This window comes from Triturus cristatus, chromosome 7, assembly GCF_964204655.1.
Source record: "Triturus cristatus chromosome 7, aTriCri1.1, whole genome shotgun sequence".
NCBI lineage: Eukaryota > Metazoa > Chordata > Amphibia > Caudata > Salamandridae > Triturus > Triturus cristatus.
This window is the reverse complement of record NC_140590.1, coordinates 217,302,018-217,446,196: the sequence shown is the minus strand read 5'-3', so window position 1 is coordinate 217,446,196 and position 144,179 is coordinate 217,302,018.

Genomic DNA, 144,179 nt, shown 5'->3' with positions numbered 1-144,179 from the left:
GAGAAAACAGAGAGTCTGTGGCCCTGATTAGCAGGGTCCCAGCCAGACTATAGCCAGAAACCAGTGTAAACATCAGAAAAAAGTGGGGACAACATAAGATGCAGATCCTACTCTCCTACACAACATCCCCCCAACGCAGGGACACTAACCTGACCTTGACCAGTTGAGTCTTTGTGTTCTATGAGGAAATACCTTGAGAGTCCATCTGCATTGGCAAGTTGGGTCACAGGTCTATGTTCCACTGTATAGTCCATCCCCTGTAGGGAAATGGACCACCTTAAAAGTTTTGGGTTTTCACCTTTCATCTGTTTGAGCCTTAGGAGGAGCCTGTGGTCAGTATGAACTATGAAGTGAGTGCCAAATAAGTATGGTCTCAGCTTCTTCAGGGCCCACACCACAGCAAAGGCCTCCCTCTCTATAGCTGACCAACGTTTCTCTCTAGGGGTCAGCCTTCTGCTAATAAAAGCCTTCTGCTAATAAAAGCTACTGGCTGGCCTTGACCTTCATCATTCAGTTGAGACAGTGCAGCTCCCACACCCAGCTCAGAAGCATCTGTTTGGACAATGAACTTTTTGATGTAGTCTGGACTCTGTAATATGGGGGCAGTGCACATGGCCTGCTTTAGGTTTTCAAATGCCTTCTGACAGTTAGCTTTCCACTGACCCTTTTTTGGCATTTTCTTTGAGGTTAGATCATTCAAGGGGGTCACTAATTGGGAAAGGTGCCTGCATGCGCTATACTAGTCGCATTTAAGCGCGCTGCGCTTATTATTGATTTTAAAGCTCGTTTCTGACATTTGCACTATTTTTGTTTGGAGCCTCGTTTTATTTGTATAACTGTTTCTGGCCTCATACCTGCATTTTAAATTGTGCCCCCACCGCGTTTTTTCGCGGAATTTCACCGGTTTTGTAGTTTCTTCGTGGCGCTTGGCCGCCATCTTGGGGTGGTCTCTGCCTCCTGTGCCACTTGCTGCAGCGCTCTAGCGCTTCATGTAGCCCAGGTGAGCTGGTATTTAAAGCTCACTCTGCTAGCGCAGCGGTGACGCGCAGCGGTAGCGCCTGACTCGCGCCGGAGTCGAGCCAGAGTCTGCCCGTCCGCGCTAAGTACGCGCGGTACGCCGGGGATTTTATCTTTTATCTTTACTTTGTGTATATTTGTGTGCCCGTAGCTGTCGCCCTGTCAGGATGATTATGTATTCCGGTGCCTCGCTTCTTGCCATCAGAGATACTCTCCCACGCTGCTCTGCCACACCCCACCATCCACTGTGTGGCCCGTTTCAGTGTGCTTGCAACAGATGGTCATTGGACCAGCCGGTAGGTATTCGCGAGCTCGCCACTTCTCCCGCCCCACGAGCTCCTCCTGGTCTCTCTCCGTTGCCTGGTAGCTTGGGATCTGGTCTACGATTTTTAAATCTGAACACCAGATCTCTAGTGAAACACCATCTGTTTGTGGCTGATCTCATTTTGGATAAGACACCAGATCTGTTGGCTGTAACTGAAACCTGGCTACAAGATACTGATGACGCCATAGTCAATCTTGCCTGTCCTCCGGGCTATTCATGCTTCAGATCTAACCGCCATTCTAGAGGTGGAGGGATCGCCTTATTTATCAGATCCGCCTTTACATGTACCTGGACGGTCTTGCAGATTGCTGGATGTGAGAGTGCGCTGTTTAAGGTTTCCATCAGCCCTCAGTTCTCGCTGTCAGGGATGGTTGTCTATCGCCCTCCAGGCAGCGATGTAGCTTTTAGAGGTGCCTTTCCGGAGGCTGTGAGCCTATTGGCTAGCGGCTGTGCAAACTTTTCTATCTTGGGCGACCTAAATCTCCACTTTGATAGGTTAGAGTCTCTGGCCATCAGTGGTTTTTTGGCCGATTTAGAGGCTTTGCAGTTGACCCAGCTTATTTCTCAGCCTACTCACGTGGCCGGCCACACCCTTGATCCGTTTTTTACCACTCTCTCTGATGTTCGGATTGTGGCGGTTGATCCTGTGATATGGTCTGACCACTATCTGGTGTCTGCTTGGCTTCCCCTCCCTGCCAATCCCACTATACCGCCTCCTTTGCGGATACCCCGGCGCCACTGGAACAAACTTAGGTTAGAGGACCTTCACCGCATTATGGGTGCTGAGCCATTAGGTCCCCTGCTGAATGCCACCTCGGGCTATGACCGGTTCTGTAACTGGATTACCAGGGCGCTGGACGTCCTGGTACCTATCATCTCCAGCAAGTCCAGTCCCCGGCAGGCTAGCCCCTGGTATGACAGCGCGCTGCGTGCAATGAAGTCCTCTTGCAGACGGGCGGAAAGGGTGTGGCGTAAGTCGTACGATGCCGACAAGAAATCCATCTACCTGGCCTTAGTTAAGCTTTACCATCGAGCTATATGCAGGGCCCGGGCGGCGTTTTACGCAGCCGAATTTCGAAATAGCCTTAACCCGACTAAAACCATCTTTAAAACCATAAAAGACTTAATGGCAAAGAGAGTTCCCCCACAGTTGGACAGTTCCACCGCCCACTGTGAAGCCCTAGCCACCTTCTTTTTGGATAAAGTCAGGAAAATCTATCTGGCGTTTCCAAGCACACTGTCTCCTGTGATTCCCTGGAGCGGCTCTAGCAGCTGTCCATCGCTGCACTCCCTTCCTACCATCTCCAATGAGGAGTTCGCAAAGTGGGCCCTGCGAGTCAAGTCTGGATCGCCTGCAGACCCGGTAAGATCTGCTCTTTTCAGGGACGTTGCTTTTCAGGGACGCACAGCAGTGTGCTCCCTGATTAACCTCTCCCTAACCTCTGGCCTGGTCCCTGCCAAATGGAAGCAAGCGGTGGTTTCCCCGATCCTAAAAAAACCATCTTTGGATCCATCGAGACCTGAAAACTACCGCCCTATATCTTTGCTCCCTTGGCCGGCCAAGGTTATGGAGGCCCATGTAAATCGGGCCCTCACGGAGCATATGACCCTTGTGAATGTCCTGGATCCCACGCAGAATGGGTTTCGTGCTGGCCACAGCACTGAGACGGCCCTTCTGGCAATGGTTGAGCATTTGCGAAGTGTGCTCGATGCAGGTCAAACGGCAGCGCTTATTTTACTAGACCTGAGCGCTGCCTTTGACACTGTCTCCCATCGCATCTTGCTACACCGCCTGCAGGACATTGGCATTTGTGGTTCAGCTCTGCAGTGGTGCCGCTCCTTCCTCAGTGATCGCTCCTTCTGCGTTGCCACCCCTCCTTTTCAGTCCAAGTACCATCCTTTGGACCTGGGGGTCCCTCAGGGCTCCTCGCTGAGTCCCACGCTTTTTAATCTGTACGTGCAGCCGCTGGCTGAGGTCGTCAGGCAATGGGGCCTTACCATGGTCTCCTATGCTGACGACACTCAGTTGGCGGTTACGATCAGCGGGGATGCCAAGCAGGATGCCCTCAGGTTCCGAAGTGGACTGAGAGAGGTGGCCAGCTGGATGAATAACAACTGTCTCCAGCTGAACGCGTCAAAAACAGAGGTGATGATCGTTGGAAGGGAAGCGGACCACTGGGGGGACGAATGGTGGCCTCCAGAGCTGGGATCAGCACCGGCCCCTGTCCTGGAACTCAGGAATCTCGGAGTATGGCTTGACCACACGCTAAGCTTTGTGACTCATACAAAGAGAGTGGCGGCCTGCTGTTTTGGAGTACTACGCGGGCTAAGACCCCTGCTGCGATTCTTCGATGCTCCTACAAGACAGCTGGTCATTCAAGCAATGATCATCTCGCGGTTGGATTACGCCAGTTCTCTCCTATTAGGAGCGAACCAAGCCGAGATTCTTCGTTTACAACGAGTCCAGAATGCGGCGGCTAGGGCGGTGGTTGGTCTGCCTCGTACCTGCCCTACCTCTAACACCCTGCGGTCCTTGCACTGGCTCCCGATATGCAAGCGTATCCAATTCAAGGCTCTCTGCCTGGTTTTTAAAATTCTGAGAGAGTTGGCACCCGGAATACTCAATACACTGATCTCTCCCTATGTTCCTACCCGCTCACTACGATCCCTTGGACAGTCCTTGGTGGTCGTCCCCCGTTTCAGACTTAGTCGGATGGGGGGTCGCTCCTTCCGCGTGAAAGCCGCAACCCTCTGGAATGCGCTCCCCTTGGAAATCCGCCTTTCGAATGACCTAATGTCTTTCCGCAGGGCCCTGAAAACCTTCCTGTTTTAATTGTTTCTAGCTTTTATTGTTTGCTTTTTGTTACCGGACCTAGTGTTGTGTTGTGTTTACCTTTCCCTGCGCCAGGACGCTCCTTCGCTGGAGCAGCTGTGCGCATTAAAATGCAACTAACATAACATAACATATCCCTTTACAAACCTCCTATAGTACCCAGTCAGGCCTAAGAAGGCTCTCACCTATGTCTGGGTGGTTGGAGCAACCCATTCCATGATGGTTTGGATTTTGCTCTGTAAAGGCTGAACCTGGCCTCCACCAACAAGGTGGCCAAGGTACACAACCTGACTCTGCCATATCTGGCACTTAGTGGCCTTGATAGTGAGGTCTGCTTTCTGCAGAGCCTCCAAAACATTTCTGAGGTGGATCAGGTGATCCTGCCAGGAGGAACTAAAGACAGCAATATCATCTAGAGAAGCTGAGCAATAAGTTTCCATCCCTGCCAGAACTTTGTTCACCAACCTCTGAAAAGTGGCAGGTGCATGTTTCAATCCAAAGGGCATCACCACAAAGTGGTAGTGCCCACCATGGGTTGAAAATGCCGTTTTGGCTTTTGCATCATCAGCTAACCTGATCTGCCAGTAGCCATCTGTTAGGTCAAATGTACTTAGATACTTGGCTGAGACCAGAGTATCAATCAGCTCATCTTCTCTTGGAATTGGATAGGCATCAGTCCTGGTGACTGCATCGAGGCCTCTGTAGTCTACACAAAACCTAATTTCTTTCTTACCACCCTGGGTATGAGGTTTGGGTACTAGGACTACTGGGCTAGCCCAAGGGTTATCTGAAGGCTCAATCACATTTAACTCCAACATTTTCTGGACTTCAGTCCTGATACAGTCCCTGACATGTCTCCAGTGTCCACCTCATGGGTGCACCAGGTAGTCTGACTAGGGGTCAGGCTTAACATATGTCTGTACTGATGCAGAACGTGTCTGCATTCAGTTTGCTGATGGTCAGTGAGGCTGCTTGCCAAAGCAACACCATCTACTGATCCATCATCAGGGTTCTGTGAGAGCAGATCAGGGAGAGGGTCACTCTCCTCCTTCTGTTCCTCATCAGTTGCCATAGGCAAGCCCATGTCAGCCCTGTCAACATATGGTTTCAATCTGTTGAAACGGACCACCCTCAGGGGGATCCTGGGAGTTCCAAGATTCACCAGATAGGTGACTTCTCCCTTTTGCTCAACAATTGTATGGGGGCCACTCCATTTGTCTTGGAGGGCTGCTGGGGCCACAGGCTCCAACCCCCACACTCTCTGTCCTGGTTGGTACACAGTCAGCACAGCCTTTTGGTCATGCCCAATTTTTTGTAGTTCTTGGCTGGCCTCCAGGTTTTTGGTTGCCTTCTTCATGTATTCAGCCATCCTGGAGCAGAGACCAAGTACATAGTCCATCACATCCTGTTTGGGGGGGTTTGAGAGGTAACTCCCAGCCCTCCTTCACCAAACATAATAGACCTCTTACAGGATGCCCAAACAGAAGTTCAAATGAGCTGTAACCAACCCCCTTCTGTGGAACCTCTCTGTATGCAAACAGAAGGCAGGGAAGAAGAAGGTCCCATTTTCGCCTAAGCTTTTCTGGGAGTCCTTTAATCATTCCCTTAAGGGTTTTGTTGAAACGTTCAACCACCCCATTGCCATGTGGGTGATAGGGGGTGGGGAATTTGCAAGTTACACCACACTCCTTCCACATTGCTATCAGATATCCTGACATGAAGTTGGTACCTCTGTCGGAGATGACCTCCTTTGGGAAACCCACTCTGGAGAAAACTCCAATGAGGGCTCTTGCCACCACAGGGGCTGTGGTGGTCCTCAGGGGAATGGCCTCTGGGTACCTGGTGGCATGATCCACTACCACCAGGATAAATCTGTGCCCAGATGCAGTTGGAGGGTCAAGGGGACCAACAATGTCAATCCCTACCCTTGCAAAGGGTACCCCCACCACAGGTAGTGGTATCGGGGGGCCTTTGTTGTGCCACCTGACTTGCCACTGGCTTGGCAAGTGACATAGGAGCGACAAAACTCCTTGGTGTCTTCTGACATATGTGGGCAATGAAAATGGGGAACAAGCCTGTCCCAGGTCTTGTTTTGTCTCAAGTGACCTGCCAAAGGGATGTCATGTGCTAGGGTCAAGAAGAACCCCCGAAACTTCTGAGGTATTACCAACCTCCTGGTGGCTCCAGGGGTTGGATCTCTACCCTCAGAATATAGGAGTCCCTCATCCCAATAAACTTTATGGGACCCACTAGCACTCCCAGCAGCCTCAGCAGCAGCCTGCTGTCTGAGGGGTTCAAGAGAGGGGCAGCACTGTTGTTCCTTACTCAGATCTTCCTTAGAAGGGCCCCCTGCTCCCAAGAACTCAACCTGATCAGGCTCAAGTCCCTCTGGGGCAGTTCCTTCTTCAGGATCTGCTTCTCCTCCTTCAAAAGGTGAATCTGTGATCTGAGACAGAGGAGAAGGCACTGCCTTTACCCTACTGCTCCTCTTCTTGGGAAGCACCTGGTCCATAGTTTCAGGATCCAGAGCTGGTTCAGTTTGATGCATTTTGGCCTGTGACCTGGTCGCAGCAAATACCTCTGCAGGGATGCCCAACATCTCAGCATGAGTCCATAACTCTACTTCAGACCAGGCTGAAGTCTCTAGATCATTGCCCAATAGACATTCTACAGGGAGGTCTGCACTGACTACTACTTTCTTGAGGCCAGTTATCCCCCCCCCCCCAGGATAAATTCACAACTGCCAGACTATGGTTGGTCCTGACATTTGCTTGCATTGGTCACCTGGTACATTTCACCCAGGATGATCTGTCCAGGGTCACAAGATCCTCTGCTACCATGGTGACACTAGCACCTGTGTCCCTGAATGCCAAAGCCTGTTTGCCATTTAGTACAGGCTGCTGTTTGTATTTGCCCAGATTACTGGGGCTCCCTAGGAAGGATATATCAATGTCTCCATCACAAATCAGCAATGCCTGAGTGGGTACTCTGACTAGGCCAGAGTCCACTTCAGAACCCAGGGTCAACCCTACTACACCCTTATTCTGAGTACCACCTCCACCAGTAGCTGAACTAGGGGGAACAGATGCCTTAGGGGCTTGAGTGGTGGTGGTTTGGTCTTTGGACTTGTTACAATCAGCAGTCCAGTGCCCTTTTCTGTTTACAGAATTTGCACCAGGGCTTCTTTTGGCCTTTTCCCTTTGTAGACTGTGACTCCCCACCAGATGCAGATTTTTGGGGCCCCTGTGAAGACTTCTGGTCTTTTGACTTATCCCCACCTTTCTTAGAGCCTTTAGGATCCTGCTTCTTAGTGTCACCCCCTTGGTTCTGGGTTTTCTGCCTCACCCTGGTTCTTACCCATTTGGTGGTCAGACTCCCTAGAAAGGGACCTAGGCCTCTCCTCCACTCTGTCAGTTCTCTTAGGGAGAATTCCTCTGTCCTTTTCAAATCCTTGTGGATCTGGCCCTTCAACCACAGAGTCCTGGTCATCTAGATTTTCATCATCTGACCCAGACACTGTAATTGACCCACCCCCTGATTCAGACCTATTAGCTCCTACAGCTAATCTAAGATCATCTGCTGTCAGCAGATCTATCAGGTGTAGTGTGGAGGAACTCTGTCCTAGTTTCAGGTGCCTTGCAGCACACATGGCTTTCAAGTCAAAGAAAGTCATGTCCTTATACTGAGGCTGGGTGGATCCACTGGTGCCACCCTTTGAGGACATTCTAGTGTTGTGCAGTGTTGTACTACCTACACTAGTTTGTGGCCTACTGATCCTAGCTTGAGCTGTAGAAAGGGTGTGCTATCCCTTGACACACAGCTCTAAGTTCAGTAGAACTTATTGATACTAAGCTTGACTTTATATGTTCCTTGAGTACATATAGTAAGTACAGTTAGTAATTCAAATAGAGATTTTCTGGTAAAACAATGGCAAGCTGGAATCCCGCACGCTGCCCACCAATGTGAGAAGTTGGCCTGGTATATACTGTTCACTAGTTAAAGTGGACTGCTTGCACTAGTACAATTCGACTCTTATGGTAGTAGGCTTAAGACAACCTTTTAAAGAAAGCTATCCTAGTGGTAGCTGTGGAGAACAGCCTTCAGGCTAAGTCTTTAGAGGAATGTAAGGCATCTTGTTTTACCTTATAATCTCTTGAATTACTAAATGAAAGGACACCACACAGGTATATATATCAAATATATATTTATTTATTACTAGGCACACTCTACTAATCTCATTATGGGATTAGAAGTCAGGAACATATGGATAAATCAACGTTTCACAATAAATTAAGCACAAATATGGCTGGGGCCCTAGGGGCGTATGAGACCATATACTAAAAAAGAGATTTAAGAATACCGACTTGAGAGGGGATAAGGCTTAGAGCCTTCAGAAGCGCTGGGGCCTCACTAATCTACCCAAGGCAGGTAAGTAAAGGTCCCACGGGAGACGCATGTAGTGTGAGAACACAGCCGCGGATCCCAATTGACTTCAATGCAGCAAGTCGCGGTAGGAATTTTAGAGTTCTAGGATACTTCGGGAGAGTCTACAAGCAAGTCACTTACAGGGTAAGTAGTTCTAGAGCCAACACACACAGGAGCAACATAGTGCTGGAGTTACCTCACCCAGGGAAGCTGGGTGCATAGGTGTCTTTTTGGTGTCGGGCCGCGGCGTTGTTTTCAATGGGAGCCAAAGAAGACTTGCTGCTTGTAAAGACAGGAGTAGTGTCCGGTGGAATCCAAGGCTGGATTCAGAAGAAGGCAGACTTGAAACCAGAGGGGACAGTGTTCAAAGTCACTTGGCAGTGGCCCGGGGCAAGGAAGATGGATGCCCACAGTCGTCAGGTGATTTCAGGTGATCACGGGTGTCTTGACTCTTGAGGCACGAGGTCCAGCAGCCGCCGCCGATGACCAGGAGCTGGATTCGGCGTGTCCCACGAAGTTTGCAGCTTACTGCGGTGTCGGTGACCAGATTGGAGCCAACAAGTTTTGGTAACAGCAAGACTCGTGGAAAGGATAAAAAGTCAGCGGTGCAGACCAGCAAGGTCTGAAGGACTTACCCAGTGAGGGTAAGTCAGGGCAGGCCTGGAGCAACCAGGGGAGCCCTTTGGAACTGTAGAAAAGTCTTCTGGGGACCCACAAGCCAGCCGGCAAGGGATTGCGAAGATGCCTCGGGAGGATTCACTCAACAGGGGCCCACGGTCACTCGGGACGGGGTAAGCGTCTGATCTTTGGTGGAAATCCTGCTGGAGGCTTGGGCCACATGTGGTCCAATGCACAAGTTCTCAGAACTTCATGAAGGGGTTGCACTCGAAAATAGTGCATGGAACCCAGGGATTGCGGTTCCTCATCACTCGGGGGTCCACTTGCCTCAGCGTCGCTGGGGACTCACGATGGCCTTCGAGAAGTCAGGAAATCCTCTTCCTGGGCTGCAGGGACTTCGGACTCTGGTGGGAGCGGGAAAGTTTGCGACCGTTGATTGTAGTTTTTGGTGCCTGCCAAGCAGGGGAGTCACTCCTTGACTCCAAGGGAGATTCTTCCGTCTTCCAGAGGTACTGGAACGTCGAAGGTCCAAGATTCTTCTTCAGAGCGTTGTACAGGGATATCTAGTTTGCAATGGCAAGGGTTCCCTAACTTATACTAGAAGAAAGGGAGGGACTAGCTCTATGACCCCTCCTATGGACGGGTCAGGGGAGTGGGTGGTTATACCCACTTCCCTTTGTCCAGTTTCACGCCAGAGCAGGGACAGGTGAACTGGCATATGCACATAGGAACCTACTGCTCCCCCAGTGCAGCACTTCAAAGCACTCTAGGAGTGCACCCACCAAGCCCCAATACACTAAACCCTGTCTGGGAGGTGGTCACACCTCCCTGTGACAGGATACCTATTGATGGGCCTCCTCCACTGTGAGTTTCGGTCATCAGCAGGAGGACAGCCCAGTGTCTGTGACTGGTGGCATCCATTTTGTGGTGCAAGGGCTCTTCAGGACTCTACCGCATTTCCACAGTAGGTACATGTCTATCCCTCTAGAAGGGTGGGATCATACTCCCACACCAGTTACTGGTGTGGGGGTATGATTCCAAAGTGTTTGACACCAAGCACAACATGTTTTGATGCAGCCATTCCAAAGTTAGCATTAACCGTGAGGTTATAATGCACTTAAGAGTATATTGTTTTACTGCATTCCCAAACAGCCCCAGAGAATAGACTCTGAGAGCTACAGAGGGGCCCTGCTCAGGCAGAGGCACCCCCTCACATGGAAACCAAGCTCCCTGCCCTCAGGATTGATAGAGCCTGCCTTAGGGGTGACTGATAGATTTAAATGTGTGTGCAGGGAGAGATATAGTGAACCAAATCTCGTGAGGAGTGCTAACACCACCTCACCCAGGCTGCAGTAGTAGCCCTGTGGTGTCAGATCTAGTCTGCTTCCCAGGGGTGGCATAATACATGCTTCAGCCCCTGGTAGGCCTGTGATGTACCTATGCCCTTGGTACCTAAGGTATCATATACTAGGAGCTCAGAAGGTACCGCAGTATCCAAGCACTAGTGCACCTAATATGCACTCCAAGTTGTTTAGAGAGAACAGAGAGGCTGGGGCCCTGATTAGCAGGGTCCCAGCCAGACTATAGCCAGAAACCAGTGTAAACATCAGAAAAAAAGTGGGGGCAACATAAGGTGCAGATACTACTCTCCTACACTAAGGTACCTTCAGTGGCTTTCAGTTAGTTACTCAATTGAGATTAGCTGGTAAAACAATAGCAAGCTGGAATCCCACACGCTGCACCCCAATGTGAGAAGTTGGCCTGGTATATGCTGTCCACTAGTTATAGTGGGCAGCCTGTACCAGTCCAATCAAACCTTTATTGGTTATAGGTTAAAGACAACCTTTATTGAAAGCTATCCTAGTGGTAGCTATGGAGAGCAGCTTTCAGGCTAAGTCTTGAAGGAATGTAAAGCAGCTCGTTTTACCTGTCTATAATCTCTTGAGTGCCTAAACGAAAGACAACCACACCAGGTATATATATAAAATATATGTATTTATTTCTAAACACACCCTTCTAGACTCTTTATGAGGCTAGAGGTCAAAACACATAAGTTACACTTCAAATATGACAGTAATAAGCACAAATACACGCCCGGTCCTAGGGGTGAGCCAAACCATATGCTAAAATAGTGGTATAAGAACCACAACTTAACTAGACACAAGGCCTAGAGCCTGTAGAATCACTGGGACCCCAAGGAACCACTCAAGATAGTGACACAGGGGATCCACGGGGGCCGAGTGCGGTTTGAGAACTCAGCCGCGAGCTCCCGTTAGCTTCTATGGGGAATGTCGCGGTTAGATTTTTAAAGATTAGGAACACTTAGAATTGAGTCAGGACCAAACCCTTTGGGACTTAGGAAGTTCTAGGGTCAACTCCCATGGGAGCACCGGAGTGCTCGTGTTACCTCACCCAGTGAAGCCGAGTGCATAGGTATCAAATGCTTTTCGGGTCGCGTCGTTGATTTCAATGGGAGCTGGCAAAGAAGTGCTGCTGCCGGGAAGATGCGAAGTGTCCGAAGAGATCCAAGCCTGGATCGGAGATGAGAAGAACCTGAAAGCAGAGGGGACAGAGTCTGGGTCACTAGCCAGTGACCAGGAAGGTGATAGGCAGATGCCCACCGATGTCGGGTGATTTCAGGTGAAGAAGGTGAAGCTTGACTCTTCAGCCACGAGGACCAGGAGGTGTCAAGGACAACCAGGAGCTGGATTCGAGCTGTGCCATAAAGGATGCCGAGTGCTGCAGCATCGGTGCCCAGATTGGACACAACAAGCCTTGGCAACAGCAATCCACGCAAAAACAATAAAGATGCTTCGGTGCAGACCAGCAAGGTCTGTTAGTAGGGAGTCAGGACACGTCTGGCGCAACCAGGGTAGCCCAAGGTATTTCAAAGTTACCCCCTCAGGGACTCACCAGTTGAGGGACCATGGATCGCTAAGGGACCTTGAGATGAAACACTAAATGGCGGCCCATGGGTCACTCGGGGTGACTAGGCCAACAATCTTCAGTGGATTCTGTGCTCAAGTTGGGGGCTACAAGTAATCCCAAGCACGACTTCAAGAGACATCGAGAAGTCAATGCACTTGCAAAAGTGTACGGTGACCATGAGTTCAGGTTCCATGCTACTCACGAGGGCTGCGAGTCTCAGCTTTGCTGGGGACTCGGGTCGGCCTCTGAGATGTCTGGAAATCCTCTTCCTGGGCTGCAAATACTTCAGAGTCCAGCAGGAGCTTTGGGGATGCAGACTGGCAAAATACTTCATTGGTGCCTGCCAAGCAGGGGTTCACTCCTTGACCCACACGGAGATTTCTTCAGTCCTCTAGTCTTGAGTAGAGCGTTTAAGTTCCAGGATTGAGCTTCAGAGTTTTGTTCATGGATATCTAAAGTTCTGGTTACAGAGGTTTCTTACTTATACCTAAGGAAGGGATTGGACTAGCTCTGGGGACCCACCTATGGTGGAGGGTTTGGAAAGAGGGGTGGCTACACCCATTTCCTTTGTCAAGTTTTGCATCAGAGTATGGTCTGGAAGCCCCTGAACCGGTTTGAGCTGGACTATGCACAGGTACACCAAATGTGCCCCCAATGCAGGACTTCAAAGCACTCAGAGAGTGCTTCCACCCAGCCCCAATACACATAAGCCTGTCTGGGAGGTGGTTGCACCTTCCTATAACAGGAAACCTATTGTCCAGGCCTCCCCTGACAGAGTTTCGGTCAGCAGCAGGAGGCACGACCCGTGTCTGTGGCTGCAGCATCCATTTTGTGATGCCAGGACACTATTAGATTTCTACCGGGTATACCAGTACTGTCAAGTCTATCCCTCTAGAAGGGTGAGATCATACTCCCACACCAGTCACTGGTGTGGGGGTATGGTTCCAAGGTGTTTGACACAAAACACAACATGTTTCTGTGCAGCCAATCCAAAGTTAGCATTTACCGTTGGGTTATAATGCACTTAAGAGTATATGGTCAGGCTGCACCACTGACAACCCCGGAGAAGAGATTCCGAATGCTGCAGAGGGGCTCAGCACATGCCTGGGCACCCTCTCACATATAACCAAGTACCCTTCCTTCAGGATTGATAAGGCCTGCCATAGGGGTGACTGATAGGTTACTATGTGCAGTGATTGGTATGGTATAGTGAACCTATACCTCATTAAGGGGTGCATGCACCACCTTACCCAGGCTGCTCTAGCAGACCTGTTGTGTCATTTTGCATGGCTTTCAAGAGGTGGCATAATACATGCTTCAGCCCCTGGTAGGCCTCTGGGGTACCTATGCCCTGGGTACATAGTATACCATATACTAAGGACTCACAATGGTACCCCAGAATCCAATCTGCAGTGTACTTAATGTACTTGTAATCAATTTAGAGAGGAAGCAGCTAGGCTGGGGACTTGAATAGCAGGTTCCCAGCCAAACTAAGTCAAAAACCATCAAAACACCAGGGAAAAAGGTGGGGGCAACCATGCAGTTAGATTCTACCTTCCTACACCTTGATCCCTCTTTCTGCAGTTCTTTTGCCTGTTTCTACACTTCAGTTGCTTCTTATGGCACCTCTCTCGCATATTTCTGCACCCTCTTGCCTCTTTCTGTACCCCTGTTCCATCGTGCTGCACCTTGTTTGCTTGTGTGTGTAACTTTCTTGCCTCTCTCTGCAGTTCTCTTGCCTCCTTCTGCACCCCTGTTGCTTCTTTGTGCACTCCTCTTGCCTATTTCTTGCCTTGCCTCTTCCTGCACCCATGTTGCTTCTTTCTGCACTTCTCTTGCCTCTGTCTGCACTAAGAGTGGGCATAGTGGGCGTAGTGGGGCTACGTGAAGCAGCGCGTAGTGTGCCCAAATCAACGCACACTACATGCTTCGCGTAGCCCCACTACGCGCCACCCGCCTCCCGCCTGCCCTCCTTTTAAATCAAAGCTGCATTTTAAAATAAATACCAAGTAAAGAAACTTACCTGGAGCGCCGCGTCTCCAGGGCTCCATCTTCATTATTTCCGACGTCTTCTACCAAATGCGCATGCGCGGACGCCTGCGCATGCGCATTTCTCAAAAGAAATGCGCATGCGCGGGCGTCCGTGCATGCGCATTTGTTAGAAGACGTCAGAAATAATGAAGATGGAGCCCTGGAGACGCGGCGCTCCAGGTAAGTTTCTTTACTTGTTATTCATTTTAAAATGCAGCTTTGATTTAAAAGGAGGGCAGGCGGGAGGCGGGTGGTGGCGGCAGGCAGCTACGCTTCGCCCTGGGTGTGCGTAGCGCTAGCCTGCTTTGCCTACTTCGAAAACTGCGAAGCAGGCAGCGCTACGTACACTACGTGGGCGAAGCGTAGTGTCTCGCGCAGGGTTAGTCTGCACCCCTCTTCCCTCTTTCTCCACCCCTCTTCCCTCTTTCTGCACCTCTCTTGTCTCTTTCTACACTTCTCTTGTCTCTTTCTGCACCACTGTTCTAATTTCTGCACTTCTCTTGCCTCTTTATGCACCTCTGTTGCTTCTTTCTGTACCCCTCTTGCCTCTTACTGCACCCCTGTTCCCTCTGTCTGTGCCTCTCTTGTCTCTTCCTCTTTCTGCACCTCTGGAGGTTGTTTCTGCACTTCTCTTGCTTCTTTCTACACCTCTCTTGCTCTTTTCTGCACCATCTCGACTCTTACTGCACCCCTCTTCCCTCTTGCTGCACCATTCTTGCCTGTTTCGGTACACCTGTCACCTTTTTCTGTACCTCTCTTGCCTCTTTCTGCACCCTTGTTCCCTCTTTCTGCAGTTCGTTTGCCTCCTTCTACACTTCTGTTGCTTCGTTCTGCACTTCTGTTGGTTCTTTCTACACACCTCTTGCTTCTTTTTGCACCTCTCTTGCCTCTTTCTGCACCCCTATTCCCTATGTCTGCACCTCTCTTGCCTCTGTCTGTACCCCGTTCCATCTTTCTGAACCTTGTTTGCTTGTTTGTGCAACTTTTTTGCCTCTCTCTCTACAGTTCTCTTGCCTCCTTCTGCACCCTTGTTGCTTCTTTGTGCACTCCTCTTTCCTATTTCTTGCCTTGCCTCTTCCTGCACCCATATTGCATCTTTCTGCACCTATCCTGCCTTTGTCTGCACCCCTCTTCCCTCTTTCTCCACCCCTCTTCCCTCTTTCTGCACCTCTCTTGTCTCTTTCTACCCTTCTCTTGTCTCTTTCCGCACCACTGTTCTAATTTCTGCACTTCTCTTGCCTCTTTATGCACAACTGCTGCTTCTTTCTGCACCCCTCTTGCCTCTTACTGCACCCCTGTTCCCTCTGTCTGTTCCTCTCTTGCCTCTTTCTGCACCTCTGGAGGTTGTTTCTGCACTTCTCTTGCTTCTTTCTACACCTCTCTTGCTCTTTTCTGTACCCCTCTTGCATCTTACTGCACCCCTCTTCACTCTTGCTGCACCATTCTTGCCTGTTTCTGTACACCTGTCACCTTTTTCTGTACCTCTCTTGCCTCTTTCTGCAGTTCGTTTGCCTCCTTCTACACTTCTGCTGCTGCGGTCTGCACTTCTGTTGGTTCTTTCTACACTCCTCTTGCTTCTTTTTGCGCCTCTCTTGCCTCTTTCTGCACCCCTCTTCCCTATGTCTGCACCTCTCTTGCCTCTGTCTGTACCCCTGTTCCATCTTTCTGCACCTTGTTTGCTTGTTTGTGCTAATTTCTTGCCTCTTTCTGCAGTACTCTTGCCTCCTTCTGCACTCCTCTTGCCTCCTCTGTACCCCTCTTGCCTCTTTCTGCACCCATTTTGCTTCTCTCTGCCCTCCTCTTGCTTATATCGGTACCTTGCTTTCTTCTTTCTGCATGCCCCTTGCCTTCTCTTGCCTCTTTCTGCACTTCTGTTGCTTCTTTCTGCACTTCTGTTGCTTCTTTCTGCACAGCTTTTGCCTCTGTCTGCACCTCACTTTCCTCTTTCTGCAATGCTCCTGCCTCTTTCTGCACCTGTCTTATGTCTTTCTGCACTGCTCTTGCTTCTTTCTGCACCTCTGTTGCTTCTTTCTGCACCACTCTTGCCTTTTTCCGTACCCCTGTTCTCTCTGTCTGTAACTCTCTTGCCTGCTTCTGTTGCTCTCTTGCCTCTTTCTGAACCTCTCTTGCCTCTTTCCGCACCTCTTGCTTTTTTCTGCACCCCTCTTGCCTCTTTCTGTGCCTCTCTTCCCTCTTTCTGCACCCCTGTTCCCTCTTTCTGCAGTTCTCCTGCTTTTCTGCACCTCTGTTGCTTCTTTCTGTACTTCTCTTGCCTATTTCTGTACTCTTCTTACCTCTTTCTGCACCTCTGTTGGTTCTTTCTGCACTCTTCTTGCTTCATTCGGCACAAATTTCTGCACCCCTCTTGCCTCTTTCTGCACCCCTCTTCACCTCTTTCTGCACCTCTCTTGCCTCTGTCTGCAGCCCTGTTCCATCTTTCTGCACATTGTTTGCCTGATTGTGCAATTTTCTTTCCTATTTATGCAGTTCTCTTGCCTCCTTCCGCACCTGTGTTGCTTCTTTGTGCACTTCTCTTGCCTCTTTCTGTACCTCTCTTGCTTCTTTCTGTACCCCCTTGCCTCTTTCTGTACCCCTCTTTCTGCCCCCTCTTCCCTCTTTCTGCACGTCTCTTCCCTCTTTCTTCACATCTCTCCCTTCTTCTGCACATCTCTTCCCTCTTTCTGCACCCCTCTTGCCTCTGTCTGCACCTCACCTGTTTTGCCTCTTTCTGCACTTCTCTTCCTTTTTTCTGTAACTTTCTTGTCTGTTTTATCACTTCTCTTGCTTTTTTCTGAAATTCTGTTGCTTCTTTCAGCACTTCTCTTGCCTCTTTCTGCACTTCTTTTGCGTGTTTCTGCAACTCTCTTGTCTCTTTCATCACTTCTCTTGCTTCTTTTTGCACCTCTGTTGCTTCTTTGTGCACCCTTCTTGCCTCTTTCTGCATCCCTCTGCCCTCGTTCTGCACACCTGTTCCCTGAGTCAGTAGCTCTCTTGGCTGTTTCTGCACCTCTCTTGCTTCTTTCTCCACCTCTCTGGCTTTTTTCTCCACCCCTCTTTCCTCTTTCTGCACCCCTCTCCCCTCTTTCTCCACATCGCTTGCCTCATTCTGCAGTTCTCTTACCTCTTTCTGCATCTGTGTTTCTTCTTTCTACACTCCTCTTGCTTCTTTCTGCACCTCCCTAGCAAATTTCTGCACCCCTTTTACCTCTTTATGCAACCTTCTTCCCTTTTTCTGCACCTCTCTTGCCTCTGTCTTCACCTGTGTTCCATCCTGCTTCACCTTATAGGCCTGTTTATGCTAGTTTCTTGCCTCTTTCTGCAGTTCTCTTGCCGCCTTCTGTACCTTTGTTGCTTCTTTGTGCATTTCTCTTACCTCGTTCTCCATCCCTCTTGCCTCTTTCTACACCCATTTTGCTTCTTTCTGCACTTCTCTTGCTTCTTTCTGTACCTCTCTTGTTTCTTTATGCACCCCTGTTGCCTCTTTCTGCACCCTTTCTTCTACTTTCTGCACCTCTCTTGTCCCTTTCTGCACTCCTCCTGCTTCTTTCTATATTTCTGTTGCTTGTTTATGGACTTCCCTTGCCTCTTTCTGCACCTCTCCTGCTTCTTTCTGCACCCCTCTTCCTACACCTCTCTTGGCTACTTCTGCACCTCTCTTTCCTATTTCTATAGTTATCTTGCCTCTTCCTGCACCTCTGTTGCTTCTGTCTGTACTTCTCTTGCCTCTTTCAGCACCCCTCTTGCCTCTGTCTGCAGCAATGTTGGTTCTTTCTGCAGTTCTCTTGCCTCTTTCTGCATCTCTCTTGTCTATTTCTGCGCTTCTCTTGCCTCTTTCTGCTCTTCTCATGCCTCTTTCAACTCTTCTCTTGCTTCTTTCTGCACTTCTCTTGCTTCTTTCTGCGCGTCTCTGGTCTCTTTCTGCACTTCTATTGCCTCTTTCTGCACCTCTGTTGGTTCTTTCTGCACTTCTCCTGCCTCTTTCAGCACTTCTATTGCCTCTTTCTGCACCTCTGTTGGTTCTTTCTGCACTTCTCCTGCCTCTCTTAGCACCCCTCTTGCCTCTTTCTGCACCTCTGTTGCTTCTTTCTACACTTCTATTGCTGTCTTTCTGTACCCTCTTCCCTCTTTCTGCACCTCGCTTGCCTCCTTCTGCACCTCACTTCCCTCTTTCTATAGTTCTCTTGCCTCTTTCTGCCCCTCCGTTGCTTCTTTCTGCACTTCTCTTGCGTCTTTCAACACTCCTCTTGCCTCTTTCTGGACCTCTGTTGGTTCTTTCTGCAGTTCTCTTGCCTCTTTCTGTACTTCTCTTGTCTCTTTCGCACTTCTCTTGCCTCTTTCTGGGGGGGTCTCTTGCTTCTTTCTGCACTTCCCTTGCCTCTTTCTGCAATTCTCTTGCCTCTTTCTACATTTCTCTTGATTCTTTCTGGACTTCTCTTGCCTCTTTCTGCACTTCTCTTACCTCTTTCTGCACCTCTGTTGCTTCTTTCTGCACTTCTCTTCCTTCTTTCTGCATTTTTGTTCCTTCTTTCAGCACTTCTCTTACCTCTTTCTGCACCTCTGTTACTTCTTTACGCACTTATCTTGCCTCTTTCTGCACCCCTGTTCCCTCTTCCTGAACCTCTGTTGCCTTTTTCTGTACCTCTTGCCTCTATCTGCATCCCGTTTCCTCTTTCTGCACCTGTCTTGCCTCTTTCTGCTCCTCTTTCTGCTCTTCCAATAATTGCCCTCTTTCAATGGAAAGAGGAAATCACCTCAATAGATTGTTTTCATGCAGGATGTTGTCCCTTCCTGGACAAAACAAATCTCACCAGGCATCTGTGCACAACGGTACACGGATCACAGTGTTGGGCCATGTCAGCCGATTGTGTGACAACAGAGGGGAAAGCACAGGAAATAAACATATAAATTTAAATATGTTGAATTCCTGTGCTTTGAAAGTGACTCATTGCAGCGCATCCAAATGATTTTTTAGCACGCACTGAGTCACTTTCATGGTAAATATGGGTCAAGGTGTGCCATGTGCAAACATGTCAAGTGTGTATCATACATATTGAGTACCCCGGTATCACTTACACATTCTATGACCTAATATATTTCTTTCACAAAATCATGCACTGCAATGCACCACTTTTCACTTTGTTGTGCCTTGCTAAACCAATGCTGGTGTGGCTTAGCAGTCTGATGCATTTCCATATGTATGAATGCTCTTAAATCTGGAAATGAAACAGTGGACATGGGTGTTTTGTGGGAACACCCACATCCACACCTATGTCCCACCCATAACATGCAGAGAACTTGCGAAATTAACAAGCATACGTAAAGCCACGCAGAGTGCCTTTGCGTTTCATTGTAAATTTGACATTTTTCCAAGACGTACGTGAATGTCTGTACCAAAAATGATTAACTCATTGTAAATATCATGCATCATGTAAGGTAACCTTACATGAACATTACTTGATGCATCACTTACAAAAAACCTCGCATCACCTCATATTTCCACTATATTCTTGGTTGAGTGACTTTGAGATGCAAACCGTGTTGCATCTTAGAGAAAAATCATGCATCAAAAATAGCTCCTCTCATCCCCTGTACAAATGCATGATTCCACAATAACAATAACGCGACATCTAGGAAAACCACGCATCAACCACAAACGTCACTCATGCAGATAATGTGATTTATGAAGAAAAAGTGCATGTAAAACAACAACGCAGAGGGCAAAATATGATGCTACATGTAAAAACCTGTTGAATCCATACAGGAAATGATGCAATGACTCAGCCATGCTGCAAATCAGTAAGTGCAGTTTCTTTCTCTTTCACTTAGTAGTAATTGGAGTGTGCTTGGTGGAGGAGAATGTTGTGTATTGCTGAGAGAGTTTGATAACATTGTCCTGTGTTTTTGTGTGCATTGTGAAGTTTTTGCATTTTTTGTCTGTCAATTGTCCTCTTTAACTAATTGTCTTGTCAAATTTGTTGTATTTTGGTGTGTGTGTTTTTTGGGGTAGGTAGTTGTAGGTTAGGTTTAAGGTTGAGCTTTAAGTTTCTATTGGGTTTATTTTTATTCTCTATTTAACAAAAAAGCATCTCAGGCAGGTCAAAAAACCTGTCGCAGAATAAGTTTGGGGGCCTAGTTGGGCTAATCTTCCATTTCCTGCCAAGGGTGATTAGCACAGAGGGACGTGTAAGTAAAGGATACCAATCGTAGGAATACCGGTAAAGGTGGGAGATGGTCCGGCAGCAGATGTCCCGAATATATGATGTGGATCTGACAGTCTACCAGTTAAAGCACCGCTGGCAGGATGGTGTCAGCAGAGAGGCAGACTTGCTGGATCATCTTTGTTTGGAAGTTGGTGGCCCTATGGGTAAGTAAATAGCTACCAATAACACACATAGGGCTTATTTGAAAGTCTCTTGCACCACCGTACTTTGTGTCATAAAATCTTAAAAGTGACACAATGTGGTTTGCATGATGAGAGCCATTGGAACTTATTTACAAGCGACTGCGCTAGTAGCGCTTTCTGCTGCCCCATATTCTCAAGGACAGGAAAAGCCACACTGCGTGGCTTTTCCTGATTTTTTTAATATGGCCCCTTTACACGCAGCACTTTGCCTGTAACAGCCGTTCCATGGGTGTTGCTGTAGGTGTTCCCACACAACACCCATGGAACCTGCACATTTCTAGAATCATGATGATTCGTTAACCATGAAATGCGTCCTAATGCTACGCCTACCCAGGGAGCCGTAGGGAGGTGCAACGAGAACAAATGTATTCAATTCTCCTCATTTTATTCCTCTTAATATGTGTGCAGCATTCTGCAGCACACAAAGAACAATGTAGACATCTCTGGTGACTGTTTATGTACAAGATGGTGTACCTTCCTGCACATAAACAATCATTAAAACAAAGTCTAATTGCAAGTTCTATGTGTGCTAAAGCAGCACACAGACATTTTGAAAAGTCATTTCAGAGCTTGTGTTTGCAGGAAGGGACATCTTCCTGCACATAAACAATCATCCCAGTGACACAGACATCCTTCACCATGGTTTGAGAGTGCTGCAGCGTGGCTCAGTCAAAGGGCTTGAGGTGGCACGCTGTGGTACTTTATTGTAAATGAGGCCCATTATCTGGAAATTCCACGATCAATGTACTATGCTTAATGTATACACTGTATAAAAGTTCAGCATTCACAGCTCACTGTACCTCTGTTTATGTCTCCTAGGTGGACCCCAGCTATACACACAAGGGGAGGTGGACTTGTTTGACGACACAAATGCTACCAGTGAGTATGAATTCTTCAATGATCGTGATTCGTGATCATGATGGACACTTACAAAACATTTCTTTGACTGTAAACAATCGAACACACCTCAAAATAAAGCAGTATGTGCTTAATATTACTAACATACATGTGCCCTGAAATGCTATCTTGCTAGAAGTCACACGAAAGTATATATCTGTGTCAAATGTTGAAATTCACAGTGCTTAACATCAATCCACAATGAAGTCAATATGCACAGGCAGTCAATCCCACTTTACATCACTGTATCAAATGTTGCTTTGTCAATGACTATTTCACATGAGTCTAAAGTTGGTGGAAAAGGCAGCCTACTTGACAACATGCATCCTTGTAGGTTATGCCCCTACTCATGCCCCATTTCATGTATATTCTCCGTGCAATGACTGATGCCTTACTAATTCACAATTGACACATATTGCATTTCTCATGCACAACCATTTTTAAAGGTGTGGCTCATGTCCCAAAATGAACCCTGAGTGATCATGGTTTTCAACAGACATTACTTGAAGCTACCCTTGTTTCTCCCCACATAATGCTATTACCATATTTGCTGCATTCTTAAGCACACATAGTAAGATTACAATGAAGTCACAGTTTGTTCATGAGCTCGAGGGTATACCTACACACAGTGTCACAAAGTTGACTACAATGCAGACCTCATTCCAACATTGTGCATGCTTGTCAGCATAGACACACATCAATATCTTGTTATACTATAACGTGATTTGATTTTAGATTTAGTAGGCTCAATGGCCCCGTGAAAGAGTTACCATGTATGACAGATACAGCTAAGACTAATTTGCGTGTAAATGGATGGTACTTTACATGATGTGTATGAAAGAACATGTACGTAGTTTGCACAAGGGTAGAAAGCTGTGTGAGTAATAAAACAAAACCTATTTTCTATTTCCAAATGCCTCTATGTGTCACCTGTATCTGGGTGCAGAGCAGGCTATTGTGCATATTGCTGCCTGTGTGTGGAGTGACAATCAAGGCAATGGCTGCTCTGGTAGTACGTGCAACATGAAAAGTATCAGGTTTTGGATTTGGAGCATTATTCTAATATCATAATGTTAGGACCAATCTGGACGTTCAACCCTTGTCATGATCTGTCAGTGCACTGTATGTGGTCATCTAGTACATTGTTGTAAATTTTTTTAGCAGCATCACAGGTGAGCAAGTTCATATGGTGACGAATATGATCTGGTAAATCCAGCAAATCTGTAATGTTTGGGTAATGTGACATTATACCAATAATGCATTCACGATAGCCAAAAATAAGCCTAGTATGACTAGTACAACACAGAGAAGTGAATTCCTGTCAGCCTTGTTGCGTCTCCTGATGCGATCATTGCGCCTTTTGAAGTACATATAAATGTGTATTGCTGCCGTCAATGTACATCGGGGTAACCGGCACTGCCAGAAGAGTCCTGCCTGTGTGTAAATGGAATTGTTAATAGCAAGTTATTGTAAGGGGCATCAGCATGAGGCCTATTGTGCTTTCCCAAAAATAGCCTTTTCACAGAAAATGTGAGTGTCTGGACAGGATGCACTAGACATGACAGTTGCACAAATAAAATCTATTGAATGGTGATCAATGTCCACAATGCACGAGGATAATATATTCCAGGTAGGGACATGTGTTACTACATCCTTAATACATAGGTTGTTTCCCCTTGCTAGTACATCCTGGCATGCTGCATGTTTTTTTTTTAACATTGAGGGCGTCATTTACAAAAGATTGACTTAGCGTGGAACTTCAAAGACCTTTGTCTGTGCCACGCTGTGACACTTATGCAACACAGCACAAGTTTCTTCCAAATGAGCCCCTGAGTACCTATATGTATCCTAGAGGGGCATGGTATCAAAATGTGTGCGCTAACTATTGAGGGGATTGTTTACAAGCCCCTTGCGCCGCTGGTTATTCACTTTTTATATAGGAAAAAGTGACATACCAGCATCACAAGGGGCTTGTGAATAAGGCCTTAAGTAAATTAATTAAGGGTTACTAGTTTCTCAAGGCTCTCTGAGAGTTTTGAAAGTCACTTCAATTACGATGTTCAGTTGATGGCACAGTGTGTGATGAAAAAACTTGATGTGTAATGTTGTAATGTGATTCTCACACAGTGATCAGATGCTTGGCACAAGTTTCACAGTCTACTAAAAAAGTAAAAGAGAGGGGCTCTATGCCACAAACAGGGGTAGAGCACCAAAAGACACAAGTCCAGAGAAGAATTCCCCTGTTTGGCACATCGATGGGTAACCTCACAGGTTCATACTCATAACCGACCAGTCAATCACCAGAACAATACACCAGAATCTTGACCAAATCCAGACTTATTGTAATTAAAAATTTCTATATTTTATTAGAAATAGTGACACAATAAAAAACAATATTACAATCACAAAACAATAAAATCGGCGCCTGACGTTATATTTGTTGAACAGTGAGCAAATAAAATAAATCAATATACAAAAAAAGAACATACGATAAAAACATGCACTAACACGATTTTGTCCTAAAAAACATTTCTAAACAAAGGGAGAACACAGGTAAGAAAGATGTTTTCTAATCCTAAATGCCAAAGGAAGACAAATGACCCAGATCAGCTATCCTCCTCTCAATATATACTTAATATTTGATTTTTTCAGAGAACAGATGTCATTCCAGTCTATAGTCTCCCTTTTCACAGTCAGCATCTACAATGTACTCATGCATTGACTGGCATTGAGTGTCAGCTATGAACACAATGACTGACATATGTGTCATTCTTGTCCAACAAAGAACATGACTGCTGAGGAGGAATGTGCTGTTAGAACACGAACAGCACGTTATAGCCACATCTCTCTAATTGCCAAGGGGTTCAGGAAAATATTGCGTCGGTATTACGGGAAGAAGGCTGCAAAGTCTGCAAAGTATTCAAACATAAAGTAGATGAAAAGGACAAGATGGCCTCCAAAGGCATAAGCAATGGAGGTGGCCAAGATAAGCAGGCAGGCCCTTTATCAGCACCAACACTAGCCCAAGGACAAGCTATACACTGTAGTACAGGCCAATATTGTGTACAGGGGCTGGCCACCCAAGATGTGGATTTTTTTTAAATGTAAGATTGAAGGATTGGAACTGAATGGCCACAATGCTGCACGAGATGGACACACTGCAGCAATCAGTGGACTGTATCCTCGCCCAACTGTAGTGCCCATTGTGTGTAAGTGTCTTTAGGACCATCTCTTTTATATTTGCTAATAGTTATAGTGTAGGTGTAGTGTTGGTTTAATTAGGTAGGCTTACATAGTTTAATTAGTAGTTTCATCAGGTAAATATGGTTTTTGGGTTTATTTTGTATTGTTTAATACTTTGAGTCGGGTGGGAGAGTCAGGGAACTTTTATATGTTTAATACTAAAGTGAAAAAAAAGAAAAATTGAAAGCAAAAATATATATATTATTTTGAATGCTAACTTGTTTACTTAGTTTGTGTATAGGATATGTATGTCCTTTCTGCATTGCTGTGTTAAAGGGGTGGGGCAGATGTTTTTGTGGTCTTGCATGATACTTGTGTAGCAACGGATGAGTTAAGTTAAGTTAGGTAGGTAAACCGTAGTTAGGATAATTTAATTTTTAGATAGATAATTAGTGTTCCAGCAACATTTTTAGGCTAAGTAAGTTTTGTAAGCGTGAGACAACATTTGTGCACTCTTCACTGGCTGCCCGTAGCCGAATGAGTTAAGTTCAAAGCTCTGGTCATAGCACATCGTGCCCTGCATGCCGCAGATCCAATATGCTTGCAGAAGCGCTTTACCTTTTATACTCCATCTAGACAACTGCGCTCTGACTCTCAGCTCCTGACTCATGTTCCTCGTTACCAACTACAAAGGATGGGGGGCAGTTCCCTTGCCTTGAAGTCTACACTGGTTCGGAATTCGCTGCCTTTTGCTCTACGTAGCATTCAGGATCTCATCCTCCTAAAAAAAATTGAAAACATTCCTATTTATCTTGTTGGTTCCCCCTCACCTCTCAAGGTTTGTGCCAGGACACTCCTTGGAGTTTCTGTGGGTGCTACAAATATAAATAACATAACATAACAAAGCATATGTATTTGTTAGTAATTTTATCTCAAGTTTTTTATTAACATTAAAAAGCAAATATTTGGCTTATATACTCTTGTTGATTGCGGTGCAGCATTGCAGTTCACATATATGCTTTTGGCTGATTGGTGCCCTCCAATGTAATTTTGATTGTGTGTATGTGTGAGTGTGAATAGCACATTTGTCATGGACCATCGTCATTTGTGTGACATTTAACATTTGATTACAACACTTGTGGCTCAACATTTGGAACAGACACTGGTGGGAGTTCTCCTAAATGATACTTTCATTTGGCAAAATGCTCATCTATGGACATTTGCATGTGTTTTCAAAAGAGTTTGTGACATCAATGTGGAGGGCTATTGTATTTTTGTCATTCGGCGTTTGTTCTTACACAGATGGATAGCACATATACAATCCACATTGTCAGGTTAGGTGTTATTAGACCTATTTTAGGTGCATACTCAACACAATAGTGTACAACATGTGGCAACGTTTGGGCAAGTAAAGAGACGTTGGAACATCCACAGACTTCTGCTCCATATGTAGCCGTTTGTAGACCCTGCCAATGCTGTGACCCTTTATACTCCAAGGGCTGACGATACTGCTCTGCAAGAGGTAGCCTTGTATTTGCTCACTATGACAGGCACCTTTGGTGTATGGTGGCTCTGCTTTTTTCCAGTTCGGGGGCCCAAGACAAGTTGTCTGCAAGTCATCAGCCAATCGTTCACCCAAATAGTCAAAGCTTTTCACTTGCTCATAGGGCACCCCCTCCATCAACATTCTACCCCTAAATAAACAATGGGGATTCAGTGCAATAAAATTAGAATTTGTGAAGTTTATCTCTAGACCCCTAGCTGTGCAAAAGGATATAAAATAATTTAAGAGGGGCTTGTGGGCCTTGCAGAATTCTAGAAAGTAAGAGTGTCATTCACAAACATGAGAATTGGGGTACTAAATACTGTGGACTTTGGCGCTTGGTTCTTACACTGTGTCAGCCACTTTACTGCTCTACGGATGTCTAATCTTTTGAGATGTCCAGCGCCACCCAGCTATCAACCACAGTGTTTGGCATGAGCTGCACCTATTGAGTTTTTATTTGCACAAAAATAGACCATTGGCAGCTTCCGCACTATACACTAGGACTGGGCATGGCTACAACTGCACTAGCTATCATCAACATCGTCCACGTCAATTGGGGGATCATCACTTTATTTTGTTCCATATCAACAAGTTGTTTCACCACCCAACTCTCACACGAAAAATCCTCCAATGGGTGAGAAACATAAGACAAATTCCCCTGGCTGATGGGGAAGATCACTACTTACCCACTCATCAGACAACCCCTCATAAAACGAACACCACCCATTATAACTCAACAATGTCCTCCATACTGGACAAGGTAGCCCCTTTGAAAATGAAAAGGGTGCCAAACACAACTTCAGGATCCTGATTAAATAAAGACCTAAAGACCATAAGAAGACAGCTTGGAGCAGCAGAAAGGCTATGGCAAACCAATACATCCACAGCCCACCTTGATCAACTGAGGAGGGCACACAGATATTACAAAAAGCACACCATGAAAGAAAAAGCCACCTTCTTCCTCAGCGTTCTAGACAAGGCCAAAAACTGCCCCAAGGAGCTTTTTCAATAACAACAAACCTCCAAACCAACCGCCCCAAAGAGTTTCTTCAATATCATCAAACACCTAATCTCCAAAACACCCTTAAAAAAAACCCTCAGACCTCCAAAGATTGAGCTCTCCCTTGAAGATAATAACCAGTCAACCAAGGAGAACTGTTCTCCCAGAAAGGAAGATAGCAATCCCATCCCTCCCCATGGCCTTGCTATCAATGATTACTCCACAAGACAACAACAGGTGTAATCTAATCCTAGGGCCCCTCACAACTCCTAGAGTCTGGAAGGTATTCAACCCACTTTCAGATGTGGACATTTCTGCTCTGCTGGCTATGTCCAAACCCTCCCCCAACCTGGTGGACCACCTCCCAGCATCCTTGGCAAAAAACTCAACCATGCCATATCCTCCCTCTGGACTGAAATTATAAACAGCTCCCTGACGACTGGATTGATGCCAGACTGTCTCAAGCTCGGTCAAGTCACTCTACTGCTTAAAAAACCGGGAGCAGACCCAAACTACCTCAATAACTTCAGACAAGTCTCCAGTCTACCTTTCCTAGCCAACACTCTGCATAGATGTGTTCTCTGACAACTAACCAACACATAGACAGCAACAATCTCCTGGACTCTGATCAATCAGGCTTTAGAAAAGAATGCAGTACAGAGACAGCTGTTCTGAACATAGTAGAAGACCTACATAATTCCCTCTAAACAGACCAATGCTGTCTGCTCACACCCTAGACCAATCAGCGGCCTTGAGACTGTTGACCACAATCTTTTCTTGCATTCCCTCCAAAAAAGGATCGGCGTAAACATGGTGGCCATTCACTGGTTACACATCGTTTCTACATAACCGTTCTCAACAAATAAAAAGAAGCAACCTGACCTCTGACACAAGAGCAATTACACAGGGTGTCTCCCAAGGCTCGGTCCTCTCACCCACACTGTTCAATATATACATGTTATGTTATTTGTATTTATTACGCACTCGAATCACCCCTGGAGGGATATCTCAGCGTGAGACCAAGACTACAGATAGAGAGGGATACCTTTGAAATAGGTGAGTCTTGAGTAATTTCCCTAAGTGGAAGTGGTCCTCACAGATATATAATTGCATTGGTAGGTTATTCCAATGGTAGGGGGCGAGTAAGGAAAATGACCTGCATCCTGACATGGCCTTTCTGAACCTGGGGACCTTAAGCAAAGCCTTGTTGCATGATCTTAAGAGTATGGAAGGGGTATAGCAATGAGCTTTGATGATATATAGGTAGTTCCTTTACTGTGTAGAGCCTTGTGAGTTCAACAGCAGTTCTGCTTCTCACAGGTAGCCAGTGTAAGGTCTGTAGACGAGGGGCAGATGCTGTGCCAGGGGGGAGGTTACAGATAAAACGTGCAGCAGTGTTCTGTACTACCTGAAGCTTAGATAGCAACTTCTCATTGGTACCCCTCACTGTCATTCCCAACCAAGCAAACATCCCCTTCAATCTATACGCAGATGACACCCAGCTCTACATTGAAATTTCCTCCCTTGATGACATACCCTGGCTAAAGGCCACCCTTAAAGAAGCACAACAATGGTATCTCGCAGCCACCTAAAACTCAACCAAGTTAAGATAGAAATTCTTCTCATATCAAGGACAGAACATTCCCCAGATGTAAGAATGGATAAACACCATACACACTATCAACTGCTCGGAGTCTAGCTAATTTCACCAAATCTCTACAAATCACACTGGTCCTCAAACTGATCATGAAAGATCATCTAAAGAACAGTGTGAAGAATGCCTTGTACATCCTGAAACTTCTGGGAATAATTAAACCCTACCTGCCACCAAATTATTTTAAATCTGCCACCCAAGCCCTGGTGTTGTCCAGATTAGACTATGGGAACACCACCCTCACAGGCACAGTGAAAGCCTATCTTGCTTTCCTTAGATCCACTCTCGATCTCGATGCAGTAGCCAAATGGTCACAGGAATCAAAAAATATGACCACATCTCCCCAGTCCTGAAAGTACTGAATTGGCCCCCGATTGAAGCTCACTGCAACTTCAGAACTGCTTGTCTAACTCACAAAGCCCTTCACTGAGGGAAACCAGCCTACCTCACCTCTAAACTCATAAAAGCAGACCAGACAGGAAAAATTAGAAGCTCAAACACCCTACTCCTCATTCCGCCAAAAGCCCACAAACAAAACACGCTCCTTTTTGAGCAATGCCTCCAAAATCTAAAAATCCATTCCAGTACATATCAGGACAAACCCCTCCTTATTCATATTCAAGAGATAGCTAAAGGATCTCCTCCTCATCTAACATCTCAACAAGCAGGACATCCATCTCCCACAAAACCTATTTCCCTCCACTGTTATTGTTCTTCTTAACTAGTGCTCATACTTTGATTGTTTTGATTCAATTGAGATGCACTGATTATATGAGTTATCTGTTATGAACATGTACTGATGGAAAGTACTTTTATACCCTCTGGTCTAGTCAGTACTATATAAAACTCTTAAATAAAAATAAATAAATACATTTCGCCCAGGCGCAGCTCCTTTTTCTGCCACATCACATTCTAATGTCTGTAATCTAATACGAACTGAACCGCATGCATGGTACTGTTATATGTAATATGTACAGTGTGTCATATGTGAGATGATCGTACTCAATCACATGGGCCCCTCTACACTTCAGAGATACATTTGAATATTTCAGACACCTAAAATGAGACTGCTAAATATCAACATACAGCAGGGGAAAAAGCCGTCTTTCCTCCTGTTGAATTGCTGGTCTCTAGCTAAACATAAATATGAGATCTCTGAAGTATTGAAGGAACAAATGCCAGACGCCATGTTTCTTACGGAAACATGGCTCAATGATAACTCTACCCCAGACATCCTGGATGCACTTCCAGGAGGATATAGGATAGTAAGACATGACCGGGCTGGTCAAAGAGGGGGGAATAGCAATAATTTATGAAATACCAATGAAATGCCGTAATAAGTGAAGCCAACCTAGAGAAGTGTGGGACTCTCTCTTTTACTCTCTCAGTAGCAGAAAATTACACTATAGCTGGTTTTTTGATCTATCGCCCACCTGGTCCAGAAACGCAATTCACAATGAACTTGGGGGGAAAAGTGATATATACAGCGATACGTCACAACAAACCTCTTGTCTTAGGTGACTTTAATATATATTTTGATGAAACTGAGAATCCGGAGGTACAAACCGTTTGTAAAGACCTCATGATGTTTAACTTAGCGCAAAAGGTTAACATGCCAACTCATCAAGTGGGTCACATCTTAGACCCAATTTTCACTAAGATAACAGATCTCAAAGTGGGCGTATCCTGGTCAGTCCGTGGTCTGACTACCATATAATTCCTTTCCTCATTCCGTCTCAGAGCCCCTCGACCGATAAGCTCAAACAGACAGTTACCCCTAGAAAATGGTCATTTGTGAGCCCTATATGTTTACACAGGCGCTGCAAAAAAAAGTGAACCCAATATGGATAAGGACATAAATGTAGCAAATACACAAGTGGGCGCATGGATAACAGAAGCGCTGAATGAAGTAGCAACATGGACCAAAACTGATACCAAGAGGGCAAAGGCATCAGCACCGTGGTTCAATGACACATTAATAAAAGCCAAATAAAAGTGTAAACAGTTGGAACACAGATGGCGTAAGAACTACTGCACCAAAACCAAGGAGGAGTATAAAATAGACCTAAAAATATACCACACACTGATAAAAAAATACTTGCTGGGATTTCTATACCGGTAAGTTAGAAAGGGCTAAAAACTCTTCTAAAGAAATGTTCGCCATGATAAAATCCTTACAGTCAACTGAAAAACGAACGGAGCCTCCTATCACCATGGAGGAGTCCTGCAACAAAATTGCTGAATTCTTTTCAGGGACAGTGGCAAAGATTTACGATACCTTCCCCTTGGAAGCACAGCAGGGCAGAAGCAATGAATGCCCGTTGAGCACAGTTTTTAAGGGAGAAACCCTAGATGAGTTTAAGGTGCTAGAGCTAGATGAGATGAGGAAGCTATCTAACAGAATCAAATCTGGATCCCCGAGGTACCCAGCTCGCCCAGAATTGCTGATGCAGGGAGATATTTGCATTATGCCATTCATCTCGGAAGTCCCCTATGAATGGAAGCAAGCTATGGTCCGACCATTAAGGAAAAAACCTCAAATAGACCATTCGGTGCTAGAGAGGCTACGTCCCATCTCGCTTTTACCCTTTTTTGCAAAAATTGCAGAGAAAGTAGTAAATATACAGTTGACCAACCATATTGACAGAAATAACCTAATGCACCCCTTGCAATCAGGTTTCCGTGCGGCACATTCTACTGAGTCCGTTCTTATTCTGGCTACGGAAACCCTAAGACAGCACGTGGACAAAGGACACACATACTGTTGGATCTGAGAGCAGCTTTTGACACCATCTCTCATGGCCTCCTCCTCCAAAGATGAGAGACGTGTGCTGTTAGAGGCTGGGCTTGACCCTTCGCTGGATGGTATCCTTCTTGTCATCATGGGGATTCCAGGTCACACAAGACGCACAAACATCTAAGAGTTTTCTCCTTTTACAGGGAGTTCCCCAAGGCTCAATTATAAGTCTCACATTGTTCAATCTATATATGGGGCCACTTGCGGATATAGTGGAAGGTTATAAGGTGACCATTGTATCCCATGCTGACGATACTCAGCTAATAATCACACTGTCTCAAAACCCAGATCTCACTTCCCATACATTTTACCATTGCCTGAAAGAGGTAACAGCATGGATATCTAATCATTGCCTGAAAGTCAATGGCGGCAAAAAGTAGGTGATGATAGTGAGAAGGGCTTCATCCGTCTGGTCATCAGCATAGTGGCCTGAGAGGCGTTGGCCAACTTCCAACTCCTAAAATGAAGTAAAAAATCTTGGAGTGTGGCTCGACTCCAATTTGACATTTGAGAGTCAAATTCGGAAAGTCACAGGTAAATGCTTTGTGACTTTAAAGATCCTGAGGAAGCTCCTCGGCCTATTAACTGTCAATGCCAGGAAAAGTATAGTAAATGCCGTAGTCACCTCTTAGATTGACTACGCTATTGTCCTATATCTAGGCATTCGATACAAAATGCAGCAGCCCGCCTAGTGTTGAATCTCCCCAAAAGAACATCTATAACAAAAGCCCTAGCCAGACTGCACTGGCTACCAGTGGAAAAAAGAATATTGTTTAAGATGATGTGCTACTGCCACCGTATCTTGGCAAAAAAAGGCCCGCTGTACATTCAAACAATGATAACACCCTACACACCAAACAGATACCTGAGATCCGAAGGTAAAGCGCTAGTAAGAGTTCTAAGAATCAGAAAGGCTAGGATGGGTGGTCGGTCTTTTAGATACCTGGCAGCCAAACACTAGAATACTCCATCAGTTGTAATAAGAGCAGAGCCCTGTGAAACGACTTTTCGTAGAAAGCGGAGGGCATGGCTTTTCCCACCAATAAATTAGGTTAATCTCTCAAGATTTTCCTGCCACATGCCTCGGGGCAGAGTGTGTAATCTGCCTTACTCTCTATCATGCTATTTGATAGCTGGCTATTGGCACGGGGACACACTGGAGGTGTAACCATGCATTCTATGAATGGATAAATAAATAAATAAATAAATAAATAAATAAATATAAATTATCCTCTCTGATTCTTGGCCATTAAACAAATGTCTCAGCTTGCAAGTGAATCATTAAGCTTGCAAGAGCAATGTGGCCAGCTCATTTTTGTGCTCCCTCCCTCTAATTGATGTTGCATCTCAATGTAATCTGCAATAACTGATTATGAAATAAGCGGAACTTCATCCTTTGAAGGTAGCAGTGTCTGGTTATTGCTTTTGTTTATGTTTGTCTTCTTGGGCTTGCCAACAAGTTCCCGGAGTTTACATCAGTCAATAACTGCAATCACTGATCTGAGCCAGTTTCGAATTAGTTTAATTTTGCAACAATATTTGGGTAAGCTTTCTTACTTTCTTTGGGGGCTTTTAACCTACAGTCTGCATGTGTTGTGTACTTTCATATCTGGGCACAATTTGGTTTGATTTACAAAGGTAAAGTTACACTTCTCTGTAAGTGTACTATTTTTTAGCTATTCACAAATTCATAGTTAATTTTAAGATTATAACTGTGGAGATTCTTCAGTCATGGTGGAGAACTCCGCACATAAATCTATAAGACTATTAAATCGGAGACTGTGAATGGCAAAAAAGCTGTCAACGTGTGTGAGAAGTTGGCCTGATATATGCTGTCCACTAGTTATAGTGGACACCTTGTATCAGTCCAAACAACCCCTTTTTGGTTATAGGTTAAAGACAACCTTTATTGGAAGCTTTCCTAGTGGTAGCTATGGAGAGCAGCCTTCAGGCTAAGTCTTGAAGGAATGTAAAGCAGCTTGTTTTACCAGTCTATAATCTCTTGAGTCACTAAATGAAAGATATCCACACCAGGTATATATATAAAATATATGTATTTATTACTACACACATCCTCCTAGTCTCTTTATGAGACTAGAGGTCAAAACACATAAGTTACACTTCAATATTCACAGTAAAATAGCACAAATACACTTCAGGCCCTAGGGGCGAGCCAAACCATATACTAAAATAGTGGTATAAGAACCATGACTTAACTAGACACAAGGCCTAGAGCCTGTAGAATCACTAGGACCCCAAGGAACCACCCAAGGTAGTGACACAGGGGACCCACGGGGGCCGTGTGCAGTGTGTGAACACAGCTGCGAGCTACTGTTAGCTTCTATGGGGAAAGTCGCTGTTAGATTAAAAAAAAATTAGGGACACTTAGAAATGAGTCAGGACCAAACCCTTTTGGACTTAGGAAGTTCTAGGGCTAGCACCTACGGGAGCACCGGAGTACTCGGGTTACCTCACCCAGGGAAGCCGGGTGCATAGGTGTCTTTTGGTGTCGGGTCACGTCGTCGATTTCAATGGGAGCTGGCGAAGAAGTGCTTCTGCCGTGAAGATGCGAAGTGACCAAAGAGATCCAAGCCTGGATTGAGGATGAGAAGAACCTGAAAGCAGTGGGGACAGAGTCTGGGTCACTAGCCAGTGACCAGGAAGGCGATGAGCTGATGCCCACCGATGTCGGGAGATTTCAGGTGAAAGAATTGAAGCTTGACTCTTCTGCCATGGGGACCAGGAGGCGTTGAGGATGACCAGGAGCTGGATTCGAGCTGTCCCACGAAGGATGTCGAGTGCTGCAGCATTGGGGCCCGGAATGCACTCAACAAGCCTTGGCAACAGCAACCCACGCAGCAAGGTCTGTGGGACTCACCACTTGGTTGGGAGTCAGGGCACATCTGGAGCAACCAGGGAAGCCCAAGGAAATGCAAAGTTACCCCCTCAGGGATCCACCATTCAATGGAACAGGGATCGCGAAGGGACCTCAAGACGAAACACAAAATGGCGGCCCACGGGTCACTCGGAATGACTAGGCCAACAATCTTCGGTGGATTCAGTGCTCGAGGTGAGGGCTACAACTCAGCCCAAGTACAACTTCAAGAGACATCGAGAAGTCAATGCACTTGCAGAAATGCACGGTGACCAGGAGTTCCAGTTCCACGCTACTCACGAGGACTGCGGGTCTCAGCTTTGCTGGGGACTCGGGTCGGACTCTGAAATGTCTGGAAATCCTCTTCCTGGGCTGCAAACTCTTCGGAGTCCGGCGGGAGCTTCGATAATGCAGACTGGCAAATTGCTTCGTTGGTGCCTGCCAAGCAGGGGGATCACTCCTTGACCCCAAGGGAGATTTCTTCAGTCCTCTGGTCTGGAGCAGAGCGTCGAAGGTTCAGGATTCAGCTTCAGAGTTTCGTCCAGGGTAATCTAAAGTCCTAAGGACTGGGGTCCCATACTTATACTAAGGTAGGGGGTTGGATATACTCTAGGGACCCACCTATGGGAGGGTTTGGAAAGAGAGGTGGCTACACCCATTTCCTTTGTACAGTTTCTCGCCAGAGCAGGAGCTGGAAGCCCCTGAACCGGTTTGAGCTGGACTATGAACAGGGACACCAAATTTGTCCCCAGTGCAGGACTTCAAAGCACTCAGAGAGTGCTCCCACCCAGCCCCAATACACATAAGCCTGTCTGGGAGGTGTTTACAACTCCCTGTGACAGGAAACCTATTGTCCAGGCCTCCCCTGCCGGAGTTTCGGTCAGCAGCAGGAGATCAGACCCGTGTCTGTGGCTGCAGCATTCATTTTGTGATGCCAGGGCACGACATGTTTCCATGCAGCCAGTCCAAAGTTAGCATTTACCGTTTGGTTATAATGCACTTGAGAGTATATGGTCAGGCTGCACTACAAACAGCATCAGAGAAGAGTCTCTGATCGCTGCAGAGGGGCTCTGCTCATGCAGGGGCACGCTCTCACATAAGAACCAAGCACTCTGCCTTCAGGATTGATAAGGCCTGCCATACGAGTGACTTATAGGTTTATATGTGTGTATATATATTGTGATATAGGTAACCTATATCACAGTTAGGGGTGCATGCACCACCTTACCCAGGCTGCAGTAGCAGACCTGTGGTGTCATTTTGGGTGGCTTTCCAGGGTTAGCATAATACATGCTTCTGCCCCTGGTAGGCCTCTGGGGAACCTATGCCCTGGGTACATAGTATACCATATATTAGGGCCTTATAAGGGCACCTCAGATCCAATCCGAACTGTACCTAAAGTACATGGAATCATTTTAGAAAGGAAGCAGCTAGGCTGGGGCCCAGATTAGCAGGGTCCCAGCCAGACTAAAGTTGAAAAACAGTGAAACACCAGCAAAAAGTGGGGGTAAACATGTGAAGCAGATCCTACTCTCCAACAAGGTCACCCTGTGTGTTTGGTGTGGGAAAGTGGACTATTGGTGGGAAAATATAGTAGTCCACCACAAGTAAATTTAGCGCTATTCCTGTTAGGTCCAGTCAAGGTTTCATAGTTTAAACCTGAGCTCAATCGACGATTGCTGTTCCAGAGAACAGACAGAATTAACATAGAAAAATGTATAAAGCATTTAGAAGTACCAAAACATGTAAACAGTTGAAAACACAACATTATGCAAATACCACTTTAATGTATATAAATAGAGAATAATGTAATGAACAAAACTGCACTGAAAGGCTACAGTGGCAGGCCTGCTGTCATGTTTGTACTGTCACATTAATAGGTGACACAATGGGTGCAGCAGTCCTCTACTGGCATTTACCTTACATGCCCAATTTTTACCATACACTAGGGACTTTCAGATAGTCAAATATGAAAATTACCATATATCCAATTTATATATGTCATAGCACATGCACTGGGCGCTGAATAGCAGTGTCAAGAGTCCAAAAGAACATTCAAATGTATCAAAAAGTGGGGTTGGCCTTGTAAAAAATGGGTAATTTCTTACAAAGCTCAATGGATTCATGGAGATTGAGTTTTATTGTTAGTTCAAATGTGCAGGGAAAGATACTGTCCTCTAGTTTTTAGGGAGTATATTTTCAGAATACAATGGCACATGTAGGGCCAGATGTATGAACCTATCAATTTGCGAATCACAAATTGCATTGTTTTAAGACTCGCAAATAGGAATTAACAATAGTGTCTCAGACACTGTTTGTGATTCCTAATGGGGTTGCAAATTTCCTGCCTCATTAATATTCAGTAGGCAGATGTCCTGGTGGGGTCAGCAGACCCCATGTCTGTGACTCCTTTTTAAATAAAGCATTTTTGTAATATGCAGCCTGTTTTCCTCAAAGGAAAACCAGATGCATTTAAAAAAGAAAAAAGAAACATTTCTGTTACATTCTTTAAGAGAAGGCAGTGGTCCGTGAGACCATTGCCTACTCTTAAAATATATTTTTGCACACACTCACAAAGGGGAACGGGTCCCCCGAGGACCACTTCCCGTTTGCAAGTGGCTTACTACCTACTTGAAGTAGGTGATAAACTTTTGCGTCACTTTTCCCATGTTAAAAGTGACGCAAAAGTGGCGCAAGGGGCTCATAAATCTACCCCCAAGTGTTTTGAGACCGCAATTGCGGTCGCAAAACGGTCATATATTTAAGAGAGACTCTCTATTAGGAAGGGACACTCTTGGCTTCCTAATAGCGAGTCACAAACCCTATTTTGCGAATCGGTAATAGGCTACAGACTCGCAAAATAGGGTTTCTACATAGGGCAGACCAACCAGGCAAGAAAAGTAGGGCACCAATCTTAAAGAGTCTTTCATGAGACACAAAATCCATCACAAGCCATGAGCAGGGATTACAACAGCTTGACAATTATGAACAGTAAATGACAAGTACAATTAGATTTCACAACATCAATACAACAGTCAGTCAGTCAGTAATACTTTATTCGATAAAAATTTTTCCATCATAAAAGTAAGTATACAGTAACATGACCTATGTAAACACGTGCTACAAAAATACAATATAAATCGTTAAAAATGTATACAACATAGTCACATAAAATTTCACACTTCAAAAAATACATATTAAAATTCATCAATTTACTCTGGATACAACAGCATAACAACTCATTTCCCATACTAAACAAATGTCTGGGATCTCTAACCTGACCCTAGGGCCTCCCTCATTGTGACGCCCCAGCCTGCAAGGTAAGTTGGAGCCTAAGTCTCCTCATACGAATCACCCAAGCACTTCCAATAAATTTAGCGACACCACATACCAATGAAGAGGAGGATGTATCAGTACAGAGAACTCGCAGGGCCATTACATGGCATCGAAGGCCCAGGCCCCTGCATACAGGTTTTAGCCATATCCTCCTAGGAACCTTTTAAGCCGGGCAAGCAAACATAAGGTGCGCCACAGACTCAATAGGGGCTGCACAACACGGGCACGCCTTTGTTGAACTACCTTGAGGGTTCCACCCAAAGGTAAAAGCATTTACGGGGAGGGTTCCAAACCTAACTTTTAAATATAATGATCTGTCAAGGGGTTTCTCGATATAATCTAGGAGTGGTTCGAATACCCGGGACCCCTTAATATCTAAAAACCGCTCAGTGAGAGAACCCCCGACACCTCTACAAGAAGTCTCCAGCTGGACCCACTCCCAATAGAGCTTCTTAATAACTAGTTTAGGAGGGGGGGATTGACTCTTCCATAGATCACTTAGGCCTATGAATCCCACCAGCTGCCGCAGGTTACTCAACCACTTAATCCTGTTACCTTTGTCCAACAAGATAAGTTCGTCCAATGCAGCAGCGTAGTTCTTGAGCTCCTCAGTCCTTCTCAGCCGGACCCAAAAAAGTAAGGGGCGAAGGCGCACTATTTCCTTAAGGGGGCGCCTGCCCATATCTAAACGTAATGGTATCAATGGGGTAGAAGCTGGTAAAGCAACCAAATCTCTCAAGAATTTATTTTCAGAAGTTATTAAATCCGAAAGATTCTCGAACCCCCAAAGTTCCGAGCCATACAAAGCACTTGGCAGTATTTGGCCTTCGTAAATAGCTAGGACCGGGGCCACAGGTTTACTCACTGACACCCTATGCTCACGCATTACCACCCCTGCAACTCTTTTGAAATTTAATGACATTTTAGCCAGATGGTCGTTCCAGCGCATCCGACTGTTCACCCTGACACCCAGGTAGTCAAAGGACTCCACCATCTCCAAAGACTCGCCATTGAGCGAAAAATTATTCCAGATTCTTCTGGAAGGGGAAATAGCCATAAGTTTAGTTTTCGAGGTGTTAATTGTAAGGCCCCTATCATTACAAAAATCACTGAAGCGGTGCAATAGCTTTTGGAGACCTGCCGGGGTTTTTGAAATCAGAATGGTGTCGTCCGCGAAGAGGAGAGTTGGTATTTTTTCCCCAGCCAGGGATGGTGCATCCGCCGACTCTGCCCTCAGGTAGTCCACCACACCATTCACAAATAGGGAAAAGAGGGTCGGCGCCATGACGCATCCCTGGCGGACTCCCCTCCTCACGGGCACCCTCTCGGTCAGTTGGCCTTGGGTACCCCATCTGATTCTTGCATAATTACCCTCATGGAGCTTAACTATTAGGTCCAGAAGGTAACCTGGCAAGCCCATCTCCTCCAAAACTTCCCATAGCCTAGCACGGGGGACCAGGTCGAACGTTATCCTGAGATCTATAAAAGCCAGGTAGAGACTACCATGGTTAATTGACACAGTTTTCCAATAGATCGCAAAAAAGCGGAAGACCTGGTCCATTGTACCCACTTTTTTCTGGAACCCGGCCTGGAAATGAGAGAGGACCTGCTCCTCGTCCATCCATGCACCGACTCGCAGAATGATGACCCTGCCAACCACTTTCTGTATCACATCTATCAGACTAATTGGTCTGTAGTTGGCAGGGTCGTCCCTATCACCCTTTTTGTAAACCGTAATCACTTCGGCCCCCTTCCATGAGTCTGGGACAGGATGACCCTTGGATATTAAATTCAGTATTAATGCAATGAGTGTGGCCCAAGCTATGGGTTCTCTCATAAGAAGATCCCCCGGGATGCCATCTTGGCCTGCTGCCTTCTTCGGGGTTAGGTGTCTTATGGCCACTGCAATCTCAGAAGGCACATATGGGTTCTCAAGAGAAGATACAAGGGGGGCCCGATTGACTGGATCACGAAAAAGAGATTTGGATGCATCTTGGCCACCATAAATTATTGAAAAATGGGAATACCATTGATGGCTGGTAATATGGTTGGCCATCAAAGGTCTATTAAGATTTCTGGCCTTGTTGATCAAATCCCAGAACAGTGAACCGTTTTTCATTTTGGATGCATTTTTAAGGTCCTGCCAATGCTGTTCCTCCCACTCTTTTTTAGCCCTAGCTTGTTCGTTCGCATATTCCCTCCTAGCTATTCTAACTAGCGGTTGGTTCTTTTTACGGAGGGCGGCAGTTAGCTCACGTCTTTTTGCCCGGCACTTTGTAGAGTACCAGGGATTGCTGGGTTTGGGAGCTTTTATTTTAGAGCTCCGGGTTAAAAATAATTTGCCAACTTCTTCAATAGCATTAGTATATATCCGTGGGAAAAGCGATTCCTGGACAGCCCCTGTCCCCATGGATAAAGCCTCCAGCTCACTAATCAGCGCATCAATGTGCGTCTTAATCTTTGCCAGTTTAACTGGGTGAGAGCCAACCTTGTCCCATTTCAACCTTCGATTACCGTCATAAGGAGTCACCTCCTTTGTTATCTTCGATGGGACTGGGTTTGGGCCACCTTTTAAATTTCTCCACTTCAACGACAAACATAAAGGGTTGTGGTCGCTATCCTGCGAAGGGACCACCTCCATGTCGACTAAATCACGCCACATAGTAACGTCCAGTAAGATATAATCAATTCTGGACGGGCTGTTGAGTCTGTTAAACGTCATTTCCCCGTCCCGATCAGAAGGAGATCTACCGTTTACTGCTCTTAAATTATAATCCACAGTAAGAGCGTTAATCTGTAATGCTTTAGCAGACCAATTTTTAATCGGGGGTAATACCAGTGCGGGAATAGACCAGCTGGCGTCGTCCTCCTCTATACCCAGGGGATCATCCTCACTTAAGGGTTCGAATGTACAATTAAAGTCCCCCCCCACAAGTATTTTAGAATTTGTGGGGCAATTAGCTAGTTCCTGTTCTAGAATTGTAAAAGTGCAGGGCGTTTTATCTCCCCGGGTCCCTCTAGCATAGATATTAAATAACTCCACCTTACTTCCCCTCACCTGGCCTGGTAATGAGAGATGTTGGATGTCCCTACACTCTGAATCGTGAACTGAGATATTCCAGTTTAGATCTACTTTTATCCAAATATGTAAACCCCCAGAGGGTCTGCCCCTACCACAACTATAAGCGGGTACACAAAAAGTAGCATATCCAGTTTTATAAATTGGTGATAAACTCCAAGTTTCTTGGAACATACATATATCAAATTTTTCAATAAAGTTGTTCCAATCCGGGAGAATCAGTTTTTTTTCCAACCCTGCTATATTCCAGGATAACAGACGAATAACGTCTTTACCCCTGGTAAGCGGGGCTGGAATAACTACAATTTCCACATCCACTACCCTTAAATTGGGTGTTTCAAAATGCTCTACCTGGTTTAAAAACTGGTTATCATTACTACTAACTCCCGCAGTTGGTGAGTGGGTAGTGGCAAGAGAACAAATAGCACCCCTGGTTACCAGATCTAGAAGAACCCCATCACTAATTTGGGGTTCATCAGCCACATTAGATATCACAGTCGCGTTTCCCTCTATTCTGCCTGCGCTTTGGCTAACCCCATTACCCTTCCTAAACTGTAATCTTCAATCACAATCGTCCATCCCAGAAAGGGCATCAAACCTATTCCCTAGCTCTAAAGGCGTAAAAGGCCTCAGGTGCTCCCATCTCCGGTTGTTGCACCTAGGGCCTCTAAAGGGTATCATATTCCAACCTTGATGGTCGGATCGCGAGTTCATAACATGTAATGCTGTGGGAACGATTGGGTGAACTATATGGTTTTTCCTGGCATGGGTTTGAGGGAACACCAGGGACCTAGGGTAAAAATAGGTCAGGGCTCGAGGACTAATTTGGCTGTTGCCATTACCCAAGGGCCAATTCAATATAAAATCAACCACATCTGGATCTCTAAAATTAATCAAAACTATATCTTCCTCGACATCCTTGCTTCTGCCACCAAGCCAAGGGAGACGTCTGGCATACAATATCTCACCATTGACATTCTCATTTATAGGTCTATATATTCTTAACCAGTGTATAATTTTGTTTTTCAGCTGGAAAAAATCTTCTCTTTTATTGTTAGCCAATACAGGAACCCCTGTCAAAACCACCACCAGGGGGACAGCTTCTGGGGGTAAGTCAACCCGCGGCCCAAGGATCCTAGATCCCCCCTCCCGCATGGGGCTACCCTGCTCCTGACATGTAATCCCCAATGGTGCAATGCTGACCTCCTCCACTGGGTCAGTGGCAGGCTTGTTAGTTAGTTGTTCCAAGGACGTCAAAGGGCCCTTTCTAGCACTATCAAGAACTATGTGATCCATGACCTGTGTTACATTTCTACTGAAATCAGGAATTTCCTGAGGAATGTTAGTGATGGAATCTGAGGGCTGAATACTAGTGCCATTCATTTGCACCTTTCCTACGGCAGTCATGTTTCTCAATGTAGATTCAATATTCTCTAGCCTGTGCTCCAGCCTCCTCAAGGTATCAGTAATGGGCAATATGAGAGTACTAAACATATCCCCCACTTTGGCTAGAAGAGCAGTAGGGATAACAGGTGCCTGCGGAGAAATAACAACGGGAAAAACGGGCTCTGGGTTAGTCACAACTAGATCCGGGTCCGCTGAAAGGGTACAATTGGCCGGGATTGGCCTACAATCTGGCCCAATATCCAGCCCAGAAATAGTTCCATTTAGAATCTTTGTATGTTGGCCAAACTCTGAATGAAAGATCCTAGGGTTAATTGGGACCACCCCCTCCTTACGTCGTATTTTCCTGGGAGGAGGGCCACGAGTAGTCCCCTTGGCCATAATCTTAGCCCTCTTCCCCTTTTGTAACCCCCGGCCTGGAAGCCGTGTGTTGGAAACTTTAGGAATTCTTTTGGCATTTAAAGGGAGAGAGTCGCTAATAACATGAACACTGGGAACACAGTTTGTGGGTGAGCAATCACGTAGTAATAGCGGGACATCCTCTTGTGAAAGAGGGGCTTCACTAATAACACAGCTATCACAATCAACTACGGGAACCTGAAGAATAGGAGCCTCTGGGGCTCTACGTTTCATGTTCTCAATTGAGCAGCGACGTTCAGATCTACGCTCAGCCATTGTAATACCCTGATCGTCATCCGTTACAAACTTCTTCTTAAAATAACTATCTAAGGGGCCATTTACCACGCCTCTCAGTTTATCCCCTAGCGTATCGATCTCACTCAAGGCCATTACAATGATAATAAACAACAATACCCAAGATGACAGTCTCCAGGTCCAGCCCAGCCTCGATCGGCCTCGGAGGGCCTTAGAGGGCCCGCCCTTTGCCCGGGCTTCGCCCCGGACTGCGCCCCGCACGCGTCCCGCTCACGCGTAGACACCTGTCATTTAAATAGCGGTAGGAGGTGTGTCCGGGAAGAGGATCAGGTGCATTCAATGATTATGTCCCAAGGCACCCTGGGCCTCGCAGTCCCTCCACAGTAGCAGCCTCCCGTGATGACCGCGCCTTTCGGTCACCTCCGCGGTTGTAAAGCAGCTCCTCAGTGATGGTGGCAGGTAAAGATGATTATTAAAGCAAAGTTCGCGCCTACGAGCGGCTCCCGCGAAGCGGGGGCCGCGAGGCGTTTTATGGCGAGGGAGGCAGAGGGAGGTGTGTCCGGGAAGAGGATCAGGTGCATTCAATGATTATGTCCCAAGGCACCCTGGGCCTCGCAGTCCCTGCACAGTAACAGCCTCCCGTGATGACCGCGCCTTTCGGTCACCCCCGCGGTTGTAAAGCAGCTCCTCAGTGATGGTGGCAGGTAAAGATGATTATTAAAGCAAAGTTCGCGCCTACGAGCGGCTACCGCGAAGCGGGGGCCACGAGGCGTTTTATGGCGAGGGAGGCAGAGGGAGGTGTGTCCGGGAAGAGGATCAGGTGCATTCAATGATTATGTCCCAAGGCACCCTGGGCCTCGCAGTCCCTCCACAGTAGCAGCCTCCCGTGATGACCGCGCCTTTCGGTCACCTCCGCGGTTGTAAAGCAGCTCCTCAGTGATGGTGGCAGGTAAAGATGATTATTAAAGCAAAGTTCGCGCCTACGAGCGGCTCCCGCGAAGCGGGGGCCGTGAGGCGTTTTATGGCGAGGGAGGCAGAGGGAGGTGTGTCCGGGAAGAGGATCAGGTGCATTCAATGATTATGTCCCAAGGCACCCTGGGCCTCGCAGTCCCTGCACAGTAACAGCCTCCCATGATGACCGCGCCTTTCGGTCACCCCCGCGGTTGTAAAGCAGCTCCTCAGTGATGGTGGCAGGTAAAGATGATTATTAAAGCAAAGTTCGCGCCTACGAGCGGCTCCCGCGAAGCGGGGGCCACGAGGCGTTTTATGGCGAGGGAGGCAGAGGGAGGTGTGTCCGGGAAGAGGATCAGGTGCATTCAATGATTATGTCCCAAGGCACCCTGGGCCTCGCAGTCCCTGCACAGTAGCAGCCTCCCGTGATGACCGCGCCTTTCGGTCACCCCCGCGGTTGTAAAGCAGCTCCTCAGTGATGGTGGCAGGTAAAGATGATTATTAAAGCAAAGTTCGCGCCTACGAGCATCAATACAGCCATCACATGCCATTCTGCTTCCATGTACATTTACATGCTGTTGATGGCGCCGTTAATTAGTGCACATCAAGCAGTCTTATTCTAAACTGGTGCTGTAGATCATTTATACTAGTTGTGTCTAACTTGTTGCTGCAGATACCTCGACGGCTTAAAAGGTTACTGAAAGTGTAAACTGCAATATTGCACACAGTACTTTAGGAGCACGAAGGAGGTGCTGGTCAATTCAAATATTACACATTCACTCTGCTGATAACTTGACTGTTCGTGCTAATTTTTTTTTTTTTTTTAAAGCTTTATTTAAATTTGAAAAAGCAAACAATACAAAGATCGCGGCTGTGCGTTCAACAGATATCAAGTAAGTAGATACACCTTGACATTTCCGGTTCTTAGATAAAAAATACCACATCAACAAGGCATCAGACATCAGGACCCCATTTACCAATCCATCATCAGCATCTGTCCGACCTGAGACAGGGGAAGCTCCGACCAAGGATCTATCCCTAGGGTTCCAAAGCCACCCCCCTCCCCTGTTCACACCTCGGCCATGGGCAAAAGCCGTGCAATCAACAGCACCTGACCCCAAGCACCGAAGACCCCTGTGTCACAACCATCACATGACCACTCCACCCGCGTAACGCTGGCGCCGCATAGCCTACCCCACTCCCGTGGGAACTATTCCGGAACTCGAGGGTGGTGGGGGAGAGCCAGGCAGGCCTGCAATATATGTTCTATAAGGGCCCCAGATGTCCCTAGGTCGCGCCACTGTGGGGAGGAGACTAGAGTAGATCTCGCTATTCGTGCTACAGAAAGCCATGGCAGTGAGCCATGTCCTGGCCGTGGGAGCCGTTTTACCCCCCCAGCGCCTGGCAATTTCTCGCTTGGCAAGTAGTAGACCCAGAGAGGCCAGTCTACGGACATTCTTAGGAAAATTTACCGTATAACCCAACAATGCGACCTCAGGAGCGGGAACCAGTGTAAGCCCTAGCATCTCTTCCAGGACCTTGTAAACCTGTGTCCAGAACGATTGCAGTCTCGGACACGTCCAGGACATGTGTGCAAAATCAGCATGTGTTGCAGAGCATTTCCAGCATGTGTGTGGCCGCGCGGGATCAATGGAATGGAGTCTATCAGGGGTCATATACCAACGGCGAAGGAATTTATAGTGAAGGAGTTTATGACGACTGTTCAGTGAGACCGTGTTGGTGACTTTGCAGCATGCAGTCCATTGTTCGTCCGTGATAGGCCTACCCAAGTCCGTCCCCCACTCCTCCCGCGCTCGGTCATCCGCACATGGGACCAGAGCTGCACATGCCTTGTACAGCTTAGAGACAATATGGGCCCCTGTATCGTTATCAATCAGGAAGGTGAGGGGTTCAAAGGAAGCCGGCTCAAGGGGGAATCCCTTAATTTCCGCTCTCGCTGCGCAATAGAGCCGGCGAAGAACGAATCTGTCCATGAACGTAGTCTCACTGAATCGCGCCTCCTCTGATGCCGAGAAAATGTGCCCTCCAGGGTATAAATCCCCAATCTTGGTGAGGTTAAATTTGGTTAAAGTTCGCTGCACAAGTGCCTCACCCGTGCCCGGCAATAACCCAGGGTTGGGTATCGGGAGAGAAGAAGAATATAGCAGAGGGTGAGCTAAGTAGCGAGAAAGTCTGTTCCAGGCCCAGTTGGTAGTGGATACCGTTTGAATATCCACTGGGCTTCTGGGGACACCCTTGGGCAATACCGCAGACAAGCGACCCGGGAGAACAAAGTCCGCCTCTGGGCGAAGGAACGGGATCCGAGCGTCAGGATGATACCAGGCATAGGCATGTGCACATTGAGCGACATGGTAGTATAAGTATAGATCAGGTACTCCAAAGCCACCCCTATCCTGTGGGAGTGTAAGAGTCTTCCAGCGGATCCGGGGGTGCTTCCCGCCCCAGACCAGTCTAATCAGGAGGGACCGCAGGGTGGAAAAGAAGGCCCGGGTAAGAGGAACAGGGATGTTATTAAAAAGATACAAAAATTTGGGGAGCACTACCATTTTTAGAATGGCTATTCTGGCTGACATAGAGAGTGGGAGCCGCAGCCACCCGTCCACCTGCGTTACCAGCTTCGCAATCGCGCGGCCATAATTGAGGCGGATAATTTCGTCCGTGCTCAAATGTATTTGTATGCCCAAGTAACGTACCGAGTCAGAGCACCATTCCAACGGGAACTCACACTGCCAGGGGGAGGTGCCGCTAGTCAACGGGAAGATGATGGACTTATGCCAGTTTATGCCCAGTCCTGAGTGGCTACTGAAACGAAGGATCTCACGGATCAAGGGGGCAAGGTTGGCCTGCGGCTCTCGAACATACAGTATAGTGTCATCTGCATAGAGAGAGGCAAGCAAGGGGCCCGTCCGAAACTGGAGACCCCTGTGAAGGTGCCGCTCCTGGAAATGCCGAATCAGGGGGTCCATAGCAAAAACGAACAAGAGCGGTGAAAGCGGACAACCCTGCCGTGTACCGCGCGTGAGCGTGAATGGGCGAGATAGCGTGCCGTTGATGCGCAAACGGGCCGTGGGGCGACTATAGAGGAGTCTAGTAGGAGCTAGGAAGTCGCCGGCATGCCCATGCGTTCCATGACGGAAAGAAAAAAAGGCCATTCTAAGGAGTCAAACGCTTTTTCGGTGTCGAGGAGGATCGCCGCAGCAGGTGTGGTCGGGTTAATTCTGTGCAGAACAGTGAAGAGCGTCCGCAAATTCAGTGACGTCGAGCGACGGGGGACAAAGCCAGATTGTGCGGGCGATATAATGAATTCCATCAATTGGGAAAGTCTGTTGGCCACAATTTTGGCCAAGATCTTATAGTCGGTGTTTAAGAGGGAGAGGGGCCTATACGACCCACACAACGACGGGTCCTTGTTCGGTTTCGGGAGCAACACTATGACTGCCTCACCAAGAGTAGACGGGAGGGACCCTCGCTCCAAAGCCTCCGCGTAGACCTCTATGTGCTTGGGCGCCAGCAGATCAGAAAAAGCCTTGTAAAAATCCCCGGAGAAGCCATCGAGGCCCGGGACTGAAGAGCCCCGAAGCACTTTGATTGCCCCCCGCACTTCTGCCACCGTTATGGGCTCCGCCATGAACTCCTGCATGCCCCTATCCAGGAACACAAGAGCGATTTCCGATAGGTAGGCCTCACGAGAGGCCGAGGAGTCACCTAACTTGGTGGTGTATAGATCAGTGAAGTAGGCCAGGAATTCGTCCCGGATCTCAGCGGGCGTCGTGCGGAGCGTACCATCCACACTCCTCACCTCGGCTATCAGGGACTTACTATACGGTGGTCTCAGAGCCTGCGCTAGCGTGCGCCCCGGCCGATCCCCCTCCCCGTACCTACGAGCAACATGGTATTTCCCCAAATAGAGGATCTCCCTGTCCGCGGCCTCCCGGAAGTCCGACACCTCATCAGAGGGCGCCCGCTGTGCCTCAGTGTCTATCGCGTCTAGCTGTGTCTCCAATTGTGTGATTGTTGTGCGCAATGCCTTCAGGACCCCAGCATGTTTAGCTATGCAAACCCCTCTGATATAGGCCTTGAACCCCTCCCAGAGTACTGCCCACGAGTCCACCGAGCCAGTGTTAATCGTGAAGTAGTCTTCTATCGCCTCGGAAACCTCATGGACAAAGAGGTCGTCTAAAAGCGCCCTCCCGGGGAAACGCCACTGCCGCTCAAAACCCTCAGGCCGAGGAACGTCTAAACACAGTGAGACCGGAGAATGGTCAGAGTATGTTCTCGGGAAAGTCCTCAACGCGCAGAACCAAGGGGACAGGCCCGGGGAGAGGAGCCAGTAGTCAATCCTGGTCCAAGTGTTGTGTTGCCCAGAGAAGTGTGTGTAATCAGTAGTGCTCGGATTGCGCCTGCGCCATATATCAGTCAGCGAGAACCGACGGCAGAGGTCCAGGAACGCGCGCCTTGGCCTAGGCTTAGAATCTGCGGCCCCAGAAGTGCTATCCAGCCCCACATCCAGTAACAGGTTTAAGTTGCCGCCAAGCAGGATACCAGCCGGCGCAAGGGTTGCCAGCTGGGCAGCAAGCGCATAGAAAAAGTCCGGGGAATCAGTGTTAGGAGCATACACACATACAAGAGTGATCACATGAACCATCAACACCCCTTTCACAATGCAGTAGCATCCCTCCCTGTCTCCCAGAAACGTCTGGCAGTGAAACGGGACTCTCTTATGGATCAGCACCGCGGTGCCCCTAGCATAATTACTGAAATTTGCAAAGTATCGGTGAGCGCCCCAGGAAGCTGCAAAGCGGGCGTTCACCGAGGCGTGTAAGTGAGTCTCTTGAAGAAAAGCAATGTCAACCCGGTGCCGATTTAAGTAGTGCAGTATCTGTTTGCATTTACGCTGGTTGTTTAGACCCCGGACATTCCAAGTCATTAACGATAGATTGAGAGGAGCTTCATTCAAACCTATATGGGCCATCGATGCCAGTCTGCAGGTGATGGGAGCAAGAAAGACGTAGTGTCCCCGTGTATCAATAAAGTCAGCTCACACACAGCCATGTCAGAAGGATCAAAATTGCCCACCCCTACCCCCCTCCCCCCACCCAGCCAAACCACGCAAACGTGAGGCAGTCCTAAACCTAGAAGAAAAAAACATAGCTCTAAACAGTAATACCAAGTGTAACCAAACAGAAAAAGGCAGAGCATCACAACCAAAAGTGATCCCAACGGTTTCAACCAAAGGGGGGTGACAACGATCCGCAATCAACCCAGCGCTGCATAACAAGTATACTCCAAATGTTCATAAGTCCCCAGATAACAAGAGTCAAATAGAGCAAAGTTAGGATACGGGCGCCGTCTCAGCCGACACCGGAGGTCGAAAACAGGTACTGACTGACCGCCGACCCACTACGAGGGGGAGATCGTCCATCCTCATCCCCCCCCGGCGGGCCTCTGCGCGGCTTGTAGTTGCGGCAGAATTCCTGCACCTCAGTGGGATTGTCAAAGAGCCGAGCTCGGCCATCGATCTCGACCCGCAGCCGGGCCGGGTAGAGCATGCCATATTTGAGGCCTAGATTCCGGAGCGCAGCCTTCACCCCTGCATACTTACACCTGGCCTCCTGGACCACGGCGGTGAAATCTGGGTAGAGTGACAGTCTCGAGCCCTGCCAGGTAATCTCACCCTTCTCTCTGGCTAGCCGCAAGGCAGTGTCGCGGTCTCGGAAGTTCATAATACGGGCAATAAGCGGGCGAGACGGAAGCCCCGGGTTAGGTCTTGGCCCCAGGGAGCAGTGAGCTCTTTCCACCACAAAGCCCGGAGTGAAGGATTCTCTCCCAAAAATATCCACCAACAGTTGTTCCACAAAAACGTCCAGTCTGCCCGTGGCCGTGGATTCCGGAACTCCAATGATTCGCACGTTGTTGCGCCGACTGCGCGATTCCAAGTCCTCGTTTTTGCTGGCCACTTCTTTCAATATGCGCTCCAGTCTGTCCACCCTTTTGGTCTCCTGCACCGATCTATCCTCCACTGCAGGTATCCGGGCCTCAGCCTCCACCAAACGCTTGTCGTGTGCCTGGATCTTGGCCCCATAGTTTCCAGCGTCTTATCCAGGGCATCAAAGCGACCATCCAGGGCCCTGAAGCCGGCACGCATCTCCTGAAGCCAGTCCGGGGATGGGGCACGGGCCGTCGGGCCACCGGACACGCCACCGGCAGGATCCGGCATGTCAGGGCGGCTCTCCGCAGGCTGCTCAGATAGTTTCTCAAACGGCAACGTTTTCTGCTTTGGGTCCTTGCGACCCATGCCCCCCACCGCCAGACGGCCACCAGCCCGCTGTGTGTAGATCAAGGGTGGCCCAGTTATGGTGCAGCGTCAGTCCGGCAGGACAGTCCAATCCTCAGCCAAGCAGCTCAGGTCAACGGGCGATGCAGTGCCCACCGGGCACCGGACAGGTCTCGACTCCGCTGTGCAGCAGGCCAGGGCCACCACTATATGCAGCCAGCAGGATCCCGAAGGAACACCGGGGGAACCAGCGCGATGTACTCAGCAGCCGCGACTCGGCGCCGCCGGAAGGGGCAAGGGAGGACAGCCCGACCAGGCCGCAGAACACATGGCACACCCAGAGAGGGCCCAAAGACAGAGGCAGAGACAGCCCGAGCGCCAGGCCCAGCACAGAGTCCAACCCGCCCCCCCCACCGCTAACAGGCCGTCCCGCCACCCCTCTCCGGCTCCCCGACCGAATTAGCCCGGGGCCCCAGGGAGGAGACAACGAGCGAGGCCGCGCGCCCGGCGCTCAGGGCAAGAGCCGAGCGCCCGGTCGCCCTCTGGCCCACAACGGCGCAGGGAGAGCAGCAGACCCCCGCTAGTCCGCACCACGGTGCTCAATGCCCCCCCCTCCGCCCCCCCGGGTACCTGTCTCCCGGCCGGCCGCCGTCCACGCACTCGCGGCCCCAATCCCCGAGTCAGCCCGCCATCTTGGGCCTCAGGGCGATGTGGTCTCCGCCGGACGCCCCAGCGATACGAGCGGCCCGGTCTGCATCTCGGCGTGCTCCGGGGCCGCAGGAGGATCAGCGGCGGTGTCAGGCGTCCCGCGCCCGCATCAGGAGGGCGAGGAAATCAGCTTTTGCGCCGGTTCGATGGCGGAGCTTCAGTGCCGCGCGGCCATCTCAGCTCGCGGCTTGGCCACGCCCCCCCCTGTTCGTGCTAATTTTAACTAGGTGCTTTCAAAAACTCTCACTGTTGTACCGCCTTTTAAACTTTGATTTTTAAACTTTAAAAAACGCTCTTTTGCACACTCATTATTGTTTTTACCAGTCCCATTAATCTGCGCTTATCTGCCTAAGGAAGTCCTTCTGTGCTAACTCTCCCACTCCCCGGTCCGTCACGGGAGCTCCCGATTGAACGGAGGGAGTGGGCGTTTCTCACCTTAGAGCACAGTAGCATCAGCCCTACTTCCGGGGACCAGGCTCTCACTTCCAGAGGCAGCATATTTAACTAGATGCAAAGCCGGATGCGAAGCGGAAGCGCAGCGGACGCGCGCAGCAGGCCAGCCGTTGGTGCGCAAAAGGCACCCGACCGTGGCCAGGCGCCAAGACCTATGCTGCATCAGCCACAGAACCCTTGGTCTATTCATCTGCCCAATTGACAGGGCTAAGAGACTGTGGAAAGGCTAAATGCCACCTGTCAATGAGTCCAGACATCTGCACATTTTGGCTCCACCTGGGGTATAACACTCAGCAAAACATGGCTACTGACCTCAAAATGTACAAAATGTTTGTACTTAATTGTAGGTCACTGTCCAAACATGCGGTCGAACGAAATACCCTCCTCTCTGAAGAGCTGTCAGATGTTCTGTTTTTAAAAGAAACCTGGCTTCAGAGGACGTCCACCCCAGAGGTGATTCAAACCCTCCCACCAGGATACATTACTCAGCAGATAGACAGCCAGAAGAAGAAAGGGGGAGGGAGAGCGATAATATTTAAAGAGTCGTACATGTGTAGGGTTGAGCCCAGCCTATTAGCCGACTGTGAAAGCCTACATTTTTCTATTGCATTCTCAGCAACATGTTCCTTCGCAGGAATACTCATATATTGCCCACCAGGAAATGTGGGGCAATTTACACATTCCCTGCCAGAAGTGGCTGCAACACTAGTTAGCTCAAGCAGTAATACCACAATACTTATAGATTTCAATATACAATTCGATGATCAAAATAACACTGAAGTGGTAGAATTGTCCCAAGACTTAACCGCCATCCAAATGAAGCAACTAGTGGTAGGCCCTACGAACACCAAAGGACATACACTCGACCGAGTGTTCTCCAATCACACTATGTTGTCGGTGGGGACCCCAATTCCCTTGCCTTGGTCAGACCACTCTTTGATCTCCATTATCCTAAAAGGTCCTACACTGCGCTCCCACTTAGAAACTAATATAAGTAAGGACCGCCCTTGGGCTAAACTGTCTACTGAGGCGTGGGCCAATATATTACAGAGTGCTAAACCCATTTTAGATTCCAACGTTACGGAAGCCGCAGAAAATGTACATAACTGAATCAAATCAGCATTGGAGATAGTGATCCCAGTTAAATAAATGTCCCATAGGGGGAGAGAAATGACAACTCCATGGTACTCACCCCAGCTCAGACTTCTCAAACAGACATGCAAATGCAAGGAAAGAAGATGGAGAAAGGACTACAGCGAGAGTAGCAAAATGGATTATAGAAAGGCTATAAAAACCTACCAAGCTGAAATTTAGAAAGCTCAGGCACTCTACTGTGAGGGAAAACTCACCTCAACTGCCAACTCTCCCAGGGAAATTTTCCATATAGCAGACCCTGCTCGATATCCCAATGCCAGAAAACACCATCTCTTCTGCTCGGTGCAACAAAATCGCAGAAAAAATCCAAACGATATACAACACTTTCCCCACCTCCCCATTGTCTAGTGACATCTCTGCTCCAATGCCTCTTACTGACACGGAGGAGATCAATAGAGTCCCAAACAAGAAGAGGCACACCTTGGAGAATTTCCCTCTCTTAGATCTGGCAACACTCACAAAAATATTCCGCCAGATAAAATCGTGCTCACCGTGTGACCCGGCAACCCCCCATCAGATGGACAAGGTCAAACAGGTGGTTTTATCACCAATAATGGAAGTGCTAAACCTATCCATTTCTAACAGCCAGGTCCCACCACCCTGGAAACATGTGATCATAAGAGCGCTTCTTAAAAAACCCACCTTAAACCCAAAGGTTCTGAGTAACTACAGACCCATACCTCTATTACCCATGGTCTGCAAGATTCTGTAAAAACATGTCAACCTCAGTCTTTCAATCTTCCTAGAAGCCCATAATCTCTTACACGATTCTCAGACCGGGTTCCGACCCCAGTTGGGTACGGAGCAAGCTCGGATTTCGGTGTTGGAGGAAGCCAAGAAGATCATGGATCAGAGAGGTGCAGCGGCCATTATCCTCCTTGACCTAAGCACAGCGTTTGACACTTTCTATTTTGACATCCTTCTGAACCACCTGGGATAGGTAGGAGTAGCAGGGGAAACCATAGAATGGTTTCAATCATATTTCACTGGCAGAACCTTTCAAGTCTTTGCAGGAGAAGCCACCTTAAGTGGTCGACCTCTTAGATATGGAGTGCCTCAGGGATCATCCCTGAGTCCTACCTTATTCAACATTTATATGAGGCCTTTTGGGATAAAAATCATCACCTATGCTGATGACACCCAGCTAGAGATTTTGTTAAAACATCCGCATAATGCCCCCTCGGAGCTAGAATCATGCTTGGAGAAGGTGGCTTTATGGATGCAAAATTCATGCCTTAGGCTCAATGGTGATAAATCAGAAATCACGTATCTGGGCAATCTACCCAACACTGACTTTAAACTACAAAAGCCTACATGCCTAGGACAAGCGTCCACCCCCAAAATCTAAGATTACAAGTTTGGGAGTGTGGCTTGACAAATCACTTAAATTTGAACATCAAGCGGTGGAAGTGGCATGTATGTGTTATAGCATTATAAGAATGCTGAGAAAAATTCTCCCCCTTCTTCCCAGTGGGGCAAGGAGAACGGTGGTCCAGGCCCTGGTTTTATCGCGCTTGGACCACTGTAACTCCTTATACCTAGGAGCCCCCAAAGCCACCATTAGGAAACTCCAAGTGGCCCAGAATTGTGTGGCTATGACCCTGCTTGGAGTGCCAAGAATGCAATCCGCAAAACCATGCCTGAAAGACCTCTGCTGGCTACCAATTCTGGAAAGAGTCAAATTCAAAGCACTTTGCATAGCCCACAAAACGTTGATATGAAACGGCCCCACCATTTTTAATTCTCTTATCACATTTTACCAACCCAGGAGATCGCTCCACTCCGCCAATATAAGCCTGGCAATGGTGCCAAAAATTCAGAGAACTTGTAGCAGGGGCAGCTCCTTTTTTTATAACATAGCCAGGTTATGGAACACTCTACCCCTGAAGCTACATTCGGAGACTCATCTCCTCACCTTCCGGAAACACCTGAAAACATGGCTATGTCAAAACATTAGTCTGTAGACCCTCCCCCCATTTATACCCCTATTCCGCTAGCGCTGGGATGTCTCCGGGTAACTACGCTCTCTAGAAATGTTAAATTATAATAATAATAATAATAATACCAATGATAATAATAATAAAAATAAATATGGTCTTCAGAAATTCACACACAACTAGAGGAGTGAAATAAAGAAAGTACTCAAGAACTGAACACTTTACTCCAAATATGTCTACCTGGACTAGATACGGGTAGGTTGATTCAGAGTGCTCAGTCTGCGAAGGACAGTGGCTCAGGTTGTAGCCTGCTTACTAGTTCAATGTCTTTCATCACAGAGCTAGATGCCATACTTTAGATAATGGTCCAAGAATGTCTGATACTCATGAAGATTAACACTGTCAAGGTGCACTTCATAAAACATTGTGACAGTATCGCAAAGTCTTATATGGAGTCCTGTGTTAAGATCTGGAACCCTTTTTAGACATGGAAGACTCATCCTCAGTAATTGGTCTGGCTGTGGATGTGCTGTCTTCAGCATTGCTAATACGTCAAAGAAAGACCTGTGAAAAGATTACTCTTATGAATAAGGATTGACGGTAATACAGATAAGAAGCCCCAGTTTTTTGGAGATCCCGATAGGACCATCTTTTTATTATTAATAGTCGTTGGGCACTCCACTTGCCACAAGTATTTGCACAAAGACAGCATATTTAATTCTTTTGTTTTATTCACCCTGCTTTCTTCTTCAGTTTCAATTTACAATGTTTGCTAATGTGGTCTCGGGCTCATGATATATGTTAGTGTCCTGATGATGATCCTGCTATTTGTTGAGGTCTGAAATGCTGTAAACCGATTATACAGTTGAGCTTCTTATGAATATATGATTTGTTATGATGGGCTGTGTTGTTCTTGTTAAGTAGACGCGGAAGATGATCACGTTTATCACATGCCTGTGTCACTTCTGAAGGAGCACCAAGCATGTTGTTCTGCACTGGCACTCACAGTTCCAATTTTTGTGACTTTAATTGTTTAATGGATTAAAATTATAATTTGACAGAACATAATTCCATTAACTAGAGACCTGCGTTACTAGTCTAAAGTTGGCACTTATTAAATGTAATACAGTTAGTCAATGGGAGTGATAGGCCCTATAACAGTGAAAAACGGCACTAGACATTTTTCACTGAGAGGACATGTAAACCTTAAGTATACATGTCCTGCTTTTTAAATGCAATGCACCCTGCCTTGTGAGCCTTTAAGGCCTCTCTTAGGGCTGACATAAGTATTAGAAAAGAAAAATGTAGGCCTCGTAAACTGTTTAATTTGCCAGGTTTAAATGGAAGTTTAAAACGGTACTGCAAGCTGCAGTGTCGGGCCGGAGAAATGGTTTAAAAGGCTACTTTAGTGGGTGGCAGAGGGAGCGCTGCAGACCCAATGGTATCATTTAATTTACAGGCCCTCGGTAGACTTAGTACCATTTACTAGGGAATTACAAGTTAATAAAGTTTGCCAAAGTAGGTGTAGCCAAATCTTGCTATACTTGAAGGGAAGCTCACAAGCACTTTACCACTGGTTAACCGGGAAAACGAGCACAAAGTCCTAATGTCCACAAAAATAGGTTCAGGAACAGAACGTAATAAAAAGCTAGGGGAGACCCTTGCAGAAAGAGCCAGGTCCACCAATGTGCATATGTGTGTTCTCTATGTATCCCTTCATCCAAGAATCAAGAAGCATTCTCGTTTGCAGGCCCGACCCCTCATTTATCGTGACGTAAACAATAGGTACATTTCTCAGTTATCGGTCATTAAATAAAATGAGATGTGGTCCATTTTGTCCTTAAGACTTTGTGAAAAAATGAAACCATAACATTCATTTTCAATCATCTCATAGGCAAGGGACAGGTTATGCCACCCGTTTCCTCATTATGAAACAAGGTGGAAAATGTTATATACCAGTGAGTAATATGTTGCAATACTCACAGAGTACAGGAGTCTTTGTGTCCTACATAATTACCGCAACTCTTGCCCTGTCAGATGATTCACTGCCGATATAAAGGCTTATTCTTCTCCGGGTTAATGACTGCACTCAAAGCTCACACTTTAGGACAGTCACAGCACGTTCTGTAATATGGGAGGATGCGGAAGATGTGAAGCAACTGTACACCTCTGCTATTATCATGTGGGAAGAATGCTGGCACCGTTTATGTAATGGAGATTTACAGTTATAAATAAAACAAGAAACTACACAGAGCACAAACCCAAACAGAGAACAATACATCCATTGGACGGCTTTATCATATTTCGTCTCTGCGGTGTAGCTCATCCACCTATCAAACTATCTTTGAAAAGTCCAGGCACATCTACAATAAATGTAATTCAAGTATCTTGTATGTATGTATATATATATAGGGCGGCACTTGCAGTTGTGTATTTCTTTTTCCTGTGGGTAAGCTTCTCATTTTAGTGATGCAACTGTAATGTATCTCATTTGATGGACTGGCTTCAATGACATATAGCAAGAAAATAGAAAAATAAAAACAGAACATTTTGACACTTACCGTTTTTTAAAAATTGATTCCTAATTCTAAATTGTACTTATTAAAAAAAGTTCAATAAATGAACGTTTTGTTTCTAAGTATATTCATGTAACTTATGCATATCTATAATTCACTTAAAAAACCATAGGTTTCACACATGTTATAGTTAGCTGGACATTTCACTCTTGAAAAACCATTGAAATTGCCCCGTTATAGTTAGTGCAGGCAACTATAACTCACGCGACCGCAATCCTCTGCTGATGCTAATACTGTATTTAGACACTTATTTACCCATGTCTTCTTCCATTAATTTTTAGCTATACATATATTACAAATATTTTTTTTTCAGAAAGACACATATGTCATCAGTGATGTAATATCTGACGTCATCAGCAGAGGATTGCGGTCGCGTGAGTTATAGTTGCCTGCACTAACTATAACGGGGGAATTTCAATGGTTTTTCACGAGTGAAATGTCCAGCTAACTATAACATGTGTGAAACCTATGGTTTTTTAAGTGAATTTGCAAGGTTTTTTAAATGCTAATTCCTAACTATAACGTGTGTGAAACCTATGGTTTTTTCAGTGAACTTGTACGGTTTTTTAAACGCTAAGTTTTTTATTTATGTATTTATTTTTTTAAAGGTTTTTCACCGTGCGCGCACCGTGCGCGCAAGCGGTGCGCTTCGCGCACCGTGCGCCCACTTTACGCAGTTCGCGGAATTTTTTAGTTTCTACCGTACGCGCACGCTACGCGCACTCCGCGATTTTTAGTAAAAAAATTAGAATACATTTTGACCCTTGAGGGTCCTTGTGGGACCCCCTGACAAAGGCTAGGGGGTCAGGAACTGTCCACCCTGCCCCATTTTCACGTTCTCCACCTTTGTTTTTCACCCCCTCAGACTGCGAGAGACAAAATGGCGGCCGACACTTCCTGGTTTCGACCGATTCGAATGTTTACTAAGATCTAACAACCAATCAGAACCGCGCTCGCGCACAGCAGCGTGCGCGTATGGTAAGTTTTACCGTGCGCGCACGGTGCGCGCCTATAGATATATATATGCTTTTAAATGCTATTTTCTCAGGAAATACTGAACAGATTTACACCAGACCTGACCTGAGGACTACCTCTCTGCCAAATTTCAAGTAATTCTATTCAGCCGTTCGGGCTGTAGCTTGGACTAAAGGTCCTATGGAAAAATGCATGGGGAAAACGCGTTTTGGGAACCCCCTTTTCCTCAGCCCCCGCTTGACGAATCCCCCCGAGACTTTCAGGGAAGGAGCGGAGCGCCCCACCTATTTTGAAAATTTCGCGAGGATTCGTCAATCGGCGCCAAAGTTATTCAAAATAGAATGCTGCGGATTTCCTATGGAAACACGATCCTAACTATAACTATCTAATGGTGACCGCCAGTAGATAATATATATATATATATATATATATATATTCACGTGATCAAGCTCGTTCGTGAGCGAAATGCGTTGTGAATAAACAGCGATTTTCTATTGTTGCACGGAGTCGGTGGTTTCTGAGAGCGCACTTATCTAGGATTGATGCAGTATTTACAAACCGGTTTTTCTTCGCCGGTGCGTGCGCCACTCTTCAAGGGTCCCAAGCTGTCCAGAAGAAGTGACGTGCAGTGTGGATATCTATATATATATATATATATCCACTACTTTCCGTAATTTCGTCGAGTCCGCCCGCTTCTGGTGCCGGTCCCCAACAGTACAGACACGGACCTCGGTCTTAGTGCAATTTTTTATTTACAAATCTTGCGTGCTAGTCGCCATAACGTTTCGGCTCCACCTGAGCCTTGATCACATGACAACGTGTAAAACAAAGATCCACCCATTTGTAGACGGAATACACTCTGCACGTGATGCTGGTAAACACGCATAGACATGGTAGAAAGACTGTGAATAGTATATCATTCCATTTTGCAATGCTTTTACAATTGGTGGGTTTAAAGGTTTACAACACGAAAGCGATAATTGTTTCAATTTAAGCAATCCGTGTGGAGTTAAATCTAAAACACCGGTATGTAAATACATTCTTATTGTATACATTTACTGCTTTCAACTATAATCAAAGTGATACAATGAATATTGAAGATGCCATTCGTGTTGATACTTCCAAACAATCAATCAATTTGCTACCACCAATTAATTGCAGTTCTGACGGGTTAAATCCCCCTGTATTCCAACTATTTGATCAGCATCATCATTATTCTCCTGATTCCTGCAGCTAAGTCAACATAAAAGGGTGTAATAAAGTGTAATGTGCCTAGTGATATATGTGAATAGCAAAAAAAGTGCTTTTCATATAATACTTAAACTTTAAAAACAGAATAGCAGCAGTTACTTTTTTAGCAAATAGATATAGTGGGTAGACTGAGCCCAGTCATACCAACAATATATTTGTATGAGCTATCAGTAAATAGTTAACTGATGAACATGGTGGGTTTTTAAGGATTCTTTCCATATAATAACATATAGTTATTTATCGCTATACGAATAAGCAGATACTACATCAATCATGAGGTCCATTTAGAATAAAGTGCATCAAGATCTAAAGTGCAAAGTGTAAAGTGTGCAAATATGCCAGTGTAAAGAATATCACGCATTCATTAGTTGTATCTTGATATGTAGATCCAAATATAGATCATAAAAGTCCACAACAATAAAACCTTTCCATAAAATAATAAATAATACATAAGAAGATAAAATGTCAACCTCTGCGTGTTAAAAACCCTTAAAATTATATTGCTAAATCCTATGGATAGAATAAGAAAATGTTTGCCAAGACGTCGCGTTAAACAGTAGCCCACTTAAATATGCAGAGTACAAATAGATTTCTGATTCTAATAGAGGCCAGTGTGCAAATCCTCAGTAACATTCAGACACGCCGGCCATTTAGTATCAAGGCGGAGTATATGCTTAGGTGCCGATCACGATCCGGTAAAAAAATGGCCCGTACGACTCGTATCCGGTCTTTTTACCGTACGAATCGTACAAGTGCCGTACAAACTGCCAATTACGATTCGCATGGGAAAAAGACCATACGAATCGTATTGGGAATCATTCCCCACACGTCCTCGGGTCGGAAAATGTGTCCGACACGTCCTCGGACGATTTACCGTACAAATGTGAAAAGTGAAGTCCGACCGCGGAATCACGATCCATCCCGTGCGTCCGAGGTTACAACCGTATGGAAAAAACACCGTCCGATGTTACAACCGTATGTATATAACAACGTCCGCACCGAACACCCATAGCAACCATGGAGACATGTGACCGCATATGCGCCGCCCCCCCGCCCCGGTACGTTCGAGTCGAACCCCCCGTGTATGTACACCCCCGTGTATGTACACCCGTGTACGTATCGTACCCCCGTGTATGTATACCCGTGTACGTCTCGTACCCCCCGTGTATGTACACCCGTGTACATGTCGTACAACCCGTGTATGTACACCCGTGTACGTGTCGTACCCCCATGTATGTACACCCGTGTACGTCTCGTACCCCCGTGTATGTACACCCGTGTACGTGTCGTACCCCCCGTGTATGTACACCTGTGTACGTCTCGTACCCCCCGTGTATGTACACCCGTGTACGTGTCGTACCCCCCGTATATGTACACCCGTGTACGTGTCGTACCCCCGTGTATGTACACCCGTGTACGTCTCGTACCCCCGTGTATGTACACCCGTGTACGTGTCGTACCCCCGTGTATGTACACCCGTGTACGTGTCGTACCCCCCGTGTATGTACACCCGTGTATGTGTCGTACCCCCCCGTGTTTGTACACCCGTGTACGTCTCGTACCCACGTGTATGTACACCCGTGTACGTCTCGTACCCCCTGTGTATGTACACCCGTGTACGTGTCGTACCCCCCCGTGTATGTACACCCGTGTACGTCTCGTACCCCCCCTGTATGTACACCCGTGTACGTTAGAGTCGTACCCCCACCCGCCCATGCATGGAGCGTACCCCCACCCCAACATTCCAAGTACGGAGCGCACCCCAGGCCCCAACATCACAACCGCATGTACGAGTCGTACCAAGCCACACACAAGGACAGCACTGTACAACAAAAAGGCCCATGTACACACCGTACACACACCAAAAACGCACGTACACAACCAGGACTAACCAAAACGACACAAGAATACACCATTAGAATGGCACTAAGCCACAAAACATGTCCAACAACCACTAAAACAACACATACACTGACCTGCAACTGCCAAAAACAAACAGAGGCCTTAAACACAACCACTCCTTATAACACACCCACCCAAAGTTCAAACATAGCCACACCCACCAATGGACCAATAAAAAGGGCCCACACACACAAACCATGAGCCTTTGCAACAGACTCACTACTGCCAGACCCCACAGACAACCTACAGCACCATACTAGAAGCTTTACCACACCTTACACTTGCACACCTTCAAAAACACCCCCTCATCACATTCACACACACACACAAACAACCACACCCACACACCCACAACCATCCACACCCCCCCACCATCCACACCCACACCCCTCACCATGCCCACTAACAAGAATCCAAAGTTCACTAGCCGAGAGTTGGAGGTCCTTGTCGATGAAATCCTCAGAGTCGAGCCACACCTCTTTGGAACATTGGTCAGACAGACCAGCATCTCCGCAAAAACAGCCATGTGGCAGACGATCGTTGATGCTGTCAATGCTGTTGCGGCCACCAGAAGGACCAGGCAGGAATGCCAAGCCAGGTGGTACGATCTGCGGAGGAGGGTCCGAGAAAAAATGACCAACAACCACAACCAGGCCAACGTCACTGGAGGAGGGCCGCCCCGCAGACCCGTACACTACCAGCCCTGGGAGGAGAGGGTGATGGCCACACTGCCGGTGGCGGCAGTCAACGGATTATTAGGACTCCGAGACCCGGGTGAGTACACAAACAACTCACCTCACATGGGGGGAACGTCATCCACAACCAAACTCACAAACAGGCACGCAACCACCCCAAGCTATCGCATGACTCAACCACACTCCATGAACACGCACATGCCACTGGCGCCACCATGCCCCATGCACCCAGCTGGACAATGTCAAGTCACAGGCCACAGAAAACACCAACACATGATGGCGGGAGGGTGGGCCCAAAAAATCACATAGTGCAAATCAGAAGCAGACAATAATGCCCCCTGCCCATATGGCCTAGGTCACAGCCAGACAAACAGTGTGTCCCAACACAGGAATGACTTGCCAGCAAATGGCGGACGCCTTGCATCAACACATGGGGGTGACGGCACGTTCTTGCAGATGACAGCAGCTAATGAACAGCCAACACTGTGAAAGAGTGGCAGCACACACCACCACAGCAGCAGTGCAGACACAGACACTACACCCAATGGGTGCCTGGAGATCACAAACAAACTCACATCAACAATCCAAGGGACATTCAAAGATCTGCAAAAAGTGTGTGCCCAGGAAGCTGGGCTGAGGTGACAGAGGATGACACACAGAGGGAGGGAGTGGGGGACAGAGAGGGAGGGAGACACAGGGAGACAGACAGGGGGAGGAGGCTGACACACTGAGGGAGGGAGAGGGGGACAGAGAGGGAGGAAGACACAGGGAGACGGACAGGGGGAGGAGGCTGATACACAGAGGGAGGGAAAGGGGGACAGAGAGGGAGGGAGACACAGGGAGACGGACAGGGGGAGGAGGCTGACACACAGAGGGAGGGAGAGGGGGACAGAGAGGGAGGGAGACACAGGGAGACGGACAGGGGGAGGAGGCTGACACACAGAGGGAGGGAGAGGGGGACAGAGAGGGAGGGAGACACAGGGAGACGGACAGGGGGAGGAGGCTGACACACAGAGGGAGGGAGAGGGGGACAGAGAGGGAGGGAGACACAGGGAGATGGACAGGGGGAGGAGGCTGACACACAGAGGGAGGGAGAGGGGGACAGAGAGGGAGGGAGACACAGGGAGACGGACAGGGGGAGGAGGCTGACACACAGAGGGAGGGAGAGGGGGACAGAGAGGGAGGGAGACACAGGGAGACGGACAGAGGGAGGAGGCTGACACACAGAGGGAGGGAGTGGGGGACAGAGAGGGAGCGAGAAAGGGACACACAGGGGGAGCAAATCAGCCTTGTGGTGTGTGGGAATGTCTGCTCGTCAGCAGGTGGACTGCCTGCATGTAGACAAGGGAGGCCAATGCCAGAACCCCCCCTCTTCTCCATGGAAAAACACAGGGCAATGTCACAACCTGTGCACGAGCACAACAACAGCTACCTGCATCATATAAGTGTGTGGAAAAACTCCATGTGCCCACGTACAGTGCTACACGGAAGGCGCCAATGCATGGCTCGCCACACCTGCCCACACCACTGCTGACTGCAGTCACAATTGACGCAGCAAGTAAGACTGTGCCACACATAGGTAAAGTTGCAAAAGCTGTGCCCAAGGGACATACCCATGCACAAGTGCACTGTTAGTGGAATGCAAGACATATCCAAATTCCCAGAGCAAATGTGCCAACTTCGAAACCAATTAAACATGGATGTTGCATGGAACAAAATTAACATTGTCTCTCTCACACACAGGTCAACGTGGTGGATCACCCCCCAACACTGGGGGGGAAGACTCACAGGACCCGGCTCGGCGTGATGACGGAGCCACCGGCAGCGACGACTCTCACCACTCTGTGGACGAACCCGACCCCGACCAACCTGGCCCCTCTGGTGTCCAACGACCTGCAGCACCTGCGTCAGGTACAACTGGGCCAACCACCACCCCCACTCCTGCCACATCCCAGGAGACACCCAGGATTCCTGCCCCACCACCACAATGCAGCCAGGCTGGCCAGGAGGGACACGGTGTTCCGGGCACCCAGGAGGAGGCAGGCAACAACGCCAATGCCACCCCTTAGGGGTCCCGGAGACCCGATGTCCCCACAAGGGCAGGCCAGGTGCAAGTGGGCAGGGGTGGTGGGAGTGGAGGACGGCGGAGGCGCAAGCCTGTTCGGTTGGCTGGGGAACCGGTATATTCCCATGTCCGAAACATCCTGGACACATACCGGCAGGACACCATGGGCATGGCCCAGGTTGTGTCCATCCTCGAGGAGATCAAGACCCAGCAGGCCCAGCAACATGCGGAGCAACATGCCTGTCTACTGCAACACCAATGGAGGATGGAGGACAGACAGGCTGAGCTCGTGACGGTGTTCACGGGAATTCACAGTACACTCCGTCGGATGGCCGACAACATGGGCAACCCTCCCTGTGCCACCAGGCGTAGAACATCACCACCCACAGGGAGGGATCAGGAGGAGGAGGAGATAACATCCGATGGAGCATCCCAAACATCGTCACGGCCTGCTTCCGAGGGTCCCCGCAGGAGGGCGGGTCGTCCACGGAAAAGACCGTGAGGGTCGGCGCTACAGCACCATCTCCCAGGACACCTGGCCTGGCACCTGGCCCACTGGAGCAACAGTAGCAAAGCATCAAAAGAAATTCTCTGCCACATGGACTTGCTGGTCACTGTCTGACCAATGTTGACAAAGACTGTGGCATGGACTCTGAGGATTCCTAATGGCAAGGACGCCAACTCCCCTAGTGAACTTTGGATTCCACACACCCGGAAAGTCCCTCATGTCAAACCCCCCCCCCCCTGAAATAAAAAGTCACACCATGAAGAGAAGATGCCTGCTGGTTGCATTATTACCTTACATGTGTCTTGTAAAGTGTAAACATGCCTGAGTTCTCATTTGACTTCAACCATCCACACCCTGGGGCCTGAGTCTGGCACAGGACACACGGGTCACAGTGTATTAGGCAAGACAGACATGGAGCACCATACACACCCGTGATGGGCCCAACCAGCTGAGGGGGTGGACGCCCAACCGTGCCGACAGACATATTGAGTACAGCAACAGTCATGCGCAGAGGTCAGGGATCATGTGGAGTGTCCTGGGGGGCACCCAGGTATGTGTAGACAGGTGGCAGAACCATGTCCTGCAAGCTTGAGTCAGGTGGATGCAGAGAATGGTGGCCTGGCCAACGTTGGATGCATGGGGATGGCACATGTCACAATACCCACACACTCATGGACATCATGCACAATACACGGTCTAATCCCACACAAACAGCTTGCATCTTGCTACTCTACACATAGACACATAGCCACTATCACGGAAAACCATGCCAGACATGCCGGATGCACCGTGGCAACACACCAGCATTGACAGAGAAGAGGCACCTTGGAGGCATAGGAACACCTTTATTAGTCATGCATTCGGGATTGCAGCGGCAAGTCGGAGTACACATGAACGGGTCATGTGGACTAACATGTGGGTCCAACACTGGCACCCCCCTTCTGCACCACAAATGCGTAATATCCATGGAACTGGCACACAAGTGTCGGCTAACAGCTAAACACCCCCTGCCGCTCACGTAGAGCCTGCCATACACCATTGATCCGCTGATGTGGAAGTCCCACACCATGTCAAGCCAATGCAAACCGTATGTGTCAGAGGGCAGTGTAACACACATTGATGCCATCATCACATTCCACAAACCCATCACTGATGACTGTCAACAAGTCTGACCATCTATTCAGGTGTACCCATCTGCATGTCATGTGTACCATGGTGATGCAACATGTCTGCAGAGGAACCAAACATCGACAGGGCCAGTGTGCATACATCGTGAACTACTGCCACACCCAATACACCCCTGATGCATCCCTTACCCTAAGGAGACTTCCAAACTTGTCCGTGCGTGTAACGCTGAGTCAACACACGATGACGTGTCCATGAGGAATAGCAGTGCCACAAAAATGCAACCAGCAGACGGCATGCGCAAGTACCTGGGGAAGAGAGACACACAAGAAGTCAGCCACAAAAAGCACAGACACTTGCATGTGCATGTACGCGACACATGTATGGATGACAACATGCTAGGACACAATTATGACTCGGGAAATACACTCATCACTGGCACCATCACTCCAGTGACACATCCACACACACCTCTGACTCACGTGCCATACATGCAGATGGACACACTCATCGCAACACATGCCACACGGAGACCAATGCGTGCACACTCAGACACTGGTACTCACCACTAAGCAAAGAAGTCGCGTATGAGCCGAGTCCGGATGTCCTCTTGCGACTCCACATCCTCCACATCACTAGCCCCATTGCCAAGCCCTTCGTCCTCCACGGGTGGATGGTCCTGGTCATCTTCATCCAGGATGAGTGGCACAGCTTTCTCAACTGCCATGTTGTGCAGCATGCAGCACACCATGAAGATTTTGCAGACCTTCGCCGGGGCATATGGAAGGGCGCCACCGGTCTTGTGGAGGCATCGGAATCGGCTCTTCAGGAGGCCAAACGTCCTCTCTATCACTCGCCTTGTCCGGCCATGGGCGGTGTTGTAGCGGAGCTGGGCCGGCGTGATGGGGTTGCGGAGAGGTGTGATCAGCCATGGCATGTTGGGATAGCCAGCGTCCCCTAGATGGAAAGCACATGCACATTAGTAGGACAGTAGAAGCGGTCGTGCTGGAAGTCTACGCAAAATACAGGACAGCCAGAGTGTACCCACCAACAACACATGCTCGTTCGTTGCGCAGCTGCGTCATCATTTCAGGCACCCTGCTACGCCTCATGATGTAGGCATCGTGTGCTGATCCTGTAAAACGAGCACAGACATGTGAAATCACCATGTTGGACAGACACACCACAAGGGCATTGATGGAGTGGTAGTGCTTGCGATTACGGTACGCTACCTCCTGTGCCTGTGGTGGTACCAAAGCCACATGGGTCCCATCTATGGACCCAATGACATGGGGCATCCCTCCCAGGGCATACAAGCCACGCTTGACAACAGTTAACATTTCAGGGGTTGGGAAATGGATGAACTAATCCAGGTGAATCAACATGGCCTCTAAGAAATCATGCAGCATACGGCAGAACATGCTATGGGACATGCCACCAACATGAGCAATGGTATTTTGAAAGGTACCCGTGGCTAGAAAATGTAGGGCTGCCATTACCTTCAGCTTGGGTGTCAGTGCCGTAGGATACCTGTGCAGCGGTTGCAGGTGTGGTGCCAGTCTCGCCGTCAACTCCAGAATCAACCGTTGGGGGAAGCGGTAGCACCGGATGCAGTCATTCTCCCGCATTGCAGCCAAGTCCGGAATTGGTTGTGGAAGAGGCGGCGCTCTGCAGTAATTTGGAAGTGACAAGGAAGAGTGAGTGCATCACAACAACAATTCATTTGTACTGAGCACATGTTAATCTGTCTATACACATATGCTACATACGGAGTCAGGTATGTGCCACATGCCCTGGATACGTATGGCTGCCAGGTGACACTCCTACCAAGACCCAGCTACACACGGAGATTGTGAACCTCCACATGCCATGGCATGGGATTAGCTGTGTCCCAGTGTAAGTGAACAGCCAGACGCAACACAGGAGTGACATACATCCACACATCAGCAGAAGTAGGATGTCCATTGCAGAGACTGGTAGCGGAACACTAGACCCACAGGTAACATGACATCACACTAGGACAGCCCACACACCTTGCCATTAAGGTGTACATGTGATGACTCACCACACATTCATAGAGAGGATGCAGACATGTCCTTGTAACGCTACTCCGTGTCCCATCCATACATACGCACCTCACATCCGATACCACATGTGGCATGGTGTGCGGAACAGTGTGCCATGTCCATCTACACACAGACACATTGAGGTTCTGTAGCGATCCGAACCCGTGAATTCGGTATCGTAGTTCTGACACGATTTTGGTATCAATGAACCGCAAATTATCCATTATATACATTACAGTGTTTTCGCTGCGCAACTAGCATGAATTCACTGGAAAATAGGGCATTCTGTCACTAAAGTCATGGCACCCATTTTAGTTACGGCATCCATTTTGTTTCTTGCCCTCACATAGTCAATGAACGGACGATGACCCCGGCAGGATCACCTTGTTAAGGACACGTAAGCTCAAGCCCCGAGAAAGGCTGACGCTACATGACTAGGCAGAATCAAGCTGCCTCCCTTGCCTGAGGCCAGTCCTGCTATACTGGTTCTCGTGTCCGTTGTCCTGACTGAAAGGCCGAAGATGATTGCCCTGCCCGTTTATGATCCATAAACACCTCTTATCCTACATTCCAATCCTTTGCACCTGGCTCTGCTCTTTTCTTTCCGGGCTTTTACAATGGGGAGGTTACGATTTTTATGACGGGGAGGATCAAGTAGAGAATGAAGAACTGACAAGAGAGCCTGATCGAATACCGAAAACCTACAACTAATCATTGTTTGATATGTATTTATTATCTGTTTGGGATACCGGGTTGGGCATGAGATATATTTGTGTAATGTTGCCCCAAGACATTTTTCTTGTATTTAAGAAACAACCCACTTAATGCAATTCGAACAGTCTCCTAGGTTCTGCCTCTGTGTGGTTCCTATGATTTCTGTGTCCCTGCAGTAAATAAACCTTGGTCTTTGACACCGCCATCGAGAAGCCCGTGTCTCTGTTTACTTGTGCACCGGGACAGGGGGAACTCAGGGGTCTTCGGGTGTTGTTTCCCTGACACCTCTGGACTTTTAAAAGTCCAGAACCTCAACATGTTGGTTGCTGCAACAGCTGCATCTTTTGAGGGAGCCCCAACATCAACCTAATGGACATCTCCCACACATACATGACATAGTCACATCGTGCACTGTGGGTAGTGAAATGTCAGGTGTGGTAACCCCTGTACGGGGCCTCAGGGGACACTTCCGTGTGTTGTTGTCCGTGCCATGCCAGTGACGCTCATCCCAAGTGTGCAGTACGACATGCACACATGTCAAAGGAGTCAAGGCCATGCCTGGCACACATTGCACCGTCACACATTACATGTGTACACATCTCATCATACATCAGGTGCCTTCTCGACTCTGGAGTAATGTGCCACATCACAGCCTTTCACACCTGTGCCCCACACATGTAGTACTGCCCAGACAATGCCTTGATGTCCATCCATGGACAAGTATGTCAGCCCTATTCCTTCCTGTGTGCTGCCTGTCACCACTGTGATGTGTCAAAGACTCCGTACTTTTGCTAAGAGGGCCTGTGTATGTTCCCGTATCACCATGGGAGTGCTGCCATATGCGTACCCATAGTGATAGTGAGCGTACAGGCGTGTGTACGGTCCGTACCACCATGAGTACGCATACGCGAGCACACCCATAGCGGTACGGACCGTACACACGCCTGTACGTTCACTATCACTACGAGTACGCATACGCGAGCACACCCATAGCGGTACGGACCGTACACACGCCTGTACGTTCACTATCACTATGGGTGTTCTCGCGTATGCGTACTCGTAGTGATAGTGAGCGTACAGGCGTGTGTACGGTCCGTACCACCATGAGTACGCATACGCGAGCACACCCCTAGCGGTACGGACCGTACACACGCCTGTACGTTCACTATCACTACGAGAACGCATATGCGAGCACACCCATAGCGGTACGGAGCGTACACATGCCTGTACGTTCACTATCACTATGGGTGTTCTCGCGTATGCGTACTCGTAGTGATAGTGAGCGTACAGGCATGTGTACGGTCCGTACCACCATGAGTACGCAAACGCGAGCGTACCCATAGTGATACGGGCCATGCACACACGCGTACGTGCCGTTGCCATGCAGTTGGGGTACCCTAGGGCACCGGTACGCACCGTACCTGTGTGTGAAACTCCATATTACATAGGGGACACATGAGGGACAAGTATAAATGCCTACATGCATGCTGGTTGTCATGGAGACCATTTTTAAAGTTTAAATTTCTTCTGGAAGGTGCACAGCAGAAGTCAGTTTGAATTAATCTACTTTGTTGCAATGTGGTTCTGGAGTTGACATCATGCTGAAGAAAAAAAGTCAGTTAAAAAAATTAGGGTGCTTGGTTTGAAGGGATTGGAGGAAACATAGGATGCAAATGTGAGTGTCCCATCACTCAGTACTCCTGTGCATGAAACAGGCCAGCAATGCAGATATAAGGCAGCCAGGTTCCATGAGGGATCACTTGCCTGCACATATTTCGATTATTCCACACTGCTGCTGCTCCTGATTCCCTGGAACCATGTCAAGGTCTGTGGAGAGGTCACAGCCATTCACCCTGGAGGAGAACCTGGCATTGCTGGATGTGATCCTCCCACAGTACCCCCTGCTGTATGGGCGACCATGGTATCAGGTGAGTGCAGAGGCTACTAGCACAGACTGTGTCCCTTTTTTGTGACTGTGACTTCTGGCATTGTGTCCAGGTGTGACACACATGCCATGTACTGTAGGGGGGGTCCCAGGGGGGGAAATGCCTGATGTCTCCCAGCCAGTGCCTGCTGTGGTGCATGTCTGCTCTCCTCACTTGCATTGTGTGTACTGTGACAATCACTGCATGTGGCATTACACTTTCAGCCTGTGTAATCCTCCTGGTAATGTTCTTACTACAGTCCTCATGTGAATCTGTGCTCCACCCAGTGTGACAGGTGTCAGTACCCACAGATGTGTGTTTGTTTAGTGTACATGTGCTGAGAGTGTCCAAATGATGTGTTTGTCCCCTGGACATTGGTGTGTGTGTGTAAGTCCCCTGTCATGTGGGTGAGTGCATATGTTGAGTGTAGCACCTGGGCTGCATGAGGGATGGATATTACCTGGCCATCTGATGTGAGCAGGGAACAGTGCTGTGTGTCTGACGTGCAGAGCCAGCCCCACACCTGTGAGCCCCCCCCCTCTAGTGGCACATGTGCAGAGTGAGGTATGTCGCTGCATTTGGCAATGGCAGGTGAATGTCCTGTGCCTGTGTGTGTCTGTGTACTCTGCTGAGGTGGCGTCAGTGGCCTGTGGCATGTGACTGCTTAGAGGTGCTGCCCAGAGACAAGAGGGGTGGGTGCAGTGACCTCCCAGCAGTGCCCAGAGACAGGAGGGGTGGGTGCAGTGACCTCCCAGCAGTGCCCAGAGACAGGAGGGGTGTGTGCAGAGTCCTCCCAGCAGTGCCTAGAGACAGGAGGGGTGTGTGCAGAGTCCTCCCAGCAGTGCCCAGAGACAGGAGGGGTGGGTGCAGTGACCTCCCAGCAGTGCCCAGAGACAGGAGGGGTGGGTGCAGTGACCTCCCAACAGTGCCCAGATACAGGACGGGTGGGTGCAGAGTCCTCCCAGCAGTGCCCAGAGACAGGAGGGGTGGGTGCAGAGTCCTCCCAGCAGTGCCCAGACGCAGGAGGGGTGGGTGTGATGCACAGTGTGAGCCTTGATCATTGATTGTGTCTTTGCCCTCATTCCACCTGTGTACTTTCACTGGCACGTACTGCTTTTGCCCTTCCCCAGAGGAGAATGTCCCTATGGCAAAGGTGCAATGCGTTGCCTGCATGACATGCCTTGTTGTAACCAGCTAATTTGTTATCATATGTGTCTCTGTGACATGTTGCAGGTGTATTGATGTAGTGTCACTTGTTCATCCTCACAGGTAGGCGCCCCTGCCAAGGTGCAGATCTGGCTGAACGCCGTCAGTGCCGTGAGGAGTGTGGATGGTCGGAAGCGGCGCCTGTCCCAGGTGAGGAAACGCTGGCAGGATATCCGGTGCTGGACGCGGAGGATCGCACGGGTCCTGCTGGGGGACTCACCTGAGAGCCATAAGAACCACGGGCGCCGCCGTCTCTCCCACATCCACAAGTGTGTGCTGGCGGTGGTATTTCCAGACTTGGACAGGCGCTTACAGGAGATGCAGCAGCAGGAAGGGGGTAGGTACATGTGTGTTTGTTGTGTTTCACCAGCATTTGTAAGTGCACTGTTCCATGGATACACTGCCAGGGTTTAATGGTGCTGTGCAGATCCTGTTACCCACAGTATTGCAGTGCTCTCCTGCCTCCCTTCCCCTCCTTGCAATGTGTTCCCTGGTCTGTGTATAGTCACTCCGTCACAAGGTTATGTAGCCTGGCACCTTCTCCATGTGTACAATGCCTGCAGCATCATGTGTGGGGGTGGTGTGTAACAGGTTTTGGGACCTTGCCTGTGCCCTGTCCAGTTCTGGTCTTGTGGGTTCCATGTCAGTTGGCACTAATGCTGAGTCCAGACATGGGAGTTAGTCTATCAAGTGTGAGGCCTTACAGCACGCATGTCCTATGTGGTGGCCTGTGACATGATGTGCATGAGTGTGCGATACGCATAGTGCAGGGATGGTGGCGTGTGTTGCAGTCATTCCCATTCAGGACCATGGAGTTGTGTGGCCACTACTGTCCCCAGGGGCATATATTCCTAGTTATCATGTGTGTAATCCGAAAATGTCGACAATCTCTGTGTCTACAGCATAGGTTGTGCTCTGTGCCATTCTCCCCTGGCCCAATGTATATCGACGTGAAATGTAGTACAAGTGTCCACTGTCCGGCCTGACCTGATTTTCCTTGTTCATACTCACGGTGGACATTGCCTGTGTGTCTTGTTACAATCATCTGATGATGCCCATTTGTACATGATTATTTGGACAGGCTCCCCTTGGGTATTTTGTGCGCAATCTTGATTTTTTTGCATCCCATGTGTATTACACCCAGACTAAGAGATGTAAGTGCTTCCTGTGTCTCCAAAGAATTGTCTCATGTAGGGGGTGGGTGGTGCGGGCATGGCCTACATGTCAAAACCTGATATCTCCTTGCTAGGACTGGCCAGTGTGTGATGTTTATCTGGACATACACTCAAGGTGCAGTGAGCCAGTGAGGGTGGGCATGTTTTCAGTATAACCTATGCTGCATGTGCCTCTTGTTCCTGGATATGGTCCCTGCTCATCCCTATTTCCTGCCACGCTGTGTGGTGCAGATGCAGTGCTGGATTGTCACCAGGGCCTTGCTCCTCAGTCAAAATTCAATTTTATGTCATTTGCTATTGTGTCATGCTCTCCATAGTTTTGCAGTGGCATGGTGGGTCAAACAACTGTGTCTTGCATGCCCTACATATGTACCTTGTTTTGTAGATGTAACTCTTCTTTTGTTTCAGGGTATGCACTGTAACCTATGTAGATTGGACTCATGTGACATATGTATACAGGTGTATGATTAATTTCTGTCTATTCACCCTGCCCACAGCATCGTCGGGGGACACGGAGGGAGACATGGGCACAGCCGCAGCAGACGGACCGAGCACCAGTGCCAGCGGTGACAACGTGGCTGGCACATCGAGTGGGACTGAGGCGGAGGAGAGTGAAGCCGGGGACCTGTCGACTGGCACAACAGAGTATGAAGCTGACGGGTCCGAGGATGATCTCTCCGAGTGGGCGGAGGCTGCACCAGCAGCTGCCAGCGGCACTACATCTCGCCCCGCCCCCTCCATTGCCATCAGCCGCCTCCCACTTGCTCGTGTCCCTTCCCAGCGTGCCCAGTCACCGCATGTCTCCTTCATGCCAGGCACCGCACCCCCTGCCCCTGTCTCCACTGCTGCCGCCAATGCCGAGTCTGTGGACATCCAGCGGCAGTTGCAGATTGGTCAGTCTGCGATCCTTAATGTCCTCCATGGCCACAGCCAGGTCCTCAACAACATGGAGGCATACTTGGAGGGCATTCATTCATCGCAGGCTGACCAACGCAGCTTGCTGAGGTCGATAGACTCGACACTGACTGCAGCAGTGGATCTCCTGCAGCGCTACCTCCCACCCCCTAACCCTGCCCCATCCACACTTCCCACTCCCATGCCTGTCCCACGTACACCCAGACGTCAGCATGCACCCACCAAAACAGACACAGGCACCACACCAGCAGGGAAGGTCCACCGCACACCTCCTGACACGCACACACAGGGTGTAGTAGGCACACACACTGGGTCGGGGGGCAAACGTGTGACACGCAGCCAGAGTGGAAGTCCGCATTCCACCAAATCCACTCCCTCCAAATCCCCTCCCCTCAGCTCTCCTGGCCACATCTCTCCCAAAGACTCCTTCATGGCCGCTCTGTCCCTGAGCCCCACAGTGACACCACCCCGCAAGCGGTCAAGGAAGTCCCCGGTCAGGGTGGTTGAGTCCCACCCCCTGTCCACACCCTCCCCCAGTGGCGCTGCGACCCATCCCTCTGAACCCCCCCCTCCTTGGGGCCTGTGGTTCCTTCGGGTGAAGGGGATTCCCTGGAGGACCTTGCTAAGGTGTGCAGCAAGATCCTGGCCTCCGCCTTTGGCCCTGCCCCACCCCCTGTGGTGGAGTCCTCCATCCCTGCACCCATGTCGCCTACCCTTCGCCCTCCTGTCCCTGCGGTGCCTGGTTCTTCCCCCCCACATGATGCCCTCACCCCTGTGGAAGACGACGGAATGTAACTGTGCAGGCAAGCTAGGGGACACGCATCCCACTGTGTCCCCATTCCAGCTGTGACTTCTGGACTGCCCTATGGGCTTTGTAAATATTGAACTTCCTACTGTCAAGAATTTTTGGTTCATGCTGAATAAAGCAATTTATTTTTGTTCCTTACAACACTACTGCTTTGCTGGTATTGCTGTTGGTGGGGCTGCTACATGGTTTTGGGTGGTGTTCATGTGTTGGGTTTGTGGGAAATGTAGTAGTGTGCTGGTCATATGGGGGACCCTGGGATCTGTGTGCCATCACACGGTGTTAGCTAGGTTTCTCTGTTCATGTAAGCAGTTGCTGCATGGTGTCATTGTCCCAAGGTGTATTCCTTCCCCTGTGTACCCTGATATCTTCCCTGCAGGTTGTTCCCAATATTTAGCGCAGAGCTGTGTCTACATTGGCTGGGTGTGTGACGGACCCCTTCAACTTTGGCCATGCATGCAGGGCGATGTCTCCACCTGCATCATTCTTGGCATCCTTGGTGATCACTGTACTTGTGTATGTAGTCCCTCGACATGACTTAATGTGGACATGTTCCCTTATTGGCTGTATGCATGTGTGTACTCCCAGCATCGCACACATGTGTTACATGTACTGCAGGGTCTTTGTGCACCTGACTGACAACTGTGTCAATTGGATCTGTGGGTACTCCAGCCTTTTTCGGTCTCTGGGCACTGCTGGGGGGTCTCTGCACCCACCCCTCTCATGTCTGGGCACTGCTGGGAGGACTCTGCACACACCCCTCCTGTGTCTGGGCACTGCTGGGAGGACTCTGCACACACCCCTCCTGTCTCTGTGCACTGCTGGGAGGTCACTGCACCCACCCCTCCTGTCTCTGGGCACTGCTGGGAGGACTCTGCACACACCCCTCCTGTCTCTGGGCAGTGCTGGGAGTGATAGGCACCCACCCCTCCTGTCTCTGGGCACTGCTGGGAGGACTCTGCACACACCCCTCCTGTCTCTGGGCACTGCTGGGAGGACTCTACACCCACCCCTCCTGTGTCTGGGCACTGCTGGGAGGACTCTGCACACACCCCTCCTGTCTCTGGGCACTGCTGGGAGGTCACTGCACCCACCCCTCCTGTCTCTGGGCACTGCTGGGAGGACTCTGCACACACCCCTCCTGTCTCTGGGCAGTGCTGGGAGTGATAGGCACCCACCCCTCCTGTCTCTGGGCACTGCTGGGAGGACTCTGCACACACCCCTCCTGTCTCTGGGCAGTGCTGGGAGTGATAGGCACCCACCCCTCCTGTCTCTGGGCACTGCTGGGAGGACTCTGCACACACCCCTCCTGCGTCTGGGCACTGCTGGGAGGACTCTGCACACACCCCTCCTGTGTCTGGGCACTGCTGGCAGTGTTAGGCACCCACCCCTCCTGTCTCTGGGCACTGCTGGGAGGTCACTGCACCCACCGCTCCTGTCTCTGGGCACTGCTGGGAGGTGAACAACCTTTACAACGCAACTTTTACACCGCACTACCATTACAACGAAACTATTACAACGCGAAATCTGTTACAACGCATGCCATTACAACGCATGCTATTACAACGAAATGCACTAGATGGCGTGCTAACATTAGAAATAGTGTAGTTTTACTATCCAAACACCTTCCCTACTGCAACGTGGACTGGAGTTAGAATAGTAAATTATACATTTCTAATGTCAGCACTCCATCTAGTGTACGTCGTTGTAAAAGCATGCGTTGTAAAGGCTGGCGTTGTAACAGATCTTGCGGTGTAAAAAATGCGTTGTAACGGCATGCGGTGTAAAAGCATGCGTTGTAACGTCATACATCCCTGCTGGGAGGACTCTACACCCACCCCTCCTGTCTCTGGGCACTGCTGGGAGTGATAGGCACCCACCCCTCCTGTGTCTGGGCACTGCTGGGAGGACTCTGCACACACCCCTCCTGTCTCTGGGCACTGCTGAAAGGACTCTGCACACACCCCTCCTGTCTCTGGGCAGTGCTGGGAGTGATAGGCACCCACCCCTCCTGTCTCTGGGCACTGCTGGGAGGACTCTGAACACACCCCTCCTGTCTCTGGGCAGTACTGGGAGTGATAGGCACCCACCCCTCCTGTCTCTGGGCACTGCTGGGAGGTCACTGCACCCACCCCTCCTGTCTCTGGGCACTGCTGGGAGGACTCTGCACACACCCCTCCTGTCTCTGGGCAGTGCTGGGAGTGATAGGCACCCACCCCTCCTGTCTCTGGGCACTTCTGGGAGGACTGTGCACACACCCCTCCTGTCTCTGGGCAGTGCTGGGTGTGATAGGCACCCACCCCTCCGGTCTCTGGGCACTGCTGGGAGGACTCTGCACACACCCCTCCTGCGTCTGGGCACTGCTGGGAGGACTCTGCACACACCCCTCCTGTGTCTGGGCACTGCTGGGAGTGTTAGGCACCCACCCCTCCTGTCTCTGGGAACTGCTGGGAGGTCACTGCACCCACCCCTCCTGTCTCTGGGCACTGCTGGGAGTGATAGGCACCCATCCCTCCTGTGTCTGGGCACTGCTGGGAGGACTCTGAACACACCCCTCCTGTCTCTGGGCACTGCTGGGAGGACTCTGCACACACCCCTCCTGTCTCTGGGCACTGCTGGGAGGTCTCTGCACACACCCCTCCTGTCTCTGGGCACTGCTGGGAGTGATATGCACCCACCCCTCCTGTCTCTGGGCACTGCTGGGAGTGATATGCACCCACCCCTCCTGTGTTTGGGCACTGCTGGGAGGACTCTGCACACACCCCTCTTATGTCTGGGCACTGCTGGGAGGACTCTGCACCCACCCCTCCTGTGTCTGGGCACTGCTGGGAGGACTCTGCACACACCCCTCCTGTCTCTGGGCACTGCTGGGAGTGATAGGCACCCACCCCTCCTGTGTCTGGGCACTGCTGGGAGGACTCTGCACACACCCCTCCTATTTCAGGATATGTACGCTTGGAACATACACGGGCGGGGGTACGCTCCATTCGTCCGCGGGTGAGGGTACGAGTCGTACATCCACGGTTGGGGTGGGGGTACGCTCCATGCATACGCGGGTGAGGGTACGTGTCGTACATACACGGTTGGGGTGGGGGTACGCTCCATGCATACACGGATGAGGGTACGTGTCATACTTACACTGTTGGGGTGGGGGTACGCTCCATGCATACGCGGGTGGGGGTACGTGTCGTACATACACTGGTGGGGTGGGGGTACGCTCCATGCATACGCGGGTGGGGGTACGTGTCGTACTTACACTGGTGGGGTGGGGGTACGCTCCATGCATACGCGGGTGGGGGTACGTGTCGTACTTACACTGGTGGGGTGGGGGTACGCTCCATGCATACGCGGGTGGGGGTACGTGTCGTACTTACACTGTTGGCGTGGGGGTACGCTCCATAGGACCGCGGGTGGGGGTACGTGTCGTACTTACACGGTTGGGGTGGGGGTACGCTCCGTGCATACGCGGGTGAGGGTACGAGTCGTACGTACACTGTTGGGGTGGGGGTACGCTCCATAGGACCGCGGGTGAGGGTACGGGTCGTACTGACACTGTTGGGGTGGGGGTACGCTCCATGCATACGGGGGTGGGGGTACAGCCCGTACATGTGCGTCCCCACGCTATGTGATGCTTGTGCGGGCCGTACCCAGGCCTTTGCCACGTGGGTACAGCCGTCCTGCCATTGTTGGGATGACGTAGTTGTGGGCGGGGTACGACTCATACCCACGCTCTTAAGGCGTGGGTACGGGACGTACCTGTATGGTAGTGTTGCCGGTTCGCGTCGTCAGGCACTTCCGTTGTGGCGGACGCTGGCGTTGCTGGACACGCCCCCACCCCCTCGTAGTGACCATGGCCTGGGGGTCAGGTATGGTCAGGGCATGTGTGCTGTGTGACTTGGGTGGGGGTTTAGTGGCCTGCCCATGCTCCTGCCCCCCCCCCCCCATTTCCCCCCTCCCTGTGTTGTTCTGACCTTCTGCGGCGTCTGCGTCCGAACCTGTAGAGGAGGTCGAGTGCTATGAGGGCAGGGAGGACACGTAGGTTCGGGTCCATGTCTGTCCGTCGCGTACAGGTACTCCTTGTTCGCGTCGTCCTGATTTCCCGGCAGTTTTTGGCAGCCGGAAAATATTCACCGTGCGGGATGACGTCGGTGCGAATCGCGATTCCTGGTTCGTGAATGGCTGGCTGCGTGCGTCCCGACGTCGCGTTGGCGCTTTCCCGGATCACATTTGTATGGTATTTTTAGTCGGTCGGGCTTTTGTACGATTCGTACGGAACTGTTGTGTCCGTGCGAATCGTACTTCCATGTTTGTATTTTGTTATGACTGGGTACGCGTCAGACGGAGAATAAGCTCCGTCCGACGGTTCGTACCTGGTTTTTACAGGATCGTAATCGGCACCTTAGTCTCTAACCTACGAAGCAACGCGTCCCTATTACCTCCACACCTGCTTGCTGGTATTGCATCAATGACAAAGAATGATAATTCTTTGTTGTTACTGTGGTGTGCCTCCTTAAAATGACGAGCCATCGGATACGTGTTATCTTGGTTCGTAATTGCCCTGAGGTGTTGTAGAATGCGTTTTTGCACTTCTAACTTGGTGCTGCCCACATATCTAAGTGCACACGGGCATTGGAGTACATATACAGCGAATTCCGTTTTGCAGGTTAATACCTTCTCAATGTTGTGTTTTCTTTCGCTGAATCCATCTTTAGAAGTTTTGGAATTAACCCCGTGTGTGCATGCTTTGCATACCTTACATCTGTAAAATCCCCCATTGGTTTGCAACCACGTAGATTTTTCTATGGTCTCAGGGTTAGTGTTAACAAGTCTATCCCTCATTGAGGGGGCCCGACTAAAAGTGAGAGTGGCCCTTCGAGGCAGAGTAGGACCTAGAACAGGATCACTTTTCAACGCAGGCCAATTCCTATTTAAAATACGGTGCAATTCTCGATGTTGTTTGTTTTACCCTGTAATGAATCTAAATTCATTAAGTGATTTAGCTGTATTGACAGGGTCCAAGTTACTGGTAACAGGTTGACCATATTTCACCAATAACCCCTGTCTCTCCCTTGCTCGAGATTTGATAATAGCTTTGTCAATCATTGACTCTGAGTAGCCGCGTTGTAAAAATCTAATCTTGCTTGATGCCTGAGCTTTATCCAATTCCACCTCATTACTGCAAACTCTACGAAGGCGCAGCATCTCCCCAAATGGTATGCTTGTAATCAGGTGTTGTGGGTGGGTACTGGCCGCGTGAAGGATAGTATTGCCGGCCGTTGCTTTCCTAAATAATCTAGTTTCAATTGCTCCATTTTCAATGTATACCTCTGTGTCTAAAAAAGTAACATTCGTTTGGCTCATGGTTACAGTAAAATTAAGATTCAGTGTGTTAATGTTGATGGCTTTAACAAATGTTTCAGCTGATTCCCTGTCACCCTGCCAGACTACAAATAAGTCATCGATAAACCGATACCAAACAATAATATTAGTTTTCATAACCTCTTCAAATTGTACTTTGAGGACCAGTTCCTCCCAAGCTCCCATGTGCAAACATGCGTAGCTTGGAGAGAAACTGGCCCCCATGGCTACTCCCTGTAACTGACGGTATAACAAGTTATTGTACATAAATACATTATTGTTCAAGCAAATGTTGAGCATTTCCAATAACATAGCAGTGTGATCTTTGAACTGTTCCTCTCGTCTAGATAGATAGTACACTACAGCTGCTATACCATCCTTATGTAATATACTGGTATAAAGTGATGAGACATCCAATGCTAACATCCAGAAGTCTTCCTTCCACTGAACTGCTTGTAATTTATACAAAAAATCCCCTGTGTCCTGAACAGAAGAGTTCAATTACTTCACAGCTCCTTGTAAGAAATAGTCTATATAGACTGATGTCTTTTCCAGTAATCCACCCCTAGCAGAGATAATGGGTCTGCCCGGGGGTTTTTCCATGTCTTTGTGGACCTTAGGGATAAAATAAATGAATGGAGTTGTTGGATGCTCATTCCTTAGATACTTGTATTCATCGTCAGTCAGCATTGCCTTATTTCTCCATCTGGACAATTTCTTGTGGTTTCGGCTTGCAACTGTTTCATCTTAGATGCATTACTCCGTTCGTAGTGCTCCCTGTTGTTGAGCTGGGAATAAGCCTCACGATCATACATTGTCTTCGTCATTAGTACAATATTGCCTCCTTTGTCACTTGCTCGTACAACGATTTTCATATCCTTACTAAGTTTGTGAATTAAGGACTCATATTGGTTATTCCTATAGTCAAATTTAGGTTTCCTGTGACAGTTTTTCTTATGTACCTCTTTGATTTGAGAGACAACATTCTCATTGAATATATCGATAGAGTCCCGTGCCATAATTGGGATGAAAGTTGAAGTGGATTTAAATGGAGTGACTGGTGCTATTTGTTTTGTGGGACCCCCACTGCTTGGAACATCCGTTCCCTCGGTTTGGGTCACCATAGAGTCCAATCCTTCCCTCATCCACAGATCAACAATGCCACTAGGTATTACCGTCCCCGATGCTGTGATATCATCAGTGTTCTGGGGTTCTATTATTTCAGCCATAGTTTTGTTTTTCATAAGATGGAATTTACGGAGTTTTAGTTTGCGCACAGCTTTATATATGTCAAATCTTGTATTGATGTAATTCATATTAGTTGGTGGGGCAGAGGAAAGGCCAAGTTTTAGAATACTCTTCTCTTCCTCAGTGAGTATTGTCGTAGTCAAATTGATTATTGAGGTTTCATCAATAATTATTTGTTGCCTCTCCATTGACCTCTGTCTCTCCTCTTGTATGACGTGCCGCTTCCTTGCCCTGTACCTCTGCCTGCGCCTGTAATTTGCGTGTTTCCTCCGTAGTTCCTTTGGATGCGGGGCCGCAGAGTTTGCATCCGTTCCTGGCATAAAAAATGAATCTCATCTCCCAGTTGTGGTTTGGCCATACTATTTGTTGCTGGTTCCCTTAGGTCTGAATCCGATTCACTACCAGTCACTGAACTCATATCAGACCGGGTTGAGTCTCCTTGTTCCTTGTTCCTTGGTCCAGTTTTGAGTTGGCCCTGGGTTTTGTTTTTATTACCCCGAAAAGCATCATATTTTTTAGAAAAAGTAAAAATCTGTCCCAGCTCATAATCATTGTGATCTCTTTGAAATTTATATGCTTTCCTGTCCATTATTTTTGCTTGTTCTTTTTTAAGTCTGTCCTTCATTTCCACTGTTAATTTCCTCTTTTCCTCATTGTCTTCCATCCCTTCTAATTCATCCTGTATCGTGGCTATTTCCTTCAATAGTTGCGCCCTATCGATATCAGCATATTTAACTAATATTTATACTAATCTTCGTGAGGCCTCTAGATTGCTCTCAGCCCACTCTTTCCTTAACTCTGGATTTGGGTTCTCATAGCTCGGCGCTATTAGGATGCGTAGACCTCTCGGTATCCTGTTCACATCGAGATAGCTCTGTAAAGACTTAGCTTCCCACCATTTACTCTGTTCATTGCGAAGTTTTTTCTCCAATATTTTAAATTTATCTTTCATTGTACTATTGCTCATTGCAGGTTCACTGCTGCCTTTATCCCGTATTGTCGCTGCTATTGGGAGACTGTCGGAAAACATTTTCAATGCCGCAGCCTCACGTTCATCCACGTTGTCGGTCGACATTATCCTTGTTGCACTTAATGCAAGTATTATAGGTTTATGGTCTGGGGTTAACACTGATGCTTATACAGGTCAAAGTTCAATATTCCCCGACTGCACTTCAAACTCTCCTCCCCCGTTAATCGGAATGTTTTGGCCACAAACAAATCTGGTCGAGTAATTACCTCCGGTGTGGCGTGTCCTCCGACGCGGCACTCCCCAAGGTGTCCTTCTCCTTAGTACTCGTTCAGGCCAACAATTCCGTCACTTCAGGGGGTCAAACGCCGTTCCTCTTCCAAGGATTTGAATTACCCGGAAACCAGGAATTGGCTCCGTTTCAGGCGTTGTCCGTTGTGGAGAGGGTCTCGTGAGATGGCCGTACGTCGCCACCCGGCCAGTAATATCCACTACTTTCCGTAATTTCGTCGAGTCCGCCCGCTTCTGGTGCCGGTCCCCAACAGTACAGACACGGACCTCGGTCTTAGTGCAATTTTTTATTTACAAATCTTGCGTGCTAGTCGCCATAACGTTTCGGCTCCACCTGAGCCTTGATCACATGACAACGCGTAAAACAAAGATCCACCCATTTGTAGACGGAATACACTCTGCACGTGATGCTGGTAAACACGCATAGACATGGTAGAAAGACTGTGAATAGTATATCATTCCATTTTTCAATGCTTTTACAATTGGTGGGTTTAAAGGTTTACAACACGAAAGCGATAATTGTTTCAATTTAAGCAATCCGTGTATAGTTAAATCTAAAAAAACCGGTATGTAAATACATTCTTATTGTATACATTTACTGCTTTCGACTATAATCAAAGTGATACAATGAATATTGAATATGCCATTCGTGTTGATACTTCCAAACAATCAATCAATTTGCTACCACCAATTAATTGCAGTTCTGAGCGCCCCACCTATTTTGAAAATTTCGCGAGGATTCGTCAATCGGCGCCAAAGTTATTCAAAATAGAATGTTGCGGATTTCCTATGGAAACACGATCCTAACTATAACTATCTAATGGCGACCGCCAGTAGATAATATATATATATATATATATTTTCACGTGATCAAGCTCGTTCGTGAGCGAAACGTGTTGTGAATAAACAGCGATTTTCTATTGTTGCACGGAGTCGGTGGTTTCTGAGAGTGCACTTATCTAGGATTGATGCAGTATTTACAAACCGGTTTTTCTTCGCCGGTGCGTGCGCAACTCTTCAAGGGTCCCAAGCTGTCCAGAAGAAGTGACGTGCAGTGTGGATATCTATATATATTACCTACTGGCGGTCGCCAGTAGATAGTTATAGTTAGGACCCTGTTTCCATAGGAAATCCGCAACATTCTATTTGGAATAACTTTGGCGCCGGTCGACGAATCCTCGCAAAATTTTCAAAATAGGTGGGGCGCTACGCTCCGCTCCTACCCTGAAAGTCTCGGGGGGATTCGTCAAGCAGGGGCCGAGAAAAAAGGGGGGTCCCAAAACGCGTTTTCCCCATGCATTTTTCCATAGGACCTTTAGACACAGCTACAGCCCGAACGGCTGAACAGAATTACTTGAAATTTGGCAGAGAGGTAGCCATAAGGTCAAGGAAGTGCCTTTTGCAGGTCTGGTGTAAATCTGTTCAGTATTTCCTGAGAAAATAGCATTTAAAAGCATATATATATGTGGGCGGAGCCTAACCACACATCTCATCCTGAGATCTGATTGGCTGTCAGCACTTCATCCAAGAAGTGTTGGCAGCCATCTTGGGACCAATATACATGATAGCACCTCATTAAAAAGCATTGCAGTTAATAGAAGGTTTTAAGACTTTAGTTACATTATAAATCATTTGTTGATGGTACCATACTCATTTTAGGAATTGTGGTATGTTCTAAGGTGATTTCACCATGTGAAAAAGCCTTCTGCTGGGATATCATGATTGAGAGAAAAATATTTTCTCATGCTTTTACCACAGAGGTTTGGAAGGTGATCTATAGGCTAAACTGAGAGCTTATTTTCTGTAAATTCACATTATCTTTCTCAGTCATGTGAGAATGAAGTCTGACATTCTCAGTAAAACATGTACATCCAACAAGGGCAGAGACTGTCAGTTGATTCCTTTGTGTTCTACTGCTGCTTCCCAGAGTGTTCCAAAGAACTACTAGAGCGCTAACAGTCCTACTTATGATAAACGTATGGCACACCTGAAGCCATCTTGCTTGGATTAAAGTGGTAACTCTTAAAACATTTAATTTAAAAAGGAACAAAATGAGGGGGTTCATTTTTCCATAAAAAGTATGATTAGTGCTGCAGAAAGAAAAATTAGGGCACATTTTGAGTGACTTCTCAAATCCTCTTCTATTTCATTAAAAAATTCTGACATGCAGACTGAAACATGCACTTTCAATACCTGCAGCAGTTTTCCCTGGTGAGCAGTAGCTTTACTACAGTGATCTAATGAGCAAAAAGAGTGCTAACATTCTGAATTTATGGCAAATGTGTGACACATCTGAATGCCTTCTTGATGGAATCAAAGTAAAAAACTGAAAGTATTTCCTACTGAGGAGACTGCAGTAAATGAGGAAATTAGGAAACTTCATAACAAATAAGTCTCCCAAGATGGCCACCAGAGACAAAAGAGCCCAAATGTAGCCCAAATATCACCCAGATGTAGCCCAAGTATAGCCCAATGACAGAATGTCCCAGAATGTTCTTAAAAACAACTAGAGCGCTTACTGTCTTCATTATGACAAAAGTATGGCACACCTGAAGCCATCTTGATTGGAATAAACTGGTAACACTTAATTTAAAAAGGAACACAATGAGGAGGTTCATTTTGCCATAGAAATTATGATTAATGCTGAAGAAAGAAAATGAGGGCACATTTTGAGTGACTTCTCAAATCCTCTTCTATTTCATTAAAAAATTCTGACATGCAGACTGAAACATGCACTTTTAATACCAGGAGCAGACTTCCATGGTGCAGTAGTTTTACTACAGTGATCTAATGAGAAACTAGAGTGCTAACATTCAGAATTTATGGCAAATGTGTGACATATCTGAATACCTTCATGATGGAATCAAAGTAAAAAACTGAAAGCATTTCCTACTGAGGAGACTGCAGTACATGAGGAAATTAGGAAACTTCATAACAAATAAATCTCCCAAGATGGCCACCGGAGACAAAAGAGCCCAAATGTAGCCCAAAATCACCCAGATGTAGCCCAAATATAGCCCAATGACAGAAGTGTGCAAAACACTTATTATTTTGTGTTTTTGCAGTGTTATATAGTGCAGACTTGTCAGGTATTGGAGTGCTTTACATGAGCATTGGTTACATCACACAAGAACAAATTCATTTTGGTTGTAGACATGGGGAGACTAAGTGATTTGACCAGAATCACAGAATGTCGAGCTGAAGCAGAAACTTCAACCTGGTTCCCCAGTTGCAAAGTCTGCAGTTCTGGAAGTAACACCACATCCTCTCCCCTAAGTGCAACATTTAATCAAGTGGTCAACTGGATAAAAAAACATAAAGATAACAAATAATTTAAAAGTGCTTTGTCGCTATTTGAAAACTCAGAAAATATGTCCTTATTTTAGTCTTTTAGAGCACTAACCATAATTTTGATGCCAATAAGACCCTCTCATATATGTAATTTCTAAAGGAAATGCTCTAGGTATTACAGTTTTGATTACATCAAGATGATGTCAGGCGTTCCACACTTTTGTAATAAATATAGAATGTTAGCAATCTAGTTGTTCATTAGGATACTGTTGAGAGGCAGAGGCCAGGGGCACGGACTCTGAAAATTGAAGGCAGGTAGGAGGGTGCAAAGGCAACAATTTAACCACACTGAGCAGGCAGGAAGGGCCGTGGAAGCACAACAGACTATGGAGGGCAGTGGAAAGGGGGGCAGGGGCAACAAACCAACAATAGAGGACTTGCAAGAGAGGCTGTTGGAGGGAAGATCTATTACGGGTCAAGGAAGCTAGGGGCGGTCCCCAGATCCCCGGGAGCCACCACAGAACTGAGCAGGAGAGTGAGTCAGGGACAAAAGGGGCACCTTAATTTGAGCCGGGGTGCCTAGGAACGCTTGCTCCAAAAATGAAGAAAACAGACATATGAGACATGGAATTGGAGGCAGAATACAATGGCAGTTTAATGAGAAGATGCAACTTCAAAGAAACCGCAGAATAGAGACATAAAGTACAAAATACAGAATCCAGATAATCATACAGCTGTCATAATATTCTCTGTATCTCAATTAATGTACTGACAGAGAGAGAGAGAAAACACATCTATAAATGCATCATGAGAAACAAGTTACACCAAGGAAAATGTTACCTAGGAACACTCACGTTTACACTTAGAGCAAGCATTCCTGCAATTACAATACAAAATCTTTTAAATGCAAAAGTAAAGAGAACAATGGTTAAACATAACATGACATTTCATATAGGTAAAATAGAATAAGATACTTCAAGCAAAGCAGAGCAAGACATTTTAAGCAAAGGAAGACAAGAGCTCCCAGCTCTTGGGGAAAACCTGCACTGCCTGTTAACCTACATACAGACGGCGAGGTAGTCCGTCGATATCTGTGGGTGCTCCCTTTTTATATCATTTTGTGGGCTCCTTTGCACGCTACATCTACCTACGTATGCTACCCAAAAGCTTCGTCTGCAGATTTTACCAGACATTTCGTCATTTACCCACTTAATGCTGACAATGGACTGGGTGAAAAGGTCAGTCTCTCAGGCCAATCGCTTATCGTAAGTTCCATAGAGCAAGCAGAAAATAATGGGTATTGTACGGGAATTCAATATATTCATGTATAAAATCTCCTCAGTTCTCCTAACTTGACGCTCTGCGGTTGCCACTTCCTTAAAAGCGGGAAACCTGCCCAGGAAGCAAGTACCAGTCCAGGATGCAGCCTACTGTATGTCGACAGCTTCAGGGGGATGTTGAACTTTGATACCGAGCACGGAGCACTCGGGTAGGGTGGGGGCTACTAGTTTGGATCAGAAGGCCTCGCAGACCTGCCTTCAGACTGCTATACACTAAAATTGCAGAGCTATGGTCAATTTAACAAAGAGGCCTACATATTGAACAGAAGGGCCTACACAGGGGTTTTATGCTGGCTGAGTGGTAAGGATGTCTCCGGATAATTATATAGCAACACAGGACCCGCTGGTCAATTTAATACGGCCTACAAATGCAGCTGGCAGGGCAAGGACAAGGGTCTCATACTTCAGGTGTGGACAGAACGGGTCAGGGGCCCCCTGTGATACAAAATCTACCCTCCTTCAAGGCTGTGGCAATGTAATAGACCATTGTGGGCAGAAGGAAGAGGCAATGGTAGTACAACCATACATGCCAACAGACCCGATTCAGCCAGGAAACGTCCAATGTTTTTAAGCTCAAATGGGCTTTATTTGATCTGTCTCCTGTCTACAATATCCTCTTTTTCAATGTAACTCAAAGGGGAAAATCAATACCCCAGTTTTTTTTCAAAATCTCCCTCTTACCAAGTTCAAAATGTTCGCAAGTATGGTACATTGGATCATGGAAGGAAATGGGATAGGGACATGGACTTGGATAACAGAGGACAGGAGGGACATGGAGAGGTGCACCAAACTGACCCTGCAGGGCAGGCATCAGGGTTTGCAGCAGCACAATACACCACACAGGGCATGCAGGACAGGAGTGCAGCACAACAATCCATAGAAAGCAAGAGGGAGGGGACAGGACCATGCACATGGACAACAGAGAACAGAGGGGCAAGAGGCAATGGTAGCTAGCTGACCATAATAGACAGACAGGAGAGAAAGCTGCAGCATAACAGACCATAAAGGGCAGGAGGGACGGATCAGGGGCATTACAATGGAACAGACAAGCCAGGAGGGAGGGAGTAGGGCTGGGGGCAAGGGGGCAGGGCAGGAGCAGCAAGATAGCCATGGAGGTCAGGCAGGATGGGCACTAGAAGCAAGACACACCATGAAGAGCAACAGTGAGACTGTGATGGCATACACACAGACCATGGAGGGAAGGTGGGAGGGGGTCAGGGGCAGCTAACTGACCACACAGGGAAGGTGGGAGGGGCCATGGCAGCACAGAAGACCATGCATGGCAAGTGGGAGGGTTAGTGGCAGCACAATGGCTATGATGGGCAAGAAGCAGGGTGGAGGGGCATGCACAAAGGACGATGGAGGATAGAAGGGAGGGTCAGGACCTGTGCACAGACAAGAAAGTTCAGGGGAAGGGACCTCACAACAGACCACACGGGGCAGGCAGGAGGAGCAGTTGCAGCACAACAGACCAGGGAGGGCAGAAGGGTGTGGCAGTACAATGGACCATGTAGGACAGGAGGAAGAGGATAGGGGCATGGCATGTGGACAGGCAGGGTGGAGGTGGCAGGAACAGGTTACAGTCATCTGACAATGCTAGGCAGGTGGGAGGGGAGTGGCAGCTCAACAGAACACTCAGAGTAGATAGGAGTGGCAGGTCCATGGGACATGGTGGGCAAAAAGGATGGAGCAGGGGCATGCACAAAGACATCGGAGGGCAGGGGGAAGGAGAATAGGGGCAGCAAGCTAAGCACAGAGTTTAAGCAGGAGGTCAATGATGGGGCATAGAATTGGGCAATGGAGGGCAGGAGGAGTGGTCTGGTACATTATACTAAATTGAGGGCAGTGGCAGCACATCAGACCATGCATGGCAGGAGGGAGGAGGCTAGTCCATGGATTCACACAACAGAGGATAGGGAGGAAGGGGATGGGGCAGCAAGCTAACTGTTCAGAGAAGGCGGGTATTAGGAACTTTATTGTTTTTAAAACATTGTGTCTGTGCGAACTACTTAAAATATGAACAAGTATGCAGCATAATCTCACTTTTATTCAGGAAGAAGAGGACGTTTGTGACTGTGACTCCGGGCTCACTTGGCAGAAACACCCCCTGACCCTCCACCCCCTATCGCAAAATGTAATGCCCGTGAAAAGGGTAGGTGAACACAGTGTTATATAGAACATAGTCCTGAGAGCACGATTGAAAATGAAAACTAGATATAGTGTATGGTATAAACTATGCACCAAAAAGTGTGATATAAGATGAACCGGGCGTGAAATATAATATGCAATACATTGTGCGCAATGACAGATTCATTGGAGAGCGCGAGATAGCACAGGCACTAGCGCGTGCTATGCGATATGCGCCTTGGAGTGTAATATGCACAGGGCAGTGTTGTGTAACCTAACTAGTCTCTAAAGTTGTAATATAAAATATGTGCTGGGGAGTGTAACGTTGCATATGCACTGTGACAAAGATATGGATCCCAGATTGTAATATGTATGGCATAGCACTGTGCGTTATAACATAGGCATCGAGAAAGGCACGTTAGATGGGGCAATATAACCCGTGCGAAGATAAGTGTGGCATGACATATTCACGGGGTGGTGTTACAGTGCACATGGGCTAGAGAGTGTCATAGCATATGCACTAGCTAGTGGAATACAACACAGAGGTGTGTGGCACTCGGCAGGCAATGGCGGGTGTAACACAGTATTGGGCTCTGTCAGGAGCACGCTGTGACTCTCAAGTGATGTTTGTCCCCTTTCCAGAGAGTAAAATAAAAAAGTATTACACATCCGGCAGTGGATGTGTGTTTTATTAACCGTGAGGGGGGTTTCTTGCATAGTTTTGGTCGAATTTTTGTCGAATCCCCTTTGAATGGCTTGGTGTGCATGTGTATTAAATGTGCCTGTCAATAGCTACCCATGTTTGTATAAATAAACGACAAGGGTGTCTACCAGGATTAGGCACGGTAGGGCATCAGACATGTCAGAGCTTCACTAGTGGTGTAAATACATTCCACGTGGATTCATTGCATGCATAGTCGCCTTTTAATGAATATCACGCAAATCGTCATGGTGATAGGTACGTACGGTTTGTCCAGCATGTCCTAGGTGTGTCTATAAATATATATTTTTTAAAAATAATAAAAAACAGTGGCCGGCCCTGGGGATTGGGGTCAAAAAAATATAATTAGGAGACTGGCCCTGGGGGATGGGGTCATCAGGGCCAATAAATTAGAATAAGAAGGGGAACCAAACAGCCCCCCTTCTTAAAAAACTAAAATAAATAAAAGACTGGCATCGTGCCGGAGGCCATGCCCCCTCCGTGCAGCACTCTGCAAACGCGCCCCCAACAGGCATCTCCAGTATGCGCCAGGGAGCTGCGCTGCAGCCAGGTGTTCTGAGGCCAAGCCCCTTTTTACACCTCTCTGCAACGCAGCTCTGTGGCGCTTACTGGAGGTACCTAGTGGTCTAGTTTGACCCTAGGGACCCTTAGGATTCAGGGGGACTTAATCTCTCAACTTAGAACAGCCACAGGGCGCGTTTACACAGTGGTGAAGGGAGGGGACGGGGCCTGAGGTGACGTGTGCAAACACGCACTATGGCACGTTTTAAATTGGGGATATAATTTCCCTTCAATACTGAGGGCCCCTGGGGGCTAACTAGCCCACCAAGTGCTTCCAGCAAGTGCCACTGAGCTGCATTGCAGAGAGGTGGTCCAGGCCGTGCCACTTTTTACACCTCTCTGCAACGCAGCTCTGTGGCACTTACTGGAGGTACCTAGTGGGCTAGTTGGACCCTAGGGACCCTCAGGATTCAAATGAACTTAATCTCCCAACTAAAAATGGACACAGGGCGTGTTTACACAGTGGTGAAGGGAGGGGACGGGGCCTGAGTTAACGTGTGCAAAAACGCCCTGTGCCCTGTTTTAAGAGGTAGTTTTAATCCCCATGCCCTATTATACACTAGGGGCTTACAGAGGAGGTCATGCTAATCACAGGGGGACCCCAACGCATAATGTTCCCTAGTGTATGTAGGTGTTTTCACTGTATTCTAAGTGTCTTTTAACATAGCACTGGCTCTAGGACTGGTTAGTCAGACTCAGTTACCACCAGTATCCGTCTGAAAAAGTTGAGGGTACAGGATGATTTTGCAACAAGGCTTCTTTCTGCTCTTCTTTTTGTTCTTTCTGCACGTTATCCTTCTTCCTGCACTTATCTTCGTATTTGAGGACTTCTGTTGCTTCTTTCTGCACTTCTTTTGTTTCTTTCTGTGCATTTTTTCTTCTTTCTTCACATGTCCTATCTCTGTAGGCATAGTTAGAAATTAGCATTTAAAAAACCTTTGAAATTCACAGAAAAAACCATAGGTTTCAGGCACGTTATAGTTAGGAATTAGCATTTAAAAAACCTCAGAAATTCACTGAAAAAACCATAGGTTTCAGGGGTGTTATAGTTAGCTGGACTTTTCACTTGTACAAAACCATTGAAATTCCCCCGTTATAGTTAGTTCAGCTAACTATAACTCGCGCGCCCGCAATGCACTGCTGATGACGTCACATATTACATCACTCATGACATGGTCAGTGACATCACTCATGACATCACTGATGACATCTCAAATGACATCACTGATGACATCACTGATGACATCATCCTTGTGATAGAGTGGCAGACCTCCTCTCACCCTAATATAACCTTTGATACACACATTCAAAAATAGAGACTAAAATTTTCAAAACAATGGACATACCAATACCAGTTACAACAACCTCTTCAGTAATTCTAAGATCCACATACACATCCACTCATTCACCAACAGTCCTATATAGTCACTCATACATGTACTCACTCATCATATGTACTCATACACCTATACATCCTGTTACACAATGCCACTCATCCATAGAGTTACTCACACACATAGTCACTCATGCTAATAAAGAATCAAACATACATTTACTTGCATATACAGTTATACACACACCACCATACTTACTTCTACGGAAACTTACACATACTTAGTCTTTTAAACAATCACTTATAGAAACACATACTTATTCATACAGGAACTCTTTCAATCTCTCACTCTCACATATACTCACATATATACACCAATAGTCACATATACTAGTTTAAAACATATGTAGTTACTCATAAAGACACTATTGAGACAGTCATTCACTCACTAACACACCCATACACACACTCATCCACCCATACAGTCCTGCACACATGCTGTGTTCAACACATACAAACAGTGAGTCACTCATTCATGCACCTATGCACTACATAATACCCCCACCAAACCATGCAGACACTCAGACTGATACTCAAAAAACCAACTAATAACCTATATAGACACCCATGTAGCTACTCACCAACCCATGCAGCCACTTATACACAAAGTGAGAGACTGATACAGATATTTACATATTTAAACATTACTCACTAAGCCATGTATTCACTATGATACACTTAATCAGTCAGTTACATAATCAATTTTTCAAAAACAAATCATCCATTTAGACACTTATATACCCATTTATTCTTCCATCGACCTTGAGATATACATATATAAAACATATTTAATTTTCAGAAAAACACACATTCACTGGATGATGTCATCAGTGATGTCATCAGTGATGTCATTTGAGATGTCATCAGTGATGTCATGAGTGATGTCACTGACCATGTCATGAGTGATGTAATATGTGACGTCATCAGCAGTGCATTGCGGGCGCGCGAGTTATAGTTAGCTGAACTAACTATAACGGGGGAATTTCAATGGTTTTGTACAAGTGAAAAGTCCAGCTAACTATAACACCCCTGAAACCTATGGTTTTTTCAGTGAATATATATATATATATAATTCAAAAACGGGATTCCAGTCGTGCTCTCGGATCCTTGAAAGAAATCACCGCAACCAAGGGTCAATCCAAAGGGGTTCAGTCAATTCATAAACCTTTAACGTGACGCGTTTCACCCACAGGGGGCTTGATCACATATATATATGTAGGTTACATGAATATACTTTTCCATCTCAAGATTCTTTCATATATCCACTGCTCATTGGAAACAAAAGTATAGAATCCCAGTTCCTAGCAGTCACTGCTACTGTTGGGCACTCCATGTCGCATCACTCAAGGAAATCAGAATTGAGGACATCTCTGTGGTCAGTCTGCAACATCAAAATTCACCTCACTGTCGATACATTTTCTGTAAGTCAGGCTTTCTGAATCTGTTGTATCACTGTGAAGAGGGCACTCCAAGACATTAAGACACAAGCAATGGTGCAGTCATGCAACCGTCTCACTGGATATGACGCAAGGTGCTATGCAGGTAGCATGACCAGCTCTTGGTTTCACAGGCAGCACTTCAAATTCCAAATGCACTGCTAACAGAAAAACCGTCAATAAAGCCCTTTAATGGATGGTGTAGGATGAAGTAATCCTCAACCCATTAGCATCACAATAGGCAACGGGAATAGTGACCAAGACCAAATCTCTGAGATAAGTCACAGAGAAGAGTTAAGGCGTGTCCTACCAAGCAATGAATTTCCTTTCTAGATGAACACTGTTGAGAAGGTCACGCAATATAAATGTCAAGTCTTTTTAAACATTCCACAAAAAATATCAATTCATGTTCTGACTGGAAAAAGTTCTTGACCTTCGCTAGACTCAATACTGTTCAATATTGAGATGGAGAATTGCAGAATCTTTCGAATTGATAAAAGAGAGTGGTAAAAAATAAATAATGTAACTTATTCCAGTACAGCACAAACATTTGGTCATTTCAGAAACCAATTATCATTGCAGTCCATGAAATCTATAGATTGTTTAGTCATGGGCCTCTTGAGGTAATTATAAACACAATATTTATGCCTTCATCCGTACATTTAATAAAACGGAGATAAAAAGGGATCATTACTATTCACAAGCCACGCAGGCCATGTACCCTTAATAACCAAGCAGCACCTACCTCATTCGAGCTACTTATCTGCTACTCCTTACTCTCTGCATGGGGCACAACATCATTCAACCAGAGCTACAGACCATCTGGACTTAAAAGTAACTTTTTCAAAGAATTCTTAAACCTTATCACTTCTTCCTCCATTCAGATCATGCATGCTGCATTCCTCAGAGACTTTAACTTTTCTGTGATTCAAGTTTGAAGACAATGAAATAATTCCTCCACAGACTCAATTTCCTGGATATCAAATATCACATAATTTTAGCAATGTATCCTAAAGGCAAACTTCTCAAAATCAACTTGACAGCCCCATCTTCAAGTCATTGCAAGGTCCCATAACACGCATCTTGATGTCCACACCCTCATTTCATTGCATGGTCCTTTAACAACTGAATTATATAGACCATATATTGTCATTCTCCATTCTCCATCCTCTGTACTAAACCAATACAAAGAGGGGGGAAAAAGATAAGATAAAAAGAAACATGCTCTTTCTTCTCATACTTCCCCAGGGATGAATCCTACGCAGAACTGATCAACCTATCAAACTCGCTCTAGTCCCCTTCAGAGGATAACACACTCGTCACCTGTAAGAACTCAGCACACTACTGAGAAAGATATCCTCAAAACTGAAAACTCATCGTCAAGGCGCACTCTACAACTCTCAACGGATAACATATCTGTTGGACTTGGCCCTTTCTGCAGGGTCATCCCAACATGTTTTGCCTTCCCCACCCTGTTTTCTGAACCCGTTTTATTTGCCTTTTAGGAATCTGAGGACTTTACCACTGCTAACCAGTGCTAAAGTACTTGTTCTCTCTCCTTAAAACATGGTAACATTTGCTTGCATCCAATTGTCACATTTAATTTATTTGTAAGTACCTAGTAAAGTTATACTACAGGTGCCCAGGGTCTGTAAATTAAACGCTACTAGTGGGCCTGCAGCAGTCATTGGGTCACACTCTCAAGTAGCTCATTAGGTTTAAACAGAAATGCCTTTGCAGCCTGTCTGTGCAGTTCTTAAACTGTCATTTCGACTTGGCAAATAATCCTTTTTCCAGGCCTAAACCTTCTTTTTTAATACATTTACATCACTCCTAAAGTTTCACAGCACAGGGTGTATTCTATTTTCAAAATATCACATGTGTGTTTAAGCTTTACTTGTCCAGACAGTAAAAACTCTTTTTCACTGTTGTAAGTATCTCTCCCATTCACTAACACCGGGTTGTCAGATTACATTAGAAAATTGATGACTTTCGATTTGGATCAGAAAGAGATATTGTATTTACAACCAAATGGTGTTTAATTTAATATTTAATGTATGTTGTGAAAATTATACTTAGAGAATGTTGGCATTTTCTTGTCCTAGCCATGTGTGCCTTCTGTCAGTCTCCTGGGTCACATGACTGATAATGGCTCTGCTGATTTGTGTATTCCTTCCAGTTACACAAAAGGGGCTTGGTGTGGATAGGATGGGCCATCCTGCCAGAATGTCTAGGGAGGAGCTGCACCCGACCCCACTTGCAGATGAAAGGGTTCTGCCTCTCTCACAGACAAAGGAATCTGAGACCAGGCTTGTCTTCCTTTTGTCATCTCCGGACAGTTGGGAGGCTTGACAGGAGAAGGAAAACATTTTTCATAACTAGATGTTTGAGAGGGATGAGGGAGTCCCACCACACAACGGCTGGCACAAAAATATTGGACTTCCAAAGCCACTCTTCATAGCACTCCTGGACCTGTTGACATTACAAAAGAAGGACTGCCCTGCTGATTGAAGACTGCCTGCTGCTTGAGGACTGCCTTGCTGTCTGAAGAGGAAGTTTTGACCAGCTTACTTTCATCTCTAGGTGAACCTGAGTGGCTCAGTCACCTGCTGCACCTGGATCTGCATGGACCTCCAATTGAGCCTGAGTGAGCCCTGCTAGCCTCTGCTGGAGTGATTCCTTGATACCCAAGAGGCGCCCCACTAGGTTCTGGGCCCTTAGCTGGTATCAGAGGGTACTCTTCTACAAGAAAAGTTGAAAAGCATAAAGTTGGGGATCTTCATGACTGTTCTTGCTGTAACTCTGCTGCTCGGGCTAACCTCCAACACGAGAAACACAACAGTGACAACCAGTGATGACCGCAACATGAGATCTGCACTTCGCAGTACAAAAATGATATCTGACGGTGTCGGGCAACACCATCCAAGCTGCCCAACTGCCTCTTCATGCTACAGTGATGAAAGCCCACGATGACCAGCCTGCTATTTACGCTACAGCGATGACTATTTGCGATGCTCAGCCTACTCCTCTCGCCTCCTTCACCATGAATTGAACACTTTGTGCCAGACTTTGAAGGTAATTGTTCAGCAGGACTAACCTGGTGCCTGTATCCAACCCATGCTCCATCACAGTCGGCATGAACTTTTGACTGTCTGCCAGTCTAGTGCAACCACATGATCGTAAGAGGTGCTTTATGTGTTTAGGAGCTAAACGCCTAAAACGTTGGAATTGCATACCTCCAATACTACTGATTTGAATTTTGTCATTTAGCCTCATTATATTTCTTGGAACCTTCACATTTTTCAGAATTAGTTTGAGGTTTTTTTGTGTCATGTTTTTACTTTGTTACTGTTTGTGTGCTACATAAATACTTTACACATTATTGCAGTTAAATCTGACTGCTTTGTGCCAAGCTATCAGAGGGTTAAGCAAGGATTAGTTAAGTGACTTTTGAGCTTCAGTTTGCAAATGACTGGGGTTGTTGCATGAGTGGGTCTTCCACCCCCCTTAACCTATAACCCAATTTCTAACATTGCAGCTCAAGTGCTGCTTGGCTTAGAGTTCAGGGAATCTGTCAATCAATGGGTGCTAGGTCATATTGAATCCAGTGAAGCTGTTGATGACAGTTGTCAGCATCTATGCTCTCCGTTGAGTCCAGTGAAACTTTCAGTTAGGCGGGGGGAGTACACTGTGAGCACAGCCAAGGGTTCAGGACCTGGAGGACAGTACTTGGGGATCAGGACTTACTCTGACATAGTCCAGCAGAGGAGAACATCTATTTTTTACTGTGATCATGTTCATCCATTACCAACTGACCAATGGACTGAGTGGTCTGATAAATTGAAGGGATTCCTCGGAGGTGTCACCCCGGAAACTGACCAAGTATAATTGCCTATCTCAAGAAATATATGATGCCTTTTTTATGCCCTGACACCCTTACACCTTTATGTCCTTATTTCTGGAGCAGATCCATCCATGCAGAACAAAGGGTCCCTGTCATGCTACTGTGACTCTTGCTGTAACGACAGTGGGCATGGACAGATTACTTTCTAGATGAACTGGACTGGCTATTCGCAACCTTGCTGAACGCTCCTGAGATTTGCAGAAGTTTGAAGGTGCTTTTCATGAGGGTTGTTCTCAGTGCACAGAGAATAATAGTAAGGGTTTAAGTTAGTTCACGCTGATCGAGGCTTGTGTGTGATAGATGAAGATACTGAGTGAGTGGAAGTCAATACATTTCTTTTTAGTGGAGAAGAAAGCTTGTCTCTTATACCATTGCTTTGTAACAATATCTTTGTGACATTCTGCTGTGATGACATTTTTGCTGGGAGAAGGACGCACTGCAGACATTGTAATGGAGGGGTAATTGCCGCAAGGAGTCGAGTGACATAACAGAGTGTCAACGCTATTTTTGGTTGGTTGATGTCAAGCCGTGCTGGGATAGGTTGACTACATCATAGAAAGCAGCTTTGCTATTTGTTGGTTGAACGAAAACAAGAAAGTATATTCTAAAGTTGTTGAAAGAAATATTTTTAAAAAGACAAATCAAATATTCATTGAAGGAAAAATTTAAAAATATAATAATACAGGTAGATGTGCCTGTACCTACTAGAGAAAGGGGACCAATACCACCTGAGGGTACTCCAGCTTTGTATATGACCCAAGAGAGAGGTTATCATACATGTACATTGTTAGACAATTGGATGAAATATGCAAAAAAAGATAGATCATTAGCTTTCTCACAATATGGAACCTTTAACATTTGAATTCTTAAAGATTTAATGAGACAGCTATATGATATTGGACCACCCCCAAGACCTATGCAATTTGAAGCTCTTGGGGAATGGGAACATGTTGCCCATCAAAATGAAAAACTGAAATATCGGGGAAAGTACAAGAATACCTTAAATCAGTATGTTGTGGCTAAATGGGACGCACAATAGAAAGCTTGGAGAACAGACATTGCGGTAGGAACACAAATGTATCCTGTATGAGTTGCAGAGAAAGGTGAAGGAGAGAGGTGTACCTAAAAGAAAAAACATAATGAGGACTCTCAGACATTGGCACTGACTGATGAGAGAGAGAATGATATTGATGACATATTTTTAAATACATTTTTGTTAAATTGTCCTCTTCCATATAGTGAGAATCAACCTCCGAGTATACCGAATTCCTTCACTGGAATAGTATCTGATGCACCTACTAGGCCCACATGTTCCAATCCACACAATTCTTTCCTGTTAGGAATAGAGGCTCCAAGAGGAGTAGACCCTAACAATCAATCAACCAATCAATCAATCAGGGGAATTTTAAGTGCACTACTCACCCGTGAGGGTCTCTAGGCGCTTGGGGGATAAGTAGCTCCGTTCAGTCGAAAAGCCAGGTCTTGAGTGTCTTCCTAAAGATGTTCAGGGAGGGGGCGCATCTGATGTCGATCAGAGCTCGTTCCATGTCTTGGCCTTGATGTAGGAGAAGGCTCTACCACCTGTTCTGGCTCTTTTGATGCGAGGGATTTCGGTGAGGGCAAGGTTGACTGACCAGAGGTGTCTTTTGGGTATGTGGAAGGAGATTCTTTCGTTGAGGTATTTGGGTCCGATGTTGTGGAGGCATTTGTAGGCGTTGGTGAGTATCTTGAAAGTAACTCTCTCCTCCATGGGGAGCCAGTGAAGGTTCTGCAGGTGTTGGGTGATGTGTTCGTGTCGAGGGATGCCGAGTACGAGTCTGGCTGCGGTGTTCTGTATGGTCTGGAGCTTGCGGAGTACAGACTTGTTGATCCCGGCATAGAGGGCATTTCTGTAGTCGAGTCTGCTGTTATTGAGTGCGTGGGTGACGGTCTTTCTTGATTCAGTGGAAATCCATTTGCTGGTCTTTTGAAGGATGTGGAGGGTGTTGAAACAGCTAGAGGTGACGGCGTTGACCTGTCGGGTCATGGAGATGGAGGAATCGGGTACGATACTGAGGTTCCGGGCATGGTCAGTGGGGATGGGAGGGCTGTGGAGGGCAGGCGGCCACCAAGTGTTGTCCCATGTGAAGGGGCGGGTCCTCTGTCTTCTCCGAGTTGAGCTTCAGGCAGCTGCTGTTCATCCAGGATGCAACGTTCTTCATTCCTTACTGGAAGTTGATTCTGGTGGTGGTGGGGTCATTGGTGAGGATGAGCTGGGTGTTGTCAGCATAGGATACTATGCTGAGTGTGTGCTGTCTGACGATACGGGCCATGTAGATGTTGAAGAGCATGGGGCTGGGCTGAGCGATGATCCTTAGGGTACTCCGCAGTTGATTTCTGTGGGTTCGGATAGAAAGGGAGGTAGTCTGTTTTTTGGGTTCTGCTGGTAAGGAATGAGCAAATCCAGTCAAGGGCTTTTCCTTGTATGCTGGTATCATGGAGTCTGGCACTGAGTGTGCGGTGGGAGATGGCGTCAAAAGCTGCAGAGAGGTCAAGTAGGATCGGGCCGCAGTGTGTCCTTGGTCGAGGAGAGTGCAGATGTCATCTGTGGCAGCGAGGAGAGCGGTCTGGGTGCTGTGGTTGCTGCGGAATCCCAATTGGGAGGGGTCGAGGATGGAGTTTTCTTCAATGAATTTTGTTAGTTGAGCATTGCTGCAAAAGGGAGGGGAGAGATGGGCCGGTAGATCTTGAGGTCCGTGGGATCAGATGAGGTCTTCTTGAGCAAGGGTCTAACTTCTGTTTGTTTCCAGTTGTCTGGAAAGATGCCGGTCTTGAAGGTGGCATTGATGGTGTGTTGTAGTTCTGGAGTGATGGCGGTGGTTGCTCAGTGGAAGATGTGTGGTGAGCAGGGGTCCATGGGGGCCCCAGAGGGGATGCCTTTCATGGTCAAGACAGTGTCTTGCCATGACTAGGCTACAGGATGAGATGGTGGGCTGGCTGCCATTGCTGGAGAGAGAAGTGGTTTTAGAGTCAGGTGTCTGGTCATCAAAATTGTTATAGAGGCTCTTGATTTTCAGATGGAAGTAGGATCCAAGCTTGTTGCAGAGGTCCTGGGGATGGGTAATGTCCTTAGATTCGCTAGCGGGATTGGTGAATTCCTGGATGACGCTGAAGAGATTCTTGGAGTTGCTAGAGTTGGCAAGTATCTTGTTATGCATGAAGGTGTTTTTGGTGATTCAGATGCATTGATGGTATAACGTCATGGCGTTCTTGTAGATGGTGCGGTCTTCAGGCGTTTTGCTGTTTCTCCAGATCTTCTTGAGACGTCTGGATTCTTGAAGGTCAACGGTAAACCAGTGGCCTTCCTGGGGTGCTGTCTGTTGGGGTTGCGTAGTGGTGCGAGCTTGTCTGCTCAGTTGGAGATCAATCTGTGGAGTTCTTTGGCTGGGAGGTTGGCGTCAGTCAGGGTGGTGGGTGCATCGTGGCTGAGGGTGGAGTTGAGCTGCTCCTCATTGACTTTGCTCCAGTTCCTTCATTGGGGGGCATGGTGCGGATTTGGGAAGCATGGGTTTGTTGATGTGGAATTGTATGCAGTGGTGGTCTGTCCATGGGGATTGAGTGGTGTGGCTGAACTGGATGTTGTTGACCTCCTGCAAAGATGGGGGTCGAGGGTGTTTCCTGCTTTGTGAGTAGGCGTAGTGAAGAGCTGTTTCAGTTTGATATTGGTGAGGTTGTCCAGGAGGGTGGTGGAGTTGGGGTCATTGTGGTTGTTGAGGTGGAAGTTCAGGTTTCTGACAATGTAGTCCATGCAGGCAATGGCATGGGGTGCAATGAAGTCAGCGATGGTGGTGGCGAATGGGGCACGGGGACTGGTGTGTCTGTAGACGAGGGTGACTCGAAGTGTGGTTCTAGGGCTGGTCTGGACCTGGAAGTGGATGTGTTCAGTGGTGGAGGAAGGGTTGTTTGTGGTGGTGGTGGAAAGTCAGCAGGAGCTCTTGTGTGCGATGTTGAGTCCTCCTCCCGGGCAGTAGGGCGGTCCTTCCTCTGGATCTTGTATTCGACCAGGATGGCAGTGGCGATGCCAGGGGCAGAGGAGGTGTTGGTCCAAGTTTCTGTGAGGAAGGCAACGTATGGTGAGAGGGTGTTGAGGAGGTCCCAGATCTCTATGGAGTGTCTGGGCAGGGCGCACACATTGAGGAGTATGCAGTTCAGAGCTCCAGAGGTGATGGCGTTCGTTGTCGGGGCGGTGCCTGACACTGAATACTCCTGATGCCCTTTTTTTCCAGTTATAATAGGACCTGTCATCCCAATTTATCAATCTGGGGATAGAGGAAAGCATATATATTTATTGAACATCCCTACTGGAATGGGTGGAACAGGTGTCCTTCCTAGAATCTCAAGTGTAGGACAATCAAATCCAATACCAATGATTGCAAATTCTGATAATACCCGTAGGGAAATAGGTCCTACACTGCAAGAATTTGATGACTGGATTTGGGAAATTGCTCCAGCTACATTTGACAAAAATACAGATGCTTAGGGAACTTCGGTTTCAAGAAATCAAGTAGAAAAATCACTAAGGTGCCGATTACGATCCGGTAAAAACCGGATACGAACTGTCGGTCGGAGCGTATTCTCCATCCGACTTGTACCCGGTTGTAAAACTTTACAAACATGGAATTACGATTCGCACGGAAACACCATTTCCGTACGAATCGTAAGAAACACAGACGAAAATATGCATACGAATGTGATCCGGGAATGCTGCGACGTGACGTCGGGACGCTTTCAGGCAGCGTTTCACAACCCAGGAAGTACGATTCGAACCGACAGCAGTCCGGACGGCAATATTTTCACGGCACCCAAAAAGTGCCGGAAAAGCGAAGTACGGCGCAAAACGACCGGAGTAGGTGGCCCGGTAAGCGCCGTACCCCCCCCCGCCCCCGTATGTACGCACCGACCCCCCCCCCGCCCCTGTACATTTGAGTCGACCCCCCCCAGCCCCCGTATGTACGTGCCGACCACCCCCTAGCCCCCGTACGTTTGAGTCGACCCCCCCAGCCCCCGTACATTCGAGTCGACCCCCCCATGTATGTACACCCGTGTACGTGTCGAACTGTACGTGTCGTAGCCCCCCCGTGTATGCACACCCGTGTACGTGTCGAACTGTACATGTCGTAGCCCCCCCGTGTATGCACACCCGTGTACGTGTCGAACTGTAGGTGTCGTAGCCCCCCGTGTATGTACACCCGTGTACGTGTCGAACTGTACGTGTCGAACCCCCCGTGTATGTACACCCGTGTACGTTCGAGTCGTACCCCCACCCGTGTATGTACGGTGCGTACCCCCAGCGCGTAGCGCTGGGGGTACGCACCGTACATACACGGGTGGGGGTACGACTCGAACGTACACGGGTGTACATACACGAGGGGTACGACTCGAACGTACGGGGGCTGGGGGGGTCGACTCGAACGTACGGGAGCGGGGTGGGTCGACTCGAACGTACGGGGGCTGGGGGGGGTTGGCGCGTACATACGGGCGAATATTTTCCGGCTGCCAAAAACTGCCAGGAAATCAGGACGACGCGAACAAGGAGCACCAGTACGCGACGGACAGACAGGACGACGCGAACAAGGAGTACCCGTACGCGACGGACAGACATGGACCCGAACCTACATGTCATCCCGGCCGTCATAGCAGTCGACCTCCTCTACAGGTTCCGACGCAGACGCCGCAGAAGGTCAGAACAACAAAGGGAGGGGGGAAAGGGGGGGGCAGGACCAGGGGCAGGCCACAAAACCACCACCATAGTCACGCAGCACACATGCCCTGGACATACCTGACCCTCAGGCCCTGGTCACTACGAGGGGGTGGGGGCGTGTCCAGCTAAGCCAGCGACCGCCACAACAGAAGTTCGTGATGACGCGAACCGGCAACACAACCAGACAGGTACGTCCCATACCCACGCCTTAAGAGCGTGGGTACGAGTCGTACCACGCCCACACCTACGTCACCCCAACAATGGCGGGACGGCCCGTACCCACGTGGCAAAGGCCTGGGGACGGGCAGCACAAGCATCACATAGCGTGGGGACGGATATGTACGACACGTACCCCCACCCGCGTACGTATGGAGCGTACCCCCCATGCCAACAGCGTAAGTACGACACGTACCCCCACCCGCGGTCTCATGGAGCGTACCCCCCACCCCAACAGTGTAAGTACCACACGTACCCCCACCCGTGTATGTATGGAGCGTACCCCCCACCCCAACAGCGTAAGTACCACACGTACCCCCACCCGCGGTCTCATGGAGCGTACCCCCCACCCCAACAGTGTAAGTACGACACGTACCCCCACCCGCGGTCTCATGGAGCGTACACCCCACCCCAACAGTGTAAGTACGACACGTACCCCCACCCGCGGTCTCATGGAGCGTACCCCCACCCCAACAGTGTAAGTACCACACGTACCCCCACCCGCGTTTGTATGGAGCGTACCCCCCACCCCAACAGTGTAAGTACCACACGTACCCCCACCCGCGTACGTATGGAGCGTACCCCCCACCCCAACAGTGTAAGTAAGTACCACACGTACCCCCACCTCGATTGCATGGAGCGTACCCACATCCGTGTATGTTATGAGCGTACATATTGTGAAATAGGAGGGATGGGTGCAGAGTCCTCCCAGCAGTGCCCAGACACAGGAGGGGTGGGTGCAGAGTCCTCCCAGCAGTGCCCAGAGACAGGAGGGATGGGTGCAGAGTCCTCCCAGCAGTGCCCAGACACAGGAGGGGTGGGTGCAGAGTCCTCCCAGCAGTGCCCAGACACAGGAGGGGTGGGTGCCTATCACTCCCAGCAGTGCCCAGACACAGGAGGGGTGGGTGCAGAGTCCTCCCAGCAGTGCCCAGACACAGGAGGGATGGGTGCAGAGTCCTCCCAGCAGTGCCGAGACAGGAGGGGTGGGTGCAGAGTCCTCCCTGCAGTGCCCAGACATGAGAGGGGTGGGTGCAGAGTCCTCCCAGCAGTGCCCAGACACAGGAGGGGTGGGTGCCTATCACTCCCAGCAGTGCCCAGACACAGGAGGGGTGGGTGCAGAGTCCTCCCAGCAGTGCCCAGACACAGGAGGGGTGGGTGCAGAGTCCTCTCAGCAGTGCCGAGACAGGAGGGGTGGGTGCAGAGTCCTCCCAGCAGTGCCCAGACATGAGAGGGGTGGGTGCAGAGTCCTCCCAGCAGTGCCCAGACACAGGAGGGGTGGGTGCCTAACACTCCCAGCAGTGCCCATGGAATGCAAAGGGTGGAGTAGCCACAGATACCATGCCCACAAATGTCAGTCAGGTGCACAAAGACCCTGCAGTACATGTACCACATGTGTGCGAGGCTGGGAGTATACGCATGCATAGGGCCAAAAAGAAAACATGTCCACATGAAGTCATGTCAATAGTCCACATACACAAGTACAATGACTACCAAGGATGCCACGAATGATGCAGGTGGAGAATGGCTCAGCATGCATGTGCAAAGTTGAAGGACTCCGTCACACACCCAGCTAATGTACACACAGCTCTGCGCTAAAGTCAGGGGACACCCTGCAGGGAAGAAGTCAGGGTACACAGAGGAAGGAATACACCTTGGGACAATTGCACCATGCAGCAACTGCTTACATGAATGGAGAAAGCTAGCTAACACCGTGTGATGGCACACAGATCCCAGGGTCCCCCCTATGACCAGCACACTACTACATTTCCCACACACCCAACACATGAACACCACCCACAACCATGTAGCAGCCCCACCAACAGCAATACCAGCAAAGCAGTAGTGTTCCAAGGGCAAAAAATAAATAGCTTTATTCAGCATTATCCAAAAACTGGTATGTAGCAAGTTCAATATTTACAAAGCCCATAGGGCAGTCCAGAAGTCACAGCCGGATGGGGGACACAGTGGGATGCGTGTCCCCTAGCTTGCCTGCACAGTTACAAGCCGTTGTCTTCCACAGGGGTGAGGGCATCATGTGGGGGGAAGAACCAGGCACCGCAGGGACAGGAGGGCGAGGGGTAGGCGACATGGGTGCAGGGATGGAGGACTCCACCACAGGGGGTTGGACAGGGCCAAAGCTGGATTCTAGGAGCGCGCTGCACACCTCGGCAAGGTCCTCCAGGGACTCCCCTGCACCCGAAGGAACCACAGGCCCCAAGGAGGGGGGTGGGTCAGAGGGATGGGTCGCAGCACCACTGGGGGAGGGAGTGGACAGGGTGGGGGCCTCAAGCACCCTGACCGTGGACTTCCTTAACCGCTTGCGGGGTGGTGTCACTGTGGGGCTCAGGGACAGAGCGGCCATGAAGGAGTCTTTGGGGGAGATGTGCCCAGGAGAGCTGAGGGGAGGGGATTTGGAGGGAGTGGATTGGGTGGAATGCGGACTCCCACTCTGGCTGCGTGTCACACGTTTGCCCCCCGACCCAGTGGGTGTGCCTACTTCACCCTGTGTGTGCGTGTCAGGAGGTGTGCGGCGGACCTTCCCTGCTGGTGTGGTGCCTGTGTCTGTTGTGGTGGGTGCATGCTTACGTCTGGGTTTATGTGGGACAGGCATGGCAGTGGGAAGTGTGGAAGGGGCAGGGGTAGGGGGTGGGACGTAGCGCTGCAGGAGACCCACTGCTGCAGTCAGTGTGGAGTCTATGGACCTCAGCAAGTTGCGTTGGTCAGCCTGCGATGAATGAATGCCCTCCAAGTATGCCTCCATGTTGTTGAGGACCTGGCTGTGGCCATGGAGGACATTAAGGATCGCAGTCTGACCAATCTGCAACTGCCGCTGGATGTCCACAGACTCAGCATTGGCGGCAGCAGTGGAGACAGGGGCAGGGGGTGCGGTGCCTGGCAGGAAGGAGACATGCGGTGACCGGGCACGTTGGGAAGGGACACGAGCACGTGGGAGGCGGCTGATGCCAATGGAGGGGGCGGTGCCAGATGTAGGGCTGCTGTCAGATGGTGGTGCAGCCACTGCCCACTCGGAGAGATCATCCTCGGACCCGTCAGCTTCATACTCTGTTGTGCCAGTCGACAGGTCCCCGGGTTCACTCTCCACCGCCTCAGTCCCACTCGATGTGCCAGGCACGATGTCACCGCTGGCACTGGTGCTCGGTCCCTCCACGCCGTCTGTGTCCATGTCTCCCTCCGTGTCCCCCGACGATGCTGTGGGCAGGGTGAAGAGACAGAAATTAATCATACACCTGTATACATATGTCACATGAGTCCAATCTACTTAAGTTACAGTGCATAGCCTGAAACAAATGAAGAGTTACAACTACAAAACAAGGTACATATGTAGGACCTGCAAGACACAGTTGTGTGACCCACCATGCCATGGAAAAATCTATGGAGAGCATGACACAATAGCAAATGAGATGACATGGAATTTTGACTGAGGAGCAAGGCCCTGGGGACAATCCAGCACTGCATCTGCAACACACAGCGTGGCAGGCAATAGGGATGAGCAGGGACCACATCCAGGAACTAGAGGCACATGCAGTATAGGTCATCATGATAACATGCCCACCCTGACTGGCACACTGCACCTTGAGTGTATGTCCAGACAAACATCACACACTGGCCAGTCCTAGCAAGGAGATTACAGGTCTTGACATGTAGGCCATGCCCTCACCACCCACCCCCTACATGAGACAAATCTGTGGAGACACAGGAAGCACTTACATCTCTTAGTCTGGGTGAAATACACATGGGATGCAAAAAATCAATATTGCACACAAATTCCCCAAGGTGCGCCTGTCCAAATAATCATGTACAAATGGGCATCATCAGATTGCAACAAGACACACAGGCAATGGCCACCGTGAGTATGTACTTGGAAAATCAGGTCAGGCTGGACAGTGGACACTTGTAATACATCTCACGTCAATATACATGGTGCCAGGGAACAATGGCACAGAGCACAACCTATGCTGTAGACACAGAGATTGTCGACATTCTCGGATTACACACATGATACCTAGGAAAAGATGCCCCTGGGGACAGTAGTGGCCACACAACTCCATGCTCCTGAATGGGAATGACTGCAACACACGCTAACATCCCTGCACTATGCGTAACGCACACTCATGCACATCATGTCACAGGCCACCACATGGGACATGCCTGCTGGAAGGCCTCGCACTCGAGAGATCAACTCCCATGTCTGGAATCAGCATTAGTGCCAACTGACATGGAACCCACAAGTCCAGAACTGGACAGGGCACAGGCAAGGTCACAAAACCTGTTACACACCACCCCCACACATGATGCTGCAGGCATTGTACACTTGGAGAAGGTGTCAGGCTACATAACCTTGTGATGGAGTGACTACACACAGACCAGGGAACACATTGCAAGGAGGGGAAGGGAGGCAGGAGAGCACTGCAATACTCTGGCTAACAGGATCTGCACAGCACCATAAACCCTGGAAGTGTATCCATGGAACAGTGCACTCACAAATGCTGGTGAAACACAACAAACACACATGTACCTACCCCCTTCCGGCTGCTGCATCTCCTGTAGGCGCCTGTCCTAGTCTGGAAAGACCACCGCCAGCACACGTTTCTGGATGTGGGAGAGACGGCGGCGCCCGCGGTTCTTATGGCTCTCAGGTGAGTCCCCCAGCAGGACCCGTGCGATCCTCCGCGTGCAGCACCGGATATCCTGCCAGCGTTTCCTCACCTGGGACAGGCGCCGCTTCCGACCATCCGCACTCCTCACGGCGCTGACGGCGTCCAGCCATATCTTCTCCTTGGCAGAGGCGTCTACCTGTGAGGATGAACAAGTGACACTACATCAATACACCTGGCACATGTCACAGGGACACAGATTAGAACACATTTGCTGTTTACAACAAGGCATAGTATGCATCCAACGCATTGCACCTTTGTCATAGGGACATGATCCTTTGGGGGAAGGCCAAAAGCAGTACGTGCCATTGAAGGGACACAGGTGGAATGAGGGCAACTACACAATCAATGATCCTGGCTCACACTGTGCATCACACCCACCCCTCCTGTCTCAGGGCACTGCTGGGAGGACTCTGCACCCACCCCTCCTGTCTCAGGGCACTGCTGGGAGGACTCTGCACCCACCCCTCCTGTCTCAGGGCACTGCTGGGAGGACTCTGCACCCACCCCTCCTGTCTCTGGGCACTGCTGGGAGACATCAGGCATCCCCCCCCTGGGATCCCCCCTACAGTACATAGCATGTGTGTCACACCTGGACACAATGGCAGAAGTCACAGTCACAAAAAAGGGACACAGTCTGTGCCAGTGGACACTGCACTCACCTGATAACCTGGTCGCCCATACAGCATGGGGTACCGTGGGAGGATCACATCCACCAAAGCCATGTTCTCCTCCAGGGTGAATGGCTGTGACCTCTCCACAGCCCTTGACATGGTTCCAGGGAATCAGTAGCAGCAGCTGGGTCGTGGAATACAGAGATGTCCAGGCAAGTGCTCCCTCATGGGACCTGGCTGCCTTATATCTGCCTTGCTGGCCCATCTCATGCACAGGAGTACAGAGTGATTGGTCACTCACATTTGCATCCTATGTTTCCTCCAATCCCTTCAAACCTAGCAGTCTGTGGGTTCTCAATCTGTTTTTTCTCCTGCATGATGTCAGCCCCACAAACACATTGCAACAAAGTAGATTAATTCCAACTGACTTCTGCTGTGCACCTTCCTGAACAAAATCAAAATTTGAACTTGGTCTCCATGACAACCAGCATGCATGTAGGCCTTAATACTTGTCCCTCATGTGTCCCCTATGTAATTTGGAGCTTCACACACAGGTACGGTGCGTTCCGGGGCCCTAGGGCACCCCAAATGCATAGCAACGGCCCGTACACGCGTGCCTACGTTCACTGTCACTATGGGTGTCCTCGCGTATGCGTGCACGTAGTGGTACGGGCCGTACACGCGCCTGTACGCTCCCTATCACTATTGGTGTCCTCGCGTATGCGTACACGTAGTGATAGGGAGCGTACAGGCGCGTGTACGGCCCGTACCACTACGTGTACGCATCTGCGAGGACACCAATAGTGATAGGGAGCGTACAGGCGCGTGTACGGCCCGTACCACTTCGTGTACGCATACGCGAGGACACCAATAGTGATAGGGAGCGTACAGGCGCGTGTACGGCCCGTACCACTACGTGTACGCATACGCGAGGACACCAATAGTGATAGGGAGCGTACAGGCGCGTGTACGGCCCGTACCACTACGTGCACGCATACGCGAGGACACCAATAGTGATAGGGAGCGTACAGGCGCGTGTACGGCCCGTACCACTACGTGTATGCATACGCGAGGACACCAATAGTGATATGGAGCGTACAGGCGCGTGTACGGCCCGACCACTATGGGTGTACTTGCGTATGCGTACTCGTAGTGGTATGGACCGTACACATGCCTGTACGCTCACCATCAAGATGGGTACACATACGGCAGCACTCCCATAGTGATATGGGAACGTACACAGGCCCTCTTAGCAGCAGTACGGCGGTTTTCACACATCACAGTGGTGACAGGCAGCACACAGGAAGGAATAGGGCGGACATACTTGTCCATGGATGGACATCAAGGCATTGTCTGTGCATTACTACATGTGTGGGCCACAGGTGTGACAGGCTGTGATGTGGAACATTACTCCTGAGTCGAGAAGGCACCAGATGTATGATGAGATGTGTGCAGATGTGATGTGTGACGGTGCAATGTGTGCCAGGCATGCCCTTGACTCCTTGGACATGTGTGCATGTCGTACTGCACACTTGGGTTGACCGACACTGGCATGGCACGGACAGCAACACACGGAAGTGTCCCCTGATGCCCGGTACAGGGGTTACCACACCTGACTTGTCACTACCCACGGTGCACGATGTGACTATGTCATGTATGTGTGGGGGCTTCCCATTAGGTTTATGTTGGAGCACCCTCAAAAGCTGCAGCTGTTGCAGCAACCAACATGTGTCTGTGTGTAGATTGACATTGCACACTGTTCCGCACACCATGCCACATGTGGTATCGGATGTGAGGTGCGTATGTATGCATGTGACACGGAGTAGCGTAACAAGGACATGTATGCATCCTCTCAATGAATGTGTGGTGACTCATATGCACATGTGCACCTTCATGGCAAGGTGTGTGGGCTGTCCTAGTGTAATGTCATGTGACCTGTGGCTCTAGTGTTCCGCTACCAGTCTCTGCAATCGCCATCCTACTGATGTGTGGCTGTATGTCACTCCAGTCTTGCGTCTGGCTGTTCACTTGCACTGGGACACAGCCAATCCCATGGCATGGCATGTGGAGGTTCTCAATCTCCGTGTGTAGCTGCCTCTTGGTAGGAGTGTCACCTGGCAGCCATACGTGTCCAGGGCACGTGGCACATACCCAACTCCGTATGTAGCACATGTGTATAGACAGATTAACATGTGCTCAGTACAAATTATTTGTTGTTGTGGTGCACTCACTCATCCTTGTCACTTCCAAATTACTGCAGAGCGCCGCCTCTTCCCCGAGCAATTCCGGACTTGGCTGCCATGCAGGAGAATGATCGTATCCGGTGCTACCGCTTCCCCCGACGGTTGATTCTGGAGTTGACGGCGAGACTGGCACCACAACTGCAACCGCTGCACAGGTATCCTACGGCACTTACACCCAAGCTGAAGGTAATGGCAGCCCTACATTTTCTAGCCGCGGGTACCTTTCAATATACCATAGCTCATGTTGGTGGCATGTCCCAGAGCATGTTCTGCCGTGTGCTGCATGATTTCTTAGAGGCCATGTTGATTCACCTGGATGACTTCATCAAGTTCCCAACCCCTGAACAGTTGACTGTGGTCACGCGTGGATTCTATGCCCTGGGAGGGATGCCCCATGTCATTGGGTCCATAGATTGGACACATGTTGCTTTGGTGCCACCACACGCACAGGAGGTGGCGTACCGCAATCGGAAGCACTACCACTCCATCAATGCCCTTGTGGTGTGTCTGTCCAACATGGTGATTTCACATGTCTGTGCTCGTTTTCCAGGATCAGCACACGATGCCTACATCATGAGGCGTAGCAGGATGCCTGAAATGATGACGCAGCTGCGCAACGAACGAGCATGTGTTGTTGGTGGGTACACTCTTGCTGTCCTGTATTTTGCGTAGACTTCCAGCCCGACCGCTTCCCCTGTCCTACTAATGTCCATGTTGTTTCCATGTAGGGGACGCTGGCTATCCCAACATGCCATGGCTGATCACACCTCTCCGCAACCCCATCACGCCGGCCCAGCTCCGCTACAACATCGCCCATGGTCGGACAAGGCGAGTGATAGAGAGGACGTTTGGCCTGCTAAAGAGCCGATTCAGGTGCCTCCACAAGACCGGCGGCGCGCTCCCATATGCCCCTGCGAAGGTCTGCAAAATATTCATGGTCTGCTGCATGCTGCACAACATGGCAGTTGAGAAAGCTGTGCCACTCATCCTGGATGAACATGACCAGGACCATCCACCCGTGGAGGACGAAGGGCTTGGCAATGGGGCCAGTGATGTGGAGGATGTGGAGCCGCAAGAGGACATCCGGACTCGGCTCATACGCGACTTCTTTGCTTAGTGGTGAGTACCAGTGTCTGAGTGTGCACACATTGCTCCACGTGTGGCATGTGTTGTGATGTGTGTCTCCACCTGCATGTATGGCACATGAGTCAGAGGTGTGTGTGGGTGTGTCACTGGAGTGATGGTGGCAGTGATGGTTGTATTCCCCCAGTCATAATTGTGACCTAGCATGTTGTCATCCGTACATGTGTCGAGTAAATGCACATGCAAGTGTCTGTGCTTTTTGTGGCTGACTTCTTGTGTGTCTCTCTTCCCCAGGTACTTGCGCATGCCGTCTGCTGGTTGCATTGTTGTGGCACTGCTATTCCTCATGGACACGTCATCGTGTGCTGACTCGCACGGACTAGTTTGGAAGTCTCCTTAGGGTAAGGGATGCATCAGGGGTGTATTGGGTTTGGCAGTTGTTCACGATGTATGCACACTGCCCCTGTCGATGTTTGGTTCCTCTGCAGCCATGTAGCATCACCATGGGACACGACATGCAGCTGTGTACACCTGAATAGATGGTCTGACTTGTTGACAGTCATCAGTGATGGGATAGTGGATTGTGATGATGGCATCAATGTGTGTAACACTGCCCTCGGACACATACGGTTTGCATTGGCTTGACATGGTGTGGGACTTCTGCATCAGCGGATCAATGGTGTATGGCAGTCTCTCCGTGAGCAGCTGTGGGTGTTACGCTGTTAACCGACAATTGTGTGCCAGTTCCATGGCTATCACGCATTTGTGCTGCAGAAGGGGGGTGCCAGTGTTGGACCCACATGTTACTCCACATGAAGTGTTCATGTGTACTTCAAGTTGCCTCTGCAACCCCGAAAACATGACTAATAAAGGTGTCCCTATGCCTCCAAGGTGCCTCTTCTCAGTCAATGCTGGTGTGTTGCCACGGGGCATCCAGCATGTCTGGCATGGGTTTCCCTGATAGTGGCTATGGGTCTATGTGTCGAGTAGCAAGATGCAATCTGTGTGTGTGGGATGAGACTGTGTATTGTGCATGATGTCCATGACTGTGTGGGTATTGTGACATGTGCCATCCCCATGCATCCAACGTTGGCCAGGCCCCCATTCTCTGCATCCACCGGACTCAAGCTTGCAGGACATGGTTCTGCCACCTGTCTACACTTACCTGGGTGCCCCCCAGGACACTGGACTGGATCCCTGACCTCTGTGCATGACTGTTGCTGTACTCAATATGTCTGTCGGCACGGTTGTGTGTCCACCCCCTCAGCTGGTTGGGCCCATCACGGGTGTGTATGGTGCTCCATGTCTGTCTTGCCTAATACACTGTGACCCGTGTGTCCTGTGCCAGACTGTTGACACCAGAACATGGGCTTCTATGGGAATTCTCTGCGGCATATTATCAAGCCCATTATCGCCACTTTAGCGGCGGTTTTCTGCTGCTAAAGCGGCGATAATTTTAACGCCGGTACTTGATAATATGCCCCTAGGTTAGGTAGTTGTTTAGGTATATATACATCTTCTTTAATGGTCCGGTGAGAGAATCCTGCTGAGATTCCTCATCTGGCATCATTTGCCAATTTTGAAATACTTAGTTGAGTAAATTAGTGTGCCTTTTATATTGTTGATTTAATTGTTTGATTTTATTGGTTAAAGTTGTTTATAGTAGTATTTCATTGGTTGGTTTAGTTTTAGTGCAATTCTTTTTTATCAGTTCAGTAGTTCTATAGTAGATGCTAATATAGCCTTATAGCCCTCCGTAGCGGGCTATACCGGCTATTAAAGGCCCGCTGCAGCGTTAAAGGCCCGAGCCGAAGGCGAGGGACTTTAACAAAAGAAGCGGGACTTTAATAGCGGTATAGCCCTGCTACGAAGGGCTATAAGGCTATTAGAACATTCTACCACTAGAGGGCAGAATGTTCTAACAAATTAAACAAAGGCTTCTCAAAACTCGAGGGGATTTAAATCCCCTCGAGCTTCGAGAAGCTATTGTAAAACATTGGAATGTTGCTCTGCGGGCCTTCACCGGCCCGTAGAAGCATGGAGCACTCCATTGTCTACAATGGAGCTCCCAACATTCCGGTGTTTAGCCAAAATATCGAGTTTTAAATTTCGACCTACAATAATATCGTGTTTTTAATATCGTAGGTAAAGAATATCGAAGTCAAGAATATCGATGGACAGAATATCGATCCCAAGGTAAGTAATATCGAAGTTAATAATATCGAAGTAATTAATATCGAGGTAAGTAATATCGTAAGCAAAAATTTCGATATCAATAATATCGATATTTATTTAGTGTAATGTAATTTAATATGTATTTTATTTGTATGTTAAAGATTATTGTAATGTATTTTAATAAATTTAAAAATAAATGTTTAGATATTAATAATTATTGTAAATTTAATTTAGCGTTTTAGTATCAGAGCGGGTTGTGGGTGTATATGGGAATAGGGTGGGAAGTAATTTAATTATAATTAATGAATTAATATGTATTGTTTAATTGGTATTTATGAATAATTAATTGTTAATTAATTAATAATTGGTAATTAATTATATTGATTGATGAATTAATTGTTAATTAATTATTAATTGTAAAATGATTTTATTAATTGGTTAATTATATACATTATAATTAGGTTATTATTAATAATTATTTATTGTTATTGTTACTTAATTAATTGCTAATTAGTAATTAATTGGTGATTTAATTTTATTAAGTGATTAATTGATAATTAAATTAATTATGTGAATTTTTATGTGTAGTGGGTTGTGGGTTTATAGAGGAATAGGGTGGGATGTAATTAAAATAAAATAAATAATGTTATTTTTTATTTATTTGTAAATATTATTAATTAATTGTTATTAGTTAGTTAAATATAGTAAATACAAATAATTTATTATTGTATTTTATTTGTTGTTATTGCTAATTAATGTATTGGTAATTAATAATTAATAGGTGAATATTTATAATTTCGTAGTTAATATGTATTAATTAGTCAATTAATAACTATATTAATTATAAAGAATGTATTATTAATTGTAAATAGGAGATACATTGATATTTAAATCTATTGTGCATTTTGTATTTGTAGTGTGTTGTGTGTTAAAGGGGGAATAGTGTGGGATGTAATTTAAAGTTATTTATTTAAATATTTATTTTACATAATTGGTATTTAATAATAATATTTTTTCAAATACATTGTTAACATGCTATTTTTTTTATAACAAATTATTGAATTGGTTATAATGTTCATAGAATCACTATGCTATCTAGTGCTTTCCCAAATGTTTTACTATCTGGAGTGGGAATAGTAATTTTTACCCCTACGCTATCCAGCGCTTTCCCTACTGTTGCACTCTCTGGAGTTGGAATAGTAATTTTTACCCCTACGCTATCCAACGCTTTCCCTACTGTTGCACTATTTGGAGTTGGAATAGTAATTTTTACCCCTACGCTATCCAACCTTTTCTCTACTCTTGCACTATCTGGAGTGGGAAGAGTAATTTCTACCCTTACGCTATCCAACACTTTCCCTACTATTGTATTCTCTGGAGTTGAAATAGTAATTTTTACCCCTACGCTGTCCAACGTTTTCTCTACTGTTGCACTCTTTGGAGTTGGAATAGTTATTTTTACCCCTATGCTATCCAGCGCTTTCCCTACTGTTGCACTCTCTGGAGTTGGAATAGTAATATTTACCCCTATGCTATCCAGCGCTTTCCCTACTGTTTCACTTACTGGAGTGGGAATAGTAATTTTTACCCCTACGCTATCCAACGCTTTCCCTACTGTTGCACTCTTTGGAGTTGGAATAGTAATTTTTACCGCTACGCTATCCAACCTTTTCTCTACTGTTGCACTATCTGGAGTGGGAAGAGTAATTTTTACCCTTACGCTATCCAACACTTTCCCTACTATTGCACTCTGTGGAGTGGGAATAGTAAATTTTACCCTTACGCTATCCAACACTTTCCCTACTATTGCACTCTCTGGAGTTGGAATAGTAATTTTTACCCCTACGCTATCCAACGTTTTCCCTACTGTTGCACTCTTTGGAGTTGGAATAGTTATTTTTACCCCTACGCTATCCAACGTTTTCTCTACTGTTGCACTGTCTGGAGTGGGAATAGTAATTTTTACCGTTACGCTATCCAACACTCTCCCTACTATTGCACTCTCTGGAGTGGGAATAGTAAATTTTACCCTTACGCTATCCAACACTTTCCCTACTATTGCACTCTCTGGAGTTGGAATAGTAATTTTTACCCCTACGCTATCCAATGTTTTCCCTACTGGTGCACTCTTTGGAGTTGGAATACTAATTTTAACCCTTACGCTATCCAACACTTTCCCTACTGTTGCACTCTCTGGAGTGGGAATAGTAATTTTTACCCTTACGCTATCCAACACTTTCCCTACTATTGCACTCTCTGGAGTTGGAATAGTAATTTTTACCCCTACGCTATCCAACGCTTTCCCTACTGTTGCTCTCTTTGGAATCGGAATAGTAATTTTTACCCCTACGCTATCCAATGTTATGTTTACTGTTGCACTCTCGGAAGTTTGTTTTGTAATATTTTAGCTATTGTAATATATAATTTATAATAAAAATTATTCAAATTAAAAATATTGATTATTATTTGCTATATGTAATTATTCAATATTTGTTAATGTTATTGATTTATGTGGATTTATGTGTATAGATGTATTGGTAATTAAAAAATATTTAATAATTTATATGTTACAGAAATTATTATTAAAATTATTTATTAAGTAAGTGTATATATTACATATTATATATATGTTTAATTAAAGTTTTATTTAATTATATATATTAATTATACATTTTACATAATATAAAATATATTTAATTATGTTTCTTTTATTTATAAGTATTATATGGTTTATTTTACATATATTTTTAAAGAAAAATAAAAAACGATATTTTTTAATTACGATATTTTTGAAATCGATATTAAATTATCGATATTTTTGTACTTACCATGTTGTAGATAGGATGTTGATATTCTTGACCACGATATTTTTGCTGGGATATTATTGTAGGTCGATTTTGTGTCTTTCGAAATTATGTCATACAATCCAACATTCCAATGTTCTAATTTAGATTTTAATTTTGATGTGTGATTTTTAGTTTGATAGTTTTAAATATAATTGTATTTATATATATTTATTAATACTTAGGTTGGTAGTTGAATGTTTGTATTTAATGTTCATTTTCTTTTGGCATTGTTTTATAATTCATTGGGGCGAGTGGTAAATATTTTGCACATATATTATATATTATTATTTAATTTAAATATGTGCATAAAATATTTTGGGTTTATTTGAAGTAATTGTTTTATATGAAAAATATTTTTATATATTCATATTGTAGTCGAAATTAAGTGAATCAATATTTTGGCGTATTATATTTTTCCTATAGGTAACAATGTTTTTGTTTCCAATATTTTTGTTTTCTATAAAGGTAAAAATGTGTATTTAACCAGTTAAGTATAGGTAGTCTTTATTTTTGTTTTAGATATTTCATTTCTGATATTTTTGTGTTTTAATAGTAATATTATGGCTATAATTCCTTTCTGGGATGACATTTAAAACACAGTATTGAGGTAATATACTTGTAGAGATGGGAATGGCCCTAGTACTAACGCAGAAGACAGTACGGATAACAAAGGAAACAGGAAGAAATTTAAGAGTTGGATTGCTGAGCAAAACTAAACTACAGAAGTCATGAACAAGAAATCAGAGATTAGGGTGCCGATCACGATCCGGTAAAAAAAAGGCCCGTCCGACTCGTATCCGGTATTTTTACCGTACGAATCGGACAAGTGCCGTACAAACTGGCAATCACGATTCGCATGGTAAATAGTCCATACGAACCGCCTCGGGAATAATTCCCCACACGTCCTCGGGTCGGAAAATGTGTCCGACACGTCCTCGGACGATTTACCGTACAAATGTGAAAAGTGAAGTCCGACCGAGGAATCACGATCCTACCCGTGCGTCCGACCGTACAACCGTATGGTAAAAACACCATCCGCACCGAACTCCCATAGCAACCATGGAGACATGTGCCCGCATACGCGACCAACACTCCCCCCAGCACCCATACGTTCGAGTCGTACTCCCCGTGTATGTACACCCCCCCCTGTATGTACACCCGTGTACATGTCGAACCCCCACCCGTGTATGTACACCCCAGTACGTTCGAGTAGTACCCCCACCCGTGTACGTGTCGTACCACCGTGTATGTACACCCCAGTACGTTCGAGTCGAACCCCCACCCGTGTACGTGTCGTACCACCGTGTATGTACACCCCAGTACGTTTGAGTCGAACCACCACCCCTGTACGTGTGGTACCCCCCTGTATGTACACCCGTGTACGTCAGAGTCGCACCCCCACCCGTGTACGTGTCGTACCACCGTGTATGTACACCCCAGTACGTTCGAGTCGAACCCCCACCCGTGTACGTGTCGTACCACCGTGTATGTACACCCCAGTACGTTCGAGTCGAACCCCCACCCGTGTACGTGTCGTACCACCGTGTATGTACACCCCAGTATGTTCGAGTCGAACCCCCACCCGTGTACGTGTTGTACCACCGTGTATGTACACCCGTGTACGTTCGAGTCGTACCCCCACCCGTGTACGTGTCATACCACCGTGTATGTACACCCCTGTACGTTCGAGTCGTACCCCCAGCCCTGTACGTGTTGTACCACCGTGTATGTACACCCCAGTACGTTCGAGTCAAACCCCCACCCGTGTACGTGTCGTACCACCGTGTATGTACACCCCAGTACGTTCGAGTCGAACCCCCACCCGTGTACGTGTCGTACCACCGTGTATGTACACCCGTGTACGTCAGAGTCGCACCCCCACCACAACCTCCTAAGTACGGAGCGCACCCCAGGCCCCAACATCACAACCGCATGTACGAGTCGTACCAAGCCACACACAAGGACAGCACTGTACAACCAAATGGCCCATGTACACACCGTACACACGCTAAAAACGCACGTACACAACCAGGACAAAACAAAACAACACAAGAATACACCATTCGAATGGCACAAAGCCACTAAACATGTCCAACAACCACTAAAAAAACACATTCACTGACCTGCAACTGCCAAAAACAAACAGAGGCCCAAAACACCACCACTCCTTATAACACACCCACCCAAACTTCAAACACAGCCACACCCACCAATGGACCAATAAAAAGGGCCCACACACACAAACCATGAGCCTTTGCAACAGACTTACTGCTGCCAGACCCCACAGACAACCTACAGCACCAAACTAGAAGCTTCAACACACCGTACACTTGCACACCTTCACACAACCACCTTCACAAACACACCCTCATCACATTCACACACACACACACCTGCACAACCACACCCACACACCCACAACCATCCACACCCACCCCCCACCATCCACACCCACACCCCTCACCATGCCCACTAACAAGAATCCAAAGTTCAGTAACCGAGAGTTGGATGTCCTTGTCGATGAAATCCTCAGAGTCGAGCCACACCTCTTTGGAACATTGGTCAGACAGACCAGCATTGCAGAAAAAATAGCCATGTGGCAGACCATCGTCGATGCTGTGAATGCTGTTACGGACACCAGAAGGAACAAGCAGGAATGCCAGAACAGGTGGTACGATCTGCGGAGGAGGGTCCGAGCCAAGATGACGGATGAACACAACCAGGCCAACGTCACTGGAGGAGGCCCGTCCCGCAGACCCGTACACTACCAGCCCTGGGAGGAGAGGGTGATGGCCATACTGCCGGTGGAGGCAGTCGAAGGATTAGGAGGACTCCGAGACCCGGGTGAGTACACAAACAACGCACCTCATATGGGGGGAACGTCATCCACAACCAAAATCACTAACAGGCACGCAACCACCACAAGCCATCGCATGACTCAACCACACTCCATGAGCACGCACATGCCACTGCTGCCACCATGCCCCATGCACCCAGCTGGACAATGTCAAGTCACAGGCCACAGAAGACACCAACACATGACACGATAAGCCGGATGGCGGGAGGGTGGGCCCCAAAAATCACATAGTGCGACTCCGAAGCAGACAACAATGCACTCTGCCCATATGGCCTAGGTCACAGCCAGACAAACAGTGTGTCCCAACACAGGAATGACTTGCCAGCAAATGGCGGACGCCTTGCATCAACACATGGGGGTGAAGGCACTGTTTTGCACATGACAGCAGCTAATGAACAGCCAACATTGTGAAAGAGTGGCAGCACACACCACCACAGCAGCAGCGCAGAGACACACATCACACCCAATGGGTGCCTGGAGATCAGAAACAAACTCACATCAACAAGCCAAGGGCCACTCAAAGATCTGCTAACAGTGTGTGCCCAGGAAGCTGGGCTGAGGTGACAGAGTGTGACACACAGAGGGAGGGAGAGGGGGACAGAGAGGGAGGGAGAGGGGGACAGAGAGGGAGGGAGACACAGGGAGACGGACAGAGGGAGGAGGCTGACACACAGAGGGAGGGAGAGGGTGACAGAGAGGGAGGGAGAGGGGGACAGAGAGGGAGGGAGAGGGGGACAGAGAGGGAGGGAGACACAAGGAGAGCAAATCAGCTGTGTGGTGTGTGGGAATGTCTGCTCGTCAGTAGGTAGACTGCGTGCATGTAGCCAAGGGTGGCCCGTGCCAGAACCCCCCCTCTTCTCCATGGCAAAACACAGGGCCATGTCACAACCTGTGCACGAGCACAATGACAGCTACCTGCATCACATAAGTGTGTGGAACAACTCCACGTGCACATGTACAGTGCTACACGGAAGGCGCCAATGCATGGCTCGCAACACCTGTCCACTCCACTGCTGACTGCAGTCACACTTGACGCAGCAAGTAAGACTGTGCCACACATAGGTAAAGGGGCCAAAGTGGTGCCCAAGGGACACACCCATGCACAAGTGCACTGTGAGTGGAATGCAAGACAGATCCTAATTCCAAGAGGAAATGTCCCAACTTTGGAAATGATGAAACATGGATGTTGCATGGACCAAAATTAACATTGTCTCTCTCACACACAGGTCAACGTCGTGGTGCACCCCCCAACACTGGGGGGGAAGACTCACAGGACCCGGATCTGCAGGAGCCCGATCCCACCGGCAGCGACCACTCTCACCACTCTGTGGACGACCCCGACCGACCTGGCCCCTCTGGTGTCCAACCACCTGCAGCACCTGCGTCAGGTACAACTGTGCCAACCACCAACCCCACTCCTGCCACATCCCAGGAGACACCCAGGATCCCTGCCCCAACACCACAATGCAGCCAGGCTGGCCAGGAGGGACACGGTGTCCCGGGCACCCAGAAGGAGGCAGGCGACAACGCCAATGCCACCCCTCAGGGGTCCCGGAGACCCGATGTGCCCACAAGGGCAGGCCAGGCGCAAGTGGGCAGGGGTGGTGGGAGTGGAGGACGGCGGAGGCGCGAGCCTGACCAGTTGGCTGGGGATCCGGTATTTGCCCATGTCCGTAACATCATGGACACATACCGGCAGGACACCACGGGCATGGCCCAGGTTGTGTCCACCCTCAATGAGATCAAGGGGACCCTCGATGAGATAAAGACCCAGCAGGCCCAGCAACATGCCTGTCTACTGCAACACCAACGGAGGATGGAGGACAGACAGGCTGAGCAAGTGACTGCATTCCAGGGGATTCACGCTACACTCCGTCGGATAGCCGACAACATGGCCGACCCTCCCTGTGCCAGAAGGCGGAGAACATCACCACCCACAGGGAGGGATCAGGAGGAGGAGGAGGAGGAAACATCCGACGGAGCATCCCAGATGTCGTCACGGCCTGCTGCTGAGGTTCCCCGCAGGAGGCCGGGACGTCCACGGAAAGGACCGTGAGGGTCGGCGCTACATCACCATCTCCCAGGACACCTGGCCTGGCACCTGGCCCACTGGAACAACAGCATCACAGCATCAAGAGACATTCTCTGCCACATGGCCCTGCTGGTCACTGGCTGACCAATGTTGACAAAGACTGTGGCATGGACTCTGAGGATATCCAATGGCAAGGACACCAACTCCCCTACTGAACTTTGGATTCCAAATTCCCGGAAAGACACTCACTTTGTTGCCCCCCCCCCCAATAATAAATCACACTATGAAGAGTAGATGAGAGCTGGTAGCATTATTACCTAACATGTGTCTTGTAAATTCAAAACATGCCTGAGTCATCTTTTGTCATCAACCACCCACACCCTGGGGCCTGAGTCTGGCACTGGACACATGGGTCACAGTGTATTAGGCAAGACAGACATGGAGCACCATACACACCCGTGATGGGCCCAACCAGCTGAGGGGGTTACCGAACAACCGTGCTGACACACACATTGAGTACAGCAACAGTCATGCGCAGAGGTCAGGGATCCAGTCCAGTGTCCTGGGGGGCACCCAGGTATGTGTAGACAGGTGGCAGAAACATGTCCTGCAAGCTTGAGTCCGGTGGATGAAGAGAATGGGGGCCTGGCCAACGTTGGATGCATGGGGATGGCACATGTCACAATACCCACACAGTCATGGACATCATGCCCAATACACAGTCTCAGCCCACACACACAGCTTGCATCTTGCCACTCGACACATTGACACATAGCCACAATCAGGGAATACCATGCCAGACATGCAGGATGCACCGTGGCAACACACCAGCATTGACTGAGAAGAGGCACCTTGGAGGCATAGGGACACCTTTATTAGTCATGTATTCGGGATTGCAGAGGCAACACATCATGTGGAGTAACATGTGGGTCCAACACTGGCACCCCCCTTCAGCAGCACACATGCGTGTTCGCCATGGAACTGGCACACAAGCGTCGGCTAACAGCTAAATACCCACAGCTGCACACGGAGAGCCTGCCATACACCATAGATCCACGGATGTCGAAGTCCCACACCATGTCAAGCCAATGCTAACCGAATGTGTCCGAGGGCAGTGTCACACACATTGATGCCATCATCACAATCCCCTATCCCATCACTGATGACTGTCAACCAGGCAGACCATCTATTCAGGTGTACACAGCTGCATGTCGTGTCCCATGGGGATGCGACATGGCTGCAGAGGAACCAAACACCGACAGGGGCAGTGTGCACACATCGTGAACAACTGCCACACCCAATACACCCCAGATGCATCCCTTACCCCATGGAGACTTCCAAACGTGTCCGTGCCTGTAACGCTGAGTCAGCTCACGATGTCATGTCCATGAGGAATAGCAGTGCCACAACAATGCAACCAGCAGACGGCATGCGCAGGTACCTGGGGAAGAGAGACACACAAGAAGTCAGCCACAAAAAGCACAGCCACTTGCATGTGCATGAACTCGACACATGTATGGATGACAACATGCTAGGTCACAATTATGACTGGGGAAGTACAACCATCACTGGCACCATCACTCCAGTGACACACCCACACACACCTCTGACTCACGTGCCATACATGCAGGTGGAGACACACATCACAACGCATGCCACACGGGGACCAATGCGTGCACACTCAGACACTGGTACTCACCACTATGCAAAGAAGTCGCGTATGAGCCGAGTCCGGATGTCCTCTTGCGGCTCCACATCCTCCACATCACTAGCCCCATTGCCAAGCCCTTCGTCCTCCACGGGTGGATGGTCCTCGTCATGTTGATTCAGGATGAGTGGCACTGCTCTTTCAACTGCCATGTTGTGCAGCATGCAGCAGACCATGAAGATCTTGCAGACCTTCGCCGGGGCATATGGGAGTGCGCCGCCGGTCTTGTGGAGGCACCTGAATCGGCTCTTCAGCATGCCAAACGTCCTCTCTATCACTCGCCTTGTCCGGCCATGGGCGGTGTTGTAGCGGAGCTGGGCCGGCGTGATGGGGTTGCGGAGAGGTGTGAGCAGCCAAGGCATGTTGGGATAGCCAGCGTCCCCTACATGGAAAGCACATGGTCATCGTTAGAACTGGTGAAGCGGTCGTGCTGGTAGGCTATACTGAATACAGGACAGACAGACTGTGCCCACCAACAACACATGCCCGTTCGTTGCGCAGCTGCATCATCATATCAGGCATCCCGCTACGCCTCATGATGTAGGTATCGTGTGCTGATCCTGGAAAACGAGCACAGACATGTGAAATCACCATGTTGGACAGACACACCACAAGGGCATTGATGGAGTGGTAGTGCTTCCGATTGCGGTACGCCACCTCCCGTGCATGTGGTGGTACCAAAGCTACATGTGTCCCATCTATGGACCCAATGACATTGGGCATCCCTCCCAGGGCATAGAACCCACGCTTGACCTCAGTCATCTGTTCAGGGGTTGGGAACTTGATGAAGTCATCCAGGTGAATCAACATGGCCTCTAAGAAATCATGCAGCACACCACTGAACGTGCTCTGGGACATGCCACCAACATGAGCTATGGTATTTTGAAAGGTACCCGTGGCAAGAAAATGTAGGGCAGCCATTACCTTCAGCTGGGGTGTCAGTGCCGTGGGATACCTGTGCTGCGGTTGCAGGTGTGGTGCCAGTCTCGCCGTCAACTCCAGAATCAACGGTTGGGTGAAGCGGTAGAGCCGGATGCTGTCATTCTCCTGCATGGCAGCCAAGTCCGGAATTGCTCGGGGAAGAGGCGGCGCTCTGCAGTAATTTGGAAGTGACAAGGAAGAGTGAGTGCACTACGACAACAACTCATGTGTACTGAGCACATGTTAATCTGACAATACACACATGCTACATAGGGAGTCAGGTATGTGCTACATGGCCAGGACACGTATGGATGCAAGGTGACACTCCTTCAGAGACCCAGCTACACACAGAGATTGAGAACGTCCCCATGCCACGCCATGGGAATAGCTGTGTCCCAGTGCAAGTGAACAGCCAGACGCAACACAGGAGTGACATACGCCCACACATCAGCAGCAGTAGGATGCCGATTGCAGAGATTGGTAGCGGAACACTGGAGCCACAGGTCACATGACATTACACTAGGCCAGCACACACACCTTGCCATGAAGGTGCACATGTCATGACTCACCACACATACCTTGTGAGGATGCTGACATGTCCTTGTCACGCTACTCCGTGTCCCATGCATACATGTGCACCTCACATCCTATACCACATGAGGCATGGTGTGCGGAACAGTGTGCAATGACAATCTACACACAGACACATGTTGGTTGCTGCAACGGCTGCAGCTTTTGAGGGTGCTCCAACATCAACCTGATGGGAAGCCCCCACACATACATGACATAGTCACATTGTGCACCATGGGTAGTGACAAGTCAGGTGTCATAACCCCTGTACCGGGCATCAGGGGACACTTCCGTGTGTTGGTGTCCGTGCCATGCCAGTGACGCTCACCCCAAGTGCGCAGTATGACATGCACACATGTCAAAGGAGTCAAGGGCATGCCTGGCACACATTGCACCATCACACAGTACATCTGTAGACATCTCATCATACATCTGGTGCCTTCTCGACTCAGGAGTAATGTTCCACATCACAGGCCGTCACACCTGTGCCCCACACATGTAGTGATGCACAGACGATGCCTCGATGTCAATTAATGGACAAGTATGTCCATCCATGGACAAGTATGTCCGCCCTATCCCTACCTGTGTGCCGCCTGTCACCACTGTGATGTGTGAATACCGCTGTACTGCTGCCAAGAGGGCCTGTGTACGTTCCCATATCACTATGGGAGTGCTGCCGTATGTGTACCCATCGTGATGGCGAGCGTACAGGCATGTGTACGGCCCGTACCACTACGAGTACGCATACGCCAGGCCACTCATAGTGGTACGTGCCGTACACACGCCTGTACGCTCCCTATCAGTATGGGTGGCCTCGCGTATGCGTACTCGTAGTGGTACGGGACGCACACACGCCTGTACGCTCCCTATCAGTATGGGTGGCCTCGCGTATGCGTACTCGTAGTGGTACGGGCCGTACACACGCCTGTACGCTCCCTATCAGTATGGGTGGCCTTGCGTATGCGTACTCGTAGTGATAGGGAGCGTACAGGCGTGTGTACGGCCCATACCACTACGAGTACGCATACGCGAGGCCACCCATACTGATAGGGAGCGTACAGGCGTGTGTGCGGCCCGTACCACTATGAGTACGCATACGCGAGGCCACCCATACTGATAGGGAGCGTACAGGCGTGTGTGCGGCCCGTACCACTACGAGTACGCATACGCGAGGCCACCCATACTGATAGGGAGCGTACAGGCGTGTGTGCGGCCCGTACCACTACGAGTACGCATACGCGAGGCCACCCATACTGATAGGGAGCGTACAGGCGTGTGTACGGCCCGTACCACTATTTGGTGGCCTTGCGTATGCGTACTCGTAGTGGTACGGGCCGTACACACGCCTGTACGCTCCCTATCACTACGAGTACGCATACGCGAGGCCACCCATAGTAATAGTGAACGTAGTCACGCGTGTACGGGCCGTTGCAATGCATTTGGGGTGCCCTAGGGCCCCGGAACGCACCGTACCTGTGTGTGGAGCTCAAAATTACATAGGGGACACATGAGGGACAAGTATTAAGGCATACATGCATGCTGGTTGTCATGGAGACCAAGTTCAAAAATCGAATTTCTTCTGGAAGGTGAACAGCAGAAGTCAGTTGGAATTAATATACTTTGTTGCAATGTGTTTGTGGAGCTGACATCATGCAGGAGAATGAAACCGATAGAGTACACACAGACTGCTAGGTTTGAAGGGATTGGTGGAAACATAGGATGCAAATGTGAGTGACCAATCACTCTGTACTCCTGTGCATGAGACAGGGCAGAAAGGCACATATAAGGCAGCCAGGTCCCATGAGGGAGTACTTGCCTGCACATCTTTGAATTCGTCGACCCAGCTGCTGCTACTGATTCCCTGGAACCATGTCAAGGGCTGTGGAGAGGTCACAGCCATTCACCCTGGAGGAGAACATGGCATTGCTGGATGTGATCCTCCCACAGTACCCCATGCTGTATGGGCGACCAGGGTATCAGGTGAGTGCATAGGCCACTGGCACAGACTGTCCCTATGTTGTGACTGTGACTTCTGGCATTGTGTCCTGGTGTGACACACATGCCATGTACTGTTGGGGGGTCCCAGGGGGGGGGATGCCTGATGTCTCCCAGCAGTGCCCTGAGACAGGAGGGGTGGGTACAGAGTGCTCCCAGCAGTGCCCTGAGACAGGAGGGGTGGGTACAGAGTGCTCCCAGCAGTGCCCTGAGACAGGAGGGGTGTGTGCCTATCACTAACAGCAGTGCCCTGAGACAGGAGGGGTGGGTACAGAGTGCTCCCAGCAGTGCCCTGAGACAGGAGGGGTGTGTGCCTATCACTAATAGCAGTGCCCTGAGACAGGAGGGGTGGGTACAGAGTGCTCCCAGCAGTGCCCTGAGACAGGAGGGGTGTGTGCCTATCACTAACAGCAGTGCCCTGAGACAGGAGGGGTGGGTACAGAGTGCTCCCAGCAGTGCCCTGAGACAGGAGGGGTGGGTACAGAGTGCTCCCAGCAGTGCCCTGAGACAGGAGGGGTGTGTGCCTATCATTAACAGCAGTGCCCTGAGACAGGAGGGGTGGGTACAGAGTGCTCCCAGCAGTGCCCTGAGACAGGAGGGGTGTGTGCCTATCACTAACAGCAGTGCCCTGAGACAGGAGGGGTGGGTACAGAGTGCTCCCAGCAGTGCCCTGAGATAGGAGGGGTGTGTGCCTATCACTAACAGCAGTGCCCTGAGACAGGAGGGGTGGGTACAGAGTGCTCCCAGCCGTGCCCTGAGATAGGAGGGGTGTGTGCCTATCACTAACAGCAGTGCCCTGAGACAGGAGGGGTGGGTACAGAGTGCTCCCAGCAGTGCCCTGAGACAGGAGGGGTGGGTACAGAGTGCTCCCAGCAGTGCCCTGAGACAGGAGGGGTGTGTGCCTATCACTAACAGCAGTGCCCTGAGACAGGAGGGGTGGGTACAGAGTGCTCCCAGCAGTGCCCTGAGACAGGAGGGTTGGGTACAGAGTGCTCCCAGCAGTGCCCTGAGACAGGAGGGGTGTGTGCCTATCACTAACAGCAGTGCCCTGAGACAGGAGGGGTGGGTACAGAGTGCTCCCAGCAGTGCCCTGAGACAGGAGGGGTGGGTACAGAGTGCTCCCAGCAGTGCCCTGAGACAGGAGGGGTGTGTGCCTATCACTAACAGCAGTGCCCTGAGACAGGAGGGGTGGGTACAGAGTGCTCCCAGCAGTGCCCTGAGACAGGAGGGGTGTGTGCCTATCACTAACAGCAGTGCCCTGAGACAGGAGGAGTGGGTACAGAGTGCTCCCAGCAGTGCCCTGAGACAGGAGGGGTGGGTACAGAGTGCTCCCAGCAGTGCCCTGAGACAGGAGGGGTGTGTGCCTATCACTAACAGCAGTGCCCTGAGACAGGAGGGGTGGGTACAGAGTGCTCCCAGCAGTGCCCTGAGACAGGAGGGGTGTGTGCCTATCACTAACAGCAGTGCCCTGAGACAGGAGGGGTGGGTACAGAGTGCTCCCAGCAGTGCCCTGAGACAGGAGGGGTGTGTGCCTATCACTAACAGCAGTGCCCTGAGACAGGAGGGGTGGGTACAGAGTGCTCCCAGCCGTGCCCTGAGACAGGAGGGGTGTGTGCCTATCACTAACAGCAGTGCCCTGAGACAGGAGGGGTGGGTACAGAGTGCTCCCAGCAGTGCCCTGAGACAGGAGGGGTGGGTACAGAGTGCTCCCAGCAGTGCCCTGAGACAGGAGGGGTGTGTGCCTATCACTAACAGCAGTGCCCTGAGACAGGAGGGGTGGGTACAGAGTGCTCCCAGCAGTGCCCTGAGACAGGAGGGGTGTGTGCCTATCACTAACAGCAGTGCCCTGAGACAGGAGGGGTGGGTACAGAGTGCTCCCAGCAGTGCCCTAAGACAGGAGGGGTGTGTGCCTATCACTAACAGCAGTGCCCTGAGACAGGAGGGGTGGGTACAGAGTGCTCCCAGCCGTGCCCTGAGACAGGAGGGGTGTGTGCCTATCACTAACAGCAGTGCCCTGAGACAGGAGGGGTGGGTACAGAGTGCTCCCAGCAGTGCCCTGATACAGGAGGGGTGGGTACAGAGTGCTCCCAGCAGTGCCCTGAGACAGGAGGGGTGTGTGCCTATCACTAACAGCAGTGCCCTGAGACAGGAGGGGTGGGTACAGAGTGCTCCCAGCAGTGCCGTGAGACAGGAGGGGTGTGTGCCTATCACTAACAGCAGTGCCCTGAGACAGGAGGGGTGGGTACAGAGTGCTCCCAGCAGTGCCCTGAGACAGGAGGGGTGTGTGCCTATCACTAACAGCAGTGCCCTGAGACAGGAGGGGTGTGTGCCTATCACTAACAGCAGTGCCCTGAGACAGGAGGGGTGGGTACAGAGTGCTCCCAGCAGTGCCCTGAGACAGGAGGGGTGTGTGCCTATCACTAACAGCAGTGCCCTGAGACAGGAGGGGTGGGTACAGAGTGCTCCCAGCCGTGCCCTGAGACAGGAGGGGTGTGTGCCTATCACTAACAGCAGTGCCCTGAGACAGGAGGGGTGGGTACAGAGTGCTCCCAGCAGTGCCCTGAGACAGGAGGGGTGGGTACAGAGTGCTCCCAGCAGTGCCCTGAGACAGGAGGGGTGTGTGCCTATCACTAACAGCAGTGCCCTGAGACAGGAGGGGTGGGTACAGAGTGCTCCCAGCAGTGCCGTGAGACAGGAGGGGTGTGTGCCTATCACTAACAGCAGTGCCCTGAGACAGGAGGGGTGGGTACAGAGTGCTCCCAGCAGTGCCCTGAGACAGGAGGGGTGTGTGCCTATCACTAACAGCAGTGCCCTGAGACAGGAGGGGTGGGTGTGATGCACAGTGTGAGCCTTGATCATTGATTGTGACATTGCCATCATTCCACCTGTGTACCCACTATGGCACGTACTGCTTTTTCCCTCACCAGAGGATCATGTCCCTATGACAAAGGTGCAATGCGTTGGCTGCATGACATGCCTTGTTGTTACCAGCTAATTTGTTATCAAATGTCTCTCTGTGACATGTGGCTGGTGTATTGATGTGGTGTCACTTGTTCTTCCTCACAGGTAGGCGCCACTGCCAAGGAGCAGATCTGGCTGACCGCCGTCAGTGCCGTGAGGGGTGTGGATGGTCGGAGGCGGAGCCTGTCCCAGGGGAGGAAACGCTGGCAGGATATCCGGTGCTGGACGCGGAGGTTTGCACGGGTCCTGCTGGGGGACTCACCTGTGAGCCACAAGAACCGCGGCCGCCGCCGTCTGAACCACCTCCACAGGCGTGTGCTGCCGGTGGTCTTTCCAGATTTGGATAGGCGCTTACAGGCGATGCAGCAGCCGGAAGGGGGTAGGTACATGTGTGTTTGTTGTGTGTCACCGGCATTTGTAAGGGCACAGTAGCATGAATTCACTGCCAGGGTTTAAAGGTGCTGTGCAGATCCAGTTTGCCCCAGTATGGCACTGCGCCCCTGCCACCCTTCCCCTCCTTGCAATGTGTTCCCTGGTCTGTGTGTAGTCACTCCTTCACAAGGTAATGTAGGCTGGCGCTTTGTCCACGAGAACTATGCCTGTAGCATCATGTGTGGGGGTGGTGTGTAACAGGTTTTGGGACCTTGGCTGTGCCCTGTCAAGTTCACTGCATGTGGGTTCCATGTCAGTTGGCACTGATGCTGAGTCCAGACATGGGAGTTGGTCTCTCATGTGTCATGCCTTACAGCGCGCATGTCCTATGTAGTGGCCTGTGACATGATGTGCATGAGTGTGCGACACGCATAGTGCAGGGATGGTGGCATGTGTTGCAGTCATTACCATTCAGGAGCATGGAGTTGCGTGGCCACTACTGTCCCCTGGGGCACCTTTTCCTCAGTGTTGTATGTGTTATCACAAAACGTGGACACTCTCAGTGTCAACAGCGTAGGTTGTGCTCTGTGCCATTGTCCCCTGGCACCATGTATATAGACGTGCAAATTTGTACAGGTGTCCACTGTGCAGCCTGACCTGAATGTCCTTCTTCATACTCACAGTTGCCAGTGCCTGTGTGTCTTGTTATACTCATCTGAGGATGGGCACTGGTACCTCATTATTTGTACAGGCGCACCTTGGGTGTTTTGCGTCCAATCTTGCTTTTTGCCTGCCCCTGTGTTTATCACCCAGACTATGGGATGTTGGTGCCACCTGTGTCTCAACAATTTGCCTCGTGTAGGGGGTGGTTGGGGCGGGCAAAGCCTATATGTCAAATCCTGATTTCTACTTGCTGGGTCTGGCCAGTGTGTGATGTTTGTCTGGACACACACGCAAGGTGCAGTGACCCAGTCATGTTGGGCATGTTTTCAGCATTACCTATGCAGCATGTGTCTCAAGTTCATGGATATGGTCCCTGGTCATCCGTATTTTCGCCAACGCTGTGTGGTGCAGATGCAGTGCTGGTTTGTCCCCAGGGCCTGGGTGCTATGTCAGACTCCGTTTCCTGTATTTTGCTATTGTCTCATGCTCTCCATGGTATTTCATTGGCATGGTGGCTCAACCAACTGTGTGTTTCATGCCCTACATCGGTACCTTGTTTAGTAGATGTTAGGGATCTTCCTTTTCAGGCTATGCAATGTTACCTATGTAGATTGGACTTATGTGACAGATGTGTACAGCTGTCTGATTAATTTCTGTCTCTCCACCCTGCCCACAGCATCGTCGGGGGACACAGAGGGAGACATGGACACAGACCAGGCGGAGGGACCGAGCACCACTGCCAGCCGTGACATCGGGGCTGGCACATCGAGTGGGACAGAGGCGGAGGATAGTGCGGCCGAGGACCTGTCGACTGGCACATCAGAATACGAAGCTGACAGGTCCGAGGAGGATGTCTCCGAGTGGGCGGAGGCTGCACCAGCAGCTGACAGCGGAACAACACCTCGCACCGCCCCCTCAGTTCCCATCAGCCGCCTCCCACTTGCTCGTGTCCCTTCCCAGCGTGCCCGGTCACCGCATGTCTCCTTCATGCCAGGCACCGCACCCCCTGCCCCTGTCTCCACTGCTGCCGCCAATGCCGAGTCTGTGGACATCCAGTGGCAGCTGCAGGTTGGTCAGGCTGCGATCCTTAATGTCCTCCATGCCCACGGCCAAACCCTCACCAACATCGAGGCATACTTGGAGGGCATTCATTCATCGCAGGCTGACCAACGCAACTTGCTGAGGTCCATAGACTCCACACTGACTGCAGCGGTGGGTCTCCTGCAGCGCGACCTCCCCCCACCTACCCCTGCCCCATCCACACTTCCCACTCCCATGCCTGTCCCACGTACACCCAGACATCGGCATGCACCCACATCAACAGACACAGGCACCACACCAGCAGGGAAGGTCCACCGCACTCCTCCTGACACGCACACACAGGGTGAGGTAGGCACACCCACTGGGTCGGGGGGCAAACGTGTGACACGCAGCCATAGTGGGAGTCCGCATTCCACCCAGTCCACTCCCTCCAAATCCCCTCCCCTCAGCTCTCCTGGCCACATCTCCCCCAAGGACTCCTTCATGGCCGCTCTGCCCTGAGCCCCACAGTGACACCACCACGCAAGCGGTCAAGGAAGTCCTCGGTCAGGGTGGTTGATTCTCCCCCCCTGTCTACACCCTCCCCCGGTGGCGCTGCGACCCATCCCTCTGACCCACCCCCCTCCTTGGGGCCTGTGGATCCTTCGGGTGCAGGGGAATCCCTGGAGGACCTTGCAAAGGTGTGTAGTGCCATCCTGGCCTCCGCCTTTGGCCCTGCCCCACCCCCTGTGGTGGAGTCCTCCATCCCTGCACCCACAACGCCTCCCCTTTGCCCTGATGTCCCTGCGGTGCCTGTTGCTTCCCCCCCCCATGATGCCCTCACCCCTGTGGAAGACAATGGCATGTAACTGTGCAGGCAAGGTAGGGGACACGCATCCCACTGTGTCCCCCATCCAGCTGAGACTCATTGACTGCCCTATGGGCTTTGTGAATATTGAACTGCCTGCGATCCACGGACATTGTGCTCATGCTGAATAAAGCTTAATTTTTTTTTCATTATAACACTGCTGCTATGCTGGTATTGGTGTTGGTGGGGCTGCTACATGGTTTTGGGTGGTGTTTATGTGTTGGGTGTGTGGGATATGTAGTAGTGTGCTGCTCATTGGGGGGACCCTGGGATCTGTGTGCCATCACAAGGTGTTAGCTAACTTTCTTTGTTCATGTAAGCAGTTACTGCATGGTGCAATTGTCCCTGGGTGTATTCCTTCCTCTGTGTAACCTGATATCTTCCCTGCAGGGTGTTCCCAATGTTTAGCGCAGAGCTGTGTCTACATGAGCTGTGTGTGTGACGGAGCCCTTCTACTTTGGCCATGCATGCAGGGCCATGTCTCCACCTGCAACATTCGTGGCATCCTTGGTGATCACTGTACTTGTGTGTGGAGTCTGTTGACATGAGTTCATGGGGACATGTTCCCTTGTAGGCAGTATGCATGTGGGTACTTCCAGCCTCACACACTTGTGTTGCACCCCTCCTGTGTCTGGGCACTGCTGGGTGGACTCTGCACACACCCCTCCTGTCTCAGGGCACTGCTGGGAGTGATAGGCACCCACCCCTCCTGTGTCTGGGCACTGCTGGGAGGACTCTGCACACACCCCTCCTGCGTCTGGGCACTGCTGGGAGGACTCTGCACACACCCCTCCTGTCTCAGGGCACTGCTGGGAGTGATAGGCACCCACCCCTCCTGTCTCTGGGCAATGCTGGGAGGACTCTGCACACACCCCTCCTGCGTCTGGGCACTGCTGGGATGACTCTGCACACACCCCTCCTGTCTCAGGGCACTGCTGGGAGTGATAGGCACCCACCCCTCCTGTCTCTGGGCACTGCTGGGAGGACTCTGCACACACCCCTCCTGCGTCTGGGCACTGCTGGGAGGACTCTGCACACACCCCTCCTGTCTCAGGGCACTACTGGGAGTGATAGGCACCCACCCCTCCTGTCTCTGGGCAATGCTGGGAGGACTCTGCACACACCCCTCCTGTCTCAGGGCACTGCTGGGAGGACTCCACACCCACCCCTCCTGTCTCAGGGCACTGCTGGGAGGACTCTGCACACACACCTCCTATTTCTGGATTTGTACGCTTGGAACATACACGGTGGGGGTACGCTCCATGCATTCGAGGTGAGGGTACGAGTCTACTTACACTGGTGTGGTGGTGGTACGCTCCATGCATTCGAGGTGAGGGTACGAGTCTACTTACACTGGTGTGGTGGGGGTACGCTCCATGCATACGCGGGTGAGGGTACGGGTCGTACTTACACTGTTGGGGTGGGGGTACGCTCCATGCGTACGCGGGTGAGGGTACGGGTCGTACTTACACTGTTGGGGTGGGGGTACGCTCCATGCATACGAGGGTGAGGGTACGGGTCGTACTTACACTGTTGGGGTGGGGGTACACTCCATACGTACGCGGGTGAGGGTATGGGTCGTACTTACACTGTTGGGGTGGGGGTACGCTCCATGCATACGAGGGTGAGGGTACGGGTCGTACTTACACTGTTGGGGTGGGGGTACGTGTAGTACATACGCGGTTGGGGTGGGGGTACGCTCCATGCATACGCGGGTGAAGGTATGGGTCGTACTTACACTGTTGGGGTGGGGGTACGCTCCATGCATACGAGGGTGAGGGTACGGGTCGTACTTACACTGTTGGGGTGGGGGTACGTGTAGTACATACGCGGTTGGGGTGGGGGTATGCTCCATGCATACGCGGGTGAGGGTACGGGTCGTACTTACACTGTTGGGGTGGGGGTACGCTCCATGCATACGAGGGTGAGGGTACGGGTCGTACTTACACTGTTGGGGTGGGGGTACGTGTAGTACATACGCGGTTGGGGTGGGGGTACGCTCCATGCATACGCGGGTGAGGGTACGGGTCGTACTTACACTGTTGGGGTGGGGGTACGCTCCATGCATACGAGGGTGAGGATACGGGTCGTACTTACACTGTTGGGGTGGGGGTACGTGTAGTACATACGTGGTTGGGGTGGGGGTACGCTCCATGCATACGCGGGTGAGGGTACGGGTCGTACTTACACTGTTGGGGTGGGGGTACGTGTAGTACATACGCGGTTGGGGTGGGGTTACGCTCCATGCATACGCGGGTGAGGGTACGGGTCGTACTTACACTGTTGGGTTGGGGGTACGCTCCATGCATACGAGGGTGAGGGTACGGGTCGTACTTACACTGTTGGGGTGGGGGTACGTGTAGTACATACGCGGTTGGGGTGGGGGTACGCTCCATGCATACGCGGGTGAGGGTACGGGTCGTACTTACACTGTTGGGGTGGGGGTACGCTCCATGCATACGAGGGTGAGGGTACGGGTCGTACTTACACTGTTGGGGTGGGGGTACGTGTAGTACATACGCGGTTGGTGTGGGGGTACGCTCCATGCATACGCGGGTGAGGGTACGGGTCGTACTTACACTGTTGGGGTGGGGATACGCTCCATGCATACGAGGGTGAGGGTACGGGTCGTACTTACACTGTTGGGGTGGGGGTACGCTCCATGCATACGAGGGTGAGGGTACGGGTCGTACTTACACTGTTGGGGTGGGGGTACGCTCCATGCATACGAGGGTGAGGGTACGGGTCGTACTTACACTGTTGGGGTGGGGGTACGCTCCATGCATACGAGGGTGAGGGTACGGGTCGTACTTACACTGTTGGGGTGGGGGTATGCTCCATGCATACGCGGGTGAGGGTACGGGTCGTACTTACACTGTTGGGGTGGGGGTACGCTCCATGCATACGCGGGTGAGGGTACGAGTCGTACTTACACTGGTGGGGTGGGTGTACGCTCCATGCATAGGGGGGGTGGGGGTAGGGTCCGTACATCTCCGTCCCCACGCTATGTGATGCTTGTGCGGGCCGTACCCAGGCCTTTGCCACGTGGGTACGATCCGTCCCGCCATTGTTGGGGTGACGTGGGTGTGGGCGTGGTACATCTCGTACCCACGCTCTTGAGGCGTGGGTACGGGACGTACCGGTCTGGTTGTGTTGCCGGTTCGCGTGGTGACGGACTTCCGTTGTGGCGGTCGCTGGCTTAGCTGGACACGCCCCCACCCCCTCGTAGTGACCAGGGCATGGGTGTCAGGTATGTCCTGGGCATGTGTGGTGTGTGACTTTGGTGGGGGTTTTGTGGCCTGCCCTGGTCCTGCCATCCCCACCCCCCCCCCAATTTCCCCCCTCTCTTAGTTGTTCTGACCTTCTGCGGCGTCTGCGTCGGAACCTGTAGAGGAGGTGGACTGCTATGAGGGCCGGGATGACACGTAGGTTCGGGTCCATGTCTGTCCGTCGCGTACGGGTCCTCCTTGTTTGCGTCGTCCTGTGTGTCCGTCGCGTACTGGTCCTCCTTGATCGCGTCGTCCTGTGTGTCCGTCGCGTACTTGTACTCCTTGATCGCATCGTCCTGTCGCGTACTGGTCCTCCTTGTTTGCGTCGTCCTGTCTGTCCGTCGCGTACTGGTGGTCCTTGTTCGCGTGGTCGTGATTTCCCGGCAGTTTTTGGCAGCCGGAAAATATTCACCGTGCGGGATGACGTCGGTGCGAATCGTGATTCCTGGTTCGTGAATGGCAGGCTGCGAGCGTCCCGACGTCAGGTCGGCCCTTTCCTGGATCGCATTGGTAGGTTTATTTTGTTCGGTCGGGCTTTTTTACGAATCGTACGGAAATGGTGTTCCGTGCGATTCGTAATTCCTTGTTTGTAAATTTTGACGACCGGGTACGCGTCGGACGGAGAATATGCTCCGTCCGACGGTTCGTACCCGGTTTTTACCGGATCGTGATCGGCACCATAATCTCTGGGTGATAAGTTGGGCTATATATATCTGCTGCATTTATGAAAAACAGTTCCCCTAAAGCGGATGTTAGCAGTATTTCAGCTATGGGAAACTGATAAGAGAAGCAGACTAGGAGTAAGCATTGGTAAATGCAGGAAAATATGCTACAGCCAATGGAAATGAAGGAAAAGTGAATGACAAGGACGAGAACCAATGAAAAGCCAGCAAAGTGAGGGGGCGGGATCAAAGCCCCTTTAAATTTTATATTATAAATCATATATTTCACAAGCACTGTGCAAGCGCTATGCAAGTGAAACCTAAAAAACTACAACGTGAAAAGTGATAAACTGCCAGAAAATAACTATCACAAACCAGTAAAAAGCTAGAAGGAAGTAAGTATAAATAAATTATTAAAACCTATAAACTCACCAAAATAGCAAGCAAAAATAAACCTAATGAGCTCAAGCTTTCGAAACTGCCAACAACTAACATTTTAAATGAAACTTGCTTTTTATTTCCAACCAACAAAAAAGAAGTCTCCTGCTCTACATAAGAACAAGCCCTACGGAAAAGCTGCAAAACTGTGTGCAAAATCTAAACAGAACATGCATGTAGGTATACAATAGAAGCAGTTGCATATTTTGACATGCACATAATAAATGTACAACCTTTGTATTATTATATATATTTATACTATTACACTATGCTTAGATAAAGTGAAAGACCAGGGATAAACACTTCACAATCAATGAAAAATTCAATTGGCCCACATACACAATCAGATATTCCTGGCTGTTTCACTGGGGGTCAAGTTTTGTAATTCACTTTGATCTTGATGAGTTAACTCATTACAGACTCGTATTATTCTTTTGAAATGTATTCAATGTCTAACTAATCTTCACAGATCAACCCTCTTCCTTTGGTCGATGGACCATTAGTTGAGTAGTTGATGGTGATATTAACAATTAACTAACTAACTTACTGATCTTAGTGAAACTAACCACAGACTCTGGGTTAGATTGAATGACTTTTATCTGAATCTCAGTCATAAATGAACGCTCATTAATACAAATTCACAGTGCAAACACCGCCAACTTTCCATGGGAGAGAAAATTCATTTAGTAAATACATTCAATTCAAAGACTCATTCACAGACTCATTCAACAAATCTATGAATTAAAAGTGGATAGATGAAGAGACAAAATGCATAATAAATCATACGTTTGCAAAGGTACGCAAATTTGAGACAGAATTATAGTTACCCAATGGTGATAACGGAAAACCACCCTCTGGCCAAAGGGCTGGTGGGGGTCTCCTGATTAAGAATCAGTCGCCAAAGACTACAGGACAGGGTCACAGCAGGGCAATACTTACTAAACCTCTCTACAGACCCGACGCACTGGGGCGCATCCCTCCCTCCTCGATATTCTTCACCATCTTCAATCTAATCAGGTTGTCATTCAGGTATGAATCTTCCCAGTCTGTTCTCTCCTTTCCTCATCAGCAGCAGCTCTCGCCTCTTCCTCTCTCTCTCGCAGCAATGTTGACCTACTAAAACCCTTTAAGTCACACTAGTTATAGTCTTTATTTCTGCATGTCTCACCCTCAGAAGTTACAAATCTTGATGCAATACGAACTCTGATTGGGCAGGGACAGGGAAGTTGTCATTCATCTCATGCTGTTATATTGAATTTAATAATCATCTTTTGTCTAACAAACCCTTCCCCTTTAGCTCATTCATTATTCTGTCTTATTTCCTTTGCCATATATCTAATGTTGCAAATCAAAATAACATTCTAAATGCAGTTCCACAGTTGAGAAGAGGTTTCACACGTCTATCGTCCTTGACTCTTGGCAGCCTATCAGCGACACGTTCAGCAGGTCACATCATGACTTTTCTGTGCATGTGTAATTTGCCTCCATTTCCCCGCCATCTTTTTTATCTTGTATGTAACAACAGGCCCAAATGTACAATATTAATAAAGGAATCATAAACAGATGTTAATTTCTCAAATATGTGATTTTCACTATTCACCACCCACTTCTCTATCCCATGTTATTATATCTTTTGTTAAGCAAAATCATTAGCAGCAATAGCTCTCTTTAAATTCAGGCAAGCATATGCCCGGCATGCGGTGACTCAAGACCTAGGTGCCGATTATGATCCTGTAAAAAATTTCCCCGTACGACTCGTATCCGGTCTTTTTACCGTACGAATCGTACAAGAGCCGTACAAACTGCCAATCACGATTCGCATGGTAAAAAGTCCATACGAACCGCATTGGGAATTATTCCCCACACGTCCTCGGGTCGGAAAATGTGTCCGACACATCCTCGGACGATTTACCGTACAAATGTGAAAAGTGAAGTCCGACTGCGGAATCACGATCCATCCCGTGCGTCCGATGTTACAACCGGATGGAAAAAACACCGTCCGCACCGAACTCCCATAGCAACCATGGAGACATGTGCCCGCATACGCGCCCAACACCCCCCCAGCCCTCCTATGTATGAGTCGAATCCCCACCCGTGTATGTACGACCCGTACCCTCACCCGCGTATGTATGGTGCGTACCCCCACCCCAACCGTGTATGTACGACCCGTACCCTCACCCCAACCGTGTATGTACGACGCGTACCCTCACCCGCGTATGTATGGAGCGTACCCCCACCCCAACCGTGTATGTACGACCCGTACTCTCACCCCAACCGTGTATGTATGACGCGTACCCTCACCCGCGTACGTATGGAGTGTACCCCCACCCCAACCGTGTATGTACGACCCGTACCCTCACCCCAACCATGTATGTACGACGCGTACCCCCACCCGCGTACGCATGGAGTGTATCCCCAACCCAACTGTGTATGTACGACCCGTACCCCCACCCCAACCGTGTATGTACGACCCGTACCCTCACCCCAACCGTGTATGTACGACGCGTACCCCCACCCGCGGATGTATGGAGCGTACCCCCACCCCAACCGTGTATGTACGACCCGTACCCTCACCCCAACCGTGTATGTACGATGCGTACCCTCACCCGCGGACGTATGGAGCGTACCCCCACCCCAACCATGTATGTACGACCCGTACCCTCACCCGCGGACGTATGGAGCGTACCCCCACCCCAACCGTGTATGTACGACCCGTACCCCCACCCCAACCGTGTATGTATGACCCGTACCCTCACCCCAACCGTGTATGTATGACGCGTACCCCCACCCGCGGACGTATGGAGCGTACCCCCACCCCAACCGTGTATGTATGACCCGTACCTTCACCCGCGGACGTATGGAGCGTACCCCCACCCCAACTGTGTATGTACGACACTTACCCTCACCCCAACCGTGTATGTACGACGCGTACCCCCACCCGCGTATGCATGGAGCGTACCCCCACCCCAACCGTGTATGTACGACGCGTACCCCCACCCGCGTATGCATGGAGCGTACCCCCACCCCAACATTCTAAGTACGGAGCGCACCCCAGGCCCCAACACCAGCACCTTCACACAACATCGCGCAAGTACGAGTCGTACCAAGCCAGATACAAGGACAGCACTGTACAACAAAATGCCCGAAGTACACACCGTACACACGTTAAAAACGCACGTACACAACCAGGACAAAGCAAAACAACACAAGAATAAACCATTCGAATGGCACAAAGCCACTAAACATGTCCAACAAGCACAAAAACAACACATTCACTGACCTGCAACTGCCAAAATCCAAAACAGAGGCCCAAAACACAACCACTCCTTATAACACACCCACCCAAAGTTCAAACACAGCCACACCCACCAATGGACCAATAAAAAGGGCCCACACACACAAACCATGAGCCTTTGCAACAGACTCACTGCTGCCAGACCCCACAGACAACCTACAGCACCAGACTTGAACCATTAATACACCTTACGCTTGCACACCTTCACACACACACCTTCACAAACACCCCCTCATCACATTCACACACACACACAAACAACCACACCCACACACCCACAACCATCCACACCCACACCCCCCACAACCATCCACACCCACACCCCTCACCATGCCCACTAACAAGAATCCAAAGTTCACTAGCCGAGAGTTGGAGGTCCTTGTCGATGAAATCCTCAGAGTCGAGCCACACCTCTTTGGAACATTGGTCAGACAGACCAGCATCTCCGACAAAACAGCCATGTGGCGGAGGATCGTCGATGCTGTGAATGCTGTTGCGGCCACCAGAAGGACCAGGCAGGAATGCCAAGCCTGGTGGTACGATCTGCACTACACTACCAGCCCTGGGAGGAGAGGGTGATGGCCATACTGCCGGTGGTGGCAGTCGACGGAGTAGAAGGACTCCGAGAGCCTGGTGAGTACACAAACAACTCACCTCACATGGGGGGAACGTCATCCACAACCAAACTCACAATCATGCACGCAACCACTCCAAGCTATCGCATGACTCACCCACACTCCATGAACACGCACATGCCACTAGCGCCACCATGCCACATGCACCCAGCGTGACAATCCCAAGTCACAGGCCACAGAAAACACCAACACAAGACACGGGAACCCGGATGGCGGGAGTGTGGGCCTCAAAAATCACATAGTGCAACTCAGAAGCAGACAACTATGCCCTCAGCCCATAGGGCCTAGGTCACAGCCAGACAAACAGTGTGTCCCCACACAGGAAAGACTTGCCTGCAAATGGCGCATGCCTTGCATGAAGACATGGGGGTGAAGGCACTTTTCGCACATGACAGCAGCTAATGAACAGCCAACACTGTGAAAGAGTGGCAGCACACACCACCACAGCAGCAGCGCAGACACAGACACTACACCCAAAGGGTGCCTGGAGATCAGAAACAAACTCACATGAACAAGCCAAGGGCCATTCAAAGATCTGCAAACAGTGTGTGCCTAGGAAGCTGGGCTGAGGTGACAGTGGGTGACACACAGAGGGAGGGAGAGGGGGAGAGAGAGGGAGGGAGACACAGGGAGACGGACAGAGGGAGGAGGCTGACACAGGGAGGGAGGGAGAGGGGAACAGAGAGGGAGGGAGACACAGGGAGACGGACAGAGGGAGGAGCCTGACACAGGGAAGGAGGGAGAGCGGGACAGAGAGGGAGTGAGATAGGGATACACAGGGAGAACAATCCAGCCTTGGGTGGTGTGGGAATGTCTGCTCGTCAGCAGGTGGACTGCGTGCATGTAGACAAGGGAGGCCAGTGCCAGAACCCCCCCTCTTCTCCATGGCAAATGTTAGACGGCAACCTCAGAGGAGCCCGGAAAGGGGTCCTGACTTCCCTGAGTCCCACCCGTGTAGTATTGTAGCCGGGCACTGGCGAGAGATTCCCCAGGAGGAGGAATCTCGCAACTAGGATCGTACTTCTGGCACCACACGACACAGAGAGACCACACTGGGTATTCTCAGAACAAGCTTTATCAAATAGGTATCGCTGCAAATATGTACAAGGTGAGCACGGGCTCAAGAGTCTCGGAAAGGTAGGGGGTAGCGGGACTGTCTCTGGTAACGGTTCAAAGCAGGGACGTATCCGGCGCACAGCTCACAATCCTCGAGCTGGGGGATACGTGGTCGGAGTTGGGGTCCGGCGGGACCGTGAGAGTCTGGGGGAGCCGCGAGTCACTCAGCAGGGCTCAGGTACCAGTTCGGAGGTCTTACGTTCTTCAGGGAGCCGCGAGTCACTCAGCAGGGCTCAGGTACAAGTTCGGAGGTCTTACGATCTTCAGGGAGCCGCGAGTCACTCAGCAGGGCTCAGGTACAAGTTCGGAGGTCTTACGATCTTCAGGGAGCCGCGAGTCACTCAGCAGGGCTCAGGTGAGTTCCAGTTCCAGGAGCCGCGACCACGTCAGCAGGCTCTCGTTGTTCCAGCGTCGAATCTGCCGGACAGTCTCAGAGCACCCCTTGTTATAGGTCGACCCTGCTTTGATGTCCGGAGTCTGCGCAGGCAGGGGTCTTGTCACCTGGGGGCCGCTTGTCGGGGTTTCCTGCTATTGTCTTTTGATCCTTTCAGGGCCGGGTCGGGAGGAGTCCCAGACACCCAGCAGGCACGGAGCCAGCCCGCAGGGAGGCCGGAGGGCCGATCGAAACCCATCGTCCCAGGGGAGTTCAGAGGTGCGATAGAAACTGCTCCTCCCTCTCTCATCCCCTGGAAGCGTGATGTCCTCCAGCCGGAGTGGCGCCTCTAGGCCCGGGTCGCGCTGGGGCCGGGCGGCCATCTTGTTGCAGGGAGTGGGCACGCGGGCCCGGGGTGGCCGAAAGGAGAGAGGCCATGGACGGGGATGTCCGGAGTTGGTGCAGGTGTCCTGGTGGGAAAGGTCGGCTGGGCCGCGTGCTAGGGCTGCAGGCACCAGGTTTCGGTGGTGCGGGGGCACGGAGGGCCATCCTACGAGGCCGGGTCCAACACGCGTCCCCCCCAGCTGAAAGCCGGAGAGAACTGCCCATCACCTTGGGGGGTTCTCTTCGCTGAGGCGGAAGAACCGGGAGAGGCCGTCCGCGTTGGCGTGGTCCGTACCAGGGCGGTGTTCTACGGTGAAGTCCATTCCCTGGAGGGAGATTGACCACCGCAGTAGCTTGGGGTTTTCTCCTCGCATCTGCATGAGCCATCGCAAGGGCCGATGGTCAGTTTGGACCCTGAAATGAGTGCCGAACAGGTAGGGTCGTAGTTTTTTGAGTGCCCAGACCACGGCAAAGGCTTCGCGCTCTATGGTGCTCCATTTCTGTTCTCGGGGTAGCAGCCGCCGACTGAGGAAGGCGACGGGCTGGTCTAGGCCTTGATCATTCACTTGGGACAGGACGGCCCCAATGCCATGCTCGGAGGCATCGGTCTGGACTATGAACTCCTTGGTGTAGTCGGGAGCCTGGAGGACGGGGGCCGTGCACATGGCCTTTTTTAGAGCATCAAAAGCTTCCTGGCAGGCAGCCGTCCATTGCACCTTCTTTGGCTGTTTTTTAGACGTGAGTTCAGTGAGAGGGCCGACCAGGCTGCCATACCCCCGAATGAATCGGCGGTAGTAGCCCGTGAGTCCCAGAAAGGCCCGGACTTCCGTTTGGGTGATGGGTGGGTCCCAGGCCAGGATGGCGTCGATCTTTGGCTGTAGAGGAGCGACCCGGCCACTCCCGACTTGGTGCCCCAGGTAGACTACGGATCCTTGCCCGATCTGGCACTTGCTGGCTTTTACGGTGAGGCCTGCCTGGCGCAGGGCGGTTAGCACTCTCCGGAGGTGTTGGAGGTGCTCACTCCACTCTGAACTGAAGACAGCGATGTCGTCCAGGTAGGCCGCGCTGAACTGTTCTAGCCCGGCCAGGACCCTATTTACCAGTCTCTGGAAAGTGGCTGGGGCATTTTTCATCCCGAAGGGCATCACGCGGAAGCGGTAGTGCCCATCGGGGGTGGAGAAAGCAGACCTCTCCTTGGCCCCTTCGGTGAGCGCAATCTGCCAGTAGCCGCAGGTGAGGTCGAAAGTGCTGAGGAACCGGGCGGCCCCTAGTCGGTCAATGAGCTCGTCGGCTCGTGGAATGGGGTGGGCATCGGCTCGGGTAACGTCATTGAGCCCCCGGTAATCCACGCAGACCCGGAGCTCGGGGGCGACACCGGGGGCTGCTGCCTTTGGAACCAGGAC